Source organism: Hyaena hyaena, unplaced genomic scaffold (genome assembly GCF_003009895.1).
Source record: "Hyaena hyaena isolate Hyena2069 unplaced genomic scaffold, ASM300989v1 scaffold_74, whole genome shotgun sequence".
In the NCBI taxonomy this organism is placed as follows: Eukaryota; Metazoa; Chordata; class Mammalia; order Carnivora; family Hyaenidae; genus Hyaena; species Hyaena hyaena.
The window spans coordinates 2,255,567-2,358,622 of NW_024080706.1; the positions used below are offsets into that span (position 1 = coordinate 2,255,567).

General features: G+C 44.5%; 3 protein-coding genes and 1 non-coding gene across 5 annotated transcripts in view; 1 reads left to right on the top strand and 3 right to left on the bottom strand.

Annotated features, from left to right (window-relative positions):
- ABTB2 (ankyrin repeat and BTB domain containing 2) overlaps positions 1 to 5,657 on the top strand; it is a 172,296-nt gene extending 166,639 nt beyond the window's left edge. Inside the window, exons 15-18 of the mRNA XM_039233357.1 lie at positions 1,846 to 1,914; positions 2,575 to 2,688; positions 3,928 to 4,113; positions 4,161 to 5,657. Coding sequence (XP_039089288.1) covers positions 1,846 to 1,914; positions 2,575 to 2,688; positions 3,928 to 4,113; positions 4,161 to 4,208 — 417 coding nt within the window. The 3' untranslated portion in view covers positions 4,209 to 5,657. The remainder of the gene's footprint in view (positions 1 to 1,845; positions 1,915 to 2,574; positions 2,689 to 3,927; positions 4,114 to 4,160) is intronic.
- A 3,781-nt stretch (positions 5,658 to 9,438) lies between these two features.
- Positions 9,439 to 44,932, bottom strand: NAT10 (N-acetyltransferase 10). 2 transcript variants are annotated; one of them, XM_039233350.1, is made up of 29 exons: positions 44,856 to 44,932; positions 42,803 to 42,925; positions 42,395 to 42,486; positions 41,622 to 41,793; positions 39,936 to 40,058; positions 38,027 to 38,088; positions 36,484 to 36,598; positions 36,281 to 36,388; positions 33,064 to 33,197; positions 31,771 to 31,864; positions 31,535 to 31,633; positions 28,371 to 28,507; positions 25,083 to 25,207; positions 24,479 to 24,629; positions 24,112 to 24,208; positions 22,636 to 22,752; positions 21,712 to 21,813; positions 21,542 to 21,616; positions 20,869 to 20,985; positions 19,934 to 20,067; positions 19,663 to 19,711; positions 16,098 to 16,194; positions 15,905 to 16,015; positions 14,855 to 15,027; positions 14,265 to 14,384; positions 13,829 to 13,927; positions 13,393 to 13,466; positions 12,408 to 12,491; positions 9,439 to 10,231 (listed from the first exon to the last, which is right to left on the bottom strand). In XM_039233350.1, exons 2-29 carry the CDS (start codon positions 42,908 to 42,910, stop codon positions 10,120 to 10,122), a joined length of 3,081 nt encoding a protein of 1,026 aa, XP_039089281.1. In that variant the 5' UTR covers positions 42,911 to 42,925; positions 44,856 to 44,932; the 3' UTR covers positions 9,439 to 10,119. The 2 variants fall into 2 exon arrangements, with proteins under 2 accessions (XP_039089281.1, XP_039089279.1); XM_039233348.1 differs by having other exon boundaries at positions 44,850 to 44,932.
- LOC120232590 lies at positions 40,768 to 40,872 on the bottom strand. The gene has a single exon (XR_005528599.1). It is a non-coding gene; the product is annotated as a U6 spliceosomal RNA (small nuclear RNA).
- Positions 44,933 to 47,546: 2,614 nt separating the features above from the next.
- On the bottom strand, positions 47,547 to 86,883 carry CAPRIN1 (cell cycle associated protein 1). The gene is made up of 19 exons (XM_039233351.1): positions 86,716 to 86,883; positions 85,932 to 86,147; positions 71,226 to 71,288; positions 71,025 to 71,111; positions 67,237 to 67,475; positions 67,071 to 67,153; positions 63,498 to 63,635; positions 62,296 to 62,348; positions 62,131 to 62,217; positions 60,749 to 60,904; positions 60,558 to 60,666; positions 59,453 to 59,514; positions 58,879 to 58,989; positions 58,304 to 58,453; positions 57,262 to 57,412; positions 54,136 to 54,330; positions 53,548 to 53,648; positions 52,405 to 52,468; positions 47,547 to 50,874 (listed from the first exon to the last, which is right to left on the bottom strand). Exons 2-19 carry the CDS (start codon positions 86,145 to 86,147, stop codon positions 50,810 to 50,812), a joined length of 2,130 nt encoding a protein of 709 aa, XP_039089282.1. The 5' UTR covers positions 86,716 to 86,883; the 3' UTR covers positions 47,547 to 50,809.
- Between the last annotated feature and the right edge of the window lie 16,173 nt (positions 86,884 to 103,056).

Here is a 103,056-nt window from a genome sequence, read left to right on the forward strand (position 1 = left end):
TAAAAAAAAAAAAAAAACATTAAAAAAAAATAAAAAATAAAAAAAAAAAAAGTAAAAGAGATGAGTGAATTAATTCTAATAATATATTATTTAACCCATCATAGCCAAAAGATTACATGTGATCAATATAAAAATTAGCGACTGTATTTTCATACTAAGTTTAAAATATAAGCGTTTGAAATCCACTGTATATTTGACACAGTACATCTCAATTCAGGCCAGTATTATTCTAATACTTAAAAGCTAGATGTGGCCAGTGGCTATAGCAGTAGCGCAGGCCTTGATCTTGCCGAGGTCCCTGTTGACCACACCCGGGCCTTTTGAGGAATAGCCCTGCTGGTCTTACCTGGCTTTTGACCCCAATCCTGTCCCTGCAGTCAGGTCCCCGGGGGACTGTTCAGGATAGAAGGAGACCCTGCCTGGGACCCTTCCGAGAGCAGCCTGTCGGGACCCTGGGGCTGCTGGGCTGCACACAGTCAACCCTTCTTGGCCTCCCAGCCACCCGCAAGGCCCCCAGAGAGTTCAGCTCTGGCTTCTGTGGACTGATATCCATTTAAGTGACTTCAGGGAGATGCACAGGCCACAGGTGGCTGGGCCTTGTCAACCCAGCCACTGAGTCGTGGGGCTTGGGGAGGAGAGCTGCAGGTTTCCGGCCCGCCTGTCTCATGGCCCACACCCCGAGGCCACCCCTTAGCAGACGAGCCTGGGAAACCCTGTCCCCTGCCTGCTCCATCCCAGGCAGTCCTGCGGGTGCTGACAGCCACTCCGTGCACGAGGGATGGCGCCTGAGGCCCACAACTCCTGGGGGGACAGACACCTCCACCTGTGCTCCAGCAGGGGCTGCTGGAGGCCCGCGGGAGCCCCCTTCCTCCCTCCACTCCCCCACTCTGTGGGGAGGGACTGTCTCCAGGGATTGACCTCAAGCCTGGACAGGCTGGCCACCTCCCCATGCTTCTCCCCCACGGTTGGGCTGCTTCCTAGACCCTCTGGTGCCTCTTCCAGCCCGGGGGCTGCTCCTAACAGAGCCCGACTGTGCCGGCCGGAGCCGTGTTTACTTACACACTTGCCAGCTCCTTGCTGGGGCTGTTTGTGCAGCCAACCAGGGCCATTTTTCTTCCAACTGGGAACCTCCCAGGCTCCAACGTGATGGCAGTGTTTGTGACAGACCTCAGTGAAATTAAATGTAGATCCCCCGTCCTAGGCCACCTCATTTGATATCCCAGACCCTCTGTTCTCACAAGCCCCAGGTCTGGGCCAGGCAATGAGGTGACCTCTGGACCAGATCCGACCCCAGCTCTGTGCTTGCTTTCCAAGGGAACAAGTCCAGGGGGGGGAGACGGGGTCTGGCGCTCACCTCCACGCTGGAGTCCTAGCACAGCCGGGCAAGTTGGAAGCAGCTTCTGAGGGTAGCTCCCCTCCCCCCAGGCCCCTATTTAGAATTTAGGTAAGAAGAGAAATGAGCATTGTACTGCCTGGGAGTCTGCTGTGGGAGTCAGAAGACCCGAGTGACTTGAGCCATGCTGCCTTCCCTCCTTGGGCCTCAGTGTCCCCATCTGTGAACAGTACCTTCCCTTCTGGGCTCATGGGGCTGTCATGAGGATCAGAGTGAAACCATCCCATGGCGGGAAGCTTGTACACATGCAGGAAGTCAGGAGGGAGAGTCTCGGGGCTGACCTGTAGAGATTGCACAAAGTATCCGTGTCAGGGACTGGGGGATGTGCACGCAGCCACATGCAGAGGGTGGAGGGTGTGGCCGGGCCCGGGATGGAGTGCGGGCAGCACTCTGAAGCCAGCGGACGTGGGTGCCACTGGGCCATTTGGTGTTCATGCCTCTTCCCACTGCAGATGATGATGCAGTATCTGTACTACGGAGGAACAGAAGCCATGGATATTCCAGCCGCTGACATCCTGGAGGTGAGGTCCTGGCACTGGGGAGGCCGTGGGAGCCGGCGCGCCCAGTGCCCGGCCGCCGGCTCTCAACCCCACGCTCAGGGACATGGCACTGGAGAGCTAAGGAGGGGAGGTGGCCTCGTCGAGGACATTCTGATTCCCTGCTGGTCCTGATTCCCTGCTGGTCCTCTCTCTTCCAGTGACAGGGAACTGGGTGCCCACTGCCTCCTGGGCCATGCCTGGGGGGGGGGGGAGCTGGAAGGGCTCCCCAGTAGAGATACTAGGCCCAGGAAGATCAAAAGCAGGCAGCAGGGCCTCCCATTCCCTTCCCTGAACTTAGGAAACAGAGCCCCTGCTGGCCAGGTGCCTGGCTACAAGGTCACGTAGGCCAAGCATACAGCTTTTAACTGAAGACCTTCGGTGAGGTCAGGAATCCCAACCAGTGTCCAGTGTCTGTCACCCATCCTGTGACTTCCAGGAAGGTGTCCCAGCAAATACCGAGGTAACCTGGGACAGAAATAAATCCGTCCTCAGACCTGACCTGCTGAGGCGGGCAGAGCTCCGAGAATTAGAATGCAGGGCCCCCTGCACGAAGCAGCTTTCTGTTCTGTGATGCCAGGGCCACAGGCCTGGCTGCCCACATCCAAGGCCACCTTTTGTCGTCCCCCCCCCCCCCCCCCGCAGCTGCTGTCAGCGGCCAGCTTGTTCCAGCTGGATGCCCTGCAGAGGCACTGTGAGATCCTGTGCTCCCAGACCCTCAGCGTGGAGAGTGCCGTGAACACATACAAGTACGCCAAGGTGAGGACCCGCTGGGGCCTGGCCAAGAAACGGGGGTGGCTGGGCAGCAAGAGACCTGGAGGCAGGTAGGAATACCCTCTGTAGTCATGCCGCTCACGGATGAGTTTTCCAGCCAAGTGCATCCCAGTTCACACTCGAGCTGTGCCAGGCCAGGGGTGCCTGCGGCAAAGGGATGAGCTCCTCTGAGCCCCATCACTTCCCCAAGTTCTGCCTTGATTTTTCCCCAACCTGTCCTCCTTAATCTTCCCCACTCCTTAGCAACAGCATGGCCATCTGCTCCCGTGCTTAGACTCAAAACTTGAGAATTACGTATGTATCTTTTAATCTCCCTCATCTCGGCCAGCGCCCTGTGAACACAGCAACAGTCTGTCCACTGTGCCTCTCCTCCCCAAGCTACCGCCCCCTCCCCAGACCATGGCGCTGGCCAGCCTCTCCCTTTCTGGCTTTCACCCTGCAGTCCACAGGCTCTTTGAAAAGCCTTAGGACCATGTCACTCCTCTACTTAACACCCACACACACCACCCCCACCCCCTGCAAAGCTTCCTCTGCTTGCAGACTAAGTATCATGCTTGATCCAGCCCCTAGCACCCCACCACCTCTCCCTTCCCCCCGTGCCGTAGCTCTTTCTCAGCTCACGCCTTCCTGAGCACCTCACAAGGCCCACAGATGTCCCCGTGCTTCCTCACAGCACTGACCACCCTCTGCGGTTACTTTGCTCGTTCCCCTGGTTTCTCTATCTCCCCAAAGGAAAACATCAGCTCTAAGTGCACAGGGCAGAGACCTGGACCCCCGAACTTGGTGCCCAGTGCCTGGCCCGGAGTGGATACTTGATATTTCTCAAGTTAAAACAGTTACTGAACATCAGCTGGGTGAATTGCTCAGGTGCTAGGCCTCGTGCCGACTCCCTGATCCTGCCATTAGTAAGGGAGTTTCTGCCTCAACAAGGATGACTGCCATTCAGTGATGGCAGCAGTGGGACGTAGGCAAAAAAAAAAAAAAAAAAAAAATGACAGGGCCAAGAACAAGTGATGTTTCTGGTGGCACAGTTGGGATTTGAACCCAGATTAGTCCAACCAGGAGGTGATACTTATGGAAGGAGTCCAGATCAGGGGAAGGCCAAGGCTTGTGCTGGGCCTTGGCCCACAGGTAATATTTGGGAGAGGGGGGAGGGTGGCTTCAGGTGGGGCTCTGCCAGGCGGTGCTAAGGTTGTGGCTTTCACCCTCCACGCCCACCCACAGATCCACAATGCCCCTGAACTGGCCCTGTTCTGCGAAGGCTTCTTCCTCAAGCACATGAAGGCCCTGCTTGAGCAGGACTCCTTCCGGCAGCTCATCTACGGCCGCAACAGCAAAGTGCAGGGCCTGGACCCGCTGCAGGACCTGCAGACTACCCTGGCCGAGCGGGTGCACTCCGTCTACATCACCTCCCGGGTGTGAGGGGGCTGGGCGCACAGCAGGTCAGCTCACCCAGGCCCCTCTGGGCCAGGGCTCTGTCTCTAAGCATCTCCCAGGGGGTGTGAAAAGGCTGGGAGTAAGGGCTTCAGGGGGGCATCTGAATAAGTATGCAGCCAGGGCCTGAGGCTGGGTCATGGCCCCATTGAGGTGGCTGAGGCCCTCCTGGAGCCAGGCTCATGGGACTCAGTTTCCCCCTCTTTCCCCAGACCTCCTCTCTGGTGTTGATCTGTCCTTGGGCAGGTAGATGTGCTCTGAGTCCTCCTGTCACTGGGCAGCCCCACCTTCAACCCTCTGCCCCAGAGCTGTGTCTGCTTGCCTAGTGATGGGCAAAGTCAAAAGGTGGCCCATCCCTCCACCCCCATACTGTTTGCACCTTGAGGGCCACCGTGTACTCACCCTCTTGTGCCACTTCTCCCCTCCTGGAGATCTGTGGCTGATCCTGACTCAGCCCTGCTTGAAATAGCTTCTGACCATGCCCTCCAGGCTCTAACTGCCCTCAGTCCCCAAGTCTCCATAAGCTCGGACCCCAGCTGTGGCTCCTGGGGGTACGGGTATCCTGATGAATGTAGAGAACATAGACTCTGGGCCCCAGGCCACTTCATACAGAAGCTAGCATTTTCTCCTCAACATCATGTCAGAAAGGCTGCCCAAATCCCTGAACTTGCTCAAGGCTGTGCCTTTGAAGGCTTGATGTGAGCCTCCAGGGGGCCTGAAGATCTCTGCACAGAGGGTCACTCGGTCCTATTTTCTTTGGTGTCTAGGCCTACAGAGGCCCTCCTTTGGGGACCACAGACCTACTCAGTTAGTGGTACAGCAGCTCCCCAACTGATGCCTTCAGAGCTTTCAGTCTAAGCCCCGGGTGGCATGGAAGAGTCTGGGGGCCTCAGCTTGCGTTGCTGCTGCTGTTTTTAGGGAACAATTCTGAAATCCTAAGCCTAGATTTAGGCTGCGTCTGTGGGCTCAGGAAGCAGACCCCTAAGTGTACCCCTGGCTGAGTCCTTCAACTTGGGCTAGAGAGGGAGTGCTTCTCACTGGAAACTGTGGGTCCTGGGGGTATAAAGTATGGGGCACTGGTGGGAGGGAACGGCTGGGAGAAGACCTGCTGCTTCTCGCCTGCCTGCCCCGGGCCTGCTGCAGGCTCTGGGCTTCCCTAGGTGGAGGGGCAGCATCGGGCTGGACACTTGTCATATTTATGGACCAGACACTGGGGGAGCATTCTGGACAGCTTGCTCTGGGTGTAGCCTTCTTCAGGCTGTCTGGCTGCACCTTAGAAACTATTTATTCACCGAAAGCCCTAGACACTTCAGAAGGTGTCACTTTGGTTACCTTGAAAAGCCCCTGGGGGCTTGCAATCTTAGAAAATATTTTCGACTGGCTGCTTGAGCTGGATGTACAAAGGAATAGGCATTATTTTATTGCTGTAATATTGTATGATACTGTAACTATACATTAATGTTGTCACTTATTGTAAATGTACCATGGTTTTATTAACAATAAACACTTGTTAACAGTGACCTTGGCCTGGTCATTCCTGATAGAGGGTTACTCAAGGCTGGGGAAGAGCCCACTTAGGACCAGGAAGAGGGCCCAGGGCTAATTCCCTGGTTACTCAGGCTTCCTGCCAAAAGCTAGGTTGAGGCTACCCCCTACTCACCTCACCCAGGACCCGAGCCTGCATCCATCCCCCGGCCAGGCCTGGTGTTGTTCTTCCATTAAATGAAGTCGCTGAGGAGATAAAATCGTTCCCGTGTGTTAAGCAGATACATGCCATTGACTGGGACAGAAAAGGTGTTTGGAGCGACTGGAGCCCACAGACAGGAATAAGATGTCTGCAGGGGCTCTTCCGACCTCCCCTGGGCCCACGCCACCCCCATGGCCCTCACGTGGAAACTGCTGTTGGAGTTAACAGTTGTTTGCAAACCTTTGTACCAGCCAAGACTGTATGGCCCAGGGAGGTGGAGGCAGGGTGTTTGCTGCCTGGTAATAGAGGGAGAACAGTAAGCTGGTGACTGGGGCCCAAAGGTCTTCTGGGATCGGCTGTAATTTAAGTACAAAGTCCAGGCAGAAATAAAAGTTTTTTTTAAATGTTTGCTACGTGAGGCAGGAAGAAAAATTTCTAAGGTCACTAGAAACAGGGACCCAAGTGTTGTGGTTCAGTAACTTGATAGGACAGAACTCAGGGGTTGGGGACAACATGAAGACCTCATGGGGTCAGCTAGGGTCGGTCTGGGAAAGGCCTGGTGCCCAGCTTTGTGGCTTGGGGGCCCTGGCCCAGGTGGGGAGACGACTGCGTGGGCCCACAACGCCCTCTGGGGGCCAAAGGGAGGAGGCGCGCCCCTTGGCGCCATCTTTCTGGGCAGAGGCCCCCATGAGGGAGGTGAGGGAGGATGGGGTTGTCCTTGCCCGGCACGTGCCATCTGCAGGAACTACCCTTCAGGAGTCTGTGTCCACCATCCCCACCTGCAGGATGCGCCTCAGTCAAGCACCCAGAGCGCTCAGCCATTTTTTTCTTTCGGGGGCAGGGCAAAGGGAAGGCCATGTAGAGGAGGGATGGATCCCCTTTGAGCCTATGTGTAGCAGAGCACACTAAGGAAGCACTTCAATCACAGAAATAGGGGCTAGAAATAGAAGAGACCTGGGGGTGTCTGGTGACCTTACTTACCCCTGGTGGCTGGGCCACCTCCTCAGGGCCACAGCTCCAGAGCACGAGGCCACATCCTCCAGCTGCCCGCTTCAGCTATTAGCTGGCAGAGCCATGTGAACTCTTCACAGGCGTCCCTGGGAAACAAGGGGCTGAGGGCGTCCATTCCGGACCAGTGGGATTGCATTCTTCAGCTGTCCTGCAGGAAAGAAAAGGCTGGTGCTCGGCATCTGGAGCCTGGGCCTGTCCCCAAAGGAAACTCCTCCAGACAGGAGGGTCCCCTGCTTTCCTGCCCCTGCTCTTCCCTCCCCTTTCCCTTGCTCTCTGCTGGTTGCCCAGTGGCAGCCAGACACCAGGACCATGGAAACGGTTTCCTCGGCTGAACCACCTGCAGCCTGGTAGGAGAGCCTCAGGCCTTCCGTTTCTCGCCGCCCCACGCTCTGCAGAATCCACAGGACATTTCCCCTCTACCCAACTATTCACAGAAAGGGGCATCGCTTACTCCCAAGGCTGAGGTCCGACCCTCCTATTCAGGCCAGTGGGATTGCAGCCCTGCCCCTCCTCCAGGCCTGCAAACTGGCGGCTGGTGTTAATGGCCCTCAGATAATGAGTCTACATTTTTCCAAGGTGCCAATCACTTATTTCCTCCTCTCCCCCTCCCCACACCCTCCCCCCCCCCCAACCCCTTTGTGTGCATCTCCTGGTCACTCTGGAGTCCTTGGGGACTACTGGGGCCAGATGAGTAGTGGAAGCACTAGGCCAGCATTAACCCCCTCCCACCTCAGGAGGATGGAGACCATTTAGGAATCTTCTTTGTTCAGGCTTCTTCAGCCCCCTTCCCTGTCCTGGGGACAGCATTCCTAGCCAGCCTATCTGAGTGCATTTCGCCAACAAGATTTCCTGAGACAGCCTAGCTTTACAGACGTCACTGTCTGGGGGCCAGATGGTGAGGTCTAGGGGAGGTGTGCTTTCTCAAGTTTGGAGGGGAATCCAAGACCACAATCTCAAAGTGCAGAGACTTGTTTAGGAATGTACGCTTTGCAAATAAAAGGGCCGGCACTGTACAGGGCAGGCAGAATGTTCACTTCCTCTTTGTGCGCAGGGGAAGGCTGTCTCTGAGAAGAATGACCTTGTTGGAAGCCTGAGAACCGGACAGATCTGACCACAAAGTGCATCATCTCCTTGCTGCCCAAAGCTCTTTAGCTTAGGTTGTTAGAAGAGCCAGTCTTAGGAAGTCTTACTAAGCTTGTGTGTCACTGAGCAGGTCCCCTAGTTATGCAGTCGCAGCCACACAACCCAGAGACTTCTCGAGCACTTGCCATACGCCAGGCCCCGCTATCTGCTCTTCACACTCAGCTCCATTCACTCCTCACAATGGCCCAGGAGGTGGGAGCAGTCATTACCACCTGCAACTCACAGATGTGGACCTGGACAGCAAATAGAGGAAAGTGGTGTGCCCAAGGTCACAGTGAGGCTCAGGGCACAGCACTGTTGAAGCCAGGAGGTCTGGGTTCACGGCACCTCTCCCTGCATCCTGGGGCAGAGCACAGGCCAGGCTTCCCGGCCAGAGATGGCATGCAAGGGCACGGCCCACCTGGGCCTCCATACCCGTGTAAGGACATGGCTACATAATTCTAAGAAACCACCCAGCCCTGACCATTTGACACTCTGACTTTGCTTTTAAGTCACTCTCCTATGAAAATCCTCTTTGAAAGATAGGCTCGGGGACTCACCTGAAAAAAAGTGACCAAAAATTCTCATTGCCCCTCTCAGCAAACTTTCCTTCAGGCCTAACAGGGTCTGTGGACAGAAGTCTGTGATCCAGGAGACAAAAGACCCCTAAACCTATGTAGGCAAGGTCCAGGCAGAATTTGCTCTCGTTGCTGTGGGTGAGTCCTGGGAGGTATGCATTTGATCCTCTTTGTTCTGAAGTTCCCCTTCCTTCCTTGCCAGGTGTTTGGCTTCTAGGAACCTAGATTACACATCAGGGCTCAGGAAAGGGTCTTTAGACTCCTGGAAAAGCAATCCTTTTTAAGTTCTATGAAAAACTAAGGAAGATCAGTACCCAAGGCCTCCAAGTGAATTTTCCAGATAAAAAGGTGAGCGAGCATGAAACTCAAAAGACTGACACAGCCAGGGAGCTGCGCAGCACTGTCACCAGCTCACCGTGGGGCACAGGGAGACTGCAGATCAGAACATGAACATGACTAAGCGGACGTCCACCTTGAGCTTTTCTCACTCTCAGTGACAGAGATAAGGAACAGTGCTTCAGAAACCAGCAGAAGACCTTAAAGGAAAAGGTTTCAGTAACACAGGACTGGATTTGGAACCAGAAAGTAGACACCATCAAACAGACATACCAATGTATGTGTGAAGCCACCACACAATTCCCATCCCCAACAGAAGGGACCAAATGACCGGACAGAAGCCTGGGAGGAAAAGCACAGCTGGCTGGCTTCCTGGAGGCACAGCACGTCGCTCGGAGGGACCACAGTGAGCACAGGGGGTGCCGACCACTTCTGGGTCGCTGAGCCCTGGCCTCCGTACCAACTCCTTCCAGAGTCTCCCTGGCAGCCGAGACACACCAGGAGAAAACAGGGAGAGGCGAAACCCCCACCCACGCGGGCTCAAAGAGCACCCACAGGCACTTGGTCTCTCTAGCCTATTGTTTATTAAAAATAGATTCTCTATCCCTCCTCACCCCTGCTCGCAAAATGCTCTTGCACATTTTTTCCCAAATAAATGAAATAACAGATCTGGGGACTCAGTGTCACATTCTTCCTAAATGAAGAGCTCAGGCTTTCCCAGGACGCAGGGCAACAGGCCTGCGGAGCCAGGAGAGGAAGTTACGCAGAGCACAGCCCAGCGCACAATGACCTGCCACGGCCATGTGGTCGGACCAGAGCCCCCAGTGCTCTAGGCCACGACGAGAGGCCCAGGGCGCCAGCAGGGGCCTCCCAGCATCACCAGAAGGCTGTGCATTTCATGTCCGAGAAGGGACAAGAGCCAGCATGGCTTCCACGCAGGTGAGAGGGAGCCAAGACAGCTGGGCCCGGGGCAAAGCGTGAACTTGTGGGGGAGAGGCGTGCGCGGGGGGCAGGGAGGCAGGCCCCCGACAGCACCAGAGGTTCGCCCAACCGTCCAGTTCCAGGCGGACCCGCGCAGAAGAGACGCTGCCTTAAGCCAAGCTCAGCCACAGTCTGAACGTGTGGCCAGCTTCCAGATCTGATGGGGACTTCGCTGCTTTTGACAATCAAGGCCACCACGGGTCCAGCTGGAGACGGCTGAGCGAGTCGGGGTCATTGCCTATGCGTCAGCCACAGACGCCCACGCTCCTATTTCTTCCGCTTCAGTTTCATATCTTTTTTATTCTTCATGTCTCTGTTTTTCTTCAACTTTTTGTTCTGTTTGGGTTCTTGTTTGGCTTCCAGCTTCCTTTTCTGGTCACTAGAAAGAAGGAAAAAAAAACCAGGAGTAGAAAGAGAAAACGAAAATACGCACAGATCTTTAACACCTTTCAGACTGCTTCAGGCTTGCTTTGCTTTGCCTGCAAAAGGGTTTTCGCCATCTGAAACGCTCACGAGTCAGAAATGTTCTCTGCAGGCCTATCCTGGCCTGTCCGCACGCCAGACACTGGGCTGGGGGGGCCCGCCAGCCAGTTCCTGCCCCGACCAGGCCCTTCTTGGAGGAATAAATCTCTCTTAACACCTGAAAGCTGCATTCTCCTTGGAGTGCTATTCATTCTCCCCTCCCAAGACCCCGAGAAACACCTAAGGCGTCACCAGCAGGCCACCCTCCCACCACTCAAAAGCAGACCTAGTATCCCAATGACCCCGAAGATAGTCTCTAATACAAAGCAGGATGCTCCCAAGAACACTCTAGAATACTTTCCAGTGTGGTAGTATTTTATTTTTCCTAAATGAGAGGGAAACGGAAAGGAGTAGGAAATCAGGTTACACGTATCGCTGGCCAGCGGAGGCCTTACCGACAGCTTAGTGCCAGAGTTATTCAGCAAATGGCTACCACCTTCCCTCCCTCTTACAGGTTAAAGATACTCTCCAGTGGCATTTTGTCCTGGGAACAAACACCTCCCTATGAGGAGAGAGTGAACAGTTCCATCCACAGACCACTACCATCACCTGAATGAAATAACCCCTCAAAAAAGAAAAGCAAGACCTCAAAGAATATAATGACAGGTATCTGTGTTTTTTTTCCCGAAGAGTAGAACTGACTCAGAGAATTTCAAGCAGATCTACCACAAAGGCCAGTGAAAAGCAGGAAGCTCCTCACCAGCAGGGACACAGCCAAACAGCAGGAAAAGCCAAGCTCTGAGGAGCGCGGAACCAGCGGGGTCCACAGCACACATGTCCCAGCCTTTCGTTCCAGTCAAAGCCACCATGCGCAAGACGGGAGGCATCACGGGCCCTATGCTGCATCTGCTATCTTGTCCAAGCCAGAAACCAGGGCACACAGTGAGCCCTCATGCCACATCGGAGAGCATCCGGGGACAGAGGTTGGCATCACTGCTGGAATCTTCAAAACGCCACCGTGACTCGCAGAGACTGCAGGAGAGAGTACCCGATTTCTGGGATCTACAGTTCCTAGAGTCACAAGACTTCTTCTTTCCAAATAAATCTCTCAAGGGAGCCACCCTCCCCACTAGCCCCAAACCTGCTGTGGCAGCTCATCTCCAGATGCCCAGGGCAGGGGAAACCTCGTTCTCTTCGCCGGGAAGTCCAATACTGGTTCCGGCCTGAGGACCAATGATCTACAGATGCCCCCCTCTGCAGAGAAGCAGCTGGAGGGGAAGGTTTTCAAAGCAGGGTCCAAGGCCTCCTGGGACACCCAACTCTTACAGGTGGGCCTCAAGGGGGAAACTATTTTCACAACAACACAAACACGCTGTTTGCCTCTCACTCTCCCGGCTGGCCAGTCTTCCGGAGGCTGGGAGGTGTGCGGAGGCACCAGAATGAGCGCAGGAGCAGATAAGCCAGCTGCTTGCTGTTAACCCAGACAGTACTTGGAAAGCAGTTATTTGTAAAACAACGCCACTCTGAGATATTTGTGGGCAAAAAAACAATATTTTTCTAAACAACAAAACCATAATGAGTCCACGATTGTTAATTTTGGATGAATTTTTTAATTTCTCAGTTTACTTCTAACATGGGAAACACTGATAGATATAACCCTCATAAATAAAAGCTCTTTGGGGGCCCTCAATTTTATGATGCAAAGAACTCTAAAGCCCAAGACTCAGGGAGCCACTGGCTTCAAGGAAAGGGAATTCAGCAGGTAAAACTCCAGCCTCGGCAGTGGGCACACCTGGCCCTGACCCCAGCTCAGCCTCCTACTGGCTGGATGCTTTTTGGGAAGTTACTGAACACCCTGGAGCCGCGGTCACTTCATCTTCAAAGCCACCGCCGTTGTGACGGTGAACAGGACACCGCACTGACACCCACACGAGCCCCATGGCCCTGCCTCATCTGTAGGAAATACGACACCGAAGGAGCGACCCTCAAGGAAAGAGTAGTGACTTGTCCCTCAAAGCTTTGGCTTCAACTTCCTGTTTTCTAATGAAAGTCGCTCGAGTTGCTGAGAGGCCAGGAACGTGTCAGGCCCTTACCTCTTCAGGCTGACAATGGAGGTGTTCTCCCCAGCTTTGTTCAGAACTTCATTCCATTCTTCATCATCCCCTCGGATTATATATCTAAAAAATTTTTAAAAAAACAGAGAAACCTCAAAGCCTGCTTGACGAAGGGACTGCTGAAAGGACAGTGACAACACTGCCACCAGACGTGGCCCACCACGAAGGCTCAGCCAGCCGTGCCAGCGGGAGCGGCAGAGGGAAGGGGCACTCGCACACTAGGGAGCTTCACGGGAGCGAGGAGGGCCACCGGCCCGCTAGGAGTCACACTCTCACTAACTGTCCAGCAGGGGGAGCCTCCTGCGGCCCCACTAAGGTCTTCCTCACTCCCACCTCGAGGCACGTGCCCACAGGCCCGAGAATCGTGCCTCCCCGCCCCACCTCACCTCTCCAGAGCCAGCAGCCCCAGAAGGTCAAGGTTTTGATATTGTGAATTGTGGGGTTAAAACCCTGCCCGGAGACCTCTAGGCACTGTCATCTCTTGTGTCCAACCACCATTTCTAAGGACCCAGCCAGGGGGCTACAGGTCAATGAGGCTCAGAGGCCACTAATTCTAGAATCTTCATTCATCTCAACCCATGGAGCAGACAACACCATTATAGTTGAAGCTCAGGGGGACTAGAAGTCCTAGTCCACAGAGGGTTCCAGAACAAGTTGTTTTGTTGTTTTATTTGTAGGCAGAATCTTTTTTTGAATCAAGTTCACATGCAAAAGCCAAACAGAAAAGCAGCCACTGAAAGTGGATGTTCATCAAGCACCCCCTCCCTGGGGACCTGAGGGGAAATCCTCAAAATATGCACAGAGGGAGTTAGGGAGGTTTTAGCTGTTCGTGCTTCTAAAACAGTGTCGTGTAACAGCTGCCCAGGCACCCGATGTGGACGAGAAGAGGCCTGCAGACAGGTCCCCAGGGTCCACAAAGCCAAGGCGGAGCCCCCACTCCCCACGAGCAGCACAGGGGCCTTACTGAGAGAGGTCCATGTTCTTCAGCTTCCCCACTTCTTTCCTGTGTTTCTCCTGGAACTCCTTTGCTGCTTCATCCTGCAGTCAAAGCCCCAGAGATAGAGCTGGTCAGAGCCAAGCAGAGGACAAATGACAGAAAAAGAAGGCAGAATATCACTGTGACGGCAGACAGCTCTTTCTCCTTGGTTCACCCCCTTCCCTGCCATCAGAGGCAGCTCTTACTAAAAGAATATCAAACATGTGTTTGCTAACATCTGAAAGGACAAACAAAAAGTGTGGACAGCAGCGCCGGACCGCCTGCACGCGCACACTCGGGGAATGGCACATGGAAGAGCACGAGCTCCCGTGCAGGCAGGGAGCACCGCCCACCCCGCAGCAGAGGGCGCTTCCCACAGGGCGACGGGTGCGCTCCCAGTTGCCAGCCTTCGGCGGGGGCCTACCAGGTCATCACTGAGGGTCTTCATCGTGGGCTCCAAAACCACGTCCTTCACTGCCGCCATCTGCTCCTCAATGGCCCTCTCCTGCACTTCGTTAAACAGCTGCAAGACAACAGCCGAGAGCTGACGAAGGGAGCAGCCGCAGGGACCCTGTCACTCAGCACACACTTCACGCGGTGAAGGGCACACACGTTCATGGTAAGAGTAGAAGACACAGACTGGAAAGATAGCAAATTCCTAACAGTGGTGCCGCCCCTGGGAGAAAACACGGGACATTACAGATAGAGCTGAAGCCCCCGATTCATGCGTGCGTGTGTGTGCATGTGAGAAAATCTGCAACAAATATGGCCAAATGTTAACATCCATTTGTTTTAGGGCAGGGAGTGAGTTTGTTAAGTTACCTGAAACAGATCACAACCCTGCCCTCGGCTGACATTACCTTCACCACTTTGCGGATGATCCGGTTGAAAAGTCCCATCAGCTGGCCTGAGGGCAGCTCAATCTCCTTTTCGAGCTGATCCACAGACTTGTGCTGGAGGCCGATGCCTAAGAGCAGAGCCTGGAAGATGGAAAATCTGCTGGAGTGGCCACCAGGACAGGCCCTTGCCCTTTAAAATGGCACCAAGAACCAGTCACTCTCTTTTGACCAAGGCTCTCTGGTACAAAATACCGACTGGCATGGTCTATTTGGGCATCTTCTCTTTCATCCTGTTACTGAAACCCCTGAACTGATTATCCTAACAGCTGCTTCACAGCTGCATTTTAAATTATACAGTGCCCTTGTACCTCTGCTAAGGCAGTGTTAGAATGAAGGCAGTGTGGTGAGGTGGGAAGAATGTGGGTTCAAACCACAGCTCTTCCTCTCACTGACTGTGTGGTCGGGCACTGAATCAACTTTAGAGCCCAAGTGTCCCACCTGTAAAACAGGGAGAACACTACCCATCTAACAGAACCGCAAGGAATTAAACACACAAAATTACATCAGAGCAGCCAACGGAACACCAAGCACACAAGCAACAGATAACCTACTGACTGGGCTGCGGACAGCGACAGGTCCCCCAGCTGGTTTAGAAAATACATCCGGGAGACGGCCGGGATCAGGTCCATGATGAGATGATAGTCCACCATGTTCCGTGAGTACATCTCCAGCCTCTTCAGGTCATAGGGGAGGAAGAGGGCTTCCAGTTCGGCCCGGGACAGTGCTGTACATGCAAGAGAGCCACACACATCAGAGCAGCCGGACGCCCTTGCAAGGTCTGATGGGGTTCCCAGGTTAACACACAGCGGTCCCCTGGTAGTGCCTAGCGTCTGCTCCTCCACAAAGCCTCATCCGGGCCAGCCCTGACCTTTCTCCTGCCAAGGGCAGGCAGCCTCAGGCCACGCAGGGAGGGGGGACGGCTGGAATGTCACCCTTGCTCAGAGTTGCACCCAACACATCAGACCAAGGAAAGGTTCCGGTGCCCCCGTGTCAGAGGAGCACAACATTCCTTCCCCACTCTGCCACTTCTCAGGACCCAGCTTCACAGACGGTGTGTACGCTCTGCCCAGTTTGAGAAAAACAGATTTTTCCATCAAAATATAAATTGGTGGGAAAAAAGGTACACACACATAACCAGCAGCAAAAAAAAACCTAGTTATTAATACTAATGATCCATTATGCTTTTTAATATTTTAAATAGTCCAAAGAAATTTACATGCCCAAAACATTTTCCATGTGTTAGTCACAGAAGGTTGAGCACATATTCTTACTACAAATTCATGAATGAGGATTGAGACTGAGAATTGAGCCGGTTACCCTAGCTCACAAAATTTAAAACAAGTTCCACAATTAACTGGCTCTATGAACTTATCTGACACCCAGAGCCTTATTACAAAGATGGAAGGTATTATGAGCGTAGGTGCCCCTAAGGGAGAGCAGGGCCAGCTGGGAGCAACAGCGGGAAGGGGGGTCAGTGGGAGATGCAGGCCTAGAACCATCCCTCAATTCTTAAGCCAGCCTTCTTCCTGGACCACCGTGCCACTCCTGCCTCCACGAGGTCAGGCCACCACTGGCCGTCTGCGCCAGCCCTCCCGGCTCACCTGGCTGTGCCAGCTTCCCGATGTTCCTGTTCTGAATGATGTTCAGAGCCAGGGCAGGAGAGAAGGTGCTGAACTGGTAAGATAGCAGGGCTAGGAACCGCCTCCGGAAGTCTGTGGAGGACAACCGCGCGGGGTCAGAGGTCTGGGGGCCCCTTGCCTGTCACCTCGCTGTCTCCCTTCCACTCCAATTTACCTTTCCAAAAGGCTGCGAGCCAGGCTCCCTGGTCAGCCTCATCCTCGTCGGTCAGGGTCTTCAGCATGATGCACGAGTGTTCTCCAGTCAGGTCATTCTGGAAACACAAATGCCTACTTGGTACCAAGAACACCCTTATCTGAAGCAGCTGTCACTGCTGAAGGGGAGGAAGACACAGTGCTCCCACGGGCCTCTCCCTCCTCCCAGCTGGGAGAGCCCCCCACACACTGCCTGCACCTCCACACAGCCCCACTTCCCACACAGCAGCTGTCAGAGGCCACTCTGTTCTGTGACTTCCCAGCAGGTGCTGTGGGAGTGCAGGGAGCGGTTCAGATCATCGAGGTACAAGGTCTGCTCCGGACCTATGGAAGGGAGCCACTCGCATTCTGAACTCAGAATCATTACAGCTTAAACCCCACATGACCCAGTCGACACATTCTGGGTAACTTACAACAAAACTCCTTGCCCTAAACCTAGAGTTCCCACACTGGCAACCAGCCTGCAAATGTAAGCCTCTTTAGGTGCTGTAACAATGAGCTTAGGTTTTTACATTTTTATTACAGAACAACCAGAAACCCTGCACCATAGAAACATCTACTGGATTTCAATCAAAGAGCATCCATATAACAATCCACCCACACCATGTCACAAATGGGCGGCGCACCACACAGGAGCACAGGGATAAACGTGGTCCATGCCGAACTCAATGGTCGGCACAGTCCTCGCAGCTGACCAGCAAATTTACATCCCAGCCTCAACCCAACTCACTGCCAAGGACCCAGCCCACCTGGGAGCTGCTCTGCCTGCACAGGAGCAGCCAAGGGGCACCTGGGTGGCTCAGTCAGTTAAGCATCTGACTTCGGCTCAGGTTGTGATCTCACAGTTCGTGGGTTCGACCCCCGCATCAGGCGCTGTGCTGACAGCTCAGAGCCTGGGGCCTGCTTTGGAGTCTGTCTCCCTCTCTCTCTGCCCCTCCCCTGCTCATGCTCTGTCTCTCTCAAACATAAAAGATTAAAAAAAAAAAAAAAAAGGAGCAGCTGAACACCAAGTGGTCTTCACCAGGCCTACTTTAAATGCTCAAATGGGCACTGACCGTGGACACGGGGGGCATTGCACCCTCCAAAAACTCAAACCTCCAACACCCCTTCTCTCAGCTTCCCCTCTCTGGGAAAACAGAATTTCATCCTCTGAACACCAAGCCAACCAACTGGCCAACACCTCCTGTGCCCAAACTCTCTGCATTCCCTTTTGCCATGAAGGGTGAGGTGGCCACCTCTCCCCCTGTAACCGGGATGCTACTCCCCCTGCCTCGAGGCCTGCAATCAGCCCCTGTCACCTGTACTATTTGTGTGATCTCTACAGAATCATACCCTGCAGCAAACATGTTCTAGAATCTCCCACCCGATAAACTCCCCTTAATGCCAGTTTCCCTGCAGCTACCTTGTTTCTCTGCCCCTTTTACTTCCCATGTGAATCATCTATTTCCTCACTTCCCCTTCTCTCCAAGTAGGATGATCCCTCAGCTCTCCAGGAGCTGCCTTCCTTCTCATCACCACTGCCCATTGACCATGTATGTGTCCTCAGCTTACCTGCTCTCCGAAAGCCACTGCTTCCCTTTCTTGAAACACTGGTTAATCCTGGCTTCTAACACGCTCCCCAACTTCCTCCTACACTTCAAGGCCACTCCTGCATCTCCCAACTCATTCCTCTGAACGCTGGACAGTCCAGGACGCACCCTCAGTTAACTTTCAGTCCCAGCTTTCAACAGCTTTTAAAATGTACTCAATCACTGCAAAGTACTTACTGAACACGATACCACAGTTAGTAGCAGATGCTATTAAGTTACAGCTGTGAAGAAAACAAAGTCCTTGACCCCAGGGAGTATATTCTCTTGAGAACACACTCCCAAGTGTCCATCTCCAGCCCCAACCTCCTGCAGGCCACTGCTCGTCTCCATCCCCATCCAGGGTCTGACAAGCATCTCCCACTGTCCCAGGGCATTCCCACTGTCACCTCCAGACCTGTCCCTCCCCCGGTGGCTCTTCTTGGCAAATAACACCTCCATCTCCCAGTTTTTACCAACTTTCAACCAAAAACCTAAGAACTGTCCTCAATTCTTTTGGTTCACTCATCTTGCAATCCAATCCTTCAGTCCTAGTCAGTGTGACCCTGAAACATGCCTTGGCCATGTTTCCCCATCTTCAGTGCTTCCTCCTCAGCCCACACCCCATCTCACACCCACCCACCTCCCCGCCTCCACTCTTGGGCCACCACCATCCACTGTCTGCACAGCAGCCATAGCTCCTGAACACCTTCCTCCCACTGGACAGGAAGAAAACCCAATGACCCACGCCAACCTCCTTTTGTCACTTTCAAATCACCAATTCACGTCCACCTCAGGCTCTGTGCTTGTTGCTTAGAAACAAGAAACATCTTTTTCAGGGCACCTGGGTGGCTCGGTCAGTTAAGCGTCCAGCTCTTGACCTCAGCACCTCAGCACAGGTCATGATCTCACAGTTCATGAGATCAAGCCCCACATCGGGCTCTGCACTGACAGCACAGAGCCTGCTTGGGATTCTCTCCCCTCTCTCTCTGCCCCTCCCCCACTTGTTCGCATGCTCTCTAAATTAAAAAAAAAATAATAAACTTAGAAACACGTTTTTCTCCAGGACCGTCCGTGTGGATAGTCCACTATGTTCAGGGTCCAGTGTGAAAGGCCACCCCTCAGAAGCCTGACCACTCAGCACACTACAATTTCAGTGTTTTTCTTCATGGCACATAGCATGATCTAAAAAACTTCTCATGACTTCACTTTCCGATTGCCTAATTCTACTCATAGAAAATAAGCTTTGTGGCTCACCTTACTCACTGAAGGTGCTAAATTTTTTTTTCATGAACTCCCAGTAACTCTGTCCCTTCCATAATAATCCTCCATGGCCCTGTCATCCATGTAGTCACATCCCTCCCTCAGATCCCTGAGGCTGCCCATCTGTAACCCTCTCCTAAAAACACCATTTCACGTTTTACAAATTCCAGGAGGTCCCCAGGGTTCAGGATTCCAGAATTTGATGAACAAGACCACTTGCACTTCTGCCACTTTTTTTTTTTAATGTTTTATTTATTTCTAGGAGAGAGAGAGAGACAGCGTGAGCAGGGGAGGGTCAGAGAGAGAGGGAGTCACAGACTGAAACAGGCTCCAGGCTCTGAGCTGGTAGTCAGCACAGAGCCCGACGTGGGGCTCAAACCCATGAACCGCGAGATCATGACCTAAGCGAAAGTCGGATGCTTAACCGACTAAGCCACCCAGGCACCCTGCACTTCTGCCACTTTATAATCAAGCACAAAGCCAGGTACACACCACGCGTGTACTGCACAGTGGGGGAGTGAAGTGTGTGACCGTGTGGCCTTTCAGTGGTGGTGGCTGTTTCAGTGTCCGTCAGAACAAACCTCTTGGAGGCAGGGGCACACATGCTCAGAGCATAGCAAGAGCACCAGGGCTCTACATAAGGACAGACCTGTCACCAACTCTAACTGCAAACCCACACCCCTCCTCGGCCTCACTCACCGGGGTCTGTCTCAGATAAACAGGAACAAACCCAGCTCGCTTCCAGAACCTGCAAAGATAACAAGAAGAGCAGGTCACTGTGTGCACTTTCTGAGAATGGCTGGCAGATAAAGATGGGAAGGGCTGGGCAGGGGGCAGGGGTAGGGCAGTGGTCACCAGGAGGCTGACACACACACCAGCTGGAAAGGCAAACACAGTCCACAGAATGTTCATTCTCAGGACACCAAGGCCACGGGGTGATGTGAAAGAGAAAGAGCAGGCAAACGCTTACTTGAGGAGCCTGGGGGTCAAGCCATAGGACACACCCAGGTAGTCCAAGCGCTCGGCAGGCCTCTCATTCAGTTTGAGGAGTAAGGGAGGCAGGTCCTTCCGGGGAGTGACGACTTCTTCCAACAAGCTGACAGCCTAAAGGACGCCAGGAAGAGAGCACGGTCCACCCAGCCAAGGGAGAGGAAGCTTAGCAGCATTCCCAAGCACCCCTACCATACAGGCTTTGTCCTAAACGTGGTAAAACCTGGGACACATTTCTCTGTTCCTGGGTTTTAAAAAACAGGCACAGCACTCAGTCCAGTGATCAGTCCCAGGTATACCACCTGCACATGCAGGCAACCACACTGCTCCAAACCCAGAATTTAGGGAAATAGCCACACAATTTAAAAAGAGATAGAGATAGGGTTCTGAGGGTACAGTTCTGTCACCAGATGGGTCTGTGACTTGGGAAGTGATGAACCTCTGACCCGGACATTAAATATAAGCCCCTTCCCCACCTCCCCAAGAGGCTACTGTGAAAATCAAGTGAATGTGCGAGAGAAGCCATCACAGCTCCTGGTGTTTAGCACCTCACCGAGAAAGACACGACTTCCCGTAGACCAGGCTTGGGGCTCGGTGCCTGGAGGCTGCAAGCTGAAGCAGGCGCCAGCATCACCCAGGAGCTAAGACATGGGCCGCCGGGCCCCACTCCTGACCCTCTCATTCAGCGGGCCTGGGCCAGGGCTTAAAAACCAGCATTTCTAAAATAGGTTTCCAGGTGATACTGATGATGCTCATCCAAGGCTCTCAACTCCAGTGCCAGCTGGAGACGGCAAGAGCTTCTCCGAGACAGGAGGAAATCTGCCCGTGCTCAGACAGCCCGGACCACTGGACAGTTCTTGATGCTCCTGAGAACCAGCCTCCCAGGAACAAGGAGTTCAGCCGAAAGACGCTTACCTCACTGCTGACGGTGTGAATTTCTTGTGACGTCTCAAGGACCCTTTCCTCAAGACAAGGGAATCTGCCCTCAAAGTACATCTGCAGCAGCTGCAGAGCTCGGCTGCCGTAGCCCATCTGTGAGCAAACATGGAGGGAGATAGGCAGAAGGAAGAGAATGCTCTCAATCGATCTAAACCACCTCTATGCCCCTGTATTGCTTCCAGAAAGCCTTCACTCCAAGTCACACTATACTTGGCAAAGAGAACTAATGAAATCCCTCAAAATGGTCAGAACAGAGACCCTTAAGAGCGAGCATACTATAACCCTCACTCTCAGCCATCTAGCCTGAGCGTGAGGGTGGCTGGCTGGGCTTTCTGATCCACAGACCAGCAAGCCCCAAACTGACGTCTCCACAACTAACTCCCCAGTGGGGATTTCTAAGGGACAGGAGGTAACTGTGAAAAGTAGGTCAGGTTCACAAGAGCCCTAGCCTCACAAAAGAAGAGCAGGCATATGCAATCATGCTGCCCACTTGCCTAGCCCCAGGGAAACTGTCCAGGACAGAGGAGCACCTGGAAGTGCTTATTCCCAGACCATTCCTACCACCAGGTCTGCCTGCCTACCAAGCTGCCAGCAATGCGGCTGCAGCTGAGAAAGCACCATGAGTTTGAGAGGTAGGAGGACACGTTACCCCTTGATAATCCGGGTGAACAGCAATGCGAACAACCCTTCCACCTGAAAGGCCGCCAAAGTCTGGGTCTTGGAACTGTGTGGGAGACACAGGCCGGCACGTGAGCAACAAAAACCCCCTTCGACCCTGCCGGCTTCACTCACTCAGCCGTACCAGGGAAAGTGCAGCACCTGTTCGGACACGGTCCATGGAATCAGGTCCCCTGAAGCCTTCTTGCCTCGAGACAGACTGTTCAAGATGGACTGGCGAGAAATCTCCCCCTCCAGGCACACCTGTGGGGGGAGCGGAACAGTGCAGACACAGCTCCAGGCACAGAGCCCACCTGCAGATCATCAGCTCCTGCTGGCTCCCCGATGAGGCCAGCTGTTTCCACCACAGCTCAGGCTTAACCCTGTAACTGATTTCCATTCTCAGTGGTAGTGTCACGACTATGCCCCAGGAGCATCCGGACACCGTCCTTACAAGGCAGAATACAGACAAACTCCAGGCTCAAAGCACAAAAACTACGCTACAAGAAGGTCTCCATACCCGGTGAGCATGTGCAAGCATCAACTAAGACACAGGACGCTCATGCAGCTCTATACGAAATAGTGCAAATTCACAATGACTCTAGTGTCTAAAAGGAGAATGGCTATACACAGTATGGTACGTGCATAATCACAATGCAGCCTTTAAAACCTTCAAAAACTATAAATTATGAAAAAAATTAAAACTACAGAGATTATGAATAGTTGACATGCTGCAAAAAAAAAAAAAAAAGCCCAGACTACCAACACTATGATCCCACTCCACCAATCTGCATTTTCTAACTGTAGAATTACATGTGTTGTTTTGTAATAAAGGAGGAAAACAAATTCTGTTTTAGGAGGAGCCGTAAATCAAAACACGAGTGGCCAGTTCCGACTTTCACCTGTTCACCATCAGCGGGGCTCTAGGTTTCTGTCGGTAGTGGTTCCCTTCCACACACCCTGTCTGCCTCGATCACCCAGCTGCTTGGCTCCACCCTGGGGATCAACACTTCCCCTCCCAAGCCACGGTTACTGAGCCATTAACCCTTGATTCCTAGGTGGTTCCCCAAATGAATGCCACCATACCTGCATGACAGCAAGCACTTCAGGAAGGGCATTCTGGGTGGGGGGCACAGGGGGCAGGAGGCAGAACAGAAGGTGGGCAGGCGCATCAGAAAGCATCTGGAGATCGTTGGGGGAGTTCTGTAGGGGCACAAATACAAGTCCATGAGAACCACTTCTCTTGTTATTTACTCGAGGCCACTCTGGAGTCCTGGCTGACTGCCGTATCTCCTTCCCCAAAGCCAAGTGGCGAGCTGAAACCTGGCAAAGTGCTTTTCCAGTATCTTGGCCGCCAGCCTCAGACCCTCCGAAATGGCCTATGTGGGACTTTGCCTCAAATGTCTGCTGTCATCTCTCCATGAGCACTGAGGCGGCAGAGGGCAGAGGACTGCCTAGTTAGCCCCGCGCAGTTCACAGCTGGGGACTGAACTTCTCACTTCCCAAAGAGGCTATTTCAAGAAAACCTGTCACCACTTCTAGCACCACCTCTTCAGCCTCCTGTTAATGGGACTTCACAAAAATGCTACCTAGACACTCAAGAAGCGTCCCTCCCAATGTGCCCTTTAGTCTTGAAGACTTTCAAATATTCTAAATTCTCATCCAGTGCTCCTTAAGAATAGCCTGGAGTGGAGAGGACACCTGGGCAACTCAGTTGGCTAAGTGTCCAACTTCGGCTCAGGACATGATGCCACGATTTGTGAGTTCCAGCCCCACATCAGGCTCTCTGCTATCAGCACAGAGCCTGCTTTGGATGCTTTGTCGCCCTCTCTCTGCCCCTCTCCCACTTGCATGCAGGCACTCAAACGCATGCACGCTTGCAGGCTCGCTTGCTCGCTCGCACGTGCTCTCTCTCTCTCAAAAACAAAGGTTTAAAAATAGCCCAGAGGTAAAAGGCTGGTCTCCGTCAGTCAGCACGACCAGTTAACAGCCACTACGTCATCTGAACCTATCTATTCAGCAGACAAGTGAGAAACAGAAGAACCCGTTTTAAAATAGGCAAAGCTTTCCAACCTCCCCACCTACCAAGCATGGAGTTACATGCCGGTTTTCCACATGCTGTATGCAAAGCTAGAAGCCCAAGATAGGTCTGAATAACAATGGGAAAGGCAACCCTCCAGCAAGGTCAGTGGACCTTGACATCAGGACATTTAGGTCCCAGGAAAATGATCACCTGAGCTACTGGGAAATATAAGATATGAAAAGCCAGGGGTGCCTGGGTGGCTCAGTCAGTTAAGTGTCCGACTTCGGCTCAGGTCACGATCTCACAGTTCGTAAGTTTGAGCCCCATGATGGGCTCTGTGCTGACAGCTAGCTCAGAGCCTGGAGCATGTTTCTGATTCTGTATCTCCCTCTCTCTCTGACCCTCCCCTGCTCATGCTGTCTCTCTCTCAGAAATAAATAAAACATTAAAAAAATTAACAAAAAGAAAAAAAGAAAAGCCAGGTAAAGGAGGACTGTCATCAGAGCTGAAGTGCACCTCCTTCAGCTAGCTGCAGTTACCTTGTAGTGAGAAGCCACATAGAGGGCCATAAGCCTTTGGAGGAAAACTTCAGAGGCCTTGTGGTAGCAAAAGAGGGTATCTCTGTTAACGTAGTAGCTGGGTCTGGAGTTAAGCAAACAAAACAAAGAGAACCCAAAACAGGACACACTGCTTCCGAAGGGAACCTGGATATGTAGATTTCCGTCAGATTAGAAGGAAGAGCCCTGTGTCCTGTACAGAACACACTGGGGAGGGAAGAGAAAGGAAATGAAGAATGTTTAACTTTCTCCTGTCCTTAGAGCAGCAGCCTATGAAACAAAGGGCCAAAGCCTAATTCTTCCATCGCCTCCTCTCCCCTCACAGGGCACAGCACACCAGGGAGGATACAGCTCGCAGGCCTCAGGCAGGGGGCAGCCTGAGATGATCCGGGGGATGTTGAGGCAATCCAGGCACAGCAAGTCGTTCAGCCACTGCTCCACCGCGTCCCCCGGGGCATATCGGATGGACTCCTGCAGGGAGACCTCATGCAGCGTTCGCGCTGCTCCCCACAAAACACACACACACACACACAGACACGATGAGAAATAATTATTAAATGTATTTTGTCTAAAAGAGCAAGGCAAATGTTCTACTTTCTTTTTATCATGTGAGGCCCATATATACGGCTTAAATTTTTTAACTGAGCGGTTTTAAACTGTTCTGGGGGATGTTCAATTTGCCATGACACTGATCCCACAGAGGTCTAAGTCAATGTGACTGTGCCCTAAGGCAGTAACAAACAAGGGCCCAGCCCAGAAGGCTTGTGTCAGGCTCCCATCTGGTCACTGGCTTGCTGCTCCTTGGGGAAAGCAACTCCCCATCCTGGGGACCCAGCCTGGGTGCCTGATGCTAGGACAGTTGTGTACCACCCATGGTGGCATAAGGAGATGATCTGGCAAGAGAATCTGCAGGGACCTGCCATGGACGGGCCCATTCAGAGCTCTGGGGGTACCTGATGCCAGTCTGGCTGTCGCTGTGGCCTTGTTCTCAGCAGTGGTACTGATCTGGCTTTGGGCGCTCTGTTGACGGAGCTGCTGAATCAGCTTGAGGGACAGGGACCGGCCAGTGCCCTCGTAGCTAGGAGCCAAAGCAAAGGCCATAAGGCACAAATGAGTTTCCAAACCTACTCTCTATGAGAGGACAGAGAACCACCTCCCTGATCCTGCTGAAACCCCATGCTCCCGCTCACTGCCAACAGCCCTGCTACCCTGTAGACTTCCAGCAGGGCACCCATACGCCCAAGCAGACAAGGCGGCCAGCACAGTGGCAGCACCTGGACTTAAGTCTGGCACATTTACTTAGTACCTCTGAGCAAGGAACTCACCACTCATCCTCAAAAGGGGATTATTCTACACACCTCACAGGACCATGCTGTGAACTGAAAGGACTGGAAAGATGATGTATAAAGCATAATGAAGTGGAATGCCATTAAATGGTCCATGATTGAGAACTACAGAAGTAGCATGCTTGAAGAAAGGCAGAGAGCACTTCCAGTTTGGAACATCAATACTGAATAAACCAACAAACCACCACACTTGGTAATTCCTTTCATCACTACTTTCATTGCAAACGTAACATAAAACAACTAACAAGAAATTTGGAAAAAAAGAAATCATCAGTAGGGGCGCCTGGATGCCTCAGTCAGTTGAGTACTGACCGACTTCGGCTCAGGTCATGATCCCATGGTTCATGGGTTTGAGCCCCACATCGGGCTCTGTGCTGACAGCTCACAGCATGGAGCCTGCTTCGGATTCTGTGTCTCCCTCTCTCTCTGCCCCTGCCCTGCATGTGCTCTCTCTCTCAAAAATAAACATTAAAAAAAAGAAGAAAAAAAAGAAACGATCACTGAGCCAGCTCGTCTCATTTGGATTTCTTCCTTTAGCATAGCCCCAGTGACCGCAGGAGGCAGATGGCTCAGTAGGTTTGTTTTTTTAAAGTAAGCTTCATGTCCAGTGCGGAGCCCAATGTGGGGCTTGAGCTCACAACCATGAGATCAAGACCTGAGCTGAGATCAAGACCTGAGCTGAGATCAAGAATCATAGGCTTAACTGACTTAGCCACCCAGGCACCCAGGTCTTCTATTTAATCCAGTATTGCATCGCTTCATAGTACTCACTGTGATAATATTTTAAGAATTGTATAAATACTTCCTCTTACTTAAATACTATATTTAAAGAATGATCAAAAACTTGGAATTTTTGAGTACTTTATTCTCCTGCCCCACCTCACAGAACAAAGCTTTTTTGAAGGAACTCCATTTGCTTATTTAAAAAAGAAGAAAAACAAGTAAGCACAAGCAACAAAACAGACTTTTATGCTTCAAAGGACATTATCAAGAAAGTGGAGAAAAAAAACAGAATAGAAGAAAATGTTTGTAAATCAAGCATCTGATAAGGTATTTGTACCTGGAATATATAAGGAACCCTTACAACTCCTTAATAAAGAGACAAATAAGCCAAATAGAAAATTGAGCAGAGGATCTGAATAGCTATTTCTCCAGAGAAGATACACAAATGGCAAAGAAGCACATGATAAGATGCCCCACATCACCAGCCATCAGGGAAATGCAAATGAAGACCATAACGAGACGCAACTTCACATTCACGAGGACGGCTATAATCAAAGACATAACACACATGCCAGCAAGGATATGGAAAACTTGGAACCCTTATACACTGTGGGTGGGCATTTAAAATGGTGCAGCTGCTTTGGAAAACACAGTCTGCTGGTTCCTGGAGCAGTTCAACATAAAGTTACTATCTAACCCAGTAATTCCACTCCTAGGTATCTACCCAAGAGCACTGAAAACATGTCCACACAGATAACCTATATGTACACCAACGTTCACAGAAGCATTATTCCTAACATACGAAAGATAGAAATAATCCAAATGTCTGTCAACACATGAATGTGTGAATAAAATGTGTATAAACATATAATGGGATATTATTTGCCCATAAAAAGGAAGGAAATACCAATAAAAGATACACTAATAAACCTTGAAAACATTACAGTAAGTGAAAGAAGCCAGTCACAAAAGTCCCTATACTGTAATGGCACCATTTACCTGAGCATCTAGAATGGACAAATCCATGCAGATAGAAGTCAGACTAGTAGTTCCCTAAGGCAGGGGGCTGGGGACGGACTGGAGGGTGAGGGGTAAAGGGTATGGTTTTTCTTCTGGGAGTGATGAAAATGTAAAACTGACTGTGGTGCTGGTTAAACTCTGCACAGACACTAAAAATCACCAAATTATACGCTTGATGTGGGTAAACCGTATGGTATATGAATTATACCTCAATAAAGCTATTAGCAAAAAAACAAAATCCACTTTATTTAAATATTTTCAGTATAAGAAAACACAATCATAAATCTGTAATACAGAATTATCTCTGTAAGAAGATGCGATCGATCTCCACACAGAAACCTTTCCAATACTAAAGATATATACTTATTGACCTGGAAAGATTTGACAGGATATCGCTATATTAAAAAAAAAATTAAAAGCAATATGTAAATTCTTGTTCGGAATAAAAAAGTAAAATAAATGCATACAAAATACAAAACAAAACTACTTCTAGGGCCGCCCGGATGGCTCAGTCGGCAGTCGATTAAGCGTCTGACTCCTGATTTTTAGCTCAGGTCATGATCTCACACTGGGCTGGGCGTGGAGCTTGCTTAAGATTCTCTTTCCCTTTCCCTCTGCCCCTCCCCAACTCTTGCTCTCAGTCTCTCATAAAAAAAGCCATCTCTAGGTGGTCATATTACCAGCAACTTTTTTGGGGCTTAGCTATTTTTTCTAATGGTTCTACAAGCAAGAACTAAATATTTTGAGTATCTAAAGAAATCTCTTCAGCCATTATAAGACTGCTTCCTTACACTAAGTTGACAGCTACTTTAGCACCGAATTTTCACACCACTCTAAGATACGTGACATTAGTACTGCTGTGAACTCTCTAAAATTTAATCAGGCCTCCACGCAGAATGAGACCGTCATCACCTGGGTTATGAAATCCTTCGGTCTTGTGCCGCCCATTCACTGTCAGACCAGAGATGAGCTACGTTCAGTAACGAGGGACTGGCTCCAATGTGCAGAAGCCCCAGGAGGGGCTGGAGCAGCTCCCAGGACTCAACTTCCGGGAGCGGGCTGACTTGCCCTGAACCATGCACGCTCACTACTCATGCCGCTGACAAGCAAGAACCGACAACGGGAGCAAGGACTCCCACTCGAGGTGCTTACCCGTTGATGGTGGATGCCATGAACACAAGGTAGGGGCCCAGGAGGCTTTTCACCAGAGGCAGGGGGATGGCGGCGGCTTCATCAATCACAACGAGCTCAGCCTGGCCTAGTTTCACAGCATCTGCAGGATGTATATACTGTGGGGAGGAAGATTTCTATTACTACCTGGCCACCCGGTGCCACAGCTGCGGTCCCCATGACGCCTCATAAAAGCCACTCTGCCCTCTCTCACCCCTTTCCCAGTTCTTCTTTCTCTCATTTCTCCTTTCCACCTTCCCGTGGCAGAGCAAACCAGAATGAGTTTGGAGCCAGACACCTGGGTTCGAAAGTTCAACCACTGACTGTGTGCCACTGGACAGATCACTTATGCTCACAGCCTCAGACCCCTCTCCTGGAAAGTGGAGGAAACACCTATCTGATAGCTGCTTGACAGAAAAATCGGGCAAATCTAGAAAAATGCCCTGGCTGGTGCCTGGCCCAGTACTGACAGGTGGTACTCCCTCTCCTTTCTCTTTTCTGTCTCCTCATGCTTCCCCCCAGGCTGGCTCTGGTCTTGCCCCAGGGGCGGCAAATGGGATGATGTCCCTTTCTCATGCACCTGCTACACACTGGATACCACACTCTTTACCTGGATACTGCCATTATGAAAGCCAACTCTCCCCGCACTGGTGAGGACACTTCTAAGACACTATCCCTTCCTAACACACACTCACACAACACCCTTATTTATAGTATTAGCATAGCCACCTGATGATATAAAAAGTTTGGCACCTTTATGCATACTAACCACCCCTTCAGTTTCTTCAGGGCTTCCTGCTATTTTTAAAGTTTGCTCAAGGCCACGAAGAGGGATTTTACAGAAAAGGAAACCTGAACAGCCAATTAACATAAACAAAGACACTAAACCTCACTAGTAGTCAGTACAATGCCAAAGACAACAAGCAGATCCCATTTCACGTACAGGCAAGTAAAAATTAAATAGCGATAAAACACCCAGTGGTGATGAGAACTTGAAGAAACAAAATTTAAAAAAAAAAAAAAAAAAATGCTGTTGGGAAGGTAAACAGGTACACTTTTTATAAGGAGAATTTGGCAAAATCCAAGAAAGCTGGAAATCTATTCATACTCTAAACCCAGTAGTTCCCCTCATCCACCCCGAGAAACATAAATAAATGGTAATATAAACATGCAGTGCTTAAACTCAACCCAAGCCACAAGCTTCAATCTGGACAAATCTTAAAAACAAATGCTGAGTAACAAAGGCAAGCTGAAAAAGGACAAGCATTTATGGAGGCATAATTACATAGTAAAACACAAACATGTGAATCAGAAGGAAACATCAATCCAGAGTAGGGTTACCTATGGGGAGGGGCAGGAAGGAGTGCGATAGGGAGGGGTACAAAAGGGGCTTCAACTGTGTCTGTGATGCTTTCGGTCTTTAAAACAAAAACAAAAAGGACTTTTACAACATGAAAGAAACATAGCAAACAACAAAGTGTCAACATTTCTGAGGCTTAAGTGCCGGATACCTGAGTGTTCCATTATCTTTATACTTTTCTGAAGTATTTCACTACAAGATCATCTAATTGCTTTGTTGGAAGCTGAAGGATGGGTCAGGGAGAGAGCGACTCCCCTCATTCAAACAGCAGGACACACCTCGCTGGGCCCCACGACATGGGACTCCTAAGGGGAAAAACTAAACAAGCACCTCATAAAAGCAGCAGAGGGGTGCCTGGGTAGCTCAGTCGGCTAAGTGTCTGACTTTGGCTCAGGTCACAATCCCACAGTTCGTGGGTTTGAGCCCTGCGTCGGGCTCTGTGCTGACAGCTAGCTCAGAGTCTGGAGCCTGTCTTCGGATTCTGTATCTCCCTCTCTCTCTGACCCTCCCCTGTTCACGCTGTGTCTCTCTCTCTCTCTCAAAAATAAATAAAACATTAAGAAAAAAATTTTTTTAAATAAAAAGCAGCAGAAAGCAACCCCCTGGAGAGGCAGAGCCGACTTTAATCTAACGTTGGTCTTTTTCTCAATTTCCAGCAAGGAGGAGGCTTCCAAGGGACACAAATGGGACCTCATAAAGTCAGGTCACCTCTTGTGTGCTTAAACTCCAGTCTGGAAACAAAGGGACTCTGGCAATACAAGCGGTCTCTGATTACAAATCCAAGGAGCAGCAGGGCTGAGCCTGGGCATTTCAGAGAAAGGTTTTCCTTCTTTGGTTTGTGTACTTGTCTTGAGTTTTAACAGGCCTCCGCGCTCTCCTCACGGCCACCTACCCTCCACCTCACCCTACCCAGCCATCTGTACCCCTGACCTTAGCCGAGGGCATCAAGCAAAAGTAGAAGAAACTAAAGAATGAAGAGATTCTAGAAAAAGACCTACTAAGAAAAAAGTTAAGCTCCTTAGGTAAAAAATATAAACACTTACCATTATTTACAATCTGGACCTTTAAAAAAAGAAATACGTCCCTGACAGGCATATACAGATGCCTTAACAAGCATAAAGGTCAAAGACATACATAAACTGCCAAGTTTACCTGGCCCACTTCCCACCCCAACCCAACTCTGAAAATAATCGATGAGCCTCCTCCACTAGGAGCCCAGGGGCCTCCATCCTTTCTGCAAGCCTGTCACACTGATGCTTTTCTACAACTGAACAAAATTGCAGCCTTTGGACAACTGCAGGTCATTCAGGCCTCCAGAGCACGAGATTTATAGAGCTTTCAGGGAAACACTGTTTAAAAAGGAAAATAGGCCACTGGCTAAACCACAAAGATTCAGAGTACATCTTGCAAGGTTCTTTTTTTCTTTTAAATGGAGAGATTATTGTTCTAGTTACAGATGCACCATTTCAAAACCTGCTGTAACTCAGCAAAATGAGAACTGATGTCAGAACAGTGACTATATTTCTTCTAGCTGATTAGCATACTCACAATCACACTTACTCAATTTTCAAGGGATAAATGCCAATCTGGCTACATATACTATTTGTTAGTTTGCTTGAATGTCTTCCTTGAGAAGAGGCTACAAATCTGGATCAGGTTTACCATAAAACAACAACGCTGTATACAAGACATGGAATTACACAGGACATAAAACGATGTGAAATTACTGTATTTAAAAACAGCAGGACACCATCCCCACTTAGCAGGGTTTTAGAATGAGCCTCACCTGAATGGTCTGCCTGTGTTCTCGGAACACATTCACTCTGATCACTGCTTTGTTAAACTCAGGATTGAGAGACTGAATGATCTCATAATCCAGATGCTCCTGATGGAAAGAGAGTCAAACCAATAACAAACTTGAGAAACAAGCTTTAGAAAACTGAAGCAAGCAGGCATTCCAAAGATTTCACCTAGATTAAACCCAGCTCTGAATCAAAGGGAGTTCTTATTTTAATTCCCTACCTGATACTGCAGAGCGTCAAATCCTTTAAATACAAATTCAAACAGAGTGTGGAGGTTATCAGGGCTTGGGGAGGTAACAAAGATATTGGAGTACCTATTGAACAAAAAAAGAGAATTTCTGTAAGTAATGAGGAAATCCAAAGGACTTTCAGGGAACATTAAGAGGAAAAAAGAGAGTTTTGTTTGCACTGTCACACAGGTGATAGCCAGAGATAATGGCAGGAAAAAAGTCACAACACTTTTTAGGGAAGAAAAGTAAAGCGACTCCAGAGTTTAATATATTTTTCCTCTCAAACTAATGAAAAAACATTAACAACTCGAAGGCAGCACGGCATTGCCTGTGAAGGCACACTGCCGAGAGGTGCCTGGACACAACCCCCTCAGCGTGCAGAGCCGGCACGCTGCTTCCCAAGCCTATGTCCTGGGACAAGAGGGTGGCTTCACAGTCATCACTGGCTGTGCTGAGAGAGTTTCGAACCGTGAGGCCGGACAGCTCCGTCGGTGCTCAGGCCAAGGTCACAGCAAACCTGCAGGGGACCCTGTTCCGTGTAAAGGGTGCTAATGGTTAACGCGTGGATTGGTAACACTGAAGCAGGAACAAGAGACAAGTCAGGGGCTGGGCTAGGCCCCAACACTACCAGCACTGAATTGCTGGGGGATCCTGACTGAGCGAGTCCTTGAAACTCCCTGAGCCTAGGGTGATCCATCTGTGAAATGTCTACGGAGCTATTAGGAGCACCAAAGAAGATAATGCAAATGAGGACATGGTAAATTCTAGATCCATTATTTCTTGACTGCGACGTTGGAAGTATACTCTCTTTAGGCAACTGCATAAATCTTCCACCCAGGACAAAGGAACACTCAAATGCAGCTCCTCAAAAGCAAACAAGATGTTCTACTGATCAAAATCATTAAAATGTCAAACCTGTATTTTTCGCAGTCAAACATGGTCATACACATTCCCATTTCCTGAAGATTTGTAAAGTTTCTTATTCCCATTTCTTTGCTTTTCTATGTCTGTCCAACTTTCTGTATCTGTTCAACTTTAAATAGTGATCACAAAGGTCCTGGTGCACATGTCCGTGTGTGCCTGCACACATATATGCACCCCAAGGGGCTGAGAGTGGGCGTGTTTGGGAGAAACGGCATTGCTGTTTCTAGACAGGAACCCACAACCTAGAGAAATCACACAGGAGTCTGCACAGACCCAGGAACAGTCTCTTGGTCCCCTGACCCCTATCCTGCACACTTCTCCCTCAGAATTCCCAAAGAGAGGGAGTCAGACTTCCTTACCCAAAAGCCACAGCCCCAGCAATAGCCAGTCCCAGGGCTGCAGACTTCCCCCTTCCTCGGGCAGCCGTGAGGGCAACAGTACTCCTCAGGGTCTTTTCAGAGATCCCCTCAATGAACTTCAAGACAGCTTTGGCCTGTGAAAAGAGAACCCTAGTAGGTGAGCTTTGAGAAAGACCAAGTTTCAGCCATCTACCATCACCACTGTGGAGAAATTGAGGCTAAATCAAAGTGGGGGCAGTTTTCGCAGACCAGGAGGCAAGGCTCAGCCCTCAGGCTCCTCACTGTCTGGTCATCTCCTCTCAGTCCCATGGCTTAAATGCCCCTCAGACGCTGGTAACACCCAATTCACGTCTCTGGTCCAGACCTCTTCCCCACCCATCAAACTCCCATATACACGCAAGAATCCCTGCATGTCTCCCCTTGTACGTCGGACAGGCTTCTCCAACTGACCTGAGGGGAACCTAGTGTCCCCCTCCAGCCTCTTCCATCTACAGTCTTTCCCTTCTCAGTTAACTCTTCTACTGATCAGGCCAAAGTTTTCTCCATTTTCTCCCCACACCTGACGCCAGCAAAGCCCATCGGTGTCACCTTTGAAATACACACAAATCCCACCATTCCTCACCAGTACCGTCCTCCACCATACTGGTCAAAGCCACTACCCTGTCTTCCCCCTTACTACAGTAAACTCCTGGTTAGTCTTTCGGTTTCCCCTTTGTTCCCCTACAGTCTCGACTCAACAGAGTAGTCGGAGGGATCTTTCTAAAATTCAGTGTGAGGATCCCTCCAGAAGCTGGTCTGAGCGGCTGTGCGTGTGAAACCCTCCACGGGCACCCTCCTCCCAGAGAGTAAGCACCAAGCCCTCAGGGCCGCGTGGCTGTGCCGTGGCACCTCTGCCATCTCCTCCTCCTCTCATCCACTCACTCTGCTTCACCCCAGGCGGCCTCCTTGCTGGTCCTCGAGTACACCTGGCAGGCGGCCTCTTACCTCGGGCCTATGCAGACGGTGGCCCCACTGCCAGAAGCACTCTCCCTCCGACAGCCCCTGGCTCATCTCTCCAACTCCTTCCAGCCTTTGCTTGAGGATTACCTTCTCAACGAGGCCTCCCAGAGCTACAGCCTCTACGCATCTCCTGCACCCCAACCCCTCTTTGATGCCCTCTCTGCATCTGCACTGTACACAGCCCCTTCTACTAATCTTCAGAACTGGCTGGTTTCCTGGACTCCTGGTCAGTCACATGATACCAGAACATGCCCCTCCTTTTTACTGCTGAGCCCAGCGCCTAGGGCCATGCCAGGCACCTAGGAGAGCAGGCAATGAGTGAGAGGAGAAACCACAACACTACTTAGGGGCCAAACTCTACTCCCCGACTGGCATCTGCCCTGGGAACAGGTCACCAAGAGCGGGAAGAAGACCAGATGGTCCAACCTGGCCTGTCTGGTCCTGAAGTTGCCTTACACACCCAGGCAGCCACACTAAGAAGACAATGAAGAGACATAAGCCCAGGCAGACGGACGGGAAGAGCTCCAGGAAGCCAGTCTCTCCAGAGGAAACACTCAGTGGATCCAGGCCCTGCTCATCTGAACGTGGCCTTCGCTAAATACCGTATTTTGCCCTTTTGTGGTTTACTTTTGAGAAGTTTTAAACTCTCAAAACATAACTGGAAAAAATCCACTATTATAATAGAAAAGTAAGAATAAAAGAAGTGTTAAGAAATCCGGACTGAAAATGCATTCTAAAATAATTTGCTAAATAAAAAACCAATACACAAACAAATTTACAAAACAAAAAACCCCAGATGACCAGTAATTATATGAAAAAGTGCCTGCTTCTCTCATAATCAAAGCAACACAAATAAAAACAGTAAACCTGTGTTCCCACAGCTCATTGGTAAGCTTGGAAGTTTAACTGTAGCCAGTGATGGCAAGGCGTACGGAAAAGGGCGTTTTCACACACTGTTGCTGGTTCCACAAACTGGCACGACACCTATTTTAAGGCACACACAATCTAATCCAGCAATTCTTCTGGGAAGAAACTTATCCCAGAGATAATGCATATCTGTAAGAAGATCCTAACAGCACAGTTTATAACAATAAAAAAACTGCAATCAACCCAATGGCTAATAGGGATCACTTACACTGTACAGTGTAACCTCTTCACAGGTATTTAAAATATCCATTTGTATGCATAGACAAAGTTCCAGAAGCATCCAAAATAAGCTGTTAAAGGCAGCTGTCTCTGCAGAGTAGGGCTGCCAAGTAGAAACACCATTTTCCATTTTTAACCCATACTCTTTCATACTCAGAAATTTTTTCTATGCATTATCTTATAACACTACCGCTGCTTTTACAGCTTCTCCCTCTTCTGCCCTTTCTCCATCTCGCATTTCCTCTCTCTGACAAAGGTTACCCAGGCATGATTCAAAGCCACCTAAAGCCTACAGCATCTGCATAGAGAGCTATGTGGCTGATAATTATATTTCTAGAATGCCCAGGGAAAGCAATGTGTTGGGACTCCGCCCCAAGTGGGAGGTGTCACTACAGCTGTTTTCCATCATGAGGGGAGAGCCCAGTGCCAAGAGGCTCAGGATCAGAATCCTGAACACACCTGACAATCTGAAGGCCTCTGGGCACTGCCCAGTCAGCTCCTGCTCGGCCCAGGCACCACGAGAGAATCTAAGTTTCCAGCCCTGGCCACCTCTATGAGCAGAGAAGTGCATTCTGGAAGCTCCCACCCACCATACTATCCGTACCTAAAGATCAGGCCACCCCCCCGGAGGGCCCCATCAGGACTCACTCTGGAACCGAAGTAAGTACAAGGGGCCTCAGGCTCTCCTCGCACTTCTCTGCAAGGCATAAGCCAAACCCTTTATGTCATCAAAGCTGAACTGAAATGGAAGAATACAGATATACCACCCTCTCTTGGAAAAAGCATGGGGGGGTTCCTCTTTAAATTCCATCCATCTTCCCCCAGACCCTCTACTAGGGGCACTGATGACCCAGGGTGGAGGGGGACATAATCCTTGGACTTGCCATGAACACAGATGACAGAGACTAGCCCTGGTGTTACTGCGGCTGTTCAAGCAAGAGGAAAGGTCCCTTCCCCAAGGAGGATCCAAATCCTCACTTGTCCTAACCTGGCTTCCGCTGCTTTCTGCACGTTCTATTTTACCTCTGCCCTGTCTATCCTGGAATGGGGAAGTTTGAAACGCCACACTCACCTGGTCAAGGGTCTTGCAGCAATCCACCAACACACCCACGGGCTGGGTGTCCTGCAAGCTCTCCTTCAACTCCTTCAGCTCCAGATCAGCAGGACCAAGATTCTCATCCTACCAGAGAGGAGGAGAAGGTCTGCCACTGCCACGGGAGGGTCCACACAAAAACCACGGTCTCCCCCAGATTCCCGGACCCCTGGCTGACTCACCAGAGTCTGGGGTGGTTGGGCCTCAATGCTGGCGGCGTGGGAGGAGATGGGCAGGATGCTGAGCTGGTCATCGATGACAAGACACTTCTTACATGAGGCCAGAGAGAGAATAAATCTGAAGAACAAAACCGTAATGAGGTGTTGGGGGTAGGGAGGCAAGATCTATAAAACAAAGGTGTGGCTTTTCTTGAGGAAAACGATTTGACACCCACCTGTCTCTAAGAAAGACAAAGAAAGCCAAAACTCAGCTGGAGAGCAACAGTAGAGGACTCTGAGCCTTCTCTACAAGGCACCTGAACACACTTTATACAGCAAACAAGAAAACCCAGAACTCTCTCGAGACACGGGGTACAAGGACTCCTACTGTGCACAGCTGAGTCACAGGGTCCTTCCCACACCTCTGAGGCTCACCCTTTAGGGACTGAGCTATCTCAGGCCATCCTTAAATGGGGAACTCCTACCCCACCCCACAAATAATCACCGTCACAGGGAAATAAACCCACACACAAATTTACTTTCTGCCACAAGGAAGAAAAACTAAAGCTGAGAAGAAAGCTCCCTTAAGAAATATAACACGACATTCCTGTGTGTAGGAAAACATGTGTTTGGCTGGAGAAGTCCAAATTCTCCCACAGGTGCAAGAAGAGAACCTTACATGCTACTTTCACAGGCTTCCATTCTGCCCAGCAGTACACGGCCACCCCCAGGCCTACTCCATCTACTGAGTGAAAACACCAGAGAGGATTCAAACTGGAACGGCCCCAAGCTTCACCGAGGCCAGGATTTCCTAACCTCAGCACCAGCAACATTTCAGACCAGAAGATTCTGTTGTGGGACTGTTCTGGACATTTTAGGCTGTTTAGCAGCACCCCCGGCCTCTATTCACTAGAGGCCAGTAGTGTCCCTCCCCACCCCCAACTCCGCACCCCTCAAGTCGTGACAATCAAAAGGTTTCCAGACATTGCCAAATGTCCCCAGGGAGCGAGACTGTTATATATGAGGACCTCTGATCCAGGCCACAGCTTCTTAAGGTATTTCACAGGCTGCTAACTGGTGCTCCCTAAAAAACAGCTCTGTGGTCAAATGAATCTGGGAAACAATCAGTTAAATAGGTCCCTGCTGTTGCAACACTTTTCAGAGGCTCCAACAGGCTAATGTAAATGTTCACACAGAAAAAACTGTATCAGCGTTTCCCAGATGCATCTGGCCAGAAACCCTTTTGTCACAAAGTCCCTCTTAAAATACTAGTGTTCTGTGAAACACGTTTGGGGAAACTGATCCAGACAATCCAGCCCTCTGACAGGTGAGTATGCTAAAGGCCGGCGAGGAAAGTGACTTGGTTCAGGCCCCAGCTCCCCACTCACTTTCACTGCTTACTGTTGGCTTCACAACCGCCACTGCGGTCAGGAATCTGACCGCTCTGTACCCCTGGGCTCCCCTCCCTCAGACAAAACCACAGCTTTCATCTGGGTCCAAGACAAAACTATCCTTCCCACCACAGCTCCCCACAATCAAGGACCTGAGAAATGTGCTTCAGACCTACCTCTCATTAAACCTTCCCACCACATCCTGATGGGCCTCGGTCCTGTATCTTGAATGCACATCCTAAGAGAGACAACATCTGTGAACAGAGACATCCCAACAGCACTGGGGCTCGCAGTCCAAGTGTGAAGAAATTCTATCAAGCAAGCCTGGGAGAAAGAAGGCGCCAGAGCTACGGCTGGAACTCCTCTCTGTAACCTGCAGTGCTGAACAGCCCAACTGCTATTTGCTGGAAATAGGCTGGAGCACTGAACACTAAAGGTAATATTCTTTATTACAACAAACATCTCCTCACCTCAGCTTTGGCTTTTTCCACATATTATCAAGCATCATAAAATGTAGTCACTCATTCAACAAAATGCACATGCCAAATGTATGCCAGACATGCTGGGTACACACCGGTATTCAATAAAGCAGGACCTCTGTTCTCATGGAGCCTACAGTCTAAGGATCAAAGGGAAACAAAGGAATATAAAAAAAATTCTGGCAAATGTTGCAAATGAAAAACATGGCACAAGGACAGCAACTTGCAGGGGGGCAGCTACTTACATGGGGTAGTGACAGAAGGCCCTCTGAGGTGAGAAACAGGCAGCGGGGTAAATGGGGACAAACTGATGTGGACACGAAGTCATTTGTTCATTCTCAAATATTTAACAAGTGCTAACTAAACACCAGGCACTCTTTCGGAATTAGGAAATGCACCAGTGAGGAAAACTAAGTCCCTGATCTCATGAAGCTTAGAGACCAGCACAGGGAGTCAGACAACAAACAAACAAACATGTAACTTTAGGCAGCTGGCAGATGCTGCGGAGGCAAATCAAGGAGGTCAAGGATGACAGGTAGGGTGTGTCCCACACTGAGGAGGGGGTATGAGGGCAGGGACGTGAATGCAGTGAGAAGCAGCCTGTTCAGATATCCCAATGGCAACAGCAAGTGCAAGGGCCGTGAGGTGAGAGCATACTGAGCAAGTCTGAGGGCCCCTGAGGAAGCCAAAGGACAACAGAGGCAAGTGATGGGAGGAGCAGTGGTGACGGGAAACAGCTACTAAGGTCTGTGGAAGAGTCCATGTCACCACATAAAGGGAGCCGGTGAAACCCTGAGGCCAATCCTAATGCCATTCCTGAGCAAGGCAACGGGGCCGTGACTAAAACCTGTCACGAGGAACACCCACATGGCAATACTGATGGGGCCACAGACCAGCTGTGCATCCACGGAGACATATTCCCACTCCTAACCACGTCGTCAGCTCTGGGTGGAAACTACCCCTCCCACAGTCAAAGCTCTTGCCAAACTGGGAGCGGAACTGGCAAATGCTCCTTCACTATCCATTGGACGGGGACTGGTGGGGAAGTCTGTGCATAGTCCCTTTCTTGCAATCCACAAATGGAGGCACAGGCGTGGCTCTTTGCAGAATTCCATTCCAGAAATGTAACTACCTGACAGCTGCAACACACTTGAATCTCACAGGTGTAGAATTTACAAATGCCTGAAAGCAAATGTGAAATTCAGAGATGCTTGGGCACATTCAGGGCCACTGACTTTCTCTGCAGTGACTTTCTCATTATTTACAGTCAAAGAGCTCCCAGTCCAGAGCCTGTGCTGACCGCTCACTAAAGCTGTTCAACAGGATTTTTTTTTAACATCTACCTACTTATTTTGAGAGAGAAGAGAGTGCACACAGCAGGGGAGGAGTAGAGAGAAGAGAGAATCCCAAGCAGGCTCCACATTCAGTGCAGAGCCTGACATGGGGCTCGATCCCACAAACCATGAGATCATAACCTGAGCCAAAATCAAGAGTCGGCTGCTTGACCAACTGAGCCACCAGGTGCCCCTCAACTCTTAAAGTGGGCGAGGGCAAAAACACAGCTTGATGTAAACCACCACAACTCAGTTAAAAACCATACACCCACCATGGTCATCGTGTACAACTGCTTGAGTGAATTCATGGTCCGCAGGAGGATGACCACCAGCCCACCACCTTCCACTGTTTCCACAGTTCTGGCCAGCAAGTTTGGAGTTAAAGCTTCAAAATCCTAAAAGAAAGAGATCTTAGGAAGGGCTAGTCATGCAAAGAGCAATCCCAGGAAAGCTTAACCAAATAAAAGGAGGGTTCTGAGCATGAACCCAAGACGATAGCCCCCACCGACTCACCAGGACGGACCCAAACCCCCACCCCCTTACTCAGGGGCACAGAAGAGAGTCCAGCACTAGAGGAATAGGTGTACCTGGTTTTGTATGACAAAAGTGTATCTAATAACCTCACACAAGATCCTATCTGGGAAGAATCCTCCCATCCTCATAGATTCGCGCTTGTATTTCATAAATACATCACGTTCGTTTTCTGCCATGTTTACATAGAACCTGACAAAACTCAAACTGCCCCACATGGGGGAGCCATGGCCTCAAGGAGACATCTTCACTGCACCTGGCAACAACAGTGGACTAAGAGCACTCACTACCAACCAGTGGCCAGGTGAGAAGAGGCAAAATGCTCCTTTCTTGTCTCCAAGGTGGCATGCAAGCCGGCAGTATGGGACAACCCACTGCAACGTAGGAAGAATAAAACAAAAACTTCCAATGCGTGATTTTTCCCCATTCCTCTTTTTTTTTTCTTTCCAAGATTTTATTTAAATTCAAGTTAGTTAACATAGAGTGTAAGATTGGTTTCAGGAGTAGAATTTAGTGACTCATCACTTACATGTACCACCCAGTGCTCATCCCAAGGAGTGCCCTCTGAATGCCAAAAGTATGGAATACTGCTGGAATCTCTGTGTCATCCTTGCACAGGGCCATGCTGACCCCTCTGTGTCGTTTCAGCTCTAATGTATGTGGTGTCGAGGCGAGCACTTTCCCCTCATTTCTTAATTTACCTTTCATAAAGTATGACTTAGGACGTATACAATGATGATAGTACTCGCAAATGATAAACACATACCAAATTTGGGGATGGGGGCTTAAATGTATTCTCCTTGTCGGGGGGCGGGCAGGGAGGGGTCACAGGTGTCAAAGATTCAAAGTATAAAACAGAGACTGCCAGAGCGAGAAGCAAAAACAAATGTGAAACTTGCTCTGGCAAGAGAAGAATACCGAAGAAGAAATGCACCAGGTAGTTCTCTGTGGAGGCAAAGTGAGGGAGGGTAAGGACTACAGAGAGGGATGGGGGGATGTCGGGGGCGGGTGTACCAATCAAGCGCTCTGAATAGAAGACAGGAGCACACAGATCTACACTGAGCCAGTTAAAACAGGGCCCACTACTCCCTGCTCACCAAAGTCTTCAGCTAGTTCCCATTAGGATCTGGGAACCTGGGGTCACTTGAAGTTCACAATACTTTCTTTCTCATCCTCAGCTGGCTAGAACCAGCTGTGATGGAGCATCTGTGTCAGTTTCGGTACCTCTAGGTTAGGTGTCGCTAAGTGGAAAAGTTTATTTTTATATGAGGTGAGTTACCAAGTTTGCTTTGGAAAGCGGTCAAGGGTCTCACTGATAATGCTTGGGGGAGGCCCTGTGGGTCAGTCTTTCTCCTTACTGTCCACTGGTTCTTGTGGGGAGCCCTCCGCGCTCTGACTCCAACCCCAAGCTGGAGAAAGCCACCCACCTGGAGAACACACATGCCAAAGGTGTTGCCCAGGATCTTGTGGGTTTCATTGTAGTAGCAGTAGCGAATGTTTGTGGCCGCCACGAAGAGTTCAAAGGGGTCGTCTTGCTTAATGTTCAATGTCCCATTCTTGATCTTCTTCTGTAGCTGTCGCATTCTTTTCTTCCGGTGACTGCAATCACCCACCCACCCCAGGAGAGCCTGTTAACCGGAGAGGCTAAAGGGGTGGGAGCAGGGGACAGGCTCACTGATCACCCATCAAGACCTTCAGCACTAGAAGGGAACTCAGCAATTGCAGGGCTAACCCCCTCCCTTTAAAAGTGAAGGTAAGAGTAGAGAGATTAAGAGGATGGACTCCGAGCCAGGGGTAAGTGTGTGTGGGAACTCTACTGTGCTGCCCTGGCACCTTCCACAGATTTTTATCTTCAAAAGGGGGGTAATGGGGACCTAAACCTCTAGCCTAAACCTCATATTTGGCTAGACCAGGGCTTGAAATCAACCTTGGGGGCCTCACTACCTGAGCCTCAAGCCAATGCTTCCATTACATGGTACTGTTCCCCAGAAGCCCTGGGAAGGGCAAAGTGGCTTTGAAACTTATCATCAGAAACGAAGAAAGGACATCAGCTCTATTATTTTCACTATTTGGAAATGTCCTCAGAGGTAGCACCTCCCAAACAATCCCTGAAAAACTATGTCAGGTAATCATTTCCTGGCACATAATTAAGGAGAAGGAATTGTAAACGGTACGGGACACTCAAAAGCACCCAACTTACCTGCTAAACCCCAGCTCTTTCTTATAACACCACAGCACTGAAGGCCGAGCCTTCACGGTTGCTTTGGACAACATGTGATGGAGTATGACCACCTGCCAAAGGAAAAAGCCACAGAATCTCATGGCCAAAAGTGACCTCAGAGACTGCCAGAGCCAAGACCTCATTTTCACAGATCTGGAAAGTAAACAGAGGGCCAGGAGAGGGCAGTGCCCAGGCAGGGACTAACCAGAACCCCGGTCACACACTCTCACCTCGCAGTCACCCCTAGGTTCTCACTAGACATTTTATGTAAAGAAAACCAGTCAAAGAGACCTTAGTGGTATTATGTGCAGACACCACGGAGGGGCAGTAACAAGTTAACTGTGGGACAAGACACGAAGTCAGTCAGGAAGTGTTCACTTCTCTTACCTGATCCTTTCCTCGGTCTCCAACTACAACAAACAAAGACCTCTGCCGTTCAGCGACTCCATTCTCAATAAGAATCCGGATTCGGTTATCTACCTTCTTGCGATGCATGGTGAAAGACTATCACTGAAAGAGAGAGAAAGGAAACACAACTGGACATGAACACCAGATTCTGGGGGAGGAACATGAGCTGGCAGCCTCCTGTGGGACCAGGGGCTAAGCTAAGCACGTCTGAAAGTATCATTTTACTTAACCCTCTAACCGCTCCCTAGGGAACACATCAGTCCCATTTTTAAAATTAGGAAACTGAGTCTTGGGAGGTGAAGAGAATGTTTCCTCAGCATGGAAGTCAGAAGGGAAGCTGTATTTCACACTTTTATCAAAGAGGTTTTTTAAAAACTTGAAACAATGTTGCACAAAATAGAATGATTAAAATACATGATGGTGAGATATATATTTGTGAAATAAGGCAGTTTTTGAAAGAGTTTTTTTCAAAATTGCTTTCAGAAATTATCTAAGGATATGGATAAAGATGCTAATGAGAAGACAGACTTCACAGAAGAAAGCATGATACCATTTTTTTTATGGATGTACATAACACAAAGGGAAAAAACCTGGAAGAAAACACCAAAATGTAATTATTTCTGGATGGTAAGACTGCAGGTGTTTCTTATTTTGTTCTTCTGTTTTTTAGAGGGTTTTTTTTTTTTACATGCATTAGTAATAAAGTCACAGAAAGGAAATCGATGAATGTTACTGTGATGAAATGTGTCCAAATGTCTCTTCAAAGGAGAGGAAACCATACTGAAGCCTGTACAGACAGACCTTAAAAATTATGACTATGTACAATACAATAATGCATCATTACCACAATAAACACACCAAAGACACATCAAGAATATCAATCATATTTCTACAATGTTAAATTAAGAATGACAGGCCACCTAGAAACTCCAGGGCCCACGACTTTCTAAATAAAAAGTTCATTAACTGTACTTTTACTGTGCCTTAACTGTCCTTCTAACCTCCAATCCAAATAATGATTTTAGCAGTCCTTTCTTAACATAAAACATTATGTTACGCTCAATGGCTCCTTTTTTTTTTATAAGGAAAGGAGCAAAAATAAAGAATTCAAGTATCTTAAGGAAGAAATGTAACAGACAGGATTCACATTCAAATCTGCCTGACTCCAAAGCCTAAGCTCTTTCCCGCTCACCACTCTGAGCAACTTGTCAGCTGAGTTGAGGCCACAGAGAGAACACACACAATCCATTCGGCAACTAATTAGTAGGGACTGCTTTTGCTCTAGTTACTGTGGGAGTCCCAGAAATAATACCAGATAAGCCTTGACTTCAAGGCGCTTTCATTCTCCTTGGAGAGAACATTCAAGAGAAAGAGATAAGGGGCAATCTGTCTAAAAACAGACAAAACTAGATATAATAATAACAGTACAGTCAGTGGTCTGATGAAGGCCTGAGATTACCGTGGGCTGGAATTGCCATGGAAGGCTTAATGGAGGAAGAAGGCCTTGAGGGAAAAGAGGACTATTCCTCATTCACTCATCTATTCGCCTAACAAATAAACACAGCATCTATGTGCCAGTCACCATTCTAAACGCATCAGCAAATAAAACAAGTCCTGAATGTGACTGCTGAATAAAGACGAACGAGCTGAGACAGTTGAAAACATAGAAGGATCTGGAATCAGACTGCCTCAGTTTAATGCCCAGCGCCGAAACCTGGACCTGTAGGCAAGCTCCGCGGAAAGCAAAGGTGTTGCCACCCATCCTTCACCCCGACCCACAGTTCCCTAGAAGGTGGAGATGGAGCCACGCAACTCCCGAGAGCGCCCGAGATGCACGCGGAGAGTGGCCGCCAATCGGAGAAGAGGACCCTGTCATCTAGGAGCGCCCGTGTGGGACCGCAGTCGGCGCGGGCCGTGCATCGGCACGCATACAGAGCCTTTGTCCTCGAGCCGGCCACCTCTGGGCCCAAGCAGGACACAGACACCGACCGTGGTACCCATCCCCAGCCATCCCGTCTTGGGATACCTGCACCTCGAGCCCAGCGGAACCCAGCCAGCAGCCAAGCGGAAGCACGTGTGGAAACCCAATTACTCCAGAAGCCCGGAGGGAGCGGCGGGCTGCCCCTAGCGGATGCCAGACCGCGCGTTCTCAGAGCTGGCCTCACTCCGCGACGCGGGTCCTGCTCAGGCACCGGAAGAAGACATGTGCGCGAGCGCACTAACGGCGCGGCGCGCGTGCGGGGACCTTCGTCAACCCTGTCCCCGTATGATGACGTCATAGGCCCGGGAGGCGGAGCTGCAGCCTACGTCGCCCACGCGGCTTTGGAATTTAGTCTCCTCGCCGTGGCACAGGTGCATTTGCCTCGCGTATCAGAATCAAGCTCCCCTGGCTCGGAAGGGGAAAGCAAGCGCCTGCCTCTGTTGGGCGAGCCCGGGTTGCCAGATAGGTCCGCGGTAGCACACGTTAAGTGGTCCGGGGTTCTTAGTGTTTAGCCTAGTTACACGACACGACCGACTCCAGGGATCTATGCGTAATTTTACCGATTCTTTTATTTAAGAAACTTCCCATTTTAATGTGACAAAATGAGGAAACTCGCTCACATCTAGTTCATCCACTTGATCTTCCTTACACACCGGAATGACCGTGTATACCTGTTGGAAATTCAGTATTATTTCTACCCGCCAGTGCGGGTACTTTGCAAGTTCCCTTTGGGCCTAAACTGGCCATTAAATGATGGCGACTAACGAAAACCAGCTCTGGGGCTCTGCTCTTGCTGAATTACTTCCCCTCCTCTCCTCCTCCCTCCCGCCCAGCTCCCAGGGAACTCGCCCAAGCTTATTACAAGAATTGCCTATGTATTCTTATAGTCTGGGCCAGATCTTTGAACTTCAAGTAAACAACTCCAGACTGCTTGCTTGACATTTCTTGAATACCTCAGACTCAAAATGCCTGAAGCCACAACTCCTTCCTCAAATCAAGACTCTTCCAATTCCAATGTAATCATCACTACTGCCCATTTTTAGTCCAACATCCATCATTTTCAGATTTGCTCAACAAATGTCAATATGCCAGACACGGGATAAAATGACCAAAATGTTTGTCACGCATAAAGTTTGCAGAATTCTGGGTAAGTTTTAAGTACTATTAAGAAGAAACTATCCAGTAAGTAAAGTGACTAAGGATATGTTTTAGTGGTGGACATGGAAGGCCTCTGAGCTGATGACACTGGAGCAAACATCTTAATTTAGAAAGAATATTTGAGTGAAAAGCCTTCACATGCTGAAGATTTAACACATAGATAACTGGCTAGACTACAGTGAGCAAGAACAAAATTAGGTCAAATAATGAACGCACATAGACCAAAATTTAGAATTCTAACTATGATGGGGAAACCAGCGGAGTTTAGGTAACCAGGAAGTGACAAATCTGACTTGCCCACAAAAATCACTGCAGGATGAGGAGCAGCAGCAGAGCAAGCCATTATAAGCTACTGTAGTTACCCTGCTCTAAGCTGGTGGTAGTGGTGGTCAGAAATGTTAGATGATTCAGGATGTATTTTCAAGTTATTTGATTTGGTTAAGGACTAGTATTTACCCTAAGCAAATGGATGAATACAGGTTAATGAAGAGATTGATTTGTAACACCCAAGATGGGAGTTTGGGACCTAGAAATATTCAGAAGTGACTAAAATACTGATTGTATTCAAAGTCCTGGGATTGGAGATCACCTAGGGAAGAATGTAGTTAGAGATCAGTATCACGACTGAAGTCTGGATTACCCAAGTAAAGGATACTGGGCACTAAGTGAGACAGGAAATACGTAGGATCCACTCATTAGTGCCCTCCATTTTGCTGTAATCATTTCTCACATGGGATACTCCCATGACATCTCTTGCCCCAGTTTATTCTCAAAACTGCATTGTGTATTCTCTAAATGACAATTTTGTTAGGTGACTCACTATCCTTTACCCCACTACTGGTCCCATACACACAAAGCTTAGAAACCTTACATTTTCCAACTGTTCTGGAGACAAAACATGGAACAGTACTATCAAGCCACCTGTAATACTCTTTACCTGTTTTCCAGCTTCCAACTCTACTAAAACCAGTATTCTTACCTGAGCAGACAGCTTAGTCACGGAGATTGTACCTTTGGACATGCTCCTCTCTCCACTTCTCTACCTAATTACTCCTCATCCTTCAAGTCTTAGTTCAATTATCCCTTTCAACGAAGTCTTTCCCAATCATTTTGACTAGGTCATAACTTATCAGTCATGGTCTTTATAGCTGTCATCAATTATGTTGCTCCATCATAGCATTTGCTAGTTTTGTGTCACAACATTATCTCTGAAGAGACTGCTCAGTGAAAGCAGGAACCACAGTGATTCTGTCACCACTGAATGCTTAGCGCTCACCATTATGCTTGGCAAAGGACACCCAAACTTGCCAAATGAAGCCTGAGTTCACTGGACTAATAAGGTGTCTCCCTAATGTAAAGACCATACTTAAAGCAGCACTTACAAATAAGAATACAACACTATACCAGATGGTCTTTTCCCTGCCTACATTCCATGAGCTCCTGACTGAAAGAAGATGGTGGTAGTCTAGGCTCCTGAGAAGACCAGGCTACCAGAAGTTTTTCCTCTGCTTTTAAGGTTTTTCCTCTCCTAAGTAGCACTTCAGAGCTTTGCTGGATACTACACACAACTAATGCAGACTTCACTCAAGGACAGTAATGAATCAGACTTTAATATTTAATCTATGTAATTTAAGACATTCACTATTCTTTTCCAGTATTTTTATAGAACTCAGAATGGGGAAAGGTATAGAGATAAGCCTTAACAATTTACTTTCATTTTCCTGATGGTTTTCCCTCCCCACTGACTTTATAGAAGGGATAAGCTTAAGGGCAATACTGATTCTTTGAATATTATTTATAGTCAAAGTGCTTAGTAAGTACTCAAGTAGGATAAGGATCCAGAACTTATTAAGATGAAATGAAAAAAGGTCTGAACTCAGTGCTTACCTGTATCTCAATCCCCTAATTAGATATATTAATGAAAATAAAAGAACAGCACAAATTTCCTAAGACACTTAGGAGGCTGATGACTCAACTGCCTTCTACACTTTATGAATTGGCTGTCAACAGAGCACTTCAGTTATTGAGCCTTCTGAAAATAAACATATTCTCATGCCTCCTATAAGTGGAAAAGTCTCCCACATAACAGAGTTGCATATATAGGAGACAAAAGAACTATAGAAGCTAACTGATTAAAAAGTGTTTCAAAGGATATTTGTTTTAATAGCAAGATACAGTGATTGTAAAAACTCTTCCACATTCGGTAGGGATATTAGGATCTAGAAATAAAACTGCTCTAACCAAGGTCATCAACAACATTCTACCTTAAAGCTTTAAAATAGAAGTCTCGTTATCCACATGAGATGATTGATATTGTGCATTTACAAAAGTACTTTATATGTGGAGTCTTACTATACCAAGAAGCTACAGTGACACATGTGACAGTCATTTTCTTGCAACTCTGCTAAAATATGCATTTGACCAAACAAAAGGCCTTCTGCAGGTAGGACAAGTATTCACATATTATACAGAACACTTAGTACCAAGACTCAGATCTTAACGGGACTTTTTAAAAAGTTCTCTGCCTCATAACAAGGCACCTCCTTTAAAAAATATAGTCTGGATTGAGACATAAAAGCTTTACATTTAGACTGTGATGATAGAATGCCAAAAAAATATTATAGTATTTCAGAAAGAACAAACGACTCTTTTAAAAACATACATAGAAATAATGAAACTACTAACACCTTTACACATTCACAACATCTACACTAATGCATAGACGTTTGAAACCTAGAAAGCATTTCTCCCCCATCCCATCTCTGAACTTATTCAGAGAGATCACTGTATAAAGAACTTACTTACTTCAATTTTAAATGTCATGAAATTATTTTCTACACAGATAGCAAATTTAGTTTTGTATATAGAAGGATTGTAAGCATACACATCTAGGGATTACCCAGTAAACCATGAATATTTTAATCTATTCCCCATGAAATACAGCTAACATATGGTTGTGGTACATCCCAGGCAGATGTCATTTAAAGCACACAACGGGAGGTGCTAGCAAAAGAAATACTCATATATAAAAGTAAACATATAACCCTTCCAATATGATGTACCACAACCACACATGAGAAAAGTCAGGAACTTATTTTATTTTAAAATAAACATTGAAAATACCCCCCCTTCCCCACCACCCTACAAAAAAACTTCTGAATGTGGAATGTTCAACAGCCTATCCATTTTAGGTTACAAAACCAGCAAAAACTCCAGTTGTCTAAACAATGAATGTTTTGAGAATCATTTTTGTGTTTTGTTTTTTTCTTTAGTGGCTGAGCACCTACTGGAAAAATTCCTTAACTAAAGGCTAATAAAACAAAATTCAATTTCTGCACAGAAAATACCATTAACTTAGTATTAGTAGCCTTTGCTGAAAAGATGGGATTAATTCTCCATGAAGTCAAAGTGGGATATGACAAGCAGCATTAAGTTCATAGGCACAAAGAACTAGTGCTCAAACTGCTAGCACAAATTCCAACAGTACATAAATTACTAAACTGTCATCTCCATCAAACTTGTGACTCTCCCTATGCATCTAAGTAAAGGAATCGCCACTTTGAATATAAATGCCTCCATGAGAAGATATAATTCAGTTAGGGTTAGACAAAAGATAAAATGCAAGTACTACAGAAATAGCTGTTGGAGAGAACCATTAAGATCTGAAACGCTAACAATGCATGGGGCAAACCACATAAGCTGCTAGCTGTTGAACACCAGTGTTTCAAGATACAACTTTTATAAACATGTTTTATTTGTTTTGCTTATACCATCAGAACTGAAACTACTGTCTGTCATTTCCCTAAAATAGGGAAATCAATCTAAAACACATACTGGTGCTTTTCAAAAGATAGCAATTTAAAAGGGTGGTAGCAGCAGGCATTTCATATCTTTTTCTTTTAAAAACCTTCAGGCTGCAGGAAAAACATGTGACCAAGAGTGTTATGATTATCCATTAGATATTCTCATCAGTACCTGTACCAATTTAGGAGACAATACAGCAAGATCCGAGGATTAGTGACAGACAATGTACGTTATAAGGAATGATATATAGTACCAATCCTTATAAAAGTCATTGTCGAAGAAAATGTTAAGTGTTCAAAAAGTATCTAAATATTTCACATTTAGTACAGAAGCGGCCATCCAGATTACATCCCATATTTGTTGCATATTTTTCAAAAAGTGCCAATCAAAGCCCAATTTTGCATTTTGGCTTTGTCTTATACAGTATCAGCTGTTAAAAAGCAATTTACATGTGTTTTTAACCAGTCGTTTGGCCAAGAATGAAGAGTGCTGTGTCAGAGCTGGTAGCCAGCCTTGTATTAAGGGCCCATGCATAGTTTGGTATGCATCTAAACGTTCAGTGCTCCAATTTAACTGGAAAAGCTGTGAAATGCAGTTGTTCTGCCAAACCACACTCCTTCCTTCTTCAAGGGAAATATTTTAGTTTTGTCAATTGCCAGTGAATAACTCTAGGGCTGACTTATCGATTTTATCCAATGTCAAAAGTCAGTCTTGCTTTTTCCAAGCCGCTTCAAATAACTATGGAGATATCACCCCGTAAAGTGTATTATGTTTTACTCCTAAGCAAGGGTGAGGAATCTGAGTATCATGTGCAAGGCTCAAGATGACGCTTAGGACAGAACATGCAGCATAAAAATAGTTTCCTTCCATATCCAGGTAATATAAAGCTGACAATTGTAGTCCTGTCTTTATGGGATGAAAACAGTCCCTTTACAATAAGTTTCCTGAAAGGGAGAACAAATAGATAATAACTCTTCTGGTAACATATTATGGTACACTGGCCAGTGTGTTTTTGGCGTTTAAACATAATCCTGTGAATCAGATTAATTCACTTGCTGAGTGTTCATTTGCGGCATCCCTCTGTTGGGTCTTGGGGGCCCTCCACGACCTAGAAGACAAAAATGGCATTTGGTTTTTCTTTCAAATATTATTTGTTTTGCCTTCAAGCAGATTTTTCATCTGAAGTCAAGAAGCATGTGGGCAGGTTGTCATCACATTATTAGGTTTAAGAGGTCAATTCTTCAGTGTTCACCTTTCCTGGAAGTTGTCATGCGCAAATTTGCTCATGTTCTCTAGCTAAAAGAAGAGTAGAGCTAATGGAGTATTCCACCAGTACTCATACATTCATTCATTCAACAAGTATTTATTGAGTGCCTACTATGTGCCAGGCACTGTCATCAGGCGTTGGAAATAGATACAGCAGTGAAGACAGACAAGGTACCTGCTCTCATGGAGCTTACATTCTAGTATACACTCTAGCTTACATTTCAGTAGTAAGGAACATCATACTATCAAAATTAATAAAAGCACCAGAATGAAAAACAGACCTTGTTACCTAAACTGTTAAAAAGAAACTACATAACAATCAAAATTGTATAATGACTTGTAACAGATAACTTTTTACATGCTGTTAAAACAGATTTTTAGCTACCAGTCAACTCAACTTTCATAGAATATGCTACAAGGTGAGAAAGAACATAACCCACATTCACATGCAAATATCCTTTGATACTTCAAGTCAATAATTCCCAAGTGATCCATTAATTTAAAAATAAAATGCACCTTTTTGCTGGCCAGTTTCTACTAGCATTGAAATCAAAGCACTCTGTAATTCCTCCTTAATATACATTTTATACATGTTATGGCCAATACCTAGAGGAAACCTATTCAATTTAACTTCCCTTAAATCAGAGAACCATTTAGAACTTCAGATTATATGAAATGCTACCTCTAATTGTTATACAGGCTGACTTCCTGCCCAAATAGGAAGCAGTTCTCCTACAGTAATAGACAAAACCAGAAACTCTTTAAACCTGTAATTTTAAATACAGTTCAGTACGTCAGTTAGGATTTTGGATGTTTTACGTAAAATTCAGAACTAATTCGACATCTGTATCACTATTAGTGACCCAGAGGCATTGAAATTTCAATTAGTCCTATAACTTCTAAATGGTTCTCTAAATGTAACTATGGCTTATCTGGCCATTAAAGTGTTTCTGACCCTAAAATATAATATGCATGTTCAAAAATGAAAGAGGAATAATAAATTTATATAAATGTTCAATCTCATTCCAAAAATGTCTTACAAAAATGTTTCAGTAAGTACTTCCTAAAAACATTTAGCAGGTTTTAGGACCTGAAAAATAATTTGCAGTTGGAAAAACACTTTTTCTGAGGAGAAGAAATTTTCTAGTTTTCAAGACAATTTATATAGTAACAGGGAAAGTCATTCAAAAAATTAAATTTGGGTTCAAGATAAGTTTTAGAAACAGAGCATTTCATTTAATCCCTAGCAACAAGTCTGGTAATGATAAATGTATTCCTAACATGTAACCTACATGCAGACTATGGAACAGCTCTTCCAAGGCCAGAACAGAAGCTCCACTTAGGAGCTAGGATCACCACCACAAAATATTACCTCGTGGGGCTCCCCGTGGTCCACTCTGCCCAGAGCCTCGCTTGAAATTCTGCTGATATCCATCCTAGAAGACAAGCTAGTTAGTACTGAACAAAAGGTAATTTTTTAAAATGCTTTCTCATCTATCTATTCTTAGTGCCTAACACAGAACACAAAATTTGTCCTTATTCTTTTCAGACATTTCAATAGATCATAGCTACAAGTTATTCTGTAATTTACTTTTTATTCTCAAAAACATTCAATGAGATGTCTCTGCTCTTAAAATCATTCTTTTTTCTCCTACACAAATTAATTTTTATTTAGGTGTAATTAACATACAGTATTTACATTAATTTCAGGTGTACAATATAAAGACTCAAAAATTCTATACATCTCTCAGTGCTCAAGACAAGTGTACTCTTAAGTCTTTTATCGGTTTCATCCATCCCCCCATCCACCTCCCCTCTGACAACTACCAAATCTGTTCTCTATTTGAGAGGCTCATCTTTTTCTCTCTTTTTTGTGTTTCTTTCTTAAATTCCACATATGAATGAAATCACGGTATTTGTCTTTCTCGGACATTTTTCATTTAGCATTATACTCTCTAGGTCCATCCATGTTGTTATAAATAGCAAGATTTCATTCTTTTTTGGGGGCAGAATAATATTCCATTGAGTATATATACATCTTCTTTATCCATCTATTGATGGAAACTTGGGTTGCTTTCACATCTTGGTTATTATATTATGTATAGGTATTGTTTATATCCTAAGTAGTGCTGCAATTAACAGAGGGGTGCGTGTATCTTTTTGAATTAGTGTTTTCATTTTCTTTGGCTAAATACACAGTGGAATTACTAGATCATATGATAATTCTGTTTTTAGTTTTTTAAGGAACCTCCATACTGTTTTCATAGTGGCTGCACCAATTTGTATTCCCACCAACAGGGCGTAAAATCATTCCAATTTTAACAGACTCTAAAAAATGAATACCTATACTGAGTGCTAGGAAAAGCAAAAAGTCATCATTTTCCATAATAAAGTACCTTGTACAAAGGTGCAAAATAGCCTCAAATTCCTTAGTTACCTAAGTCCAAACAACCCCATCAGTCTATTTCATTGGTTTACTTAGGTCAGGTATTATTTTAAAGCACCTTCTACCTACCCGTTGATAGCCAGAGTAGTCCCGGGGAGCACTGAACTGGGACTGTGTGTAACCACTGTTTGGAGTATTAGAGAATGAAGGACGGTATCCATCATATCCTCCTAAAATTTAGGACAAGAAAACAATTTTCTTATCTATTCAAGGAACTTCTACTTTCTTACTAATAAGGGAAGAACTGAAAAATTATAAGCCATGCCAGTTATTCAAATTAATTTCTAATTTCCCATCCTGATTCAATCTGTTCCTAAATTTTTGAGTGTTAATTTCCTTAGAAGAGAACATTTTCACCCATCCATGCACACACACCCCCCACATACCGAAAAACAAAAACAAAAAACAAAAAAAAACATAAAGTCTGATAATGGAAAGCAATTATCCCCTTGGAGACATGGAAGACATGGATTTTACATATACAAAAACACTCATTACCAATGTTGTCAATTTAACTACCTATAATATACTAAAAATGTTTGAATTGTACATAAAAGGTTAATGCAAAGAGATACATCTTTTTCCCAAAAACTATATAACATGTTTCTATTTTACAAATCAAAAAGGAACATGAACTTGCTACTTTTTTTTCTTTACCTCTGAATCCATTGGCAGGGCCCCTATATCCATTCATTAAGCCTCTAGCACCACGGGAACCACCACGAGACACACCACGACTGTTGTAATAGGGCTGACTGCTACGTGGAAATCCAGTGTTCTGCTGGGGAGGCTGCTGGTGGTTACCAGTCACTTGATGGGGCTGGTCCTGGGAACCATGGTAAGTGCCAACCACTATGATAAAAAGAAAAAATTTATACACACACACACAGCTCATTACAATTTTTCTTTCACATTTTCTGCGTTCAGAAGTGTCTTATACTTTCTCAAATTATCTTCAAATAAATTTTCATATTTACAAGGAAAATTACACATTAGGTCCCTATTTTTCTCCAGCCCATATATTAAGCAATTATCCAACAAGAGTTCCAAACCCTTGGAAGCACACAATGTGTGAGAGCACAAAATTCTGTCCTCCCAAATGGAATGAAAACCTGTATTATTATACATTTTCTGAGAGGCATCTGCCTATGAGCACAAGAGACTCACAATAATTCCAAAGATCTTACATACTATAACAGTACAATTACCACTGTGTACCATTTTTTTTTTCACTATAAAGCTTAGTAGTAGAAGCTTTCTTATTCTTTTAAATTTCCCTTGATACTTAATGAAACATACAAAACCACACTCTCCAATAGCTAAACAACCATATGGTAGAATATTCAGTCAATTATGAAGGTAAAGCAGAAATCTTCAACTTATACCTCCTTTAATGCCTGATTCCATTTCAAGTACTTTTAAAATACAACCAATTTAGAAGACCATTAAATAGTACTCACACTGGCACTCAACCTGATGAGGTAAAGAAAAGATTCTAGACGGTTCACACTACCTTGCACACCCCCTTCTTCCACAATGGGGAGAAGTCTAGAATCTAGAAATCTTCAAAACTTAAGTCTAGAGGTACCTTCTGGGCATTAAGCAATGTTCATAATTCACCGGGGAGAAAAGACAGGATACGAACAGTACCTTTGGGAGGGGAGGAAGGTATAGACTAGAAGAAGGTCCACTACCCAGGAACAAAAACAGCCAGCCCAAATCTCTCATGTTTAGGCAGAGAGAAAAGGTGGTATAACTCTTTAAAAACCTGACCGGATATATTTTATGGCCTCAGGAAACCCCAAATACATTCATCAATTTTTAAAATGCTATTTTGCAATGAAAATGCCAAAGTATACCTAGGAGAAGGGTTGTCATGGCTCCTATTTGAACTATCCAATTAATGGACTAATTACACTATTCACTGTGATCTTTCTACACAGACGCCTTTCACTACATTCCTCAAATTTAAAATTACAGGCAAATATCACGATTACAGATAAACATTTTCTATCTAAAAAGATTCATTCATACACATGTAGAGAGTGGTCAAAGGAAGTGAATTTTCAACTCACTTTTTATCAGTAAGAATTTTATTAGTCTTGGTCAAATTTCACTGCAAGAAAACTCACAGCAATAAATAAAACTCATACAATTAAAATGTGGTCTTTATTTTAAAATACCAGAATTCCTTAAAAAACAACAACAAAAACCCCAGAATTTCTTTTTTTTTAAAATCATTTTTTTTTTTTAAACATTTTATTTATTTTTGAGAGCAAGAGACAGAGCACAAGTGGGGCAGGGGCATAGAGAGAGACGGAGATACAGAATCTGAAGCAGGCTCCAGGCTCTGAGCTGTCAGCACAGAGCCCAACGTGGGGCTCGAACTCACAGACCGTGAGATCATGACCTAAGCTGAAGTTGGACGCTTAACCAACTGAGCCACCAGGCACCCCAAAAACCCCAAAATTTCTATTGAAGTGTTTGTACAGCATAAACTGGAAGTCCATAAATAGCCAGATTCTGCCATATCGTTTTTTCGTGTTGTTCCTAACTAGATACTACAGACGTACTGGGGGCCTACAGACATTGTGCTGACATGCTTATGAGTACATGGCAGTAATTAAAGGAGCCTGAACATAAAGCCCAACTATATCATTCAGAAGCTGAACAAAAATAGCATAATGGATAAATATCTATCAGATTACAGGCTGATTCAAACTTCCTACTAATTAGTGGATGCTGAATACTATAGGGATATGTAAGAATTCAGTACTGAAAACCCCATAATGTTCATCAAAGTCTATCAAGAAATTAGACAATTAGAATATTTCATAGTTCTTTCAGTCAGTCTGGTAAAACTAAACTATTAACTCCTATGATTTTAGCAAGGTTTGCTAGTTTGTTGTGGGATCCCAATTAAACAACTGAGGATTTAAATAACCAAAGACCTGGGACGCCTGGGTGGCTTAGTCGGTTAAGCGTTCGACTTTCGCTTAGGTCATGATCTCACTCTTCGTGGGGCCCCGCGTCGGGCTCTGTGCTGACTGCCAGCTCAGAGCCTGGAGACTGTTTCAGAGTCTATGACTCCCTCTCTCTCTGACCCTCTCCTGCTCACGCTGTCTCTCTCTCCTAGAAATAAATAAAACATTAAAAAATAAATAACCAAAGACCTAAGCAGGTATTTAATATGTCTTACAAAGTTAAGCAATCTAAGATATCTCTATCTACATTATTATGACAGATGTGGTCAACTTAAAGCCAACAGCCAACTTATGTATAACCTCACTTGCCAACAAGAATTTTGTTTCAACCTAGTTCTACCAAATGCAGCCACCACAAGGTTTTTGCATGTTTTACTCTGATTATAATTAGCACACTGACAACCAACCCAACTCCTTACTGCTTCTTAACTTTGTATAACTAACTTACTACCTACCAGGTATCCTGCTAGTTGGCTTCAATTAATTAGCAATTAAAAGTAAAGTTGATCATAATCCAAAATAACAAGTTCTACTAAAATCATGGAATGAAAGAGGGATATTATGAAAGCTTACTGACCAAAGGAAAATGGGTTTAAGGCCTCCAAAGAAAAGTGCACGTAATTCACATACAATAAATATGGACTTGATTTAATTCAGGATCTGCAACAAAAAATCCATAAAGTCTACTACTAAAACAAAAACTCCTGGACACTGCCACTTTAACGTGTAAGCCCTCCTAACACTGTCAGTAATGGTGTTGGAAAGCACACAGCCAAGGAAGGGACCCCGGTTTTCCTACCTGTTTGAAGCTGTTCTTGCTGAAGGTCCGTTTGTTCTACTTGGTGAGGCTGACTAGAAAAGCTCTGGTTATAACTGGCCTGGTACTGATTCTGCTGTTTCAAAGTTTCTGGTTCATTAACAGGAGGAACTGGGGCATTCATATTGAACACCTGTAAGTAAATAAATGATTACTTCATCCTCTTAAAGATGCTAATAATTTCCTTTTTAACATAGCAGACCTCAATACTGGTTTTACCGAAAAATGTAAGTACATTACAGAAGTCTCAAACACACATATTCCCCCCATATACATATTTATACTTATATAAATACACATACACCATACAGCACTTAAAAGAAAGCATAAGTGGAGATCAAAATCTAAAAAGACAAAAATCAGCAGTCTTGGAAATGTTATTGTAAAGAAGAAATCTTTTTTAAGAGATGCAAACCACTGATACAATGTTACTTATAGAAATTAATTCTATGAACTTTGAGTTGAATTTTTTATTTATTTAGATTTTTTTACTGACATTTTAACCAAAAGTTAATATTTTAATTAACCTTATAAACTTTCCCACGAGCCCTGATTTAACTGTATCCCATTAATTACAGTATTCTCATCATTTTCTAGAAATTCTACAATTTAGAGATGCTTACTGAAAAACCAGGATGAAGTATCATAATAGGTGAAATTCACTATGAGAAACTGCAAGTAAACTGAAAGATTAAACAAATACAGGAAAATGTAGACTATTGTTAAATCTCGGTAATGATTTATATATGACACCGTAGTCTACTTTTCTGCATGTTTATTTTTGTTAATCAAAAGGATGAAACTACAAAACAGGAAAATATGAGAGCACATAACTCCCAAGACTCACATTTATATCTGGGAGAGGGAAAAATCAGAGTTTATCAATTAAATATACGCTATAGTTGGGTAGAGGCACACTCAAGCACAAAGTTAAATGAAGACTTTTTCGTTGGAGACTCTGGCATGATGATAGTACACACTAGTACACACTAACATTTAATGTTAGTTTAATTAATTTACATACCGTTTGCATGGACTGGAATGGAGCTGCGTTTACATTGATTCCACTGCTATGTAACGGTTTGCTCGTCCCAGCCTGGAACACCTGAGGCTGAGAAGCAGCCGGAAGGGATGATGATGCTGTAGTCTGGTCTGTATTTAAAGAGATTGTTGCCTAAACACAAAGTGAATAGATGCACTTTAGTGGTAAAATAAATTTAGCCAAGTCTACTATCCAAGTCTTAGTATGTGAAGAAATTCAACTGGGAGGTCTGGGTGGCTCAGTCAGTTAAGCATCTAACTCCTGATTTCAGCTCATGATCTCACAGTTCCTGAGTTCGAGCCCCACGTTGGGCTCTGTGCTGACAGCATGGAGCCTGCTTGGGATTCTCTCTCCCTCTCTATTCCCATCCCCCATTCATGTTTTCTCTCTCTCTCAAAATAAGTAAACTTAAAAAAAAATTAACTATTTTATAACAGCAAAATACTGTATTGCATGCTTTAGATATAAAGAATCACAATATTAACAGTAATTTACCTCTGCCCAATTCATGAGTAAGTGCCTCATCAAGTTTATGTTACCTAGTAACAGAAACTTGCCTGAATCTGGTCAATCGGTTCCTTTTGTGGTCGTTGCTCTGTAGCATGAGAAGGCTGGTACAAGGGTTGAGATGCTGTATACCCCTCACTTGTGGATGAAACCAAAGGAACCTACACAGAAATAAAGCAATCAAAGCTGCTTTCTGTTATAAACCAACTCTAATACAGACAGGGCTAAGAAGTAGACAGATACACCTGTTAAGTAAACTATAAAACCTAACGACTGCAAAAATACATCCAAGTCCAGTTATGAAGTCCCCTACAAATGCGTCTAAATGGCAACACCTACACTAAATTGTAGAATTATGAAATTTAAAATGTGTCTTCTCAAATTCTACTCAGTTCAAAATTTAAAATGCATCTTTCTTATTATCATAAACACAAGATTTAACCAAAAAAAATTTTACATCAGTAATACAAAGGTAAATGTAAACATGAAAATAAAGGTAGACAGCTACCCATGCCAGATTTGTACAATGTTAAAATTTATACCTGACCTCATTAAGCTAATTAAAGAAAGAGATCCAAGAACTGATTAAAAACAAATGTGCAACAATATTTCTATCATTCCTACCTGTGTAGCTTCTGGTTGTACAGGAACTTGATTAGGCTGAGCAAGTCTAGATTCAGAATGAACTGCAAAATTGACCAAAATTGGTGATCATGAAAATCAGTAGGAACGTATAGGCAGGATTTTAGCTTTCAAGTAAGCATCTGGTTCCCTGGTGGTCATTATTAGTCAAACTCTCACAACTGCTTTCGCTTCTAGAAGGCATAACCCTGATATGTTCTCTAACTCTTGGTAGAGATATTACAGAGATAGGAGCTCCCTTCACTTTGGAGAAATCTTAACTACCAAATTAACTGTATTAAACATGCTTTTATTCAGCAACTCCTTTTACAAAACTGAAGACTTAATAAATATGTTATTTTACATAGTTCCAACTTTTGTGCCCTTAATGACATGTTCTGGGGGGGAGAAAAAAAACAAGACTCAAAATTACTAATGTCCTTGAGAAAGATGGTCCACTTAACCCAATATAAGACACCAACAACTCTATTTAGGCTACTATTTCTAATGATGGTGTAAGACTAGTAAGAGTTTAAAACTTCATTTTGTCTTTTCACTCACCTTCTCCTTTCCTCTTAAGCATCCTCTTACCCACTTACACTGTTGCATCTCATTTTTACTTAAGTTACAAAATGTTCAGAAATTCTCCTAAAAAGCAACCATCCTTCAGAGAAGAACACCTCTATTATTTTTATGCCAAAAATAGTTTTGAAATTTAAAAAGCCAAGCAAAATTTCATCTATATAAATTATAGGAAATAGTTCCCACGGGGCTGGAAGAGAGGATAACTAGTGACTGGAAGTGGACACAAATAGGCTTCTGGGGTACAGATAACGTTCCATTTCTGGGTGCTGGTGTGTTCAGTTTGTGAAAACTCTCCAAACTCTACATTTTCACATATTTAAATCTATATGACAATAAAAAGCTTAAAAAAACAGAACCATAGTTATTCGTATTATAGGAAAAAAGAACACTTCTTATCAAATTAAAAGACACAAGATCTAAAAGTTAAGCAGATGTTAAAAAGGGAAAATTCATTTTCACATTCTTTACAAAACCTGAAAGTACTGGCCCTATATTTCTCATAAAAAAATGTACGATTACTAACCTGGAGGGCAAACCAGCTGGGGCATATCCATGTTTTGTGTTGGATTCATAGGCTGTGCAGATACAATGGCAGGATCAAGTGTCTGGTTTTCAAAATCCAGCATTGAATCCTACAAGTTAGGATATAACGGAATTAAATAATGTAAACACATAAGCTTTCAGTTAGTTAGTGTCTGACTAAACTGCACCTACCTGTATGAAATTATAGGGCCCCTGCATTTGCGCCATAAGATCCTGGACTCGCTGTCTTCTCACAAGGGGATCTGCCTGGGCCACCGGAGTCAAAGAGTGGGGCTCTGGTACTGAAGGAGATGCAGCCTGAGGCTGCTGCTGGAGTGAATTTACCACCTAAAGTGGAAGCAGTGGGGGGAGATGCAGACTGGTAGAATCAAAGAGCTCCATTCATGACCATCACAACAGATCCCTGAACTATAAATATACAGCACATAAACAAGATAGTAGGCTTTAATGTAGTTACTCCAACTAACCACAATTATCCCAAATTTAACATTCAGTGCTATCTCTTCTACAGTATTCCCTATTCCACAGGATCACCATGTAGCTTTTCAGATTTACTTTATAAACTGCTTTCAAAAGAATGACTACCCATGCTTACTTCCTAAAAAAACATATTGTGCTTAAACTGCTCTGCTTTCTATAGTAAGTAAACTTATATTTATCAAATACATATCCACCTCAGTACCTGATAAATAGCACTCAAGGAAAGTTACTTACTATTGTCATCAACACAGCACCATCAAAGAGTTTCAAGAGAAAAAAGTAACTTAACCAAAACTAGCTTTTCTAATAATTGACCTGTAAAAGTGAATAGGATGGCCTGAGGCAGTCAGAAAAAAATATGAAGAGGGCCTCTGAACTAGACATGAGGACCTGAAAAACGGTAATGTCAATTAAGGGACAGAATTAGGAAACATTGCAAGAAGTCTACAGCATTAGGGAAAAGGAGGAGTCTAAGAGGACACTCCAACATATCCCCTGGAAGGTGGGGCTTTTCTCCATGTGAAAGCCCAGATTTTTAAACAGCAGCCTGGCATCAACAATAGAAAATCATATACTGTAATAATCCTAGATAACTTTTTTTCCCCACTTCCACAGATAACTTCATATAAATTTTCTTTGGCTAGATCAGCAAAGCAAAAATTCTATTAAACATACACAGGGATAAATAAATTGCTTTTTAAACATAATGATCCTGTCATATTTAATCAGTTTAATATGACAGTAAATGTGCTAATAATGCAAAATTTTAAATCTTAATTTGTGCTGAGGAGAGATAAAAAAGACTAATTTTTTTTAATGTTTATGTTATTTTTGAGACAGAGAGAGACAGAGCTTGAGTGGGGGAGGGGCAGAGAGAGGAGGAGACACAGAATCTGAAACAGGCTCCAGGCTCCGAGCTGTCAGCACAGAGCCCGATGCAGGGCTCGAACCCACAGACCATGAGATCATGACCTGAGCCAAAGTCGGCTGCCTAACTGACTGAGCCACCCAGGCACCCCTAAAAATGACTAATTAAAACAAAAGACCAACTTCGCAACTGAGAGAACTCTTACCTCAACTGTTTCAACTGTCCACTCATCTACTTGCTCCTTTTCACCACTGCTGAACTGTGTTTCTGCCATAAATTGCCTATTTACATACTGCAAAGCAAAATAAATGTTTGAGAACTCTGTTTGAAAGGCAGAAAAAGAAAGCTAGCATTAAATAAAAAATCATACCTCTGTTGATTCAACTTCGCTTTGTTCCGTGTATTCTTCTGCTGGCTCAGGTTCTAAGAAGTTAAAAATGCATATAAATGGGTGTAAGAAAAATTTTTTTAATTAACAATTCATTTAGACTCCAAACAAGTTAACAGTTTACATCAAACATCCAGAATTTATTTATAAAGTTATAATAATTAGCAGTAAATTTCTGTATTCCATCATTCTTACAATAATATATTTAGAAAGAGTTTTCTATACTATTTATTCTAGAATAAACTAGGCTCAAGAGTAGTTATTTGGGATTAGGTATAACACCAATAAAAAGCTAGAGTAATATCAGAAAGCAGCATACAGATCAAAATCTCACTATTTTAATCTACTTGGTAAAAGTGGTTGGAGGGGGATGGGGAGGAGACTTCCTTATGTTGATCTGCAACTATAAATTCCACCAATGTGCAATCTTCCCTTCTCATTTCAACCTAATAGCTAAGACTTGTATAAAGTGCTTACTAAGTGCGAGGCACCATATACATACTTCATGTACCACTTTCACAACAGAACCTGAGATGGAGAGAAATTCAGTCACTTGCCCAAAGTTACACAGCTAATCAGCGTCAAAGCCAAGACTTCAATCTAGGCAGTCTGATTCTTTTTAACCATTTCAGAATTCATGTTCTGACAATGGTTCCAATGGTACTCAGAATTTTATTAATCAAATTATCATAAAAGTACTCCTGGTAAGTGTTTACCTACAAATTAGTGTTGTACTGAAGTTAATTAGAAAAGATCCCTTGCCATTGAGAAATTTACAGTTCAAGATTATAGAGTTATAATCTCCCCATCATTTAAAACACACACATCCTCATACTATCCATATATTAGCATGGTAAACAACAATAAATCTAGGTATGTCAGCCAAAAGGTACTTAAAAAGTCCTAAAACACTTCCCTTCATCTGTACTCCAGGCAACCAATATTGCAACAAAAGAAGTATCAGTTTGTAACAGTGATGAAAACCAGTAAGTAAGTGACTGATATTTAATACCTCTGGGAATTATTCTTAATATGCATGGTTTTAATATTTTGTTTTGTTTAAGGTTTCCTTAAAAATCTCAATGTGCATACATAACTATATAAATGAATAGCTTGAACTTGTGGCAAAGGAAGAGTAAAACCAGGATTCCTAAACTACAGTTCATATACACATAAGTACTCACCAGCTTCAGCTACCTGGTCTTCAGCTGCAGGTGCTGAGGCCGCCTCTTCTTCCTCACATAGCCCATTCTGGTGGTTGTGGGTGCTATCAAAGTAGTTTGACTGGAAAACACGCTCAACAATCTCCTTTAGAGCTTTATCTAAAAATACAACATGAATTATCATGTTAGACTATTGGGTATGCCTGACCTGAGTAAGATTCAACATGCTACAAAATATTGTGGTAAGAAAAAAAACCTTATCAACTGTTACTGAACCATACATACAAAAAACATTAAAGTCCACTAAGGACAGAAATTATGGAATGACAAAGAACAAGAAAAACCTATTAGTATTAAACTCATTTATTCTATGAAAGTCATTGCAAAAAAAAAAAAAAAGCTGACAGTTATCATTTATTCATTTTTATTTAGCACCTACCTATATGTTAGGCAATGTGCTAGGCACATTTACATACAAAGTATGTAAAAGATACAATATCTGCCCTAAGTTTACAGTCCAATAGAGAAGGGTTATCAGATACAAAAACAGTAAAATCACATCTGTGAAAAATACTTCAAAGAGGTACAATGGACTGAACCTAAGCGGCACAGGAGGCTTTCCTGGTGTGTGAGTGCTACAAGAGCAGAGATCTAGAAGATGAGTAGTAGAAAGAAGTGTTTCAAGGCAGAGGCAACAGCATTTACAAAGCCCTTGTAAAAGGATAAGGATATAGAAAAAGGCTGCCAAATACAAGAAAATGAAAGCATGCACTGTGGCTGAGGAAGAATAAGGAGGAAGAAAAAGCATACAGACTAGGCTGAAGAAACTGAAAGGAGTTAGAACATACAAGATCTTTAAAGACAAACGTATGTAAAATGTAACTGAAAAGAAAGCCATTAAAAATTCTTAAAGAGGGATGGGGACGGTGAATTCAACTAAGAGACTGAGTCCACTAGAAAAGAGACAGGGAGAAAAGGAGGAGAGACAGATTCAGAAGATATCTAAAAGGCAAAAACTGTCACAATTTGGTACACACTAAGATTTAAGAGGGTAGGGCAGGGGCGCCTGGGTGGCTTAGTCGGTTAAGCGTCCAACTTTCGCTTAGGTCATGATCTCACGGTTCTTGGGTACGAGCCCCGCGTCGGGCTCTGTGCTGGCTGCCAGCTCAGAGCCTGGAGCCTGTTTCAGAGTGTGTCACTCCCTCTCTCTCTGACCCTCCCCTGCTCCCCTGCTCACGCTGTGTCTCTCTCTCTCTCTCTCTCTAACTAGAAATAAATTTAAAAAAGAAAAAAAAAAAGAGGGTAGGGCAGCAGGTGATGGTGTGTGTCAAAATTCATCTAAGGTTGCCTGGGTGGCTCAGTCGGTTAAGCATCTACTCTTGATTTGGGCTCAGGTCAGATAGAACCTGGCCTCAGGCTCCTCACTGAGCACGGAGGCTGCTGAAGATTCTCTCTTCTCCCTCACCCAAAACAAAACAAAACAAAAATAATCTCAATTTCCTGACCTTGTAAATATAGAATATACCTACATACGTAGAATGTACCTATTCCCTAATCAGTCACCACACAGAAAAACAAAACTTCCCAGGACTATATTAAAATATCGTAAAATTCACTGTATTAACAATAAAACTACTAACAACTTTTTCTATGCCAAACATTTCATGTTTTCCTTCCCCCACTTCTAAGGCTCATGACCCAGAACTATTCATTTTTAAAAATGTATGCATGAGGGACCACCTGGGTGGCACTCTCAGTAGGTTAAGTGTCTGACTCTTGATTTCGGCTCAGGTCATGATCTCATAGTTTGTGAGTTTGAGCCCCGGCGTCAGGCTCTGTGCTGACAGCACAGAGTCTGCTTGAGATTCTCCCTCTCCTTTTCTCAATATAAATAAACATTAAAAACAAAACCTATGCATATAAAAACACTAACTCTAATACATTAGTACTTTTTCATTAGCTATAAAGACATTGCATTCCTAAGATAAGTAAACAAGACTAGACTAAATAACACCAAAAACAATCTATAAGCTTATACATTTAACCCTTGTTACTCATCAATAATGCTCATGAAAAATTGATCAAGCTTAACCTGAAACTACTTTAAGCTAGTAAGTTTATACACATATGGAAATTTCTTCCCAAACTTAACGTACCTATTTGTGGCAGAACTAAAATCAAAAGGCCAAAAAGATTTCCTTACAAAGAAATACAGTACACAACACAAGTTAACAAACTAAGAAAAAAAATTTTTTTTAATTTTTTTTTGAGAGAGAGAGAACATGCGCACATGTGCGGGTAGGGCAGAGAGAGGGAGACAGAGGATCCTAAATGGTCTCTGCTCAGAAAGCAGAGAGCCCAACACAGGGCTCAAACCCACAAACTGTGAGATCATGACCTAAGCTGAAATCAGACACCCAAACAACTGAGCAACCCCAACGCCCTGAAAAATTCTTTTTAAAAAAATGTTTGTGCCTGGAGCCTGTTTCAGTCTGTGACTCCCTCTCTCTCTGACCCTCCCCTGCTCACGCTGTCTATCTCTCTCTCTCTCTCTCCTAGAAATAAAATAAAAATATTAAAAAAAAAAATGTTTGTTTATTTTGTGGAGGAGAAATGGGCACAGTAGGGAAAGGGGCAGAGAGAGAGGGAGAGAGAGATAATTCCAAGCAGGCTCTGAGCAGCACAGAGCCCTACACGGGGCTCAACCTCACGAACTAGGAGACCATGACCTGAGCCAAAATCAAGAGTCAGACACTTAAACGACTGAGCCATCCCGGTGCCCCAAGAAAATTATTTCTTAAATGAAAAGATATAAAAGAGTTGTTTCTTCATATTTGATTTACCCATTTCTTTAAAGCAAATACATCACAGTGTTGCCAATTAAAGCCTTAATAAAATTTAACTTTTTTTGCCAAACAGCTAAAAATAAGGCATAAACACTTTTACCTTAAGATGTTCAAAAATCTACTTCCTTAAACCACCTTTGTAAATAGCAAAGATAAGAATCTATTATTTACTAAGGGAATAAACCTAAAATTCCTAATTTACTGAGCAAGTGAAGCTTAAATGTCCTTCGTTTTCCTTAAAATCAATAAACATTACATATCTGAGGTTAAGATTTTCAAAAATACAAAAGAATTAATGTCCTCAAATTAGCAGCAGTCTATGAAAAACTAAAGAAAGACGAAGGCAATGGCCATGAGTAAAATGTATGAGGTGCAGCATTTTTTCAGCCATGAGGAAAAACCAGTCCTTATCTAATACAAAGAACCCTAGAAAGTCTATTCAGTATTAATCTGTCTACCTCAGGCAGAAAGTAAGATTCAAACAAAATCATGTTAAGTCAGGATTCCCATTTCGGCAGATTTACTGACTCATGCTGGGGTTTTACTATACACACGCGCGCGTGCGCGCGCACGCACACACACACACACACACACACACACGGAAGGAAAAAAGGAAATAAACCAAAAAGTAAACAGTAGGTGAATGTTTGTTACACAGTTCTAAAATGTATTCAATAAACATTTCTTTTTAAAAAAAAAAACCTAAATTTTAAAGATTCTTAGTATTTTAAAAAATTTTAATACTCACAGGTTGTTCCACATACAGACTTTTCCTTCCCTTCCAGCAAGTCCCACAGGTGAATGGAGGCATGTTCATACTGCTCATTTAACCTTATAATAATTAAAAAGCTAATTAATTACATTTTAGTTGTCAATCAACATTTTGAAGTTTCTACTATCAAATACCACTATACCTCAAGCTCATGTCCCGTTCAGGGTCTGCTAATTTGTAGAATTCATCCAACAATGACAATTCCTCCTCAGACAAGATGGGCACTCCATTCAATCCTTGCTTCAGGTCAGTTCGCACCTCATCGTCTCCCAATTTGTCCAAAACATATTGGAGCTCAAGTACAGTTTTTAAACGTTTTTGTTCTGCCTCTTCTCTCATAAGCTGCTCCCGACGCGCAGTCTTCTTTATTGTTTTCTGAATCTGCGTGAAAATATAAAGCATACGACGTTAAAATGAATTTCACAAAACTCCCAGTTTAGTTCAACCAATTTCATGTCCAACAGAAACAAGACTTTACTCGATGAGTTATGTGACCCTGATACACAAAATGAAGATTCCTAACTTACAAATAAGAGTTTAGTATTTAATAACATCATCTGTTTTAAGCAGGTGTTAGAAATTCAGAACACATCTTTCTGTATAAAATATTTCAGTGGCATACCACTGAAATGTTGCCAATAAAATGATGTTTGGGATTTGCTTCAAAATAATCTAGCTGACAGGGAACAAGGGAGTAGGTATGGGTATATATGAGGCAGAACTCTCCATGAGATAAAAACTACAAAAGATGGGTATGGGTATAGAGGTGTTCATTATATTCCTTTGTTTTGAAATTTTTCATAATCAAAACTATAAAATTTCTAATTAAGCCCGAGTCAATTGAAAAAGAAACCTAAGTACTGCAACAATAAAAAATCTTACCTATATCCATCTCCTCTGTGGAAAAATGGTCCACAATTTTCATTTTAAATACCTACTATCGACTTAAAAAGAGATGCTAAAACCCACCACTGCTTCCTCACCCCAATGCTTCCTCACAATCCACTGCTAATATTATATTATCCCAACATTTCGAAACTAGTGACAAAAACTGACTTGTTTTTATGAATCAGGGGACGCTGGCAGAGAAAAAGAAGGTGGCAGTAGAGGACAAATAAATGCTAAGTACACATATATTTTCCACTATTCCTTTTACTAGTCTTTTACTTTCCTGGGAAGGTTGAAGGGAGGGCATCAACCGAACTCAAGTATGTCTCTCTTTTCTCATGTCCAGTGGCAGACTCGGGTCGAAGAATGGTCAGAATTTTAAAGCAAGGTCTATCTTTTCAAGAGACACGAAAATGTTTTCCTTCCTACCTTCTCCCCTTTCTAAAGCCTCACTGGGATAAACTGAAACAGAGAACATCAAAATAAAGACATACAAAATGTATAATAAAGGGAGAAATGAGGGAAGAAAGACATAGGAGAACAGTGAAGTCTACAATAAGACAAATCTATGATGGCAGCAGAGAGGGCAGCAGATTAAATGATATTTAGCAGTAAGTGGCAAGTGAACAGTACATATTAACAGAGATATGAAATCGAAGCTAGGGCAGTCTAGAAAGCTTTCAAGGAGAAAGGAACATCTACTCCTTAGACGAGCCTTCAATCTTACTGGGGGTGAGGGGGTACAATTTTAGAACAGAGAAGCAACCAGTAGCCAAAAGCCAGAAATACTATAGGAACAGAGGCAGGAATATGAAATAAGTCAATAAAACCAAAGAAATAAGATAAAGAATGCCACTTTGAATAAAATGAGGAGTTCAAGTAAGGAGATATGAAATCTAGAAAAGGTAGACTGGAACTTGATTAAAGAATTCCTGAATACAAAACAAAAAAGTTGTTTTTGTGGGAAACTTTCCTTTGTGCGACAGTGCGATAAAGGATCAGAGTTCAATAACAAGACTGCCAATGAAGTTAAAGACCCAATGAAAAGTTCCTGAAAACCAGTGTTAACATAAAAGCAAAGCAGAATACAAGTATTTTCACTTACACAGTGTTAGTAGTTTTAGAAATAGATTGATTCTATTATTAAATTGTATAGCAAATCCTACTTCTATGACCCACGTTAAAAAAAAAAAAAAAAATCAGAAAAGGGAATTGGCCAGGATTCATCTGACCTAAGAGGAGAAATTCCCAACTTGGGTGTAAATTAAGTTTCCTTTATTTCATTTTGAGGGATACCATCAATATTTGCAACTTTAACCAAATTTAATTAAGTAATAATAAGTGCACGAAATATAATAGTTATGCATCAAATACTGCTCTAAGCACAACCTTGAGATGAGGGAGGTACCATTTTTATCACAATTTTACACATTAGAAAACTGAAGCACTGTGATAGCCCCATTCCTCTCCCCCCACTTCTCTTTTGATAGTCTGGAAAACCCGGAGTGATACAAGGTTAGACAAGTTAGGTAATTCAAAGTCCTCTAACTATTAAGTAAAAGTGGCAAAATCACAAGGTTCAAACCAGAAAGTTTCGTTCCAGAATCAGAACTTTTCATCTCTGTAATGCAATGTCTCTCATCACATAATAAATTATTTTGTTTATTCATTTTACCAAATCAGAGGCAACTTTCTATTTCAGTGCTGTTAGCCTTTCTCCACATAAGCTAACACTAATTCAGAAAGATATTAATTTTCTGGTCTCAACTTTCAAATTATTTGACTTTGCTTGTATTTCATTTTTGTCCTGTTCCCAAAGGTTTCCATCACATCCAAAGATGTATGGGAAAAACACATCACCACTTTACTTTGTTGGATCACAAGTTGATACAAGAGCAATGTATCCCAGTCTGCCACATTCCTTAAGATCCCTAATGGAGAGAGTGATTACCAAAAAACAAGACTCTATTTTCTGATACTTATCAGAATTATAAGATGGTCATTAGGAATAAAGGAAAATAAATGCCCACTGTGTGTGTGTGTGTCTGTCTGTGTCTGTGTGTGTGTGTGTGTGTGTGTGTGTGTACAGACAAGCTAATTTTTTAGAGATCTTCAGGGTAACTACTATAAATGTTTGTCATATATGAAACTCAGTCCTTTTAAAAGGAATCTTTCAGAGCCCAAATGTCCATCAAATGATGAATGGATAAAGATGATGCGGTATATATATACACATGCACACACACACAATAAAATACTACTTGGTGATGAAAAAGATAAAATCTTGCCATTTGCAGTAACATGGATGGAACTGGAGGGTATTATGCTAAATGAAATATGTCAGTCTGGAGGACCTGGGTGGCTCAGTCAGTTACGCATCCGACTTCAGCTCAGGTCATGATCTCTCAGTTTTGAGTTCCAGCCCCACACTGGGCTCCGTGCAGGCAGCTCAGAGCCTGGAGCCTACAGCCTGCTTTGGATTCTGTGTCTCCCTCTCTCTCTGCTCCTCCCCCATTCACAGTCTCTCAAAAATAAACCAACATTTAAAAAAAAATGTTTAATGTTAAAAAAAAAAGTCACTCAGAGAAAGGTTTTCACTCGTATGTGGAAATTTGAGAAACTTAATAGACCACAGAGAAAGGGAAGGAAAAATAAGTTACAAATAGAGAGAGAGGCAAACCATAAGAGACTCTTAAATACAGAGAACAAACTGAAGGTTGGTGGGGGTGGGGAGTTGGGCACTGAGGAGCACACTTGTTGGGATGAGCATTGGTTGTATATAAGTGATGAATGATGGATATGTACTCCTGAAGTCAAGATATATACACTGTACGTTAGACAACTTGACAATAAATTATTTTTAAAAAATTTTAAAAAGGCATCTTTCAGGTGTTACTTTAAACTTTACAGAACTGGAAAGCATCTTAGATATAACTGGATCTAGTCTTCTCATCTTGCAAAGAGCTTATCAATGGAAATGAAAAGAAATAAAATTTTCTGCCTCCCTTTTTAATATTTCATAAAACATAGTCTTTTACTTACATCTTGACTTAATGCCATGAAACTCCTCTGTAATTCTTTTGCGAACTCCAAGTTATTTGTAACTTCCTGGTACTTAGATACAGCATCCTAAAATAACAAAGACAGAACCCAACTTTACTGGAAATACAAAGAACCACAAAATTAATGTTCTTATTTAAAATAATGAGCAGAAAATCTTTAATAAAAATGTAGCAACTTTACCAGCTGATCTTGATTAAGCCTTTCCCCTTTGTTCATTCGTTCCTGGTAATCATCAAGCTTGCCCTATGTAAAAAGAAAAAAAGAATTATGCCCCATATTAAAGTATATACCAGCCTAACAATGCTGAAATAACAAACCCATATAATCTTCTAAGTTTGTCTCAAATCTTGCCGTAAAGATAATTTTTAACTTCAGTTTAAGTCTGTACATAAAATAACTTAGTTTAATAATTAGTGAGCTAAAAAATGAATCTAGATACTCCAGCCCCCGCTGAATGATAACCAAATTCGTTACAAGCCAATGACATGACACAACACTGCTTATTTAGGTTTCTCAAAAAAGATATGCAGACGGCCTGCACAAATGGTTCCCACCCACGTGGGTGAGGGCCACAATTTGATTATGATCCTACTTCTACAGAAGCATATCAGACATTTTATCATGTTAAATTCTTGTCCCTTCCTCACCCCTTGCCAAAGAATTGGTGTAACTAAGTAATATAAAGAGTGTATTTCCCTGAATAAACCCACGTGCATACTGTCTTTGATATGCCTCATCCATTTCTCTTGAACAACATGATACTCCAAGCTATCACGTCATCTATGGATGGTGCACGACTCAATAGCTTTGCTTTATTTTCTCACAAATGGACTTAAATGTATGACAGTGGGAACAGAAAATTAACCTCTGGTTTAAGTCACCTTACCCCCCACCCCCACTAAAATGAAAATGTTGGGAGTTTCCCAGGCTAGGCTACTCTTAGATAAGACCCCAAAGAAAAGATATTCAGGTAATACAACAGCCAAGAATTCTTGACAATTCTTGACAACAGTCAAGTTATTGTTTTAAAGGTCAGAGTTCAGGGCGCCTGCGTGGTTCAGTCAGGTAAGCGTCCAACTTCAGCTCAGTCACAATCTCACGATTTGTGAGTTCAAGCCCCACATTGGACTCTGCTGACAGCTCTGATTCTGTGTCTACCTACCTCTCTCTCTCTCTCTCTAGATTCTGTGTCTACCTCTCTCTCTCTCTCTCCCTCCTTCCCTCTCCCTCCCTCTCTCTCTCTCTCTCTCAAAAATAAACACTTAGGGGTGCCTGGGTGGCTCAGCTGGTTAAGCGTCCGACTTCAGCTCAGGTCACGATCTCACGGTTCATGGGTTCAAGCCCCACACGGGCTCTGTGCTGACAGCCAGCTCAGAGCCTAGAGCCTGTTTCCAATTCTGTGTCTCCCTCTCTCTCTGACCCTCCCCTGCTCACGCGGTCTCTCTCTCTCAGAAATAAATAAAACATTAAAAAACAAAAAGACATTTAAAAAATGTTTAAGGGGCACCTGGGTGGCTCAGTCGGTTAAGCGTCCGACTTCAGCTCAGGTCATGATCTCACAGTTTGTGGGTTCGAGCCCCGTATCGGGCTCTGTGCTGACAGCTAGCTCAGAGCCTGGAGCCTGTTTCAGATTCTGTATTTCCCTCTCTCTCTGACCCTTCTCTGCTCACGCGTTCTCTCTCTCTCTCAGAAATAAAGAAAACATTAAAAATTTTTAAAAAAAATGTTTAATAAAAAAGTAAATAAAAAATAAAGATCAGAGGAGCAAGAATAAGTAGAAACCTAGTTTAAAGGACGGAAAATTTTCAATTAATATAATCACAATAAATTATGAACACATATTGTCCCTTACCCTTAGCAATAATAAAATTAGCCACAAAACACAAAATAATTCTGATGAAACACATTCAGGGTCAAGAAACAAGTTTAAAAACAATACTAATAAGTTGTTTTAGGTCAAGTCATCCATTTTCTTAGCACCAGAAACATTAGTCAACTTGCATAACCATTTCACCCTAAACTAAAAGCCTAAAAATTCTAGTTACCTTGAGGCAAATACAAGAAAGATAAACATTAAAACATTAAGGGCTGATCAAAGTGTCCAATTTTATGCTTAGGTAGATTGTTTCACATAATAACCTCCGGCCAAAGAGGTATAAAATTCAAGTCTACCAGTTAAAAAATGAAGTTGTGTTTTACACTAATCTGGCAGTCCTAAATCCAGGTGCAAGTTCTGCCCAACTGTCTCAGAACACTCTCTGAGAACGAATAAAGATAATTCATTCATTTTTTAAAAGGGTGGGCTATTTTTAAGAAATAAAAAAACAAGATTTGCTTTTAATGATGACTTAGGGTATAATAATACTGTTAGAGTCGGGATTCCTCTATTTAGAAATATACAGACAACAGAATATGCGCAAATGGAAAAGATGAAGTGCTAGGACAATAAATATTCTGAATTCACTACTAGGCAAAAGAAAAACTGCTATTCGCTCACACCTAGCATTTATTATCTTCCCTTTTTATACATTCTTCAAAGAAACCATTGCTAAATCTAAAATTACTACAGAGCTGAGTGCACTATATACCCCTCACAGGGTAGAGTTTTATATACCTAGCTTAATCATTTAATGTCTTATGAATTTAAAGCCATACATGCCAATCAGTATGGATGGTTTATATGTAAAAACATATATGAAAAGCTTTTTTAATGTTAAGAATGGTAACCTGAGTGGTAAAATTATAGGTGGAACTTTTTTCCTTTTGCTTGGTTTTGTACACTTAGATATTCTGCAATGAACTTATACAGTTTGTATAATAAAAAAGTTAAAATTTCATGCTATAAAAAAGCTATTAAGATTGGCAGGTTTTAGGACACTGCCAGGACTTTAACCTATAATAATCCTTGAATATGAATCTATACTACCCTATAGCTGGGCAAGCTATCCTAAAGTAGAAAAGCTCCAGGGGCACCTGGGTTGCTCAGATGGTTAAGCATCCAGGTCTTGGTTTCAGCTCATGTTCATGAATTACAACCACATACTGGGCTCCATGCTGAGAGTGAAGAGCCTGCTTGGAATTCTCTCCCTCTCTATGCCCCTCTCCCGCACGCACGCGCGCGCGTTCTCTCTCTCTCTCCCTCTCAAAATAAATAACCTTTAAAGAAAAGCTCCAGTTTTCTACACAATATCAAATTTAGTATTTATCCAACCCAAAATTCTATGACAGATTGCATTTTCCAAAAATGGCCACAACTGCAGTTCTACACACTGCTCTACAATGTGACCTTGGCACTGCACCATTAAGAACCAGCCCAATTCCTCTGCCATAGTACTAAGTAGGATTCAACCGAGAGTAGAGTGGAAGTGACCCTGCAGATCTTCCAAGGCCGTGTCATAAAAGCAATATATCTCTATCCTATTTGCTAGTCACTAACAACACTTGTGTTTGGAGCCCCAAGCTATCATTTAAGAAGTCCAATAGCCCTGGGGCGCCTGGGTGGCTTAGTCGGTTAAGCGTCCGACTTTCGCTTAGGTCATGATCTCGCGGTTCGTGGGTTCGAGCCCCGCATCAGGCTCTGTGCTGCCAGCTCAGATCCTGGAGCCTGTCTCAGAGTCTGTATCTCCCTCTCTCTCTGACCCTCCCCTGCTCACGCTATCTTTCTCTCTCTCTCCTAGAAATAAATTAAAAAAATATTAAAAAAAAAAAAAAAAAAAGGAAGAACTCTAATAGCCCTTCTTGCAGTTTGTGGGTTCAACCCCCCACATCAGGCTCTGTGCTGACAGCTCAGAACCTGGAGCTTGCTTCGGGTTCTGTGTCTCCCTCTCTCTGCCCCTCCCCTGCTCATGCTCTGTCTCTCTCTCAAAAAATAATAAAACATTTTTAAAAATTAAAAAAAATAAAGTCCAATAACCCTGAGGTTGCCATGCTATGAAAAACCCAAGCTATGAGGTAGTCTTATTTAATAATTCTGGTCAGCAATCCTAGTGTTAGAATCTTCCTCGCCCAAGCCCCAGACATGAAGTGCACAAGTGTTAGTCTTCCCAGCTGAGGCCCCAGGAATCATTAGCACAGAGACACCAATCCCACTATGTGCCTTGTCTGAATCCCTGACATCTGTGTGTATGATAAAATGAAATAAGTTTTGGAGTAATTTATCACACAGGAGTAACTGGAACAAGGGTAAAAGAAAAATCAAAAGAAAGGGAAAGCAGCTGCTATGTGAAACTTAGCTTCACAATACACATCTTCATGAAATACCATCACCAAAAAATAGGTAAAAAGACTTCACAGCCAAAACAAAGATCTATTTCATTAGAATTCATACATCTGTTTCTTTTGATTTTTATACTGCTATAACAAGTTTTCAATTCATAAGAGCCATAATTTAAAAAAAAATTTAATGTTATTTTTGAAAAAGAGAGAGAGAGAGGGAGAAAGAGAGAGGGAGAGAGAGAGAGAGAGAGACAACGTGCAGGCCGGGAGGGGCAGAGAGAGAGAGGGGGAGATAGAATCCAAAGCAGGCTCCTGGCTCTGAGCTGTCAGCATAGAGCCCAATGGAGGGCTCAAACCCAAGGCTACAAGATCATGACCTGAGCCAAAGTTGGACACTTAACCGAATGAGCCACCCAGGCATCCCAAGAGCCATAATTTTTAAAGGGAGGGCTGCCACTAACACCACAAGAAATGACAGTTTACTGTGACAGAAGAAATATGTTAAAAAAATCATGACATAATTGAAAAATCTCAAAGATCTTTAACAGGGTTTTCAAAACCAGACCACACTTCTTTAGTAAACCTGGTAATGTGAATTAATGCAGCTGTAGTGATCAATTTTAAAAAATGTTACTAATAAAATGAAACATTTGAAAAGCATAGGTCTTTCATGAAACATTTTCCTAACCATAATAAAATAAAAATTTCATGATAGCTTTAAATTTTTCCTCTACAGCCATTAGCACTTGCTATACTACTGTTATAAATATCCTATCCCCTTGTCCTTACCCAACCTTCAAAAAAGCAAGATGTTGAGTCTGGTCAAAGTGCCTAATAGCCTTCATTTGAGGAAACTCAAAACTTACTAATAAGACTGCAGAGATAATTTAAAAAGTATTCTACATTAAAAGACACTAGTTTTATTTTTGTCTTCCTTTGTCTGTATAATACAGGATCTCCTGGTTACTTGGGTATATAGGACTTTTATCACCATGGAATCTGAACTAAAGGGACCTCTGTTCGCTATTACATATAATTATCTCTACGTAGCAGAGACCCTGTATTGGTCTACAAATCAGTGATTTCCAAAGTGTGGTCCCCAAACCAGCAACACATCAGCAACAGCTAGGAACTGGTTAGAAATGTGAATTCTCAGGGTACCTGGCTAGTTCAGTTAATGGAGCAGGCGACTTCCGATCTTGGGGTTGTTGAGTTAGAGCCCACGTTGGATGTAGAAATTACTTTAAAAAAATTAAATTGTTTTTGTTTTTTGACAGGAAAGAGGCAGAGAAAGAGAATCCCAAGCAGGCTCTGCACTGGCAGCACAGAACCCAATGTGGGATTCAAACTCACAAACCATGAGATCATGACCTGAGCCAAAAATCAAAGGTCAGATGTTTAACCAACTGAGCCACCCAGGCACCCCCCCCCCCCCCCCCCCCCCCCGCCAAATTAAATCTTTAAAAAGGAAAAAAGACATGTAAGTTCTCAGGCACCACCCCAGACCTACTGATAAGAAACTCTGGGGGTGGGAGCCAGCAACTTGTATTTTGTCAAACCCTCTGGTTAATTCTAATGTGTGCTTAGGTTTGAGTAACACTAACCTACGTCAAATACATTGTAATTCACTTGTAATAGTTGAGTCTTAGAAATAAGAAATTATCCTGAATCATATATGATACAAATTGTGACCATAAAACACATTATATGGCAACCTCAATTTGGTTACTTAAAGGTTTAACGTTAAGCAACTCAGAAAACTTGTTGAATGGTGTTTTTCTAAACCAGCTTATAAACTTACATAAGAAAAAATCCATTTATGAACCAAACATTGAAGGGTTACCGTCTTCCATTGATAATACTACTTTTATTAAATTTTGCATTGCCAGCCAAACTCCAGAAGTTTAGAGCACTTACACTCATTGGTGAGTGCCAAATTTTACACTAGAAATAGAAAGCCTCATAGGATAATCAACTGGTTTAATTTTCTACCTTTCAAAATGAGGGTGGTTTGCAATCCCAGCTCACTCCAAAGTAGCTTTCAGGGATTTAAAAAAGGGGCGGTGGGGGGAAGAAAGGATGTACCTGCACTAGTCCCATGAGTAGACTACTCGGAGACAAATGACACGATCTTACTTAACTGGCTTCATTCCTACTGTCACATCCCATTCAAATGGCTTAACTTAAGTCCAAAAAGAAAAACCACACGTGACATTAAAATCTGCAGTATGAACTAAACAATATATAAATAAGAAACTGCCTTTGACAATGACTGATCCAACATGAACTCCAATGAATGCAAATGTGCAAATATAGGAGTAAACGGCTCCAAACAGTTTTATCCTTCCCTAAGCTAGAACATGGCTGCCTAACACCTAGTACTAATAAATTGATTAATTACACATATCATCCACATAAAATGAATATTAAGTATTTTTTCTAGAAAATGGAGCTCTTTTCCTAGTAAAAGGAAATCTCCATCAGAGAGCCTATCACAATACTAACAAAAACCTGTCTTCTTAGATTCGTTCTATCTTGAAATAGCTATCTAGAAATTCTATTTAGGGCTCCTTTTCAAACCACTGAGCATCCTAAGAATATTAAACATTTACTTATAGCACCATATATGATTAAGATAAAAATCAGGCCATTTCCCAGATTATCTAGTCTCTACAGGGGGAGCATAGAAGAGAAATGTGAAATACCCAGTAAATGTCAAAAGACTATATATGGTCCTGACAAATAATTACCCCCAAGAAGTACTGCCCAGTCCTAACCTACCTCCTGTTTCTTTGTTGCTTTTAATAATTGACAGTACTCAGTAGATGACACTCAAATTTAAAATATCAGATAGCTAACCCTATCAGCAAGGACTATTATCAATCATATTTCACCTAATTAGAAACTGAAAGGGCAGTAAGTAACTTGCCTAAGGTCATAAATCCCAGAAAAATCATTTGTGCCTCATTACATCCCTCTTTTTGGTCACTCTGGACTCTACATTTCATTTTTGCCCTGCTGTTTTCCTCCTTCCTTTCTCCAGAGTAATATTAGGTTACTTAATTGCAGTACCTAGAGCATCCACTCTTTCAAAAGATTTTTTTCACCACCAAAGTCCCTTTACTGAAATCATTTTTTAAAAATTCAATACAGTGCTGTGAGAGTGCCAGATGATGAATATCCAGAATAACTATCCTCCTGAGCCTTCCTTCCTTCCTCTTATATCCGACATTCCATAAATGAATAAAGAGAACATTTTTTAAATTACACAATTAAAAAGAAATAGCAAGAGACTCCAAAAATCAAAAATTCTTTAACTAGACAATTATAAACAGTCACAACAAGAAAGATTCGGAGGGGACAATATCTGAAAAAACTAGCTTGGTTACCCAAGAAACTGTACCTTCTGTTCTGAATTAAGGGAGATCTCCAAACTGAGACAGAAAACTTAAAAATAAAGCCTAAAATAATAAAAGTAGTAAGAGCACCGATCTATATGTTATTTGTGTCTCCAGGCCGAATAAATCACTTTGCAGTACTGAAAACCTATAGAAAGACAAATGCAAAAACAAAACAAACATTTTTCTTCTCAACTTTCCATAATTCTTCAGTGGACTTCCTAGACATTATTTCAAGTCCCCAAATCCCTACATTCCCTGTTCTTCACCTAGAAACATCAGTTCTGATTTTGCCCATTTAATGGTAGGCAGCTGACTGCCTCCTGTTCACCCTCTATCAATTCAACTAACAATTAGTTGCTAGTAAAATTCACAGGAGACAAGAAAGAAAAGTTTCCTCAATTGTAAAAAGGAGGGTAGACAGAACATATAGTACAATCCACAGATGATCCATTAACAGCGCTCTTCAAATGCTGGAATCCTTCTCACATAGAAGTCTGGGCTGTTCCAGAAAACAAGTATTAAACATTGGTGGGACAGGGGAGGGGCGGGTTGGGAGGTGACTCTAACATCAAGATCTTAAAGAGTTGTTCAAAAATGAAACAGACTTTCACAGAGAAATAAGCATTGTACCAGGCCTTAGAAGACTGAATAACGCAGAAACTGAGTAAACACTTGTCAAGAATGCAGGATTTCTTAACACTAAGAACCGTAAGAGGATGCTAAATTAGATGGGCTTTTTTTCTTTTTAATTTTTTTAAGTTTATTTATTTTGAGAGACACAGAGACGGCACAAGTGGGGAAGGGGCAGAGATGGAGAGAAAGGATCTCAAGCAGGCTCAGAGCCTGATGCGGGGCCTGAACTCACAAAACCACGAGATCGTGACCTGAGCCAAAACCAAGTCAGGCGCTTAACCAACTGAGCCACGCAGGTGTCTGTAAATTAGACATTTTCTAAAACAATTTGTAAGATAATTTTTCAAGCAAATAAGTAATCAGGAGTTTAACTTGACAAGACTTTTGTCCAACTGAAAAGGGGGGAAAAAAGGTAACAGATAATCCTTATTCCTTGCCCATGGTTGTAATTATGCAGTTAAACCTGAATGAATGGAAGCAGCTAACCCTAGTAGGAAAACAAAAAAAGGATAATGTTGAAGAGTTCTAGCATCACCTACTTCGAATTCTTAAGAAGTCTAAAGCCTGTGCATTTTTGAAAAACAAATGATTACCAATAATCTTATCGAGTACCTTTTGAATTAATTGTTTTAACCAAACTACTCATTAGGAGTCAGTACCACTGAATGATTTAGATCAATGTAAAAAGATGAGAACTGTAATTCATTTAAAATGGAGACCAAAAGGTTTTTTTCCCAATGATTAAAGTATATTTCAGTTATTCAGTTATGTCTGGATAACAACATTAAGAATAATACAATGAAATTTTTAATCATTTTATAATGGTTCCAATACAAAGAATCATCTATTCTCCTTCCTAAGACTATTTACAAATTGTGCTTATAGCACCAAGATTTCAGAAGCGCTCAACTTGTGGGGCACCGGGGTGGCTCAGTTGGTTAGGCATCCAATTTCAGCTCAGGTCATAATCTCAAGGCTCATGGGTTCGAGGCCCACGTCAAGCTCTGTGCTGACAGCTTGGAGCCTGGGGCCTGCTACAGATTCTCTCTCTCTCTCTCTCTCTCTCAAAAATAAACATTTCTTAAAAATTACAAAAGTACTCTACTTGCCTCTACTCACTTAGAAAATAAATCAAAAGAAAATTCTTCAGGAAAAATTCCATTTCACTAAAAACACTGCATTAAATTAAGCTCTGTACAAAAAGCATTTTCTCCCTCATGGATTAATCCATCTTAACAGGATTTTATTGATGAAGCTACAAGTATTTCTGTATAATGACTCAATCAAACTAACAAATATTTACCATTTATCAGGTGTAAGGCACAGTATTTTATCATTCACACTTTCTGGCCCTGAGGAGCTTAACTACCTATTTAGGAAAACACGTACAGTAAGAGCATAAGACAATATAAAAATGTCAAGGAAGTGTGGAGACAATAGGTAGTACAGGAAGTTAAAGGAAACAGCCTACTTTAGCTGAGCATAGCCAAAAAGCACACCTTCCCTTTTCCTCAGGAAATATGAATTCTGAACCCTGCCCAATAAAGTCTCTCTCATGTATGTTTTTACACTCATACTCTATGCAACGAAGGAACTGGTACAGCAAGGGGGCGAAAAAAGGAATGAACAGAAGCCACGCAATTTACAATTTCAACTTCAGCTGATACTGTCTCTTATGCTACTCTTCTTACTCTTTTCTACTTCTTACATACAATTCTCTGTTTCCAGAAAAAGGGACCAATTACTAAAATATATCCAAAAGCCTGTAATACAAGAATTAAGATAAAAAGGCTGACACACCTCCTACCTTCTTCCTACCGGTAACACTTTTCCCAAATTATCTGGCCTACAACATACCAAGCCTGCACTGAGTCAGACAAATGTGCATTCAGGGCTTACTTAGGCATAAAGAGAAACTTCAGAATTTAAACTTTAAAAGTTCATTTCATTACAACAATACAGATGGCCTAGTGACACCTGATAGAATACACAAATTTAACAAGCTACTAATAAAGGTCTAACAATGAAGAAATAAAAAGCTGCTTCCTTTTGCTTTCAGCATTTTACAACAGAGAAACACTAAAATTAAAAGATTTAAGTTAAAAGCTTCACCTGGTTCTACAGTATCAGCTTTTAAACATGAAAAATACTTATGTTGCAGAGCATTGCAAATTCTAATTTCTCCTCTAATACAAGAGACCTTGGAATTCACTCATTCCAAACTGGGTCATTTTACATGAGCATCTCAGCTAACTCTTCTATAAAATGAATTAGACTCAATTCTAAGACGTCTTTAAGGCCTTAAAAGATCTTAGATTCTATTAACAGTATAATAATAAGATTAATGCCACGTTGTTATAATTTTAACCTTTGAAAGTATTTAAATTTTTTAAAAGATGAAACAGTACTAATCTTCCTCTAGTTCTAAATGTAAACTAAGGCATTAATTACATAAAACAATGACTGTGTGTTTAATCTCTACGGCACACAAAATTTATTCTAAGACAAGTATGTGCCACATGGGAATTTTCTAGAGTAAAATAACATGGCCAGGTTAAACCAATCCATTCTCATTATAATTTTCAGATTCCACTCTCATGCAAGAAAAAGATACTTACAATTACTACACAAGGAAATTCCCATCTTTTCCTTTTTAAATTCATATTTTAAATACCTCTCTCTCTCACACACAAACACACACCACACCCAGGCAGGCAGGCAGAGAGAAACAAATGAAGTATTATAAATGTGCTTTTTTTTTCCTGTGACAAGGTGAATGCAAAACAGTAATCTTGCCCTCTGCATTGCAGAGAAATAGTTCATGCAACCAATGGGAGAAGAGAATACATCAGAGATTTTAACTGTCAAGAAAAACTTCAGATGTTAGCCCCAAGATTATACTTACAAAATAGTTAAGAATGCTTTTATATCAAAATACTTAAAAAGAAATTCTGTAAAATAGCTGCACTGAAAATTCTATGTAGAGGGACACTGTAGTGCTCTAAAAAGAAATGTTATCCTTTCTAACAATGATAGCAACCTTCTTCAGTACATTAACTAAAAACATATAAAGAGCAGAAAGATTTTAGAGAGTAGTATGAAAAACAGTACACTTTGGCTATCTCTTCTGATCACGTATTGGTTACAAAGCTGTCAGGCTGTTCTGCAAGAAAACACTAGTTAACCTTTCACCTAACCAAAATCACTAGTGTCTAAACCTATTAATTTTACAAAAAGCATAAAAATTTTAAATGTCATCTATTTAAACATACTTTATTCCACATCAAAACTGATTACATCTTTCCATATAAATGAGCTCTCTCTTCAGTTAAAATTAAGACTTGGTTTCAAAATAACATCTTGCATAGCCTACAGCCCTATTCTATACCAACAAACTGATGAAGAAAACTTGGTACTCAATTCCTATTACTTATAAAAATTAAAAGATTTATAAATGGAGTTTTGCACTGGATTCTTTTGATTACAGCCACATTTCTTGTTTGCTAAGCATACACATAGTATAGTCTCTATAAACCCAAATTTCAAAAACTACCAGGCCATTTAGTTGCATTACATAATAGGATCATATTTCATTAATGTTAAGCATGCATTCTCACTGAACAGATGCTTAGCTTTCTTCTAATGGTTTGACTTACTAGGAAATTATCAAGTAATTTTGTTTTTTAAATGAAGTGCAAAGAAATTCCAATTCTCCAAGTCTTAAACTAAGTGATATTACCTATCTAGTAGTAATTTTGGTCAGGATATTGATTTTAGAATCCATTAAAAAAGAGATTTTTGTCCAGAAGACTTTTATGAATAGGTCAAATCTAAAATACAACTTAAACATAAGTTGCTAAGTAACTGAAGTAAAAAGAAATCCAGTTATAAATACTATCTTACTTTACTGCATAAAGGTTTAAAAAGATTCAAAACTGACTTGTAAGTAAATCTTACTTTAGGTTTATTAGAAATGCTCACTCACTATTGAAAAATGAGTATTTTGAAAAAAATCACATTTTCATACAGTAAATTTTCTAGATATAGAAAAAATGCAATATAAACTAGAAACCAGATCTGCCTAAATTAAGAGAAAAATCCAAATCCTTGAGTTTCTCAAAAAGTAAAACTTCAATAGTAATTAAGCACAACAAACTTACTGCCTACTTAACTATTTAACAAGTAGCTCAGTGTGAGTTATCAAAAAGCTTAACTGTAATTTGACCTTTCCACTATCTAGCACTCAAAACAATGAGAAGACCAAAAAACAAAAAGACATGAAATACTTCTGTTACTTTGTGTAGTTTTTTCTCCCCCATTACACAAAAACTTTTCAGTACTTACTGGCCTAATCCATAATTACCTTCTCCTCCCTGGGGGTGGGAGAGGCAGTGTTAGGCAATGTATATAATATAAACCCACACACAAGTGACCTGTCATTTTTCAGGTCCTCATGGGGCTTAAAAACTAAAGGGGTTTTTTTTCCATACACATTTGGAGCACTAGAATTAGTCACCTCACAACTAAGTTGGTTGCTAATCAGTACCCGACTTTATACTAAGGGCTTTGAAAAATAACTTTTCAGCCATTAATATAGGAGCATCTACATTTATATGTCTATACTTACTACATCACTACTACTTATTTTTTGATTCCTATCCTAGAAGAAAACAGATTATTTACTAAGAATTCTGAAAATTAAACCACTCAGGCATCAACTAGATTGACAAGATTATTTAGTGTAGTAAGAGATATTAAAAAGATTCCTAAGTCTCAATTTCAAATAGAGTAGCAAAAACTAAATCAGATGGCAGATTCAGAAGATACTGGCCTTGAGCATGCTTATTCCAATGCATATTTAAATGCAGCTACTTTACAATTAAAATACTTTTGTTGCTTTGTTGATAATGATTCATCTATTATTTCTATCATTTATAATAAACTACACTTGTTTATCAAAATATCACCAAAAAATTAATAGACATCCACAATTAGTGAATCTCTCGATTTCAAATAAACCTAAAAATTCAAGTAATATTCCCAATGGAGAAATTGAGACAAATTTGTGTCTAATCTAAAAATGTTTTAAACCCCCCAAAATATATAAAATCAATCATTAAACAAGCAATTAAAATAATTAAGGCCTAAATATCACCATTTTCTTCAAGTTACTTGTTACAGCCCAAATTTTAAACCCTACTATCTCAACATCTTAAGTCGCAATGTTAGGTGGGTGGCTAAATAAACATTCTTAAATGACTTCTTCAAAATTCAAGAGGTTTTATAATAAATATGTGTTACTAGAAGCAGACAAGCAGAAGGTGTCCAAGCAAAGTTATTATTTTTCTCAAGGTAAAAGGCAAAAAGTTTGCATAATAGTCACAGACGTAACTATCCTTTTTTTTTTTTTTTACCACTGGTTTGCTTCTCCCTTTCCACCTCCAGGCTTGCAGACGGTGGAGTTATTCACTCTGCCGAGACCCTTTCTCTACGTATGTACACACCCACACAAGCACACACACGCACACACGTGTCGCTCCAGAGTTGGTACACTGTCCTGCACTGAAAACATAAAACAAAAGCCCTACTTGAAGATAAACCTTACGGTGTGACCTAGAATGGCTAACTACTCGATCCAAAAAATTGTGGGTGTGGCTCGTCTGTTTTTCGGAGGGGGGGCGCCGAAGGGCAGCCGGGGCGGCTGCCTGGTCTCTGCCCTCCCCCTCTGCTTTCGCTTTGTGCTCACAATGCAGCTCCTGTAAAGCGCTTCCCTCTCCTCGCAGCCGCCGCCATGTTAGACGCTCTCTCCATGTGCCCAGAGACCTGGCGAGCCCCTCGGCCTAACACGGACCCACGCCCCCCAACGAATCTCGATCGGGGCAGTCTCCCTCCCATCCCTCTTTAAAGTCCCGGAGGAGCAAAGGGCCGCTGCAGAAAATCTTCTCGGGATCGAGTTGAGCTTGAGGCTCAGGGGGGCACCTAGACAATTGAAACAAAGAAGGAAACGTGGGGGCGCCCATCAGATGGGGGCGGAGGGGGGTAGCGAATCGAAGACCCACTCAAAAGGGGCCTGACAGAGAAGCAATTCTAGGTGAAATCCTAACCACACTTGGCTCCCAAAAGAGAAGAGGGCACACCACACAGGCCTCAAGTACACGGTAACGGAGCGGACCAACCCCACGTATACGGGACGCAGGCCGCCCCAACTCCACGAGGCGGTGCTTTGAGCCCAGTGTCCCCTCAGTAGGACCCCTTCATTTCTCCCCGCTGGCCCTAGTCAAAGAAATCGGGTCTCGGTGACAGAGGGAAGGGCGTCACATAGCTAAACCTGGCGACAAGACAGGCCCCCGCCCTTACACATCCCACTCCCAAAGGCCACGAAGCCTGGCCCACGGTCGGAGGAGAGTAATAAAGCGGCCGAGGCGGGCGGGGGGGAGCGCCCCGTCCGGGTCAGGTGACAAGCACCTCCCCTAGGAGCCCGTTTTCAGGGCTCAGGGCTCCGAGCTCCGTTTACAAGGCAGGCCCGGCGTGGGGGGTGGGGATGGGTGGAGGGGATGCGCCAGGGACGGGAAGAGGGCAGGCCACCGCAGTCAGGGTCGGAGCAGCAAACCCTCCCTTCCCCGCCAACTCCTGGCACCTTTTTCTTCTCCAGGTTCCGAAGTTTCTTGTCGATCACCCCGAGGATCTGCTTCATGGCCTCGGTCTGGACAGCGCCGGTGCCGGTTACGGGGTGCTGGGAAGCCGGTGCGGCTGCCCCGGCCCCCGCCGCCGCCTCACTCCCGGAGGACCCCGACGGGGGTGGCGGTCCGGACGACTTGCTGCCGCTTCCGCTGTGGCTGGTGGCCGAGGGCATCTTGAGACCCGGAGAGGAGAAAAGAAAAAGCGGGAGGAAGGACAAGAGCAGCGAGTCAGGCGGCGGACGGGGCGAGACGCGGGACAAAACGCGCAGCGGGCGGGAGCTCGCGCAAGCGGGTGGGGGGTGGGGATGGGGCTGGCGCGCGCCGCGAGGGCAGGAAGACACCGCGGACGCGCGCGCGACCCGCCAGCGGGGCGCCCGGCCCGGCCTCGCGCCGCCCCCCGGCCCGCCCCTCCCCCGCGCGGGCCGCCGGCTCGGCCTACCCGCCCCGGGGTACCGAAGCTCGCGCCGGGGGCGGGGCCTCGCAGCGCCGGCCGCCAACGGCCAGTGCAACGGTCCCCGCCGGGGTGGGCCGGCCACTCGTCGCCTGGCGAGGAAGGGAGGGAGGAGAGAGGTCGGGGATAAGAGGCGGAGAAGGGTGGAGAAGGGCACTGGAAATGACCGGGGGAGTGGGGGGAGACTTCAGGAGCAAGCCCCTCGAGAAAGTCCAGCAGATCCGGAGGTAAAGGACACTCGGAGCAGCGGCCCTCTTCACCGTCAGCGCCTAAGTCCGGGTGGCGCTCACCGTGCGCGTGCAGAGGCCGCTGGAAATCCCGAGTGGGCGGCTGAGGGGGCAAGTGTGGCTGTGCGTTCCGGGCAGTGTGGTGCGCTCCGTGGGCGCAGGCCGCTTCGCCCTATCCCCGCTGCACCGAGAGCCGCTGCTAGTGAGGCGGAGAGCCGAGAGCGGGAGGGACTTAGCCAGCCGGCCCTCTGGGGCGGAGGGGGCGGGAGAAGCTGCGAGCGGGGGCCTTCGCGGCCGCTCGGGCTGCCCGACGCGAACGCCTGCGAGAAAGGGCCCACCTGGCCTCTAACTGCGCCATTCAAGCCCCTGCCCTTGGGGGACGGTCGTCCCACGCAGGTCGGGACGGCCCCGGGAGGGCTGCCTCAGCGGCGTCCTGAGTTTTGAGCGAAATCGGAGCTAGGGTCCTTCAGGCGAAGTCGCTTGACGTCCAAACGGGGACAATAGGTGTCAAGCAGCTGGATCGGAGCTGGCTGCTGCCCTGTAAAGAGCCTTTGGGCCAAGGGGGAGGAGTGCGGGAGGGTGGAGGGCAAAGGTTTCTGCAAGTTAGGGGTACGTGGAGTGGGTGGTGCAATCCCAGCTTCTAAAATCCTTCTGTATCCAGAGCAGGCAAACTTCCACACCCCAAAAGCTCTTTGGAAAAAAGCTCGCCTCTAACCCCCACAAAACAATCACCCGGTAACCTAGGAGGTCTCTATAGAACGCACTGGAAATGAGCAAGATGGGTGGCTTATTAAGTCTTATAAGTCTGGACTCATGTTAAAAATCTTAAGATGACACTTATCTATTAAACCCGAGTATTACAAATTAGACTTTTTCTTTCTGTTTTGAATTCCTAATACTCGTAAGAGAATGTTAAATACAAAACAAAACAAAAACATTTTTTGCTCAAAGGGAATTATTCCAGTCCTGTAACTAAACTAGGGGTGTGGACGGGGAACAGAAAATAAGCCAAGTGCTGGAAGAAAATGTATTGAACATAATCAGAAATTAAAGCCGCATAATGTATGACAACAGTAAATGACCAATTTATAATTTAAATTCTCTGAAAAGGATTTTGAAAAAGTCTACCAAACCCACTATTCCCTGGGGAATAAAATGAGTAATATTGGATGGCAACAGTGTGTCCTGAGGGAGCCTAGGGGAACAACAGCAGCCTCCAGCCTTAAGATATTCCAGTTAGCTGCAAAGTATGTTACCTATTCATGCAAATATTTATTGATCCCCTTACTATGTGTTAAGAACTCTTTAATGCTAGATTGTGAACAAAACAAAATCTTTGTGGAACTTCATTTAAGTGAGGAAAAGAAAATGTCAGATACTGAAATGGTGCAGAGGAAAAACAAAGTAGGAAAAGCCTTACCATCACTTGAGACAAAACTAAAGGAAGTGAAGAAGGAGGCCAACCAGTTTATCTTGGAGCAAGAATTTTCCAGATAGAGGAAACACCCAAGTTTCAGGATCTGAGATGGGAATGTGCTCAGTGGGTTCAAGAATAGCAAGCAACACAGTGACTGAAGCAGAGAGTAGGAGATAAAGGTAAAGATAAAAAAGAGGTCCAGTGTTGTGAACGTTGCCAGGCCATCACAAGAAATTTCACCTTTGCTGAGTGAAATGGGAAGTCACTGCATACATAGTTTTAAGCAGGGGAGTGACATAATCAACCTGTGTTTAAAAGAAATCCTCCTGCTGCTATGTAAAGAATTTACCGTGAGTGTGGATTAGAGGTAAGAGGGAGAGTGGGGCAAGAACAAAATCTAGGAACCCAATTAGGAGGCTTTTGAAATATGGCCCAGAGACGGTGGTGACCAAGGTCAGGGTGTTACAGTGAAGGTGGTGATGTGTGTCTGGTTGCTTTGTGTATTGTGATAATAGAACCAACAGAGTTTGCTAACAAAATTGTAAGGTGTGACAAGTCAATATTGACCTAAGGTTATTCAAGATTGAAGCACCTGCACTGTGCTTAGCACAAAGCTACACCTAGAAGCTAGAAAGGAAGATTAGAATCCCGTGTCCCTTGCAACTCAGTGTACTCAGCCTGGTTTCTATCACTATCAAAATCTCAGGCCCCACCCTGGACCTACTGTATTAATCTGCATTTTAACAAGATCCTCAGCTGATTTGTGCATACAAATTGAAGCTTGGGGGGGAAAAATCACTACTTTATTCCCTGGACCTTGACTGATGTCTCTAAGATCAGACATGAAATATTCTGCTAGACAAATTCTCTCCAGACCTACAGTCAGGAACTCCAGGGGTGGAGCCCAGCAATCTGTTTTTAACACCCCCTCCTGGTGATTCTAAAGTACAGAAACCAATGATTTGGAGACCTCTAATGAATGATTCAGGCTTGAGCTGAAGAGGGCTCCAGAGAAGGTGTGAGGAGGAGAGGCCACTGCTGCCTTTCACTGGCACGTCATATGTAACATTTATGGAAGCAGTAACAGTTGTGGTCAGCTAAGTTAGACTTTTCAAGGAAAAAGGAAAGGTTATCGAGAAAGCAGAAAAGATAACACAGATGACAAAGATTCTCACTTGGGGTGCCATCTCACAGCCCATAGTATATCAAGATGGGGTAGGTTATGCTGCAGTAACAATTCTAAAACAATCCTAAAATTCTGACTTAAACAGGGGTCTGCAAACTATAGTCCCAAGTCCAAGTGGCCTTTTATTTTTGTAAACCTTTCTTAAGATGTGGCCACATCCATTCACATCTATATTTCCTATGGCTGCTTTCATGCCATGCAGAGCAAAGCAGAGTAGCTGTGATAATCGTATGGTGAGCAAAACCTAAAATATTCTTTACAGAAGAAGCTTGTCAATTTGCTGCTTAAGACAACAAATGATACACATCCATCATGGTTCAGCAGAGGGCTATGCTCACAGTAGTCATTCAGTAGATTTAAGCTGATGGAACCATATCTCACGTGTTGCTGATTATTATAAGGAAAAAGAACGCATGTGTGTTCAAATATGCCACCCAATCATGCCACATGTGTGTTCAAACCTCATTGGCCAGAAAGAGTCACATGATCCCATCCATCCAAGAGGCACCATTCTATCAAATGCCTAGCAGGAAACCAGGTGAACTAGAAATAGTTGGAAATCTGCATAGCTGTCCATGCTCTCACTTCCTACATAACAGTCATCTCATACGTACACCATTTCCTTGGTGTCTGAATGTGCTCACAGTTGCTTATTCAGGTGAGCAAGTCCAGAAAGACCAATAAATTTTAAGGCAAATCAATATCATTTGTCTTAACTTCCTCCTCAGCCCAATGCCTTGGGCCCAGAAAATGAAATTTATCTGTTTCCTACTTGACAAAAAAGGTACTGAAGCTATGGTTGCATGGATTTTTAATCTTTTACCGTCTTTCTTATTTAACCTTTTTTTTTCCTAACCCAAACCCATGTAGTAGCTTGGGGTAATTCGATCACTGAAGAAACAGGAAAATTAAAGCATCTTCCCAGCAAACCAGTGAGAGAGCAGCATTTGTGTATACAAGGCATACCTTGAAGATGCTGTGGGTTCAGTTCCAGACCACCACAATAAAGCCAATATTTCAATTAAGAGAGTCAAATGAATTTTTTAGTTTCCCAGTGCACATGAAGGTTGTGTTTACACTATACCGTAGTCTATTAAATGATCAGTAATAGTTCTAAAAAATACTGTGTATACCTTAATTTTAAAATATTGCTAAAAGTTGCTAACCATCATCTGAGCTTTCAGTGAGTCATAATCACTGATCACAGATCACCATAACAAATATAATGATGAAAAGTTTGAAATACTATGAGAATTACCAAAATGTGACATAGACATGAAATGAGAAGATGTTGTTTGCTTACCATAAGTTTGCTGCAAACCTCCAATTTGTAAAAAAACGTATCTGCAAAGCTCAATACAGTGAGGTGTGCCTGTAAATGGAACACACTTTCTCCAAAAACCTTGACTTTAAAGCTATATTCAGTATTAGCATATTTTAATAACGCAAATCTCCCAAGTTGACATTCACTTAATTCATTGGGCCACGGCAGTCTGAAGTCTTCACAGACAAGTGAATAATTGAACTACTTATCCTGATCATTTCGGCAAAATAGTCCAGCTGCTTCAACTTTGATCACCCAATAAACTAATGCCATGTTTATTTATAATCAAAAGAGGGATTCTTTTTTTTTTAATGTTTTATTTATTTCTAGGAGAGAGAGAGAGACACAGCACGAGCAGGGGAGGGTCAGAGAGAGAGGGAGTCACAGACTCCGAAACAGGCTCCGGGCTCTGAGCTTGCAGTCAGCACAGAGCCCGACGCGGGGCCCGAACCCACGAACCGCGAGATCATGACCTAAGCGAAAGTCGGACGCTCAACCGACTAAGCCACCCAGGTGCCCCAAAAGAGGGGTACTTTCATCTGAATTACATTAACTGCCTGTGTCAGGTTGCCGGAAACCTGGCCTGGGTATGAACCATGCCGCTCACACAGCTAAGGCTTTTAAAGTCTCTTATAATTTTCAGTTCTTTTACTACAAGTGAGCAGTAGACACTGCTATAATTTTTCCAGCACTGTCCTTTTAATGATAATTCAATCAATGTTGTAATTATTTGTCTGTGTCCTTGAGTCCCCACTAGACTCTGAGCCGCATGAGAGAAGACAGTTGTTTTGTTTTCTTTCTCATCTCCGCATTCTCAGAAGCAACAATACGCCTGGCACAAATGTTTTGTCAATCAATATGGCCTACTCTATTAACAAATCAGCATGGTATTGATATTATTATTATTGTTGGTCTATACTGCCTCTTTGGCCTCTTACATACTGGTCATCAGCTGAGATAACATTCCTTTCCACTTACATTTTCATGTGTCCACCTTAATTTTCTCAATATTACTTTTAGAGATATGCTTCATTTTTAAAAAATTTTTTAAAGAGTTTATTTTTGAGACAGAGACAGAGCATAAGTGGGGGAGGGGCAGAGAGAGAGAGCAAGACCCAGAATCTGAAGCAGGCTCCAGGCTCTGAGCTGTCAGCACAGAGCCCAATGTGGGGCTTGAACCCCCAAACCGTGAGATCATGACCTGAGCAGAAGTCGGATGCTTAACCGACTGAACCACCCAGGCACGCCAAGATATGCTTCATATTTTATAGCAGGGCAAGATAGTTTTTTCAGATTTCATAAAACACTGTCATTTCTAATTGAACACTCTTAGAAGTTACACCCTATTTTTTTTTTTTATTTATTTCTAGGCGAGAGAGAGAGCGTGAGCAGGGGAGGGTCAGAGAGAGAGGGAGGCACAGACTGAAACAGGCTCCAGGCCCTGAGCTGGCAGTCAGCACAGAGCCTGACGCAGGGCTCGAACCCACGAACCGTGAGATCATGACCTAAGCGAAAGTCGGACGCTTAACCGACTAAGCCACCCAGGCGCCCCAGTTACACCCTATTTTTAACATGAAAGCAAAAATACTTTGACCACAGGCATTCAGAGGTTCCATAGAACTTATGTGAATTGAACATCTCTTTACTTACTGTTCCTGTTTCAGTGGCCTCAACCTGTGTTGATTTTGCTCCCCCAACTACTGACATGTAGTGGGTAGAGGCCAAAGATACTTGTAAACATCCTGCAAAGCACCAGACAGCACAGAATTATCCAGACCAAAATAATGATGATGCTGGAATTGTACAACTCTACTTTATGGGACCAAAAATGTAGTAGCTTGTTCCACTATTGCATGAGTAAAAATACTGACGTGACAATGGCGATAAAAGAGTCTTTAGAAAGAAAATGTGCAAGGATGTAACACTGAATTATGAACAGATTATCATCTTGCATCTTGGTAACTGATGCAGGATCATAATCTTTTTCAGGTAATACATAGTATTTGTATTCATCTCTTCCACTAATATTTAGAGCCCACTGTGAACAATAATCTGAGAAAATTTCCTTCAAAGTGACAGCTGCTCCACAAACTTTAGAGGGAATGAAAGTTTATGTATCTCAAAGTTACATGCTAGGAATATAAGTGCAAAGGTAATCAGCTTATTCAGAATTGTTTCTACAGTTGTTTAGGATATGTATTAGTTCAGAATGACCTTTCCACCTAACAGCAGAACTTGGCCTATGCTAACAGTTTACCTTTTAGGTGTTAATAACATTTTTTTGAAAGTCTAAGAACTTGGCTTAAAGGTCTCATAAGCACTCAATTGCTAAGTAAAAGACATGGAATATGTTACTAAAAGATTAGGTCCTGTGTTACTTTTTTTTTCCTTGTATACATTTCCAGTGAGTGTCCATTCTGTAAAGGGGAGAGGTAGGGAAGGCCTATCCCAACATAAAGCTCATGCTTTAGCCAGCGTTTCTCAAAGTGGGCAAGGCCCACCACCTTCAAAATCACCTAACACACCAGGGCGCCCGGTTGGCTCAGTTGGTTGAGCGTCAGACTCTTGATTTCAGCTCAGGTCATGATCTCACAGCTCAGGTCATGATCTCATAGTGCCAGGCTCTGAGCTGTCAGCACAAAGCCCCAATCAGGGCTTGAACCCACAAGCCACGAGATCATGACCTGAGCTTAAGTCAGATGTTTGACTGAGCCACCCAGGCGCCCCTGGAAACATGCATTTAAAAAATCACAAACTCCCCTTTACACTTTTGAGTTTGTCAATCTCTGCTCCATAGCAGTAGTATGTTTATTTTTATAAAAATAAGTACCATAAATGTTCAAACAAAAATTCCTTTTTTCCTGGAACCCTCTCTCTCTTCCCAGGCAATGCTGTGAGGGATTCTTAAGTAGGGCACATTGTCAATTGCTGGATAGGTGGGAAAGGACCTAAACCCAAGTTGCTGATTTGGGAAAGAGCAATTGGATTCCAAGATGGGAGAGAAAATGCAAGAGAAATGTGTTACAGAAAGAATCCAGGCAGAGTGAAGGCAAGGTTAGGGGAAGGGAAAGGAAGGGAAAGGAGGGTGACTCAGCAAATCTGTGGCGCCTTACTACTGTGCAATACACTAGAAAAGCTGATGGCTGAGAGAGAGGAGCAGGAACCAGAGCAGGGCTGTTAAAATGCCAGAGGCCTTTACAATCACCTTGGCGGGGGAGGGTGGGGGAGGGATGCTGCTAAGGCCCCCTCTCCCCACCCCTCCCAGGGGCCCCAGTCCCATTGTAGGTGTGTGCAGGTCCCTATGGCCATAATCTACATTTCTGACAATTCCTCTGGTAACATTGGTGCTGCTGGGCTGGGAACCACATTTTGAGAAGCACAAGTTTAGAGGAATTAAAAAAAATTTTTTCCCTTTAATCATTGGAGCAAGGAAAAAAACTAAGGGAAGACAAAATTTTAAAAGGTCATCAAAGGTGACAGTAGCATACTCTAATACCATGGTTTTTTTTATGCACCTACATTTTGTTTGTATTTTCCTCTCCAAAAGACCAGAAGAAATAGAAGAGGACTTTGATAAGGCTAGTCATATTCAATTAAGACGTTGCTTCCATAGGACAATGAGGGAAGTAAACTTTTCCCTGGGTTCTTCTGGTCTGAACCAAATGACTGTGGCAGCCCTGTCCTACTGCACATCATATTCCTTGGCATTCTTTGGAGTTAGGAAAAAAGAGCATAATTAAATATACAGTTGACACTTGAGCAATGCGGGAGTTAGGGGTGCGGACACTCTCCCCTGCAGAGTAGAAAATCCCCGTGTAAACTTTGACTCTCCCAAGCTTAGTGACTAATGACCTACTGTTGACAGGAAGCCTTACCAATAGCACAAACACTTAGCACATATGTTGTATGGTATTTTTATTATATAGTGTATTCTTAGAATAAAGCAAGTTAGAAAATGTTAAGAACATTGTATGGAAGAGAAAATACATTTACATTACTGTACTATATTCATTGAAAAAAGCTGCTTATAAGCGGACCCCTCCCCTCCACAATTTAAACCCATGTTGTTTCAAGGGTCACCTGTATTTTTGAAACCTTTGTTTTTTGAAATTGCCACAAGTAGTACAAGCTTATAGCAAATAGTTCAGGTAGGAAGCTGTAAATTTTACTTCTTAAAGTAAAAAGATAAATTTAACAGCTGAAAGTATTGTATAACAGCTTTATTGGGAATTTATATACCATAAAATTCATCCTTTTAAAGTATACAATTCAGTGTTTTTTAAATATATTCACAGTCGTACAACCATCACTGTTATCTAATCTTAGTACTTTATCACCCCCAAAAGTAACGTGTACACATTAGCAGTCCCTCCCTGGGACAATCAATCTTCATTATTCCTTCTCCTGACCTCTGGCTACCACTAACCTAATTTCTGTCTGTATGAACCTGCCTATTCCAGACATTTTATATAGACAGCCCTATATGTGGCCTTTGCGTCTGACTGATTTCACTTAGTACAATCTTTTCAAGATTCACTCATGTTGTAGCATGTATTTCATTCCTTTTCATGGCCAAATAGTATTCCACTGTATGAATTCCATTCATCAGCTGATGGACCTCTGGGCTGCTTCCACTTTCTGGTTACTCTGAATAATGCTGCTATAAACATTTATGTACAAGTTTCTGTGTGAACATATGTTTTCAATTCTTCGGATACATGGCTGGCTGGAGTAGAATGTCTGGGTCCTATGGTAACTCTAGATTCGCGCTTTTGAGCAACTGCCAAACCATTTTTCACAGCAGCCACACCATTTGTTTTACACTCCTACCAGCTGTCTATGAGGTTTCCAATTTCTCCACATCCTCGCCAACACTTATTATCCTTTCCTTTTTATTAAAGCTATCCTGGTGACTGTGTCTCAGTGAGAAGTGGCATTCATCAAACCCACAAGGTTTAAACAATGATTAACTTCTTTAATCAAGGATTTAAACAAAGATTAGCATCTTTAAACAGGGATTAGCTTCTTCTCTGCTTTGGGTGGCTTAGATTTGATTTTGCCAGAAAGTAGGGAAATACAATTATATTACAAAGCATTTTTTCACTTTATGGTTAGGATTGTCACGGCCCTGGTATATATATTCCCAGTCAATGCTATGAAGTCCCTAGCTGGTGAGTCCTTGACAAGGTCCCAGAAGAATAATACTGGCAGTAGATGGACACTCAAACAAGGCTACTGATTAGGAGTTGACTTAAATTAAGCAAAGATAGACAGTCACTTACCTCAAAACCTTGATTTTAGGGGCACCTGGGTGGCTTAGTCGGTTAAGCGTCCGACTTTTGCTTGGGTCATGATCTCGCAGTTCGTGGGTTCGAGCCCCGCGTCGGGCTCTGTGCTGACTGCCGGCTCAGAGCCTGGAGCCTGTTTCGGAGTCTGTCACTCCCTCTCTCTCTGACCCTCCCCTGCTCACGCTGTCTCTCTCTCTCTCCTAGAAATAAATAAAACATTTAAAAAAAAAAAAAACCTTGATTTTAGCATTAGGAAGGCATGTCAGCCTCTTCTCACTTTTCCAACAGACTGTTCACTCAACAAATGCTTCCTTAGCCCCCGAGTGTGCTGGCATTGTACGTGTTGGTACACAGTACCGCATGAGACATTGTCCCATGGCCTCAAGGAAATCAGTGTTGACAAGGGTAGACAGATATGTACAGATATAAAACTCCGTATAGTATATACCTCAGTGGGGTAACACTCCAGTCACCAAAGTGGGTTGAAACAAAAACTGAAATGGGCAAGTGATGGTGAGAACGTACAACTGGAACCCTCCAACACTGTTGCTGGGGGTATAAATGGACCCGACCACTTTAGAACACTATTGGCAGTATTTCCTAAAGCTCAATACTCACATACCCTATAACCCAGAAATTCTACTTTTAGATGTATACCTAATAGAAATGCATATGTAAGGTAACTGGAAGACATGGATGAGAATGCTCATAACAACCCGTTCTTAGTAGCTAATAATGGAAACAATTCAGATGTCTATCAGTAGTAGAATAGGAAAACAAATGGTACAAAAGAATACCACACAGCAGTGAAAATTAACAAACTGTGATAGGAACCCCTCCCTAAGGAGAAAGAAAAAAATGAAGAGAGGAGAGAAGACTTCAAGGTCACCTAGATATGGGTCTAGCTGCCTACACCCCCCATGTTCTTGTAAACTGAAACAACCTAATCAGACTGAATGTTTATGTGTGGTACCATATATGGGAGACAAAGAAATAGAAAATGTATTTAAAAAACTATGTCATGTAATGTGGACCACTCAGTTCTTTTGGGTACGAACCCAACTGAGCGGTGCCGTCACGAATAAAGTTGCTTCCTGGAAAGAAAAGCCTCGGTGTCACGACTCTCTGTGTGAGAATCCTGCAACATTGCCTGGGGGCTCGTCCGGGATTCAGAGATGGTGCATTGCCACCTCCATTGCCACCAGGGTTAGAGCCTCGGAGCACCAGGAGAAGCGACCTCATCTGGCTCCAGTGGACCTCTTGATCCATAGGGGACTAGCCTATCCCAGCGAGCTGGGGCGAAGGCCCTGTGTGGGCTAATGGAACCCGAGGCCCAGGAACCAGCTTAAGGAGCGCCACCCATCTGACTGGTAAGAACCCAGGTTCGTTTTGGTGGACCTGCCCCTAAGAGGCAGAAGGGGAGCCTGATCACCTCCCAGAGTTGCACTAGTAAGTCCACAAGGGAAGAGGAATGAAGCTGCAACTCTAAAGCTCTGGATGTAGGGCAGTGGGCTGGAGTCGTTGTGTGAGTGTGTGTGACTGAGACGGACAACGGGAAGGTTCCGACCTGACCAAGGGCCGAAGCGAGTGTTGAGTCCCCATCCGCGGTTCCGTGGTGACCTCATACGGCTTAAGGCGGCGTCAGACTTCCTCGGGAGTCTGATCCAGGTCAGGGATTGAAACTGAACCTGCCAATGCTAAGAGGAGCCTGAAATATCTCCGAGAGGAGAGCGACCGGAAACAGACAAAGTGGGTGTGCGTCCTTTCCAACCTGGTCCCCCTCCTTCCCTGGTCTTCCCCTTCTTGTGCGTGAAAGTCATCTGTTAGGGGGAGGAAATGGGTGGAAAGCAGAGTAAACCAACTCCCCTAGAGTGTATGTTGAGGAATTTCAAAAAGGGATATTCAGGAAATTATGGTGTAAAATTAACTCCTGAAAAGCCCCGGACATTCTGTGAAATTGACTGGCCATCGTTTGGGGTGGGCTGGCCCTCTGAGGGCTCACTTGATAAGAAACTAGTTCGCCGAGTGTTCAGAGTCATTGCAGGGGACCCAGGCCACCCTGACCAATTTCCTTATATTGACTGTTGGCAAGACCTGGTCCTGTCCCGACCTCCTTGGCTAAAAGTCTATAATGAAGAGAGCTGTAAAGTAATCCTGGCTCACCTCACAACTTCCACCAAATACCGGCCAGAGGTTAAAAAGCCCATACTGTCAGGAGAACCTGAAGAAACCCCGCCACCATATGTCTCCCTGCCGCCTGTGCCTCCAGCAGCCCTAACTGCAGAAGCCTCATCAGAGTCTGCCCCCAGCCCCAAAGCCTTACCACCCCTCGCACCACCGACCTCCCCAAGTGTGACTGACTCACCCGAACCACCAGTCTTAACCCCCCATACACCTCCTGAACGGCGGCAACCAAAGAATCAGGCCAACAAAGGCAGCCCTTCCCTACAGCCACACCGAGGAGCCCAACAGATGCCGCTGAGCGAAATTAGGCGTCCTTTCTATTATGATCAGGAAGGCCAGATCCAAGGAGGCCAGTGTATTTACATGTACCAGCCCTTTACCACTACGGATCTCCTGAATTGGAAGCATCACACCCCCTCCTACACGGAGAAGCCCCAAGCTATGATTGACTTAATGCAGTCCATAATTCAGACCCACAAACCCACCTGGACAGACTGCTGCCAACTTCTTTTAACTTTATTCAATACAGAAGAGCCGAATTATTGAGGCAGCTACAAAATGATTAGAGGAAAATGCTGGGACACTAGACCCCCAAGACTATGCATGGGCTCACTTCCCGGGGGAGGATCCCAAAGGGGACCCAAATGACTTAAGTATAGATGGAGGGCTTACAAGGATTGAGCGATATCAAGAAGCTCTTCTAAATGGTGTAAAGAACGGGGGAGAAAAGGCCATAAATATGAGTAAAACATCAGAAGTGCTCCAAGAGCCAGAGGAAAGCCCAAGCAAATTCTATGAGAGATTATGTGAGGCATTCCATCTCTATACTTCCTTTGATCCAGAAGTGCCCGCCAACCAGAGGATGATTAATGCGGCTTTCGTAGGCCAGGCCCAGGGAGATATTGGGCGCAAGCTGCAGAAACTAGAAGCTTTCACTGGCATGAATATCAGTCAGTTGCTAGAAGGGGCAACCCAGGTGTTCATTAACCATGACCAGGCAGCACGGAAGGAAGAACGCTGAAAGATGCAAAAACAGGCAGATTTGTTAGCTGCCGCTTAGGCGGAGCAGTCAAGACACCCCCAGAAGAAAGCCCCGCAGGGAAAGGGCCAAATCCAGAAAGGAGAGCAACGGGGAGGGGGGTCTCGCCCTAGCTCGAAACTAGGCTGGAATCAATGTGCTTTGTGCCGTCAGGAGGGCCACTGGAAAGGTGAGTGCCCCCAGCGACCAGATGATTCTCAGCAAGGTCCTAAGCAGAAAAAAAGGGGCCATGTGGTCCAGGGCCGGTACCAACTAGCCCCGCAGCCTCATGGGGCCCCCAAGAATGATTTTGTGGGACTAGCCGCCATGGAGGACTATGAGGAGGACTAGGACAGACCGAGCTCTATTTTGCTAGGCCCCAGGGAGCCCATGGTCAGAAAGAAGGTGGGGGGCAAACCCATTGACTTTATGGTAGATACTGGAGCACAACACTCAGCAGTGACCCAACCCGTGGGCCCCCTCTCATGGAGACAAGCCACCATTGTGGGGGCCACAGGTGATCAGATACGTCGTCCCTTCCTGTTACCTTGACGATGCAGTTTAGGTGGCCACGAAGTCATCCATGAATTTCTGTACCTCCCTGACTGCCCCATGGCTCTAATGGGCCATGACCTGCTGGGAAAACTACAGCCCAGATCACTTTCAACTCCCAGGGATGGTCTGCTCTGACCCTCCGAAAACCAGAGGCAAAGATTATGACTCTCACCATTCCCCAGGGGGAGGAATGGCGTCTCTGTAGCCTCAAGGAAAATCCGCAATTGGTGCCTGAGCTTCCTTTTAAGGTCCCAGGGGTGTGGGCTGAAGATAACCCACCAGGACTGGCTTGAAACATACCCCCTGTGGTTGTTGAACTAAAGCCTGAGGCAGAGCCCACCCGCCAGAGACAGTACTTCATCCCTCGCAAGGCACAGGTTGGGATCCAAAAGCACCTGGAAAGACTTTTAAAGTATGGGATCCTCAGGCCGTGTCAGTCACCCTGGAACACACCCCTCTTGCCTGTTCAAAAACCAGGCACAGATGACTACCGGTCAGTTCAGGACCTGAGAGCAGTAAACCAGGTGACTGTCACCATACACCCAGTGGTCCCGAACCCGTATACACTTTTGGGTCTCATTCCTGCTGAAGCCACTTTCTTCACCTGTTTGGACCTTAAGGATTCCTTTTTCTGCATCCGCCTGGCCCCCCAGAGCCAATTGATTTTTGCCTTCCAATGGGAAGACACTAAAAATGGTGACAGGGGCCAATTAACCTGGACTAGGTTACCTCCAGGGTTCAAAAACTCCCCAACCATTTTTGGCACTGCATTAGCCTCTGACTTAGAAGCCTTCCCAGCAGATCAATATGACTGTGTCCTGCTTCAGTACGTGGATGACTTGCTATTAGCTGGGAAGTCCCGGGAGGGTTGCATGGAAGGGACTCGGCATTTCCTTACCCTCCTATGGAAAGCTGGCTACAAGGTCTCGAGAGAAAAAAGGCCCAGATCTGTCAAGAAAGGGTTAAATATCTTGACTTCCACTTATCTCAGGGGCAGCGTCAGCTCAGCCCAGAGAGAAAGCAGGCAGATTGATCTATCCAGACTCCCACAACCCGACGCCAGGTTAGAGAGTTTCTCGGGGCTGCAGGTTTCTGTAGGATCTGGATACCTAACTTTTCAGTCCTGGCAAAACCACTCTAAGAGGCTACAAAGGGGGGAGAAAGGGACCCCCTGATATGGGAGTCAGTACAGCAAAAGGCTTTCGAGGAAATAAAGCATGCACTTACGAATGCGTCTAGTTTAGGGCTCCCAGACATGGCCAAGCCCTTTTATCTGCATGTCCATGAGTGCGCTGGTATTGCAGTGGGAGTGCTGACTCAGATGATGGGATCATGGCATCGCCCGGTGGCAGATCTCTCCAAGCAACTTGACTCTGTGGCCCAAGGCTGGCCCCCCTGCCTACGGGCACTAGCAGCCACAGCACTTTTAGTGTCTGAGACTGACTAGTTAACTATGGGACAGGAATTAACAGTCCGAGTGCCACATTCGGTATTAACATTAATGGAATACAAAGGACAATACTGGCTCACCAATGCCAGGATGGTCAGGTATCAAGGAATGCTATGTGAGAACCCACGCATTCACCCAGAAGTAGTGTGGACCCTGAACCCTGCAACCCTATTGCCTGTCGGGCCAGGCCAGCCAGACCATGACTGCACTGAAGTCATGGACGAGGTGTTCTCCAGCCAACCAGACTTGCGGGACCAGCCTCTCAAAGACCCCGATGCTGAGTATTTCACTGACGGTAGCAGTTTTGTAGAAAGGGGGGAGTGTCTTGCAGGACATTCCGTGGTGACTCTGAACTCTGTCATTGAAGCAGAGGCCCTGCCGAAGGGGACTTCGGCACAAAAGGCAGAGCTAACTGCTTTAACCCGAGCCCTCCAACTGGCGGCAGGGATACGTATTAATATATACACAGACTCTAAATATGCCTTCACCACTCTCCACGTAAATGGGGACTTATATAAGGAGAAGGGTCTAATAAACTCAGGAGGAAAGGACATAAAATATGGTAAGGAGATCCTTGAACTCTTAGATGCTGTATGGGCCCCTAAAAGTATGGCAGTCATGCACTGCTAGGGACATCAAAGGGGGGAGACCATGGCTGCACTGGGAAACCGAAAGGCTGACCGAGAGGCAAAGCTAGCAGCTTCCAAAGGAGCCATAAAACCAGCGGCTTTAACTGCTGCACTGTTCCCTAACCCAATGAAAGAATGGGACCCTAATTACTCACACCAAGAAAGTACTTGGTTTAAAAATAAGAGTGGCAACTACCTCCCAAGTGGATGGTGGAAATTTGAAGATGGCCGAATAGCAATTCCTGAGGCCTTAGCTCCAGCCTTTGTTAAGCAGTTCCATCAGGAAACTCACATCGGCCGGACAGCCCTTGAAACAATGTTAAGCCGGTATTTTCACATCCCTTGGCTCTCCAGCATAGCCCGAGCGGTATGTGAGCAACGTGAAACCTGCACCCGAAACAACCCACGTCGGGGGCCCAAGGCCGCCCCTGGAGTACAGAGCGTCGGGGGAGCCCCCTTTGAAAATGTGATGGTGGACTTCACGGAGCTCCCCCGGGTTCGGGGATGTACATACCTGTTGGTGTTTTACGCACTTTCTCAGGCTGGGTAGAAGCTTTCCCTACCCGAACAGAAAAAGCACATGAAGTGGCCCGACTCCTTCTCAAGGAAATTATCCCACGATTTGGGATCCCGATCACTATGGGTTCAGATAACGGGCCAGCGTTTGTGGCTGAGGTGATGCAGCCGGTGGCAAAGGGGCTAAAGCTAACCTGGAAGTTACACACGGCATACCGACCCCAGAGCTCCGGAAAGGTAGAACGAATGAACAGAACCTTGAAGCTGCAATTAAGTAAACTGTGCCAGGAGACCCACCTGCGCTGGGACCAGGTGTTGCCAATAGCCTTGTTAAGAATCAGGTGCAGCCCCAATAAGCAAACGGGGCTTTCCCCTTATGAAATCCTTTATGGGCGCCCTCCCCCAATTGTTAAGGGGATAAGGGGAGATTTAAATGAGATAGGCAATTTAACCCTAAGGCAGCAAATGCAGGCTCTGGGTTCTACTCTAGCCACTCTACACCGATGGGTTAAAGAACTATTGCCTGTGAGTCTGACCACAGATGCTCACTCCTTTGAGCCAGGAGATGCTGTATGGGTAAAAGAGTGGAATGTCCAACCACTCAAACCCCTTTGGAGGGGCCCATTTACTGTCATTTTGTCCACCCCTACTGCAGTAAAAGTAGCCGAGGTGGGTCCCTGGATTCACCACAGCAGAGTGAAGCCGGCATCCAGGGACTGGAAGTGCATTCCTGATCCGTCCACGCCGTGTAAGCTGACCATACGGAAGAAGCGAACTGCAACGACAGAAACTCCAATGGGAGACTACAGCCCTGCTTTATCCACTCCGGAAGCTGAC

Excerpts from the sequence above, each read along its gene's own strand:
- NAT10 (XM_039233350.1), bottom strand. The coding sequence starts at position 42,910 with ATGCATCGCAAGAAGGTAGATAACCGAATCCGGATTCTTATTGAGAAT. Across the intron at positions 36,389-36,483 it reads CCCAACCACCCCAGACTCTG|GATGAGAATCTTGGTCCTGC; the intron begins GTGAGTCAGCCA and ends CCTCTCTGGTAG. Across the intron at positions 12,492-13,392 it reads AAGAACATGGACCTCTCTCA|ATATATAATCCGAGGGGATG; the intron begins GTAAGGCCCCTG and ends AAAATTTTTTAG.
- CAPRIN1 (XM_039233351.1), bottom strand. The coding sequence starts at position 86,147 with ATGCCCTCGGCCACCAGCCACAGCGGAAGCGGCAGCAAGTCGTCCGGA. Across the intron at positions 71,289-85,931 it reads GGAACCTGGAGAAGAAAAAG|GGCAAGCTTGATGATTACCA; the intron begins GTGCCAGGAGTT and ends CTTTTTACATAG. Across the intron at positions 52,469-53,547 it reads ACTACTCTGGCTATCAACGG|GATGGATATCAGCAGAATTT; the intron begins GTAGGTAGAAGG and ends CTTGTCTTCTAG.